General features: G+C 45.7%; 1 protein-coding gene across 3 annotated transcripts; it reads right to left on the bottom strand.

Annotated features, from left to right (window-relative positions):
• Positions 1-13579: 13579 nt before the first annotated feature.
• tprn (taperin) lies at positions 13580-133304 on the bottom strand. Of its 3 annotated transcripts, XM_072488118.1 has the most exons (4): positions 130728-133304; positions 30315-30516; positions 25988-26115; positions 20891-24818 (listed from the first exon to the last, which is right to left on the bottom strand). In XM_072488118.1, the coding sequence occupies exons 1-4, from the start codon at positions 133248-133250 to the stop codon at positions 24756-24758; spliced, it is 2916 nt and encodes a 971-aa protein (XP_072344219.1). In that variant the 5' UTR covers positions 133251-133304; the 3' UTR covers positions 20891-24755. The 3 variants fall into 3 exon arrangements, with proteins under 3 accessions (XP_072344218.1, XP_072344219.1, XP_072344220.1); XM_072488117.1 differs by lacking the exons at positions 20891-24818; positions 25988-26115 and adding an exon at positions 13580-15823; XM_072488119.1 differs by lacking the exon at positions 25988-26115.
• Positions 133305-134283: the final 979 nt, after the last annotated feature.

The raw sequence follows: 134283 nt of genomic DNA, 5'->3' as shown, positions 1-134283 counted from the left end.
TTAATTAAAATAACTCATCCTAGTATGAGTCACCGGCCAGTAATGAAGGGTGCCAGGCGCTGACAGCTTTCTACTGGGCTGCATCGGTGGCTCTCACCCTTACAGCTGAGAGAGTCCCGTCTAGAGAGTCTTTTGGTTTGAATCCTGTTAAATTAGAGATCCTGCCAACTACGCCAAATTTGTTGTGGAAGTAATGATTAGACAGAGACTTTGAGTTTCATTTTAGGATTTTATTAACACAATATCGTGGAGAGGCTGCAGTAGCCAATTAGCCACTTCACAGCACTCTGAAATTACACAGCAGAGAACCATATCTTTATAGTCTGAAATAAACAACTGAAGAAGTAAACAGCATCTGGCTGGCTGTGTTTATGTTAAACAAACCTTGAGAATGCTCTTGGTTCATTATCTCGTACATATTTCTTGACCTAGCTAAAACAACTTGTTGCCATAATAAGGCCGAGTCCAAAATACTGTTTCTAAGCAGTATTTTGTTTACATTACCTGACCTAAGTTTTGTTCAAAAGCAGCGTCAAAATATAGTCAAGCATTCCCATCATTCTTTAGTAAGTGCCTTCTCTGTAACAGCAACTACCATTAATGTATTCTCTAAGCGGGCAACTAATCCTCACATTAACTTCCCTTCCACAGATAGGGTCCTGTCTTTAAATGGGCTTGGAGAGAGAAGGATCTGTGACAATTATGGGCAGTTGTTGGTGACGGAGCAGGAATCACTGGAGAAAATAAAGAGGAAATGGGAGGACAAGCTGGGTTTGGTCTTTGGGGGCGTGGGGAGGGGTATATGGAATGAGGACTTTATAGGGTCAACTTCATTCCTCATGTACAAGATGTTATGGGCCAGGACTTAGAAACTGCAAAGTGAATTATGAAATTCACCTGACCTACAACCTGTTATGGGCCAGGGTTTAGAGAACCCCAAAGTGTATCATGGAGTTCACCTGACCCACAACTTTTAATAGATCGTGGTTCTGGAGAACACACGGGCCTACTTTGCAGGTGTAATGCATAGAGATTTACAGTACTTTTAAATTAAAACAATGTTTATTTATGAAACCAGTTAACACTTTATAAACCCACAGTAAACATCCTAACAACTATTAACGCCAATAAATAAATCCCCCAAATAATATAGTACTCTCTAAGTAACTCTTAATCTTTCCTTGCAACATCCATAAGACAAAAATAACTCTTTTTACAGAAAGACATCAGGTTTAACTTCTCTACTGAGAGCAGTTACCACTTTGAAATCACCAAATGAACGTTCTTTAGCTTACAGAGATTCATACACATCCTGCTGTGACTGCAGCTTCTCCAAATCTAAAACAAAACTAAACACACCCTGTAGCACAGTGTTCTTCAAACTTTTTTTCCGGGAACCCATTTTTACCAACCGACAAACCTTCAGGACCCAACCCGGCTGACCTTCGCGACCCACGCCGGCCGACCTGCGTGACCCACCATTTTCTCTTACCTTGTTTGCTGCTGACAAAAATGGAGGAAATGATTTTGGGTCCCTTTGGCCCTCGTACACGCTCCTCCAATGGAACCTGTTGGATGAAGGTGAAGCCTTCCGGTGTCGGAAAGTATGGAGTCTCCATCCGTCCAAAGTTCCGCATTTTTTTCCTGTAAACTTTTATCAGATAAACCCCCCCCCCCCAAACTTGTAAAAAAAAATTAAATGAGTAAAATAAATGAATAACCCCCCCCCCGAACTTGTAAAACAAAAACAAAAAGCTGCGACCGTTTAAAAAAAAAAAAGCGGCCGCAGTGTGCATGTGTGCCCGATGATTTTTCACGCATGCGCAATGTGGCCGCATTTTTGTTACATGTTCGCGGCATTCTGAAGGCCGCTTGCAGCCGGCATTATTAACAGCCGGTTGCTGCGGCTGTTCCGCACAGATTTGCGCGATCGGGATCGCCGCGACGGACGGCTCCGCGACCCTCCCGACACCCGCCCGCAACCCACCCACGGGTCGCGCCCCCAAGTTTGACAATGCCTGCTGTAGCAGAGAGCCCAGAGCGAAAGTAAAAGCAGACAGACTGCCCAACTCCACCCACACTCTGACATCACTGATAAACACACATTTCTTAAAGGTACATCCACTGCAGCTATTTTATAAACCTCCATTTCTTAAATGACAAACCTTTATGTTGAATTTGGCTAGGATGAGCACAAAAGCCTTTGGCTCAGGTGTGATTCATCAGACTCACTAGACACTTTAATCAAAACAAGTTTTATGCTAAGAATATAGTTAACATATATATATATATACATATATATATACACACACACCAAGAATTTTTTTCAATTACAAATATAAAGACACCACACAGCTACAGTAATCTATGTATAACACTTAATGAATTCCCCCTTAACTGTTCCAATTCAATAGCAAAATCCCAAAAAACAAAAACCCCTATTCCAGGGCGTGGCCCAGCACACTGCATTCTCACTTGAATGGGGCTGGTCTTTCTCCTGACATTTTGACCCAGTCTCAACCAGCAGATTCAAACTCCTTCCGGAAAGCAAACTATATCTTTTAAGTTACCAAAGCAATTAGTTACAATCTGTTTACTTCTGAAACAGTTTTTAAAATGAAAATATAGAAAGACAGGGAAAAACACTTCTTTCTCCTTGAGTCCACAGCAGTCAAACTGGAACTGAAACCAAAAACCTCACAACCACAGTCCAGCTCCACCCACAACATGACATCACTGAAGCCATGTGATAAGACAAAAACCTTTCTTAAAGTGACACTCTCATGACAAAGGTTAAGTCCGATATAGTTCAAGGTGGTGCACAGGGCGCACTCTTCTCAGGGGTGGAGGGGAGGTGTGAACGATGCTCTAGGGGGCCAGCGAACTACGCACACGTGTTCTGGTCCTGCCCCAAGCTTGTTAATTTTTGGATTTTTTTTAAACAATGTCTGGGATTCTGGGTGTTAAGCTGGAGCCATGCCTCCATTGATGGCCATTTTGGGGATGGAGAGACTCGGATTGTGGGTCAGCGACATGGCAGGGTTTCTCAGGCTGGAGAAGATTAAGTTGGCCATAAGATTAAGAGCTCGTGTATCCAGTAACCAGAACTGCCTGGAATAAGGGTTGGACCCAGCACCTTCTGACCCAGAGGTAGAAATGCTTGCACTGAGATAAAGCCTCACTAAATGGTGGTTTGGGAAAGGTTAGGCTGTCTTTACTCTTTCAGGCACTGGTTATTTTCCAGCATTTTCAGGTTCTTTTGAATTTTGATTGGAGCAGTGTTGACCACAAAGCTGTGTTGTGAATAGTGCCGCATCTTTCAGAGAGTGGATGCCTGCGATCGTTCGGCAATGTTCGGAGTTAAACACTATCATAGCATTTCTGTACTATCCCTGCCTCCCCCTCTCATTAATGCAGACGATGTCCCCATGAGAAACAGCAAACCAACCAAATCAACCATGAATGTTCTCTCAGCCTCCCTCAAACTGTAAATGTATAAAAATGTGTCAGGGAACTGGCACAGAAGAAAATACTGATTGTGGATCAAGCAGCTAAAAGCCAAGATAAAGCCCGTTTTGGGTAATGGTTTTAATCAGTAGGTTATTCTACAAATGACTTGGCAGATGGACCCTTCTTAATATAAAAGATATTTGAAGCCACTGCTAAATGTAGATCGCTAAACTCAAAAGTAAAACAAACCCTGCTAATTAATTTCATTAACAATTTTATTTATTATGTTTTAAATCTTGAAAACTATAGACGGCGTGTTTGCCTCTCATTGTACTGGAGCACCATCCAATAAAACGGACATTTTGTAAAAAAAAAGTTGGCCATAAGAGGTTCAATTCAGGGGTTCACTCGGAGGTGGCCGCCGTTCATTGACTTCTTTAAGGACAACTGACCGTCAACAGATTGGGGGGGGGGGGGGGGGGGGGAGGGAGACATGGCATTGTAGAATAAGGATAGAGGGTATATAATATACGGGTAGTCAGGAGGTAGGGTGGGGGAAGTTGGGTATGTTATTGTGATGTTGCGTGTGTCGGACCGCTCTGTTGTTTAGAATGTTGAATTGTAACAATTATAAATGCTTCAATAAAATGTTTTCTAAAAAAGAAAATTGATGGCCATTTTTGGAGTATCGGACTCGCCGGTGCTGCAGACGGGGACAAAGGCAGATGTCTCGGCCTTCACCTCGCCCCCTAAGGCTTCGGCCTGGTTGGAGGACCTGATGGAATTTCTGTACATTGAGAAGATCAAGTATTCGATGACGGGATCGGTGGACGGGTTTTGCTCAAGGTGGCAGCCGTACATTGCCTGTTTTAGGGAGTTGGATATCAGCAGCCATTCGAGGGGGAGGAGGGGCCTGGTCAGTCTATCAGGGTCTTCTTTGCGGGGGGGGGGGGCTTTGTATAAAACTGGGTTGCAATGGGTTATGTTGTGTTGGAGTTATTTTTGTAACATTGAAAATTTTGTTTAAATTTAAAAATATATTTTAAAAAATGATTCAGATGAAAATCGCTTATTGTCACAAGTAGACTTTAATGAAGTTACTGTGAAAAGCCCCTAATCACCACATTCCAGCACCTGTTCAGGGAGGCTGGTACAGGAATTGAACCGTGCTGCTGGCCTGCCTTGGTCTACTTTAAAAGCCAGCGATTTAGCCCAGTGTGCTAAACTGAATGTAATATCCACATTTTCAGATGACACAAAGCTGGGTGGGAGGGTAAGCTATGAGGAGGATGCAAAGATGTTTCAGGGTGATTTGGACAGGCTGTGTGAGTGGGCAAATGTATAGCAGCTGCAGTGTAATGCAGATAAATGTGAGGTAGCAAAAATAGGAAAAAATTATTATCTGAATGGGGAATGAGGGGGGAATGTGCAAGAGACCTGGGTGTCATTGTACACCAATCACTGAAGGTAAGCATGCAGGTTCAGCAGGCAGTAAAGAAGGCAAATGGTATATTGGCCTGCATAGCGAGAGGATTTGCATGCAGGAGCAGGAATATCTTGCTGTAATTATACAGGGCCTTGGTAAGGAATATTGTGGCAGTTTTGGTCTGCTTATGAGGAAGGATGTTCTTGCTATAGAGGGAGTGAAGCAAAGGTTTACCAGACTGATTCCTGGGATGGTGGAACTGACGTAGGAGGAGAGATTGAATTGGTTAGGATTATATTCGCTGGAATTTAGAAGACTGAAGGGGGATCTCATAGAAACCTCATAGATGGTGGGTGTGTCTAGAACCAGGGGTCACCGTCTGCAGATATGGGTAGACATTTCGGAATGAGATGAGGAGTTATTATTCTTTTTATTCTTTATCCCAGAATCTGAGGTGGCCAGGCAGTTGTGTTTAATTTAGTGCCTTCTGGGGACGATGAGTTGTGTGGCTAATGCCACAATGCAGACCTTGGAAGAGTGCAGGATGATAATGGTTATCTGAGGGTATGTTGGTCGCTGATGGTTACCAATCATACTGTATTGTAAGGTGGCATGCTGGGAATTGATACCAATCATATTTGGGTGATGGCATTGCAGGTGTCTATAATCGTGGAGATTTATACTGACCTCCCAAAGTAACAGGCAGCGAGCTTACGTAAAAATCAAGTGAAAGAAGACAAGGGGCCTGTTCAGGGGGAATTGAACACTGTACATTTTATTTACAATTAGGGACGGTAGGGTCCCTGTATTCTTCCTGAGGTGGTGATTTATTTAAGTGGGTGGGCTCTGGCTACCCAGGACCTGCTCTTCCAATGCCTCCCTGTCTGAGCGCCGTACCAGGGGCTTCCGGGGATCCCTGCGCCAGGTTCCATTGAGTGTACATGGCTTTTTCCTTCTGGATATGAGACAGAGTTTTATGTCTGGGAGGTGTAACTTGTAGCAAGGAGGAGTCAGGGTCCGGACCTCGGAAATGGGGCTGGGTCTGTACTGGTGGTAGTTGTTTTGCCTTCATTTGGTTCACATGGTACCATCCGGCTTTCCTGGAATCCACCAGTACCCGGTAAACGGACGTGCTCGCCTTATCTACCACTGAGTTGGGTCTGGGGGACAGGAATGTGCCTGGCTGGAAAACCTGAAGCATGACCTTCTACCCGACCTCCTACTCAATGGGGTTCACCTTGCCATCGAAGTTCACTTTACTCCGCTTCTTCCTTTTCCTCATTTTAACAGCTGCTGCCAGTTGTGCAGCTTGAACGTTCTCCAGCAGTGTTTGGACTGCGGTCTCATAGTGAAGGGCTGCGAGCTTGGGTACGGATAAATCCAGCCCTAGCAGGGGTTCAACCCCTCTCATAGGTCGTGAGCACATGGGTGATCTATGCGAGTCTATGTCTGACCTCCAACACAATCCCTTAGTTCGTTCACCCGTGGCTCCTTCCTCTTGATGGCCCTGGACATCATGGCATTGATAAATGATTTGGTTGGGGTCCCTGTCCTGTATGGTAATTGTATCCCATCATTTGTCGAAGGAGCCAGGGTGAGCTCCTTCCTGAATCTGTTTCAGGTCCTGGTCGCTGCTGTGAGCCTGTTTAAGGTCTTCGATCTTAGTTTGGCTTACCATCATGGGGTAAGGGGGTTTGCTATGGTTCCCCCTACTGGACGCTGTGCTTGGCCAATTCATCTGCCCTTATGTTCCCAATCGGGGAAGTACTATAATGGGCCTTGACTTTAATGATGTTGTACTCACGGCCTTGGGCAATCTGAAAAATACATTTTATTAGAGGTACAAGAGGTAAAGGTTTCCTGTCTACCGAGACAAATCCTCTAGCTACCCACAGTGTCAGGAAGTCAGTTAAACTATTACAGACATACATGCTGTCCGAGTGTATGTCTGCCGGTGTGGGGAACTGGTCAGGGTGGCTGATCACATAAGCTACAGCCGCTAGCTCTGCAGCCTGGGCGCTCATCTGAGTGGGAAGCTTTAAGGCTTTCCCACTCAGCATCTACAAATATTTTTAGGGCCTGTCTCCTTCTCTGGATCCTCCCCCCTTTTTGTTTTCACACAAATGGCCCCCTGGGGAACTCATGAGGTACCTCTCCGTAGCTCAAGTTGTCCGCTGGGAAGGTGGGGGCTTGGGTACGCCTTATCACCAATGTCACGGCCCTGGGGCATGAGGGTCCAGCGCACTATACGTTTTTTACTAACCATCCCATCTTTAATCCAGCAGTCCAGCGATAGCTGTATGGGAATGGAGGCTAAAGATGTAACTGAAATGTACAACCCAGAAAACCGCTAAAAGGTGCTTCCCACACATTGAAAAACCCTGTTCGACTGGAGTTAGGAGCTGGGAGGCGTAGGCTACTGGTCCGAGTCTCTCTGGCGCTCCTGCAGAAGTACGGCTGCAGGGCAGCACGGTGGCGCAGTGGATAGCACTGGGACTACAGCGCTGAGAACCCGGGTTCGAATCCTTGCCCTGGGTCACTGTCCGTGTGGAGTTTGCACATGCTCCCCGTGTCTGCGTGGGTTTCATCCCCACAACCCAAAGATGTGCAAGGTAGGTGGATTGGATATACTAAAATTGCCCCTTAATTAGAAAAATAATAATTGGGTATTCTAAACTTATTTAAAAAAAGAAGTGCGGGTGCAAGTGTGCTGTCTGTGGCCACTACTTCTAGTGCAAAGTGGGGGGTCTGGGTTATAGACTCATAGAATTTACAGTACAGAAGGAGGCCATTTGGCCCATTGAGTCTGCACCGGCCCTTGGAAAGGACATCCCATTTAAGCCCACACTTCCAACCTAACCCGCAACCCAGTAACCCCACCTAACCTTTTTGGACATTAAGGGCAATTTAGCCAGGCCAATCCACCTAACCTGCACATCTTTGGATTCGCTTTGGACTTTGGGTTAGGCATTTGAAGTGCTGGACCTGTGCTAGGGCCTGTTTTAACTCCAAGACAGCCTGTGTGTGGTGCTCGGTCCACTCCCACGGGACATTTTTCTTCAGGTCAGATAGGGGGGCGGTTTTGGTGGTGAAATTGTCAATGTGGTTTCGGCAGTACCCCACCAAGTCTAGAAAGGAGCACAACCATCTCAGGTCCTTTGGCAGAGGAAGGGGTGTTACTGCCTTGATCAGTTTTCTTTCTTCCTCGGTGCTTCCCCTCGGTCACTGCTGTCCCCAAGTATGAGATCTGGGCTTTCTTGGGGTTGATTTTTAGGCCTAGCAACTCTTCCAACAGTTTAAGGTGCTCCCCCCACCTCCGTTTCAGTCTGGAGGAGGAGATCATCCACATCCTGCATCAGACATTTGGGTTTTGAAAACCCTTCCAGACCCTTTGCGACTCTCTGGTGGAATATGGAGGGTGAGTTATGGAAGCCCTGCGGTTGGCATGTCCAAGAGTATTGCTGGCACTGGAAGGTAAATGTATACTGGCATTGCCGGTCTAGGGGACGCGACCAGAAGCCATTGCTGATGTCCAGCACCGTGGAATACTTGCCGTGTGGGGCCTGCCTCATATAGTCTGGTGTTCCCCTTTCTTTTGTCTGCACTTATTCTGACCATCCACTGGGCCCCCTCTATCATACCCCACCGCAGTCAAAATTGCCGCCTTCATTTCTTCTAGTGTCCCCCAGCTGCATTTTGGTGATTGGGCAAGGCGGAGCGTATCGCTGGGCTCAAGCACATTAATATGAGTTTGACCTTCTCTACATCATCGAATCTATGTAAAACCCTCTTGTTGGTTTGTGCTTTCGAAGAAGGTACTTGGATCCCCTGTTGGTTCAAACACCTCAATTGTCTTGGCGATGTCGGTGAGTTGCGCGACAGTGTTACGTACATATTAGCATTCTGACCGTCTCACCAGCTAGTGGTGAATGGGTTCACCGTGGCTCGGGAATTTTCTGGGGCTGCCTTTGGTTGGGAGTCCCCATGGGGGTCCCCACCCCCCACCCATTATCAGGGTCGGTGTATTCGCGGAAGCGCTTCCTCTATCTCTTCCCACTCTGTCCCTGGGTCAATATGCCGATTCCATTGTGAAGATGAACATTATCCTTTTTTTACGGATAATTGCGATTTTATCTTTCTAATCTCGCGCAGGCACAGTGAATGGCCAGTGGCACGGGATCTATTCTCTTTCCCTGCCTGGTACAGGATGTTTACTGCAGCCTGCAGGTTGCTACATTTCCCCTTTTGATACTATTTCTCAGATTGAGCCTTAAACTGCCCCATATGCAGCAGGCTGGCTTGGTTCCCCTGCTCTCGGACCTCAAACTCACCTTTCAGTTTATCGATCTACTCTCTAGCGTCACCTAATTCCTTCTAAATTTTAAACTCTCCGCCTCTCTCCCGCGGAGCTGCTCCCATCAACCAGAAATTCCCAGTTCATTATGGGCGCAGTCCCAACAATTTTTCCTTTTGGATGCCAGATCCGATATCAGGGTGTCACTCAACTTACCCATTTGGGCCATTTCTGGTTTAGGTATCTCCTAAGAGTTTCTTCCCATTCGGCATGGCTTGCTATTTCTAATTCTCTCTCTCCCTAGGGTTCCCTTCCAGTCGGAGAACACTTCAGCAGTCAAGGGCATTCAGCCTCTGATCTCCGGGTAAGCGTTCTCCAAGGCGGCCTTCAGGACGCGCGACAACGCAGAATCACCGAGCAGAAACTTATAGCCAGGTTCCGCACACATGAGTGCGGCCTCAACCGGGACCTGGGATTCATGTCACATTACATTCATCCCCCACCATCTGGCCTGCGAAACCCTACCAACTGTCCTGGCTTGATGCAAGTCACACCTCTTTAACTGGGGTTACCCCGTCTCTGGATCTGTAAAGATTTAATCACCTGCTAATGGTCGCATTCCAAGCATTGTTTGGCATCTTTGAATTTGTCTATATATGTGTTTCTGGAACATACCTCTTCATTCACCTGAGGAAGGAGCAGCGCTCCGAAAGCTAGTGACATCGAAACAAACCTGTTGGACTTTAACCTGGTGTTGTAAGACTTCGTACTGTGCTCACCCCAGTCCAATGCCGGCATCTCCACATCATCCCTAGGGTTCGTCACGTGTGTGTGGGAATGGACCTGGGCTTCACTAAATTCTCTCCCAGATTACCCCACTCCCTTATCTATCCTACTTCTGACTACGTAATTCTTTCACCTCATGTTGCAGACACCTGGTTTGTGGCCCAATTTACTCGTCCACCCACTTGAATCCTGCCCTCTTAATTCAGGCTCAGGCTGGATGTTAGAGAATATAAGGTTGGTGCGTTCGAATTTGGAACAACGAGGTCATTTGTTATCAAAGACCACCCAGAGGGGCGCCAAATAGTGTCTGTAAATTACCAGACACTTTGACCAGTTTATTATTAAAACATTTTACCCTAAGTCATCTTATTTGCGAGATAAACAAATGACAGACGATTCAACCCAAGTTTATTCACAAACACAACAAAACAGTTACTCTCCCAAATATTAACTGCCCAAGATTCTAAGACCACCTGTGCCAGTGAACTGGATCGAGCTGCGGGTCCAATCCTCTGAGCCCAAGTCATCTCAGGACCCTCATTTGCAAAGGTGGGTCTCGATTTGAACAAGAGGGTCTCTGCACGATCCGTCCATTTCTCTACGCCTCGGCATTTCTCTTTAAAGTCATAATTTAGTTCAATCTGATCATAGAGTCCCTTGGAATTCTCCAACACAGGAGCATTGGTTATCACAGCTTTCAGGCAGTCAAATGCCTGTTGAAAGTACGCTGTCCACTGAACTTTGCGACGGTTCTTCAGCAAGTCCATCAGTGGAGCAATCACACTACAAAACGTTTGCACAAATGATCGATCAAATCCACTCATGCCAAGAAATCGCATTATTTCCCTTTGTCTCGAGGGTATCGAAAACTCCTCAAGGAAAGTGATTCGGGCTTTTCCAAATTCATTTTTGGCTAGGTTTATCACCAAACCTGCCTCCAGAAGTTGATCGAATAACTCCATCAGATGTTTTAAATGTTCTGTCCATGTTGGGCTGAAAATTACCAGATCTTCGATGTATACCGCACAATTGGGTAATCCTGAAACGACTTTGTTAGTTAACTGTTGAAATGTGGCTGAGGTGATTTTCATGCCAAATGACATAACTTTGAATTGGTATATACCATCTAGAATCACAAAAGCTGAAATCTCCTTTGCCCTTTCGGATAAAGGTACCTGCCAGTAAGCTTTAAGTAAATCCAATTTGGAAATAAAAACTGATGGTCCCACTTTCTCAATGCAATCCTCCAAACGTGGGATAGGATAAGAGTCCGTTCTTGTAACTGCATTCACCTTTCTCTCGTCCACACACAACTGTTGGGTACGTCTGGTTTTGGTACCATCACTATGGGTGAGCTCCATTGGCTGCAACCCACTTCAATTATGCCATTTTTAAGCATACTCTCAATCTCGTTGTTAACCTGTGCCAATTTTAAAGGGTTAAGTCTATATGGATGTTGTTTGAATGGAACAGCATTTCCTACATCTACATCATGTACAGCCATTTTAGTACTTCCCAATTTATCTCTACAAACTTGCCCATGTGATATCAATAACTCTTTCAGGTCAATTTGTTTTTCCTCAGGAAGGTAACTCAACAATTTATCCCAATTTTTTTTTAAAATAAATATTTTATTGAAAATTTTTGGTCAACCAACACAGTACATTGTGCATCCTTTACACAATATTATAACAACACAAATAACAATGACCTATTTTATAAACAAAAAACGAATAAATAATAAATAACAAAAATGAAAACTAACCCTAATTGGCAACTGCCTTATCACAAGTAACACTCTCCAAAAATATAATTTAACAGTCCAATATATAATTGTCTGTCGCAACGACCTATACATATTATACAGTATATATTAACAACCCTGAGAGTCCTTCTGGTTCCTCCTCCCCCCCCCCCCCTCCCCCACCCCCCCCCCCCCCCCCCGATCCTGGGCTGCTGCTGCTGCCTTCTTTTTTCCATTCCATCTATCTTTCTGCGAGGTATTCGACGAACGGTTGCCACCGCCTGGTGAACCCTTGAGCCGACCCCCTTAGAACGAACTTAATCCGCTCTAGCTTTATAAACCCTGCCATGTCATTTATCCAGGTCTCCACCCCCGGGGGCTTGGCTTCTTTCCACATTAACAATATCCTGCGACGGGCTACTAGGGACGCAAAGGCCAAAACATCAGCCTCTCTCGCCTCCTGCACTCCCGGCTCTTGTGCAACCCCAAATATAGCCAACCCCCAGCTTGGTTCGACCCGGACCCCCACTACTTTTGAAAGCACCTTTGTCACCCCCATCCAAAACCCCTGTAGTGCCGGGCATGACCAAAACATATGGGTATGATTCGCTGGGCTTCTCGAGCACCTCGCACACCTATCCTCCACCCCAAAAAATTTACTGAGCCGTGCTCCAGTCATATGCGCCCTGTGTAATACCTTAAACTGAATCAGGCTTAGCCTGGCACACGAGGACGACGAGTTTACCCTGCTTAGGGCATCTGCCCACAGCCCCTCCTCGATCTCCTCCCCCAGCTCTTCTTCCCATTTCCCTTTTAGTTCAGCTACCATAGTCTCCCCTTCGTCCCTCATTTCCCTATATATATCTGACACCTTACCATCCCCCACCCATGTCTTTGAGATCACTCTGTCCTGCACCTCTTGTGTCGGGAGCTGCGGGAATTCCCTCACCTGTTGCCTCGCAAAAGCCCTCAGTTGCATATACCTGAATGCATTCCCTTGGGGCAACCCATATTTCTCGGTCAGCGCTCCCAGACTCGCGAACTTCCCATCCACAAACAGATCTTTCAGTTGCGTTATTCCTGCTCTTTGCCACATTCCATATCCCCCATCCATTCCCCCCGGGGCAAACCTATGGTTGTTTCTTATCGGGGACCCCCCCAAGGCTCCAGTCTTTCCCCTATGCCGTCTCCACTGTCCCCAAATCTTCAGTGTAGCCACCACCACCGGGCTTGTGGTGTAGTTCCTCGGTGAGAACGGCAATGGGGCTGTCACCATAGCCTGTAGGCTAGTCCCCTTACAGGACGCCCTCTCTAATCTCTTCCACGCCGCTCCCTCCTCCTCTCCCATCCACTTACTCACTATTGAAATATTAGCGGCCCAATAATACTCACTTAGGCTCGGTAGTGCCAGCCCCCCCCATCCCTGCTACGCTGTAAGAATCCCTTCCTCACTCTCGGGGTCTTCCCGGCCCACACAAAACCCATGATGCTCTTTTCAATCCTTTTAAAAAAAGCCTTCGTGATCACCACCGGGAGGCACTGAAACACAAAGAGGAATCTCGGGAGGACCAATCGTCCGCATACAAAGATACCCGGTGTTCTTCTCCTCCTCTAAGTACTCCCCTCCACTTCTTGGAACCCCTCAACGCTATCGCCAGGGGCTCAATCGCCAGTGCAAACAATAATGGGGACAGAGGGCATTCCTGCCTTGTCCCTCTATGGAGCCGAAAATATGCAGATCCCCGTCCATTCGTGACCACGCTCGCCATCGGGGCCCTATACAACAGCTGCACCCATCTAACATACCCCTCTCCAAAACCAAATCTCCTCAACACCTCCCACAAATAATCCCACTCCACTCTATCAAATGCTTTCTCGGCATCCATCGCCACTACTATCTCCGTTTCCCCCTCTGGTGGGGCCATCATCATTACCCCTAACAGCCTCCGTACATTCGTGTTCAGCTGTCTCCCCTTCACAAACCCAGTTTGGTCCTCGTGGACCACCCCCGGGACACATTCCTCTATTCTCATTGCCATTACCTTGGCCAGGATCTTGGCATCTACATTTAGGAGGGAAATAGGTCTATAGGACCCGCATTGTAGCGGGTCCTTTTTATCCCAATTTTTAAGATCATCCTCATTTTCCTATTTGAGGTATGTCAAATTCACAGTCATCTGGATTTGGTTCGTCATTTTGAGTTAGAATCATTATAACCTCCTTCCCTTTCAAAGTACATTTTAAGCATATTCACATGACACACTCGGTGATTCTTCCTTCTATCTGGTGTTTTTACCACATATTTCACCTCAATTAATTTCCATTCAATCTGATAAGGTCCACAAATCCTAGCTTTTAACGGTTCACCTACCACTGGTAACAATACTAAAACTTCATCTCCACTGGCAAAACTACGAACTTTGGATTTCTTGTCCGCGACCGTTTCATCACATTTTGTGCAACTTTCAAATGTTGTCTAGCCAATTCACCTGCTCTATTTAATCGTTCCCTAAAATTTGACACTGTTGCTCTCTTTGGTTGGCTCTTAATTTGGCTCTGTTTAACTACGTTTGCTCAAGAGTCACCAGGTATCTTTCGACACCGCCACAAGGTTCAGAACCAAATACTGATCAATGACTCAATACACCAGATAGCAAGTTCAAAAGCAATGCTCATTTATTTACACACAGTCAAATCTACTCATGCATAAACTCTACAAACTAAACTACCACTATTACTAAAGCCTATACTTAGCTTCGGGTGCCCACTCAGTCAGAGGAACAATGGCCGTTGCTCGGTTCTGAGGCTGCTGGGTTGAGCTGTTTACAGGATAGCAACTAGGAGCGTTTATCCCGTAGCGTGCGTTGACTTGGAACTTACTTGGTCTGATGTAGCTGCTAGGCTGGTCTCTCTCTTCGTTGAGAGCCAAAGCCAAAGAAGGAAGATTCTCCCTTGGGGAATATCTTTTATACTAAAAAGGCTTAGCGCGCTTTTGGGCGGGCCTTGAACTTGGCCTCAACTAATTGGGTCTTTCTCAATCAATCGTATCGATCTTCCTCCAATAGAGGGGTGGTTCCCTGATCGCTGGGCGTGTCCTGGTGACTGTTAGTCTTAGCTTCTGCTGGCGCCGGGGAGTTTGCCTTAACATTGTGTATCTAAATGTTTCCCTTTTGTCCCCCAGAGATGGCTCATTAGTATGTAGATTGCTTAGTAGTTTCTGTCCTGTCTGAGAGTTTAAGGTTCTAATCAACAGACAGAGCTTGCACCTGCTTGTTTCTTAGCATTGTCCAATTTTCCCTGCATTCTTTGCAAGTGTCCATTTTGTAATCGGGACGTGGCTATCCCAGATGGCTACACTCCCTCCTTGTGATCCTCAACACGAAGCGTGAAGGATCACACTACTCGGCTTCACCCATACTTAGGCTCTACACTGTCCTATCCTATGCAACACAATTTTACCTAAACCATTTTACATACATTCATTATCATAAAACTCTATGGGGCGCTATGACATTAATACATGCATTACAGAAAATAAAAAAACTGGAACCTCTAACTATTCTCAATAAGATATCCTCATTCAAACAATCCAAAAATAATCTATACATCTTAAACTGTACAAAATAGCAGCACACAAATTTCTCTGGCCTGGCAGTCAGACACAGAGGTTTACATCTCTTTATTCCATAGAATACATTCAACAAAATGGATGCTCTTTAATCTGTCCCAATGGGTTTGGTGGTCTGGTGAAATCCGAAAATGGGGGACCTAAATCTGTATACCGGGGTGCGAGAGCGATATGCTCTCTTTCGCCATTTCCTAACTCTAAATGTTTGCATGACACTGCAAAATATCGCCAGCACTAAGAGTGCTTCGACTACATATGAGAGTGAGTACCAGGTGATAAATTTATCACACCAGGTCGGGGTATTGCTAGCTGTCGCTGGCCTAGTTATCTCAGGTTCCGTGTATTGCAGGGGTGAGAATCGTTTATGGTTTGTGTGGTAGGGGTCAGGGGGGTAGCGTCCGCGCGCAACTGAAGGGATCCTGCTAAGATCCATGTGAACACGAAGGCTGTTCTTTGTCGGTCTTCTTCTTTGTCTTCCTCTGGGGTTCCGGAGTTCTGTGAACACAAGCATAATTTCTGTTATTATCTTGCTTAAGATCTCATATGTCTGTCTGTCTGTCCTTTACTGCCAATTTCCCTTTATAATTGGTCACCATCTGTGACTCCCTCATTCATTTTTTTTTAAACCGAATATTGGGACAAGACATCTAAGAAAAATACTGTCATACTGTGAGCCGTCTCGCAGCCTGTGTGATTTACCATCCCAGTGTTTGAGGATGTAAATAGCACAGGGAAGCAACCTAAGGGTTGCCAAAACCAAACAAAAGAATTTCGAACGTAACAAGCCAAAATGGGGTGCGGGTAAGAAATGGGTGGAATCCCCGGGTAGGACGGTGATCAATGCCGTATGTGCTCTACCCAAGCGTAGCTGACCGGGGGGGGGGGGTCCCTCAGGCAGGGCGGGGACCAATGCCATTTCTCCACTGCCTGAGCAACCGGCAAGAACGGGTAAGAATGTGGTCGTCGTGGGGGGCTGCCTCTCAAATTAGGAGAGCAATTGTGAGTCATGTTCTATCGACAAACTTGTTCCATTAACAAGTTTCTGGGGACAAACTAGTTCCTCTAACAGCCAGGGGACGTCAAAAGAGTGGTGACGTGGGGCCGTGAAAACTTTCGAGTTTACGAACAACACTTAACGTTAACACTAATGAACAGACATTCAACAAACATGGTGCAGGTTCCATCTGAAAGGACACCGTATCTCTCCATCGGTTCCTTTTTTCTCCATCATCTGGACACCTCACTACTCAATAGCGAACAGGGTCGCAAAGGGATTCATTTGGTGGGAGCCGGACTCTAAGTCATCATCTTCTCCCGGCTGCCAAACTCTTGTCTGTAGTAACCGTGCTAAAGCTGATTGGGGCGAATTGGGGTCCATCTCATCCTTCGGGTGAGCCTGAACGAATTGTCTCGGTGCCAGAATCGTGAGTCGAGGTTGGAGCTACTATGCTTCAATCTGTAATCGTCGGGCGGTGGGTCTGGGTCAGGGGCTTTGATATAAGTGATCTCAAATGGGTCAGTAGAATCATGCTCGGATTCGCTGGGAGTGGGGCCTGGTACAAGGGTATAGTCGTAACGTGGTGTGCTATGGCTATCGTCATTGCGATCGCTGTCACTGTCGCTGTCGCTGCTGGTTGAAGGAAGGGAGAGGTGGCGTCATGCCTCTGGGGGCGGAGTTGAAGTCGTGCCCGAGGGCGGGCTGGAGTGGTTGGGGGATGGTAGCAATATGTCATCTGTGGGTGGGGCGTGATGGTCTGCTGCTGCGAGCAGGGTGTGGTGTGTGTGGTTATTCTGTGAGCCGTAAGCTTTGAGCTGGTTTATATGAAACCACGCAGACTTACCATTTGGAAAGGTTATTTTGTATACTGAGGGGCTGACTTTGTCCGAAATGGAGTACGGTCCAGAAAATTTGGGGGAAAGGAATGAACTGGGGTTGTAAAGGGAACGCATAACTTGTTGCCCTACTGTAAACTCAGTGGCGTGCACTGTTTTGTCGAAACAAGCCTTGCTCTGTTTCTTCCTGGTTCCAAGTCTCACTGCTGCTGCGAGTTGGGCTGCCTTTATGTTCTGTACCAGTTGTTGAACCGCATTTTCATGCGCGAGGGCTGTAACTGTGGGGCTGGCCAAATCCAATCCTAATAAATACTCAGTGCCTTTCATGGGGCGTCCGGTCATGAGGGTGTGGGGGGTGTATCCTGTGGACGTGGATACCGTGTTTCTTAAAAACATTAACGGAAATGGGAGTACTGATTCCCAGGTGCTGTTATTCTGCTGTACCATTTTCCTGAGGGTTGCTGTACCATTTTCCTGAGGGTGGCTTTCACTGTCCTATTCATTCGTTCTACAATACCGCTTGACTGGGGGTGGTATGCGATATGGAACTTTTGTCTAATGTTGAAAATCGTGAGGACGTTTTTCATTACATGTCCATGTTTCATTACTGCGTGGGAGGCTCCATGTGGTGCGTTAATATTTTAGCCGTTGTCTTGGCCATATTAGTTCGTGATGGAAATGCTTCCACCCATTTTGTGAAGGTGTCTATGACCACCAACACATACTTGTAACCATTTCTGCACGAGGGTAGGGGTCCTATATCATCTATCCGGAGATTTGTCCAGGGTCCATTAACGGGGCTGGTATGGCTAAGTTAAGCTGTTTTAGCATATCTGTCCGGATTGTTCTGGGCACAGATTAAACAATTCTCTACGTAGTGTGGGACATCGATTTTTAAATCAGGCCACCAACAAAGCGGTCTGAGATGGGCTAGGGTGGGTTCAATTCCTTGGTGTCCATGATTGTCATGGAACTGACAAATGATCTGGTTCCTGTCCTGGCTGGGAACTACATAAATGCCATCCTTTAAAATCACACCGTCGTGTGTGTGGTGATTGCGTTTTTAAACTTGTCGTACGGGACTGGGAAGGTTCCCTTTAAAACTTCCGAGTTTCTCATCCTCTTTCTGGGCCTTCGCTAAATCCTGAATATTGGTCTGTGAGACCTGAACCGTGTGTACTGGGGTGCTTTCGGGGGGGGGTTCCCAAAAATAACCATGCCTGGAGCTTGCCTACGCTAGGGCGTCTGCTTTAACGTTACCAGGGCAGGGGGGGGGGGGGGGGAGAAGAACGATGATGACTGCGAACCTTAATTATTCCGTATTTCCTATCCTTCGCTGTCTCTAAGATATGGCAGAGTAATGGGGCTGAGGGTAGGGGTTTACCGTCCGCGGAAACAATTCCTTTTATAGGACCCCTACCCCCATGCAGAAATAGTTACAAATCAAAACTTACAACATTCTTTCAGGGTAGATGGAAATAGGATGCTTTTCCCGGCTGGTGAGTCTAGAACCAGGGGACACCATCTCCGAATGAGAGACAGCCCATTTAAGACTGAGATGAGGTGGAATTTCTTCATTCAGAGGGTGAATCTTTGGAATTCCCCAGAGGGATGTGAAAGTTCAATTATGGCGTATGTTCACAACAGAAATTGTTAAGATTTCTGGATACCAACGACATCAAGGCATATGGGGATAGCGCAAGAAAATGAGATTGAGGTAATACTTTGACACGCAGTTCTCGTGTCTCAAACTACAAAACTATGGACCTCGAGCCAAAGTGGGATTAGATAGATGGCTTTGTGTTGGCTGGCACTGAAACAATGAGCCAAATGGCCTCCTTCCATTTGTGATGGCAATTTCTCAGCTACCACGGTCAACAATGCATTGTTAAAATCCCAGCCTCTATCCAGCAGGTGAGGTGACACTTCTTCTCCATTTTGGGTTTTCAGTACGATACCTTTCAATCTCCATCTCCTGCCACAGCTTCTCTTTTCAAAGGTTGGTGAGTTCACAATATTTGGAATAATGTCTTGAACTGATTGATTTTTAAAAAACTGATCTACTTTTGTTTGTTTTTTCAACTTTTTCTTCCATCGCATTTTTATTGCAAATTTGCAATTTCAGGGGAGATTTGCTAGCTTAAACATATTAGTAAATGAAGTTTGTGATCCGGAGAGAGGTTCTGCGGAAAGGGAGAGAAGAATTGGGGATATATACAAGTGGTTGGGGGAGCAGGCAGGTGTGCGGGTGGTGAAGTTCAAGGAGTTTGGAGGGGAGATCAATTGGGGAGCATGGAGTGAGGCACTGTGCAGGGTAAATGGGACCTCCTCTTGTGCAAGAATGAGCCTAATAGTTTAAGGTGGTGCACAGGACGCATTTGACTTGGGCGAGAATAAGTGGGTCTTTCAGGGGGTAGCAGATGAGTGTGAGGTGTGGGCGAGGGCCAGCGAATCACATGGCATGTTTTGGGGTTGTGAAAAATTGGGAAGATTCTCGGCGCGATTGTTCGCTGTCTTAGCCAGGGCATGGAGATGCCGGAGTTGGACTACAACATCAGGTTAAAGTCCAACAGGTTTGTTTCGATATCACTAGCTTTCGGAGCGCTGCTCCTTCCTCAGGAGTCCTCAGGATTCACCGGAGGAAGGGGCAGCGCTCCGAAAGCTAGTGATATCGAAACAAACCTGTTGGACTTTAACCTGGTGTTGTAAGACTTCTTACTTAGCCAGGGTAGTGGAGGAGGTGGAGGACCCAGACCCTTTGGTGCTGATATTTGGGGTTTCAGAGAAGCCGGAGCACACAGATAGGAGGAAGGCCAAATTTGTGGCCTTTGCCTCTGATTATATGGCGGCGAATTTTGCTGGAGTGGCGGTCGGCACCGGGGCGAGCAGCTTGGTTGTGTGACCTGCACGTCTTCCTGCGATTGGAGAAGATAAAGTATGAGTTAAGGGGCTCATCAGGGGTGTTTAAAAAATGTGGGGGATGTTTGTGACCGTGTTTGAGAAGCTGTTCGCCGCAGTGGGGTGCTGGGTGAAAAAGGGGTAAAATCTGTCCAGAGAATAATTGGTTGATTATTGGGAAGTATGTTTCTCGGGGTGTTTATTTGCTGTAACCTGCTTCGATACATGTTTGTAATAAAATATTTTTTTAATAAAAAAAAAAACAGCGCATGTTCAATTCCCGTACCGGCTGAGGTTATTGACAAGGCCCTGCCTTCTCAACCTCTCCCCTCACCTGAGGTTTGGTGACCCTCAGCTTAAATCACTCCAGTCAGATCTCAAAGGGGAAAACAACCTCTGGTGACATTTACAAATAAATCTGTGCACCTATTTAGTTAAATATATCCAGATTTGAGATAGTTAAAGGATTTGACAGGAGAAAGGGAGAAAACTCTACTTCCCGTGCTGGGGAGCTCAGTACAAACAGGCAGAACCTTTAGAATTCAAGCTTTATTGTGCAGAGTCAACCGTCAGTGAGACCTCTTCACAAAAAGTACTGGAAATCTGCAACCTTCACTCCCAAAAAGCTGTTGAGGTCAGGAATCAACTGAAAAAATCCTATCCATCTCGGTTTTGAGGTTAATGGGTAACAGTTCCAGTAGGTAGTTGGAGTGAAGATAGAAAACAGCTTTGATCTGACTGAATGGTGGAACAGACAAGGGCTGAACGGTTCCCTCCGTTTCTAGCTTTAATTCTTAAAACTAAACTGATTTAAAAGATGACTTTTCACAATTTATTGCCAGTGTATCTTTTTATTTATTTTTTATTAATCAATAGGTGATCATGTTATGAGAATGTTAAACCATCATGAATTATACAGTCATTACATCTCCACCAAAAGTAAGAAAATTATATCAAAATCTGTATTGGATATCACTGTACAGAACAAGACTCTCTGGCTGAAGCACTTCTGTATATCCATTGTTATCTGAAGTTCTGTTTTCTTTTAAACAATAATGTGCATTTCTAGTATTTGCAACAAAGATGAATGTTACAAAGGAGCAATACATTTGGCCATGTGACTGAACGCTGGCAAGTTTCGGATTTTTCCATTCAGTTAAATCGCTAAGTGCAAAATTCTAGAGTGCATATGCAATTTTATTAAATAATATTCTCCTCACCTGGAATCCTCTCTAACTATAATGCAATGCCTTTCACTGCCAGGAATTTTCAAAACAAGGCCGGTATGTACTCACTCAAAATTCATCTCCCCTCTCCTTACTGTTAATAACTGACGTCTGAGTGGTTTGTGTCAGTCATGGAAGACTCAATTCACAAGTGTTTCTGTCATGAATAAAAAAGGTCTGCATTGCAGCCAGGACTGCGAGATTCTCTCCGTGAATACGGTTACTCTATCACTAAAGATACTTGGAGTGTGCAGTATGAAGTGTTAAGTGCAAACAGTTAATTCCCTACAGAGATTCTAGCGGTTGTTCAGATACTGCATAAAGTGGTGTTTACTCAAGGCCATCCATGAATAGCACACTGAACTGTGAACCCACTGCACGTGATCGTTGGTGCCCACTTCAGCCAGCAAGTTGCTACTGCTTCGGAGAGTGGTTTCAGAGACTGAGTTGGTAACCAACTCGTGGAGTGTGGGTGGGGTACTTTGAGCAGATATTTCAGTCGACTAGGTGCTCCTGGAGTGGTCACATATCCCTGCAGGTTGGAGGTGAGTCCGAAGTTCAGGGACAATGCACTATTGATAACTAGAAAACTGAAATGATGGCAATATACAGCAGCTTCTAAAACAAAGAAGAAACAACACATTAACAGTTTGGGTGAACTAATGTCTGACCAAGGCATTCGACCCAAAAGATTAACCTGTTTTTCTTTCCTGACGATGACAGATCTGCTGTACCTTTCCAGTTCATTCATCATTATATCTATCGCACCATTACAAACACCTACTGGGAAACAGCAATACTTGGGTGGTGGAGGGGTTGGGGCGAAGGATTATCCAGCTGCCTGGTCAACATATCTGGCTGGGATCACCCAAAGGAATTGCCACAAAAACAGGCAGATAAAGATGCATTCTGAAATTCGGCAATAACTGAGGAAGAAAAGTAATTAACACATATAGGTTATAACCCCCAACTTAATTTTTTTTGCAAAACAAAGCGCAGCTTTTATGTGGGTCAGTAGGATAAAGAAATTTTAAGTAATCTTGATGGATTCTGTGCAATTACTACACTGACTCAACTGCAATCTCAATAGTGCCTTTCCCCCATCCTCCCCACAGGAATAGGATAATTTCATTGCTCTCATCCTGCACCTTTGCTCATCTCTTGGAAATGTATGTGTCAGGGAATCAAGTGTTTTTGTATAGACATTCATTCACAGGAAACTGAGCTAAGACCACGTGGAAATCATTTCAATTTACTGCCAATAGACACGAGTGTTTAATGACCTCAGGTTGGCCAGAACTCAGGCCTAAAAGGAGTGTTGTACTAACCCTGCTGTGTCTGGTCTGCAGGTTCCTATTCCAATCTGAATAAAGGGATTAAAGGGAGACATTCCTGAGGTAATGAACCTATCAAACTGCAGCCAGACACAACAAAGGCAAATTGTGTTTATGATCATGTTTTACTGGAGTGTATATGGAATTGATTTAGTGATCCAGACATGTCTCCCGACACAGTAAATGATCTATTTCACTCTCACGAGTTTCTGATTAACAATTTTCTGATTTGAACTTGGTTTATTTTAAAACAATAACAAGTGTCTCAGTGACTAGAAAATTTTACCTCCTTTCTGAACAGAAAACACATTGTCTGCGGAATGAGAGTTCACAGCTGTTCACTGTTTCTGTGGATCAACCAGTCACAGTTATATATGTGTGTGTGTGTGTGTGTGTGTGTGTGTGTGTGTGTGCGTGAGAGAGAGAGAGATTCAATTATCACCGCAGGTTAAAGATCATTTCCACCTATAAATAATCTGGAAATAGTGACACAGCAATCAATGCATCCCGACAACTCTAATTCTACATCTTTAAACCTACCTTTTCTCTCTTTCTCTCTCTCTGCCATTTTCATTCAGAGCTAATGTAAAATGTAAATACAAAAATGCCATCCTGTACACAATTCAGCCTACGCATGTGGTGCTATGGGGAGGATTAGAGTGAATATTTCTCGCTCTCTCCAATAAATCTCACATCTGCCGCACTTGAGCTCAAACGCTGAAGAGCAGCCTCCAAGACAATGCTCAGATTGCTATACTCTACTCTGGAGACTAAAGTGAAATGTTCTGTGGGTGCAGTTTATTACATTGTCCGAATACACAACGGTTGCAGATTTAAGGCCCCATTCATTCTGATTAACTCAGGACCTTCCAGGTAGGATCTGGAAATTAAATTTAGTGCCTGCGCTAATAACAGAGGTCCAGGTAGATGATCAGGAATAACGCCTGGACTCTAATCTAGTGGTGAATGTGCATGGCTGTTAACATTCTGGCAAAACTTTAGAAAATGTTTTTGCTTCAATTCCAACACTCCCTATGTTATTAACATCCATCTGTGTGAGTTTACATCAATGTTGCATACGAATGTGATCATACAAATTCATGACAATTTAAAACAGGTGAAAGTTTAATATCTGATAGGCTCAGCCTAAGTCACCATCAAGCTTTCACTCCAGTGTAACGCTGCATGCACAAAAATTCAACTCCCTCACTCACATCTTTCCCGATTTAGGAACTCCCTCCCTCAGTCCTAGCTGCCCAGTGAATACATGGCACAAAATACATTTCACAGAGACACTCTCGTCTTTGAGCTCTGGAAGGGGTTCATCATTCTCACAGTTCACTCAAACTGCCCGACACCCAGCTCAACCTCACCGGGAGGCCCTCAAGTCAGAGTGCCAGGACAAGCTACAATATTAAAGAAAGAGAACATTAATGCAGAAAATGAAAATGGTTATAAGTCCTGGGGACCCCGTGACCAGGACCACCACCAGTTAAAAACCGTGGCACAGTGGAAATGACGCACAATCACAGTACAGTACATATATCCAGGACCCAGTGTACAACATTGTAAATGGGAATGCAACTCGAACACAGTCAATCCTGAAATCCACGGCCCAGGGTCTGGCCCTCATACAGGACATAAGGACAAAGGTGGCCAAGGCCAAAGCACAGAATAAGTTCGGTCGTCTGTCAGGAATTGAATGGTCATTACCATCTGTGTACAGACTTCAGCATCCATGGCAGTGTTCAGGAATGATTTAGGAATATAGGTCACAGCCCTTTGAGAGCAAGTGCAAACATAGCAAACTCTGTGCAGGCAACTGGTCTCTGAACCTCAAAACCTGCCACAAATACGGTGTGGTCGTCACGAGTCTGGAGACTGGTCTCCTCAGGTGCAAAGGAGAAATCCAATGGGACATGGAGGAATGAAAGTTTACTTTGCCCTCAAGAGATACCTCAGTCCTGAGATATGGCCCAAACCTCTGCAGCGAGGAGCTTGGGCTTTTCAAAGAACCGCTGGCCACATTTCTGATGGCACGCAGCCAGCTTTTGCCATTCCAGGATTTCCTGATAAGTCAATCCCAAACTTCTTTGGAGTGCTCAGTTACCATTCCCATATCCCGTCTCCTGCAGATCAGAAGTACAGTGCTGGCTCGCTGCTGTAATCAGAGTGCGAGCTGCTATCCGCTGGTGTGAGCTGAGGGGAGAATTGAACAGAAATGAGTGGCTGGGTACACGTAAAACATGACAGTACAATATAGGATTCAGAAGAGGGGTTGGTAAAGGAAACTTTGATGGTTATATCTGGGATCCAGCCTGCTTTTGATTTACTTTGAACTCACCTTTCTGATCTGTGGATGTCGATCACCCAAATCCCTTTCCTCCTCCACAGTTTTTAGTTTTTCACCATTTAGAAAATAGAACTTAGCTTTTCTTGAATAACCTTGTCTTGCCCACATTAAACTTCATTTAGCCTGCATACCTGACAATATCCCCCTGTATGGTCCTGCTCCCTTCTGTACAACTTTGCCTCTTGATTTAGTGTCATTTCTCACTGGTCTCTATTCCTTCATGAAATTCATGGACATTATGGTGAAAAACTGAGACCCCAGTACAGATCCCAGAAGAACACCACTCGTCACATCCTGATAATCGAGACTATTTCCTTTATTCCTGTTCATTGTCACCTATATCCCAATATTCAATCCATTCATAGGCTTACCTCTAACTTCTGGTGCTTTCAGTTCTGAAACCTCTTGTGCAAAATGTCAAATGCCTTTTCCTGGAAGAGGCTTCTTACCCTCACAAGAGAATCCAGTACTACAGGTCATGTTTCAGGATAAGGGCTTGGCCATTTAGAACTGGTATGAGAAATGTCTCACTCAAAGCTGGGAAACTATGGAATTCGCTATCCCAGGTGGTGTTGGGTGCCCAGGCATTGATCACTCTGGTGCCCGTGTCCCATGAAATGGATCCCTAATTTTCAGCCAAGTATTTACTGCCCTGATCGTTTTTCCGTGCATCAATTAACACGTGGCTCAGGTAGCAAACCTGAGATTATCACCATCAAGGCTCTGTTTTTTAATTTAGCTCCTGGTATTGCCCCACGAATGAACAGTGACAAAGTCCTGCTATGTCATTTGGCCCATTGCAGACTAGAGCACAGCTTTGTGATCAGACGGTCCTGCATTCAATAGCCCAGTCGCAAACCAGAGTAGTGTACTACAGAATACATATTTGCATGTTGTACTCTTGCCAGGTATCTCAGGTGGATTGCTCATACAATGAGCACATGGTAAGCACACCCTGATAACCTAGAGTGTACACACAGCCCAGCTGTCAAACTTGATTACTGCACAAGCTCACCATGTCATCTTCAGTTGTGGATTCAGTATCCAACAGAGAGCTGTCCTTCTCAGAAACTGATTCATCGAGCTTCTGTTCCTGCCATGTGTTGAATGACATTGCATGTTTAGGAGTGTAGTTTGTAAAGGCTGCATGAAAAGTGGGAGGGAGAATGACAGGAGGGGGAGGGACAAAAATCATTAGCTTTTAGAAGTCTGGAATTATATCAAATCCTGAATGGATCACCTGGAATCATAACAAATCATAAATGTTCACCTGGGTACTAGAACGTGAGCCCAGCTAACTTTATTGCACATTGTCCCCTGGAGTCAACCCAGAGTGTACTTTGGCTAGGTGTGTACTGCCGTGCATCCTATGACGTTTTACAGCAAAGCAGCTCAAAACCTTTGAATCTCACAGGGCTGAAATGACATTGAAGTTGGGAAATTGATGTGGTCTGTGGATTAATTGTTCAGTGCCAGGCTCTGATCTGTCTGACAGCAGCACGCACACCAGAAGCACCTCCAGGTGCTTTCTTTATATAACCCATGCCTTCTTCTCTCACTACACCAAAGACTGCTGCCGACCATGATGAAAATTAATGGCAACCGTTTTCCCTCCTGGTAGAAAATTTGATTTTTATAGGCTTTCCAACCAATACGGAGGCAAGTGTTGACAGTACTGAACTCTTGAAGTTCCAAAATACCCAATGGATTGTACCTCCTTAGCAACAGTGCTCAACAATATCAAAATAATCAAACAATACGTTCATCTGGAGGACGTGAAAAGATCGTGATTACGTCACAATCCGTTCTCCAGAGTGTCCATCCTGTAGCCTGCATTTTAGTGCCTTTAACAAGGTGCTTAACAAAGGCGTCACTGAAAATATTTTGATACCAAGTCAAAAAAAGGGATCAGGACAGATCATAGAATTTACAGTGTTGAAGGAGGCCATTCGGCCCATCGAGTCTGCACCGGCTCTTGGAAAGAGCACCCTACCGAGGCCCACACCACCCTATCCCCATAACCCAGTAACCCCACTCAACCAACCCCAAGGCCAATTTTGGACACTAAGGGCAATTTAGCATGGCCAATCCACCATGACCAGAAGCTTGGCCAAGAAGGTTTTAAGGAGCATCTTGAAAGAAATTGGAGACGGAACTTGAGAAATTTGGGCTGAGCGAATTCCAGAGCTTAGGGCCAAGGCAACTGAAGGCAGAGCCTCCCATGGTGGAGAGATTGGAACCAGGGCACTTTCTGCAGGGTGGAAGATGGGAGGCTGGCCAGGAGAGCACTGGAATGGTCAAGTCTAGAAGCCATGGCTTTCAGCAGCACACCAGGCAGGGACGGGGCAGAGTCAGATGATGTTACAGAGATGGAAGGAGGCAGTCTTGGTGATGGAGACAGATCATTGGTTCTAACCACTGACCAATACCCAAAGTAACACTACCTGCTCCAATCACTAACTCGGACCCAGTTTAATACAGCCAGCCCCAATCAACGACTGTCCAGTTCTCACCCGTGTTTCATTCCTAGTTAAACATTATCATATGTGCCCACCAGCTATATCCAACTGCTTGCCCTGTGCTAATCACTACACCCAAACTCCATAAACTCTCAGCTATTCATTGACTCTCCCTCCTGCATTTCAGTCTCTCAGTCAGCGATCCGGATTTACTTTGGCAATAAACAAACTGGCCAACAAACTTGACACTCAATCGTTATTTTTTTTTTTTTGTAATCCAGATAAAGAATAGGAAAGCAATAATAAAACCGCTACATATCAGAACAGCTCATTCCTATTTTTGAGTGTCTTTTTTCTGATTGCTATACACCGCAGTAGCCACTAGGTAGTGCTGTTGCTCCAGTTCAGCCGGAACTTCAACAGGAGCCTGAAGAGGGAACATTTCTCGTGGCATGAAATGTAGAGAGCAAACCACACAATTACAATTAAATAAAATTTGTACTTCTACCCAGATCTTTATGATGCTAATTAATATTTCTTAAAAGTTCTAAACAGTACAAGCAGCAAGACTATGGTAACTGGAAGTGAACGGGGTTATGCTGTGGCTTCAAGACCGAATCCTCCCTCTTTTACCCACAAACCCAGTCACTTCTCCCCGCCTCGTGAAGTTTTAAGCATCAGTCTGCTCTAAATCAGTTTAATAGTGTATCACGATCCCAGGACAGACCCCAACAGTGGGTAGGATACTGGACAGAAACCCTAATGTTTTATTTTAATTTTGTAAGACTGTGAGGAAAGGATATCTCGCTCCAGGAGATTTCACAAAGAAATAGGGATATGGCATATTAAAACAAACTTTATTACTAACACAGTATTAAAATATCTTTAACGTCACACCAGAAAATAACTTACAATTAAATCAATACAGTGAATACAATAACTTTTAACTACCTTTATTCCCACTCAAAGAACAACAAAAAAATCTCAGCTCTCAATCCACTGTCAAGTACAGTTAGCACTCTGGAATACCTGCTGTACAGAGATGTCTGGACATTCTACTTGGAGAGAGATTCTTTGAAACTGTTTTAAAGAAAAAGACCCGAATCCTGTCAGAACCATGCAGAAACTCTGGCTGTATTTCTTCAGAAGCTGCATCTCAGCTGTTTCAGCTCACCTTCCAATCACACTGCTGGTCTGTCCAAAGACACATCTTTCAACTGAACTGCGATGAGAACAGATGCTTGAAGACTGCTCACTCTCAATCCAAAAGCTTTTCTGAAAAATGCCTGACACCTTTGCTGCTCCCAGTAAATCTTACCACGGTGAAATCTAATTAACTCCACAGGGAACCCCCTCAATCCAATCAAAACCTCAAACCAGGATTCTTTAAAAACATTACTGCAGCAGTCATACGCACTCTAACCCAGGCTTCTAACCCTTACAGTACCAAATCCAGAACAGCAGTGTGCTGCATGAACCAGTTTGATGTAGCCTATTAGAGAGAGCCTCTCTTCTCACCATCACTGTGCTATATTAGAGTTGAATGCTCCAGCCTGTAACTAATTGATAGAGCCTATCACTATACCTTCACATAGCATGTCCAAATTTCTTTTCTCAGTTTTAGGCTCTTGTGTCTCACTGTGAATGTGCTGGCAGCATTAACTGGAAGCTATTCTTTATCCAAGGAGCTATCCTCCCTTCCCAGTCAGGAAGTGCTGGTTTTGAAAAGATGGAAGATGGCCACGTTATATTTTCTTTCCAACACTAGAGTAACTTCTCTACAAGGGAGGGCTCAACAGAGGATGGAATCAGCTACTCAAGTCAAATCAAATCAACTAAGCTGTTTTCCCGTCCACCGCTTTAAAACTAAGAAATGAAATGCAATTAGGTGAGGAAGGCTGGTGCTGTGAAATCTGACAAATGTCCCTACCCGACATTTAATGCCAGCAACAAGCAAGCCCAGGGCAGAATCTGAACATCAGTGCTCCTCTAATCTATTAAACACTGCGCTTTCTTTCATCTCAATTGAAAGCATTCTGATTGCACCAATACATATTTTATTCATGTAGCTGCCACCCTCCTGGGTTCGCTCCCAGAGACCCCTAGTTTACAACAACTCCATTGAGAGAACTAATGGGAGGTGGACATCTGAAAACCGGATGATGAGTGCAAAGGGTTGAAGCTCTTCTGAACTCGCCATTCAGTTGTCAAGAAAGGGAACAGAAAATGCTGGACATACACCATAGACATGGTGACCCTGTGACAGATAAAAATTTGACTATCAGCGGTTTCTACAATGATATTTTATGAGACGGGAGACGGGCTGACGACCAGGCAAGGGCCCAAAGGGGCAGGTGGGCGAAAGATCAGAGGGCCCGAGGTGGCAGGAAAGCAAGCGAGAGGGCATGCGAGCTAGTGAGGGCCTGATAGGGCAGGCACGAGGGGACGGGTGAGCAAGTGCCCGGGAGAGTGGTCAGGCGAGTGAGCAAGGGCCCGAGGGGCAGTCGGGCGAGTAGGCATTACTGATGGTCATTGGTTTGGGAGAGAAGCAACTTTTGATGGTCACTCAACGTCATGGCCTCAGCAAAACAGATGCGAGAAAGCTCCAATTAATGTTGGAGTGGCTCCTGTAAAAATGGCAGTTCTGTGGCGAGTGAACAGTTAAATCCAACTTTGTCTTGGGGTTTTCAGAATGGTAAAAAGTTAAAAGAGGTATATCTTGTCTGTAGTTTAGAGTACCAGTTGCCTAATAAGTAATGTATAGTCAGTGTTGCTCTTTGTTTGTTACAGTAAATGGTTTGAAATCTGACAGCATGAGTTAGTCTCTGCAAATTCAAATATCTTAAAACGTTATTTGTCTCTACAGGTATCACAACAACATACCTGAGACGAGGGTATTGGTCCGTAAGGGGCTGCTTGGTGATGTGGGCGAGCTGGTGTAGCTGGGACGTGGAAAGAAGAATGTTGAGGACTGCTCTTCCTCATCGTCGTCACTCTCCTCAGATTCCCCCTCTTGAATGAGCGAATTCTCAGACGGGTACTCAAATGTCGTGTGCAGACTGGAATCGTTGAAAGAAATCTTCATCTGACAATAGAAAGAGATGGATCAGCAAACTAGGGATGGAATTCACACATTGCCCTTCTCGAAACCTCAGAGACTCAGACAGACCTCATTTAGTCTCCACTGCACAAATTATCCCACACTGCAGCTCCCACTTCTTCCCCATCCATCGACACAAAACACAATGGCACCAGAGACATCAGACTGCTCTCACCCGGTCTATTTTTCACTTGGGTCCAGTCAGTAATATTTTTTTAAAATATACAAAATAATCATGTAACAGGAGATGGTGGCCTTGTGGTTACAGTACAGCGGAGATTCCCAACCGCACACTGGTGTGCCGCAAAATAAGGTTCAAAATGATTACACATTAATGTAAATAAGCTAAATCTAATCTTCGTTTTCAGCTCCCTGGTCAGCATCTCCATATCCTGATGAACCTCGAGCCTCTCCCGTACGCACCGGCTGGGAATAGGCAAACATGCGCAGTTCGGATTGTTTTAAATTGGTAATGCGAACCCTGCGTGTGCTAGCTGGGAATTGGCCACACATGCACGGTTCGGAATTTTTAACATTGGTTTGGTCCATGCGCAGGACCAACTAAAAAAATTAGAACTGCGCACGTGTGGCTCCTTCCCGGCACAGGAGATTGGGAATGGGGATGCTGAGCACGGAGCTGAAGACAAAGGCTCAGTACGCCTGCGTAAAAACAAATAAAAGGGCGCAAAAGCCTGGGAGAAGCAAGGGAGACAGGAAGAGGCTGGAAACAAACAAGAGAGTGGCATGGTGGTGCAGTGGTTAGCACTACTGCCTCAGGCACCGGAGACCCTGGTTCGCTCCCGGCCCGGGTCACTCATGTGGAGTTTGCACATTCTCCCTGTGTCTGCATGGGTTCACCCCCACAACCCAAAGATGTGCAGGTTTTGTGGATTGGTCATGCTATAAGCGATTTTCATTTCATTTCAATTGCCCCTTAATTGGAAAAAACCCAAAGAGAAGTTAAAACAACAAAGTTACCAGTAAAAGAAGACAAAGAAACAGGAACCAATGAAGAACAGGAGAAACAGGCCCTAATATTGTATTTAACATGCAAATGGCGATAAGCTATCATTGTAAACTCCTGAAACTAATGAAAACTATTTTAAATGGTGGCTTGACATGATTTTAAGGAGGCCTTAGAGAGGAGATAAAAGGCTTTTGTGAGGGGGCAATTCAGTTGGAGAAAATAGGAAGTCTGCCTCAAATTTCTTTTGTCGTATAAAGGTGTGCCATGATGTAAGAAGGTAGGGAGCCACTGCAGTATAAGATTAGAAAGAGGTTGTAAATTCAAAGCTGGAAAACTGGATTTATTGAATTTGGTACAGTGTGAACTGGACCAGGAAAAAAATGAAGATATTGAAAACCCAACTGGTTCACAAACAAGTTTCCAATTCCACACATTCTGTCCAATTGGTGACTCACATCTGACACAAAATTTTTTTTTTTTTTTAATTTTAAACAACCATAGATGAGGATGTGTTTGAGGAAATCCCCCAACTCCCCATTAAAGATTATCTTCTTTAATATTTTATTATTGTCACAAGTAGGCTTACATTAACACTGCAATGAAGTTACTGTGAAAAGCCCCTAGACCCCACATTCCGGCACCTGTTCGGGTACACAGAGGGAGAATTCAGAATGTCCAATTCACCTAACAAGCACGTCTTTCGGAACTTGTGGGAGGAAATCGGTGCACCCGGAGGAAACCCGCGCAGACACGGGGAGAATGTGCAGATTCCGCACAATGACACAAGGGGTGAATCGAACCCGGTCCCTGGTGCTGTAAACCAACAGTGCTAACCACTGCACTACTGTGCCGCCCAGACTGACATTCCTTTACAATGACCTGGCAAGGCACTTGGCCGTCAGTTCGACGAGGAATGGGCCCTGATTGAAAGGCTTCCCACCATCATTCACATTTTGAGAACAAAGAAACACCTTACACATTGCGATTTACTGTACTTTTCTGTGCAGATTCGCAATAAATCACACAAAAAAGTTGGGTTTCTACACAGAGTGACCTGTTTAACAGTCCTGCCTCAAGCGGTGTAGAATAATCATTAGTCATTTATTCTTTGAGCAAGATTCCAACACAAAATAATGCCTTTCTATGCAACGAATGATGTTTGCTGAGAAATTATTCCAACAAGGATCAACAACCAATTGTGACTTTTGTTATGTGGCTAAGAGGGTGGACCAAATGCCATAACTTTTTAAAGTTTTAAGACTGTGCAGAAAGAATAGTTTGTTCCAGGAGCGATAAAAGGAATAGGGCTTGTTTATTTTATAAACAAACTTTATTAGAAGAAAAAAAAAAACAATATTTAAACTTCTACTTTGGGTAACAGTAACAGGTTACATGCAGTTTCTTAACCTTAAACACACAAGTACCTATTAAACCACACTGAGCATGAAAATGCAGCTCTTGTTCCACTTACACAAACAAAGACAATACTTACATTTATGAAACACATTCTTCTGTTAGGGGCATTTGTTCAGAATATTTTTTCCAAGTCTGCCTCGTGGCAACTTTTGTGACCTCCCTGGTCGATTCCACAGCCTTTCCTGCAACTGTTTGAACAAAATTTGCTGCCTCTCTCACAAACAAAGTTTCCCCTCGAGGTGGCCAGACTTGAATCCCTTATCGTTATCTTGGCTGATTGCCTACCCCCGTTTATACAAAAGAACAGAGCCATGCCATTCATATGCAACTAACCTTCCACTGACGGGCAAATAGGTCATCAGACTCTGTGATGGGCTGATGGCTGGTCAAACAAGGTTGTCCCAAATGACAATGGATCTTGGGTGGAGCATCCTGTGTATTGCTACTGATGAGGTCAAGTCTGAATGGGACAAAGTAACTCAGGCTATGGGTATATCCCTCTGACTCTGCTGAAAGCATTTCTGGACCCAAGTTCCTAATATCTTTCCATCATGACAGGCTTAAATACAGCGATTTGTTTAATTCTAAGGCTGCAACGTAAGATGGTTCCAATGGGAAGGATCCAATACCATGAATAAGATGCAGAACAGGGGCAAGTAAGTTCCCATCATATTTGACAGTATGAATGTGGCGCATCACAGTGTGGGGTTAGGAAGAGCCCAAAGACGTGGCACTTTCAGCCTAGAGCCAATCTGTCCATGGCACGGTGTGCACACACCGGCTCAATCACCAACTCAAGGAAGCTCACTTGCAATTTGGGGACTTGAATCTTTTTCTTAAGGGGGGGCTAATGGGGAGGGGGAGACAGTGCAGAAAGATGGAGCTGAATAAGAAAATCAGCTTTTACCAACTGGTCCTGACATTCAAGGCCGTATGGCCAACTCCTGCTTCTATTTCTTATGTTATTCAATACAAAGGAAGCTCAAAGACAGTGGAAAAATCTTGATTGGGGGGTGGGGGGGGCAGAAATGTTGGCTTTTAAAAATTGGCAGAAATTGCTCAAATGGGACTCTTCACACTCTTGTTACAAATAGAACATTTTCTTCAACAGAAAAGCACATTTTTGTATGATGCAACAATATGCATTTATATAATCCTTAAACATAGAATAATATCCCAAGACGCTTCATCGAGGCATAACAAGAAAAGCAGATCCCAAACCAACCATCTGCAAGGCAGGAGTGTGATAGAATGCTCTTCACATAGAAAGCATCTTATGCATCACAGCCTAGTATGGCCACTGCTCCATCCAAGACCGTAAGAAACTAGAGTCGCGAACACCGCCCCGTCCATCACGCAAACTCGCCTCCAAACCATTGACTCTGTCTACACCTCCCTCTGCCTTGGAAAAGCAAGCAGCATAATCAAAGATCTCTCCCACCCAGGTTATTCTCTCTTCCAACCTCTTCCTTCGGGCAGGATACACAAAAGTCTGATAACACATACTAACAGATTCAAAAACAGCTTCTTCCCCGCTGTTACGAGACTCCTAAACAACCCTCTTATGGACCAATCTGATCTCGTCTCACATCTTCTCTACTGAGTAGTACTACACTCCTCCTTCACCTGATGCCTGTGTTTAATAATAATTAAATTATTGTAATAATTATTGTTACAAGTAGGCTTCAATGAAGTTACTGTGAAAAGCCCCTATTCGCCAAATTCCGGCACCTGTTCGGGGAGGCCGGTACGGGAATTGAACCCGCGCTGCTGGCATTGTTCTGCATTACAAGCCAGTTGTTTAGCCCACTGTGCTAAATGTATTTACATTGCGTATTTATGTCTGTCCTATGGTTTTTTTTCAATCTGTACTGTAAGCAGAACAAATTCACAGCACCTAGGTACATGTGACAATAAATAAGTAAACAAAATTTGCCTGGATGAGTGCAGCTCCAACAACATTCCAGGTGCTGACCCTCCAAGACAACGTAGCCCACTTTCGCACAGAATTTACAGTGCAGAAGGGGGCCATTCGGCCCAGCAAGTATGCACCGGCCGTTGGAAAGAGCACCCGACCTAAGCCCACACCTCCACCCTATTCCCCACACTTCCACCCTATCCCCATAACCCCACATTACCTTTTTTTTTGGACAATTAGGGCAATTTAGCATGGCCAATCCACCTCCCACTGCACATCTTTGGACTGTGGGAGGAAACCGGAGCACCCGGAGGAAACCCACGCAGACACGAAGGAAAACGTGCAGACTCCGCATAGACCGTGACCCAAGCCGGGAATCGAACCTGGGACCCTGGCGCTGTGAAGCCATTGTGCTAACCACTATGCTACCGTGCTGCCCAACTTCATTGCTCCTTACTTGTTATCGAGTGATTGCCAAAGATGATTGCCCATCTAACAAACTCTGTTACTGGTCATGGGCTCTATGGGTCCTTGTGTGCTGATGAGCCTGATCTGAGAGCCGCATGTTCAACCGCACACATGGCAGGTACTTCTGGGAAGTGGGATCAGTCCTTGGACTCTAGATCGTTGGTATTCCTTTCCCAGACTCCTTTACTGGACCTCCTCTTGCCATCGGGTGTCCTCAAAGAAATATGGCCGTTGAATCAGGAGGTGACTTCAAGTAGGTCTCTACTGAGCAAGGGTCTCCCAGGCATTTAGATCTAAATTGCATTTCCTGAGGTCGGCCTGCAGGGTACCTTTGAAGCGTTTTGTTGTCCTCTTATTCAGGAACTTACTGAAAATGGGTGACGATTTGTATTGGCAGCGGGACATCCTAAGCACATGGCCGGCCCAGTGGAGTTGGTTCATGCTGGTGCTCACGGCTCCTTCAAGGACACTGATATTAGTATGTCTGTTCTCCCAGCAGATGCGGAGAATCCATCTCAGACAGTGGTGATGGTACCTCTCCAGGCCTTGAGATGAATTGTCCAAGTTTCTCAGCCATATAGAAGAGTTGGGACAATGACTACGTGAGGATCTTGGTGTTGGCACAGATGTCGCAGTCATTAAAAGACTCTCGTCCTTGGTGTCTGAAGAAGGTGCTTGCAGATTGGGTACCATGTCGAATACCCACACTGATGTCAGCCTTCGAGGAGAGGTGGCTCCCCAGGTAGGGGAAAATGTTCCATGTTTGGTAGGGTTTCTCTGTTGATCTTGATGGAGGGAGGGAGCAGATCTTGCCCTGGGGCGGGTTGCTAAAGGACTTGAATTTCTTTAAGTAAGGCTGAGACCGTTTCTTCAGTATGCTTCCGCGAAGGTGTCTAGCATGACTTGGAGATTCACTTCAGAGAGTGGAGATGGTAATGTCATCTGCATTCTGAAGTTCCACCAGTGATGTCAGTGTAGGTTTCTTCTTGGGCTGGTGGAGGTTGAAAAGTTTTCCGGCCATTTTGTAGACTATATCCACTCCACTGGGAACTTGCTCTTGACAAGCTGAAGGATGGTGGCAATGAAGAAAGGGTGAGGAGCGATGTTACATCCTGAAGGATTTCTGTCCTATTTCCAATGGTGAGGGCCATTGCCGGCATCTTGCCCTCAAGGAGTTAGAGGATGTTTTTCTAGACAGCTGGCCTTTTACTTGGTCTTCCATAGTAGTTCCCGATTGACTGAGACAAAAGCCTTGGCCAGACCAATGAAGGCCGTGTAGAGTGGTTGATGTTGCTCCTGGTACCCACGTTGTTGAGCAGTGGGTGGCGCAATGGTCATCACTGCTGTCTCACTGCGCCGAGGACCTGGGTTCAATCCCGGCCCCGGGTCACTGTCCGTTGGAGATTGCACATTATCCGTGTCTGTGTGGGTCTCAACCCCACAACCTAAAGATGTGGAGGGTAGATGGATTGGCAATGCTAAATTACCCCTTAAAAAAATTTTAATTTAAAAAGAACAATACGCACTGGTGCTGAGAAAAATGAAACAATTAATTAATTAAGTTGCCGAACGGAGAAAATCACGTGCGCTGTTCCACGGTTTGGTCAGAAGCCACACTGGCTTTCTGGAAAGATTTCTGCAGAGACTGGGAGAAGGTGTCGAGCGAGGATTCGGGCGATGAACTTCGCGGCGATGGAAAGGAGGGAGATTCCTCGGTAGTTCTCTGCTTTATCTCCTTTCTTGAAGATGGTGCCGATTTGGGCATTCCTGAAGTCGGCAGGAATTTCTTCAGTCCTGGACTTTCAGGACCAGCTGATGGAGATGACGAGTGATCTCTTCTCCTCTAAGCTTGAAAATCTCCGCTGGAATTCCGTCCACTCCTGCAGCTTTTCCATCTTCACATGTTTAATGGCGGCTTCAATTTGGTCCATGCTTGGTGGGAGTTCAAGATGGACGGCACAGTAGCAGTGGTTAGCACTGTTGCTTCACAGCGCCAGGGTCCCAGGTTCTATTCCAGGCTTGGGTCACTGTCTGTGTGGGTTTCTTCCGGGTTCTCAGTTTCCTCCCACAAATCCTGGAAGACGTGCTTGTTAGATGAATTGGACATTCTGAATTCTCCCTGTGTACCCAAACAGGCGCTGGAATGTGGCAACTCGGGGATTTTCACAGTAACTTTATTTCAGTGTAATGTAATGCAAGTCTACTTGTGGCTATAAAATATTATTATTAGAAGATAATCTTTGATGGGAGTTGGGGGATTTCCTCAAACACGTCCTCATCTATGGTTGTATCACAGTTTAGATGTTCTTTGAAGTGTTGTCTCCATTGAAGGCCAATGTTTTCTCTGTCTCCTTACTCAACACCAGTTTGAGGCCGAGGATGTTAGGTTCAAATATTGCCTTGGTGGCACTGAAGAATCCCTGGGTGTCGTGCTTGTCAGCAAGGAGTTGCAGCTCCTTGGCTTTCTCAGCCTACCATTGATTCTTGATTTCCATTGTTCTTCCGCCTTGCCTTAACATAGAAAAATATCCCAAAACGCTTCATAGAGGCGTAAGAAAAGCAGATTTCAAACCAACCATCTATCTACAAGGCACACGTCAGGAACGTGGTGGAATACTCGCCACTTATCTGGATGAATACAGCTCCAACACTCCAGAAGCTTGACACCTTCCAGGACAAAGCAGCCCGCTTAATTTCTACCCCTTCCACAAATATTCAACACCTCTATACCGATGAACTGTGGTAGCAGTTTGCACCATCTACAAGATGCAGTGCAGCAACTCAGCAAGGCTCCTTAGACAGTACCTTCCAAACCCAAGACCACTAACATTCAGGACAAGACAATACCTGGGATGACCACCACCTTCCAAGCCACACACCTTCCTGACTTGAAATATATCGCCGTTCCTTCACTGTCGTCGGACTGCGGCAGTTCAAGAAGGTAGCTCACCACCAACTTCTCAAAGGCAACTGGGGATGGGCAATAAATACTGGTCTAGCCAGCGACGTCCACATCCAATGGAAGAATGAAAAAAAGACATTGGTGGTTAACCAAAAACCTGGTTCAACCAGTGGGTTTCAATGAGGGGATTCTAGAGGATGAACCTTGACCGCTGACAGTATGACTGCCAATAGCAGGACTAAACTAGGGGAATGCATAAGAGGGAGAGAAGGTTTGCAGAGAGGGGAAGGTATCGAAGCACTGGAGAAGGGTACACAGGTGGTCAGGGTCAAGGTTAATGGAACAGAAGATTAGAATTTTAAATTGGAGACATTACCTCCCTGTTCCTCAATGATGATGTGGAGCTGGGGACTGGCGGTACGATGGGATGTAGGTATCAGATTTTGGGAGAAGTTGAAGTTTACGAGAGTGAGGAAGGGAAGTTAATGTTTTAGTGATTGTTGTCATGATTTCTCACTCCGGCTTTTCAGTAGCACTTAATAATACTGCAGCAAATCAGCAGAATCAAACTATAAACAAACTCACTAATCCAATCACATGGTTCAGGGAAGCTGATAATAACACAGGATCCTGTTCAAACATTACAGGATAAAACATTTTCAATTTTAAACATTTCACATTCAGTTGCAAGGAAAACCAAGGGGGTGATGAGCACATTTAAACAAATGGAACATTGCGCCCACATAATTGGTGGATATCATAGAATCATAGAATTTACAGTGCAGAAGGAGGCCATTCGGCCCATCGAGTCTGCACCGGCTCTTGGAAAGAGCACCCTACCCAAGGTCCACACGTCCACCCTATCCCCATAACCCAGTAACCCCACCCAACACTAAGGGCAATTTTGGACACTATGGGCAATTTAGCATGGCCAATCCACCTAACCCGCACATCTTTGGACTGTGGGAGGAAACCGGAGCACCCGGAGGAAACCCACGCACACACGGGGAGGATGTGCAGACTCCGCACAGACAGTGACCCAAGCCGGAATCGAACCTGGGACCCTGGAGCTGTGAAGCATTTGTGCTATCCACAATGCTACCATGCTCAGGAGTGAATGCGCTGCAGATTTGACTCAATAGTATCAAGAACCTGGATGTTCAAATTCGAATTTCATCAGCTTATCCACCTCGTCTATGGGATGTCTACCGGACCAGACAATGTACAAGACACCTTGCAGGAGTCTCCAATTTAGTGCACCAATCATTTTTCTCAGGGACAGCTGCGATCAAAAATCCCTCAATAATCAAGACTTATTCTGGCATCTCAAATGCTACAAATCAGCAACACGATGACACGTGGAGCAAGCCAGGAAACAAACATTAACTGATTATTTGTGGGTTGGCGTCGGAAAATGCTGGGGCAGCCTGACGGTTGTAAAAAACAAACAGATAGTTCACTGTCCTTCAGGAAAGGCACTCTTTGCTCTGCCCCACACCTAGTTCCAGTCCCATAAGACCATAAGGCAGAGGGGCAGAATAAGGCCATTCAGTCCATCTAGTCTGTTCAATCATTCAATCATAGAATCCCTGCAGTGCAGGAGGCGGGTATTTGGCCCATTGAGTCTGCACCAACCCTCCGAGAGAGCACCCTATCTTGGTCCACGCTCCCACCCCATCCCAGGAACCCTACCTAACTTTTTGGACACTAAGGGGCAATTTAGCATGGTCAATCCACCGAACATGTACATCTTTGGACTGTGGGAGGAAATCGTAGCACCTGAAGGAAACCTACAGGCGAATGTACAAACTCCATACAGACAGTGAGCCAAGGCTGGAACTGAACCCGGGTCCCTGCCGCTGTGAAGCAGCAGTGCTAACCACTGCCACCGTGCCGCCCCAAATGGCTAATATGTTTCTCATCCCCATTCTCCTGCCTTCTCCTCATAACCCCTGATCCCTTTATTAATCCCACACTTCAGTTTACTTAGAATGTCTTGTGAAAGGAGCCAATAAGCCACCAAATTGTAGAAACAATCGCTTTGAGGCAACAGTCTCACAGCAACTAGAGATGAACAATAAAATGCATGAACATTTATATTGAACAAAATATGAGTTATGAACAGGGATATGGTTAAAATCCTAACCAAGCATTCATTGATACAAGCCAAGAGAAAAGGAAGCAGCACATAAATTGTCTGTAATATCAGTCCATATAACTGTTCATTCAGCAAATCAATTGAAACAAACAGAGCACTAATCACTCTCTTCTAAACAGTGCTTCTGTGTCTCAATGTTTGGAAGCACACAGACTCCATTCAATGTGCTGATCGAAACATTCTTAACTGGGCACATTCAACACAACTAAGCATGGCTTGGATGATTCTGTGTACAGGTCCAGCCTAATTTTAAGTGGAATCAAAACAACATTGATAGACAAATGTTTAATTTAGTGGTGGAGTTTTATGTTTCCAAAGTAAGATCCAAGGTACGATCACAGTATGAGGGAAACTTAGATTGCTGGCTGTACACACACAATTCATTCAATGGAATAAGTATGCCAATGATTAGATATTTACACACAAAATGCATCTGGTCTATGGTAACTAACAAATATCATTCACAGAACAGCTAGTCAGTATCATTTGGCTGTGAGGTGAGTTTCCCCGCCAGAGTCAATAAACAAAAACTTCAGTAAAATTCCCAGTATCAGTCAAATTACATGCATCTTGTTACTTACAGCTCAGGATATTGTTAATAAAGAGAAACAGCCTTACACAATACTTTGGGGATTTTAAACCTCAAAATGGTGCCAGTGTCACTTTGCAGCAGCAGAACCACAGTATCGGTCAGTCAAAACCAGAAACCTTGATAAGAAAGGCCAGAGGTGGCCAGCATTATTCCAGGGTCCCAGATTCGATTCCTGGCTTGGGTCACTGTCTGTGCGGAGTCTGCACGTTCTCCCCATGTCTGCGTGTTTTTCCTCCGGGTGCTCCAGTTTCCTCCCACAAGTCCCGAAAGCCATGCTATTAGGTAATTTGGACATTCTGAATTCCCCCTCTATGTTCCCAAACAGGCATCGGAATGTGGTGACTAGGGGCTTTTCACAGTAACTTCACTGCAGTGTTAATGTAAGCCCATCGTGTCGGTGCCGGCCATTAAGCACCTATCTATTCCAATCCCATTTTCCAACACTGGGTCCGTAGCCTTGGATGCTACATTTCATGTGTTCATCTAAATATTCCTTAAACGTGGTGAGGGTTCCCGCCTCTACACCCTTGCAGGCAGTGAGTTCCAGACTCCCACCACCCTCTGGGTGAAAAAGCTTTTCCTCAAATCCCCTCGAAACCTCCTGCCTCTTATCTTGCCCCCTGGTTATTGACCCCTCAAATAAGGGGAAAAGTTTCTTCCTGTCTACCCTACTTACATCCCTCAATTTTATACACCTGTTACTTAGGTGCTGTAAAAAGAAAATGAACACTGATTTATTTCATTGATCGCTTGAAATCCAAAACCAACACTCGTTGATACAAGAGGTTGGACACATTAGATCCTGGAGTCTGTTACTGTGATTTTTAAACACTCGGTCGATTATAATGCTTATCACTGTGGTCGTTTTTCTGGAGTCATCAGTCCCCAACATCATTGAGCCACTTTCATCAATACTTTCAAAGAACACAATTGGAATAGGGATGAATAGTAAATCAGCTTAAACACTGGCCTTCTCTCTCTGTGATCTAGGTACAAATTTAGCCAAGACCGAGGGGGAGAAAGTCTCCTCTATCTGCAAGAAATACATTTGGCCAGTGTCCACCCAATAGCCTAAAATAGTGCCAAGTTGGCAGCTTATTTCCGAGACCATAGGATGATTTGTCAAGGAACTGCCACATTGATGCAGGGGCTTGGTTCTCTTCCGATGTGGCAGCTAAGGGTGCTGTTGAAACAAAGTAAAAACAGTCAACTGAGCCACTTATACCGAACATGAAGATGCTTGGGGAGGCTAGCACGTGTCTAAAATGTAAAGTGCAGAAACAAAACATGATCACTTGAAAGTACTTTGATGAGCATTAAACTCACTAGGTGAGGTTAGAGTGAGTGCACTTCACATGAAGGCAGCATTTATGAAGTGTGGCACCAAGGAGCCCTAGCAAAACAGAAGTCAATGGGAATCATAGAATTTACAGTGCAGAAGGAGGTCATTCGGCCCATCGAATCTGCACTGGCTCTTAGAAAGAGCACCCTACCCAAGCCCACACTTCCATCCTATCCCCATAACCCATTAACCCCACCCAACACTAAGGGCAATTTTGGACACTAAGGAAATTTAGCATGGCCACGATGCTACCGTGCTGCCCACGGTAGGAAACTTCTAAACTGGTTTGAGTCATAACCTCACACAAAAGAAAATGGCTGTGCTTGTTGGAGGCCAATCATCTCAGTGCCAGGATATCACTGCAGGGGTTCCTCAGGGTGGTATCCTAGGCCGAACTGGCTGCGGGCGGCACGGTGGTTAGCACTATTGCCTCACAGCTCCAGGGTCCCGGTTCAATTCCGGCCTCAGATGCGGTGGTTATGTGGATTGGCCATACTAAATTGCTCCTTGGTGTCCGCAAGGTTAGATGGGGTTACTGGGATATGATGCAGGTATGGGCTTAAGTAGTGTGCTTTTTCCAAGTGCTGGTGCAGATTCAATGGGCCGAATGGACTCCTCTTCTGCACTGTAGATTATATGATTCTATGAACTATCTTCGGGTGCTTCAATGACCTTCCCTGTATCAGAAGGTAAGCAGGGATAGTCACTGATGATTGTACAATATGTTCAGCACCATTTTGTGACTCCCCAGATACTGAAGAATTTCATATGCAGCACGACCAAGCTTGGTTTGATAAACTGCAAGCAACATTTGCATCACACAAGTGCCAGGTAATGACTATCTGCAACAATTACGAATCTAGCCATTGTCCTCTGACATTCAATGGCATTAACATCACTAAATCCCCCACGATCAATGCCATGAGGGTTACCATGGATCAGAAAGTGAACTGGACTCACCATAAGCTGAGGAACTAAATAAGTACTTTGCGTCAGTTTTCACAGTAGAAGACATGAGTAATATCCCAACAATTCAGGAGAGTCAGGGGGCAGAGTTGAATATGGTAGCCATCACAAAGGAGAAAGTGCTAGAGAAACTAAGAGGTCTAAAAATTGATAAATCTCCGGACCCAGATGGACTACATCCTAGAGTTCTAAAGGAGATAGCTGAAGAAATAGTGGAGGCGTTAGTTATGATCTTTCAAAAGTCACTGGAGTCAGGGAAAGTCCCAGAGGATTGGAAAATCGCTGTTGAAACCCCCCTGTTCAAGAAGGGAACAAGAAAAAAAGATGGAAAATTATAGGCCAATTAGCCTAACCTCGGTTGTTGGCAAGATTCTAGAATCCATCGTTAAGGATGAGATTTCTAAATTCTTGGAAGTGCAGGGTCGGATTAGGACAAGTCAGCATGGATTTAGTAAGGGGAGGTCGTGCCTGACAAACCTGTTAGAGTTCTTTGAAGAGATAACAAATAGGTTAGACCAAGGAGAGCCAATGGATGTTATCTATCTTGACTTCCAAAAGGCCTTTGATAAGGTGCCTCACGGGAGACTGCTGAATAAAATAAGAGCCCATGGTATTCGAGGCAAGATACTAACATGGATTGACGATTGGCTGTCAGGCAGAAGGCAGAGAGATGAGATAAAAGGTTCTTTTTCGGAATGGCAACCAGTGATGAGTGGTGTCCCGCAGGATTCAGTGTTGGGCCCACAGCTGTTCTCTTTATATACTAACGATCTAGATGACGGGACTGGGGGCATTCTGGCTAAGTTTGCCGATGATACAAAGATAGATGGAGGGGCAGGTAGTATTGAGGAGGTGGGGAGGCTGCAGAAAGATTTAGACAGTTTAGGAGAGTGGTCCAAGAAATGGCTGGTGAAATTCTACGTGTGCAAGTGCGCGGTCTTGCACTTTGGAAAAAAGAATAGAGGCATGGACTATTTTCTAAACGGTGACAAAATTCATAATGCTGAAGTGCAAAGGGACTTGGGAGTCCTAGTCCAGGATTCTCTAAAGGTAAACTTGCAGGTTGAGTCCGTAATTAAGAAAGCAAATGCAATGTTGTCATTTATCTCAAGAGGCTTGGAATATAAAAGCAGGGATGTACTTCTGAAGCTTTATAAAGCATTAGTTAGGCCCCATTTAGAATACTGTGAGCAATTTTGGGCCCCACACCTCAGGAAGGACATACTGGCACTGGAGCGGGTCCAGCGGAGATTCACACGGATGATCCCAGGAATGGTAGGCTTAACATATGATGAACGTCTGAGGATCCTGGGATTATATTCATTGGAGTTTAGGAGGTTGAGGGGAGATCTAATAGAAACTTACAAGATAATGAATGGCTTAGATAGGGTGGACGTAGGGAAGTTGTTTCCATTAGCAGGGGAGACTAGGACCCGGGGGCACAGCCTTAGAATAAAAGGGAGTCACTTTAGAACAGAGATGAGGAGAAATTTCTTCAGCCAGAGTGGTGGGTCTGTGGAATTCATTGACACAGAGGGCGGTGGAGGCCGGGACGTTGAGTGTCTTTAAGACAGAAGTTGATAAATTCTTGATTTCTCGAGGAATTAAGGGCTATAAGACCATAAGACATAGGAGCGGAAGTAAGGCCATTCGGCCCATCGAGTCCACTCCACCATTCAATCATGGCTGATTTCAACTCCATTTACCCGCTCTCTCTCCAAAGCCCTTAATTCCTTGAGAAATCAAGAATTTATCAACTTCTGTCTTAAAGACACTCAACGTCCCGGCCTCCACCGCCCTCTGTGGCAATGAATTCCACAGACCCACCACTCTCTGGCTGAAGAAATTTCTCCTCATCTCTGTTCTAAAGTGACTCCCTTTTATTCTAAGGCTGTGCCCCCAGGTCCTAGTCTCCCCTGCTAATGGAAACAACTTCCCTACGTCCACCCTATCTAAGCCATTCATTATCTTGTAAGTTTCTATTAGATCTCCCCTCAACCTCCTAAACTCCAATGAATATAATCCCAAGATCCTCAGACGTTCATCGTATGTTAGGCCTACCATTCCTGGGATCATCCGTGTGAATCTCTGCTGGACCCGCTCCAGTGCCAGTATGTCCTTCCTGAGGTGTGGGGCCCAAAATTGCTCACAGTATTCTAAATGGGGTCTAACTAATGCTTTATAAAGCTTCAGAAGTACAGCCCTCCTTTTATATTCCAAGCCTCTTGAGATGAATGACAACATTGCATTTGCTTTCTTAATTACGGACTCAACCTGCAAGTTTACCTTTAGAGAATCCTGGACTAGGACTCTCCCAAGTCCCTTTGCACTTCAGCATTATGAATTTTGTCACCGTTTCGAAAATAGTCCATGCCTCTATTCTTTTTTCCAAAGTGCAAGACCGCGCACTTGCCCACGTTGAATTTCAGCCATTTCTTGGACCACTCTCCTAAACTGTCTAAATCTTTCTGCAGCCTCCCCACCTCCTCCATCTATCTTTTGTATCATCGGCAAACTTAGCCAGAATGCCCCCAGTCCCGTCATCTAGATTGTTAATATATAAAGAGAACAGCTGTGGCCCCAACACTGAACCCTGCGGGACACCAGTCGTCACCGGTTGCCATTCCGAAAAAGAACCTTTTATCCCAACTCTCTGCCTTCTGCCTGACAGCCAAATGTCAATCCATGTTAGTAACTTGCCTCGAATACTATGGGCCCTTATTTTACTCAGCAGTCTCCCGTGAGGCACCTTATCAAAGGCTATGGAGCGAGAGCGGGTAAATGGAGTTGAAATCAGCAATGATTGAATGGTGGAGTGGACTCGATGGGCCGAATGGCCTTACTTCCGCTCCTATGTCTTATGGTGTTATAAAAAAGTGACTACAAGACTAGCTCCTGACTTGTGCCACGTAGATGGTGGACATGGTTTGAGGAATTTGAGGTGATGGAATATTCTCCACTTGCCTGGATGAGTGCTGCTCCAAAAACACTCAAGAAGCTCAACACAATCAAGAACAAAGCAGCCCACTTGACTAACATCCTATCTACCATTTTAGACATTCATCACCAGCACTGACGCACAGTGGTAGCAGTGTGTACCATTTACATAATGCACTGCAACAACTCAGCAAGGCTCCGTCGACAGCACCTTCCGCATCCACAACCTCTACCATCCAAAAGGACAACCACCACCTGGAGTTTCCCCTCCAAGACACTCAGCATCCTGGAATGAATGTGGGAATTTCAGATATATTTTGGACTATAAGTATTTGGAAAGGTTAAAATCCTGGATTAGTGTGTTTGACTAAGGAAGTCATGTTCTTAAAATAATCATGGTTTGAAAGATAACAAATGTTTTAGGAGCTGGAGGTGCAATTAAACCATTGTAAAAAGCTTACATACATAGAAGATAGGAGCAGGAGGCCTTTTGGCCCTTCAAGCCTGCTCCACCATTCATCACGATCATGGCTGATCATCCAACTCAATAGCCTAATCCTGCTTTCTCCCCATAGCCTTTGATCCCATTCTCCCAGAGTGCTATATCCAGCCGCCTCTTGAATATATTCAAAGTTTTAGCACCAACTACTTCCTGTGGTAATGAATTCCACAGGCTCACCACTCTTTGTGTGAAGAAGTATCTCCTTAGCTCTGTCTGAAATGGTTTACTCCGAATCCTCAGGCTGTGACCCCTGGTTCTGGACACACCCATCATTGGTAACATCTTCCCTGCATCTACCCTGTCTAGTCCTGTTAGAATTTTATAAGTTTCTATGAGGTCCCCTTCATTCTTCTGAACTCCAGTGAGAACAATCCCAAACTAGTCAATCTCTCCTCATGTGACAGTCCCGCCATCCCTGGAATCAGCCTGGGAAACCTTCGCTGCACTCCCTCGAGAGCAAGAACATCCTTCCTCAGAGAAGGAGACCAAAACTGCACACGATACTCCAAGTGTGGCCTCACCAAGGCCCTGTACAATTGCAGAAACACATCCATGCTTCTATACTCGAAACCTCTCGCAATGAAGGCCAACATACCATTAGCCTTCTTTACTGCCTGCTGCACCTGCAAGCTTACTTTCACCCAGGTCCCGCTGCACACACCTCTCTCCCAATTTACAACCATTCAGGTAGTAATCTGCCTTCCTGTTTTTGCTTCTAAAATGGATAACCTCACACTTATCCAAATTATACTGCTTCGGTTAATGCAACTTTGTTTTGATTAAGGGGACTCCCTATGGAGTTAATTAGTTTTCAGCTTGTTGAGATGATATCATTGCTGGGTGGAGCTACGGCATCAGGCATTTTTAGAAAGCATTTTCAGTTTAGTTCTGATCTCACTGAAGGTGTGCACAGTGAAACAATTCTGCTCTCACTGTAAGTTAGTTAAAAGAGATCAACAATATTTAAAGCAGACTTGCCTGACGGCAAGGGGAGTTGAAATAAGGCAGTTAAAAACAGCTTTTGACGACATCCAGCCAGAGATTCTGCAGGGGTTCATAGAACATAGAACAGTACAGCACAGAACAGGCCCTTCGGTCCTCGGTGTTGTGCCGAGCATTGTCTGAAACCAAGATCAAGCTATCCCACTCCCTGTCATTCTGGTGTGCTCCATGTGCCTATCCAATAACTGCTTGAAAATTCCTAAAGTGTCCGACTCCACTGTCACAGCAGGCAGTCCATTCCACACCCTAACCACTCTCTGAGTAAAGAACCAACCTCGGACATCCTTCCTATATCTCCCACCCTGAATCTTATAGTTATGCCCCCTTGTAACAGCTACATCCACCCGAGGAAATAGTCTCTGAATGTCCACTCTATCTATCCCCCTCATCATCTTATAAACCTCTATTAAGTCGCCTCTCATCCTCCTTCGCTCCAAGGAGAAAAGCCCTAGCTCCCTCAACCTTTCCTCATAAGACCTATCCTGCAAACCAGGCAGCATCCTGGTAAATCTCCTTTGCACCCTTTCCAATGCTTCCACATCCTTCCTATAATGAGGTGACCAGAACTGCACACAATACTCCAAATGTGGTCTCACCAGGGTCATGTACAGTTGCAGCATAACCCCGCGGCTCTTAAATTGAAGCCCCCTGTTAATAAACGCTAACACACTATAGGCCTTCTTCACGGTTCTATCCACTTGAGTGGCAACCTTCAGAGATCTGTGGACATGAACCCCAAGATCTCTCTGTTCCCCCACATTCCTCAGAACCCTGCCGTTGACCCTGTAATCCACATTCATATTTCTTTCTACCGAAATGAATCACCTCGCATTTATCAGGGTTAAACTCCATCTGCCATTTTTCGGCCCAGCTCTGTATCCTATCAATGTCTCTTTGCAGCCGACAACAGCCCTCCCCCTCATCCACTACTCCACCAATCTTGGTGTCGTCAGCAAATTTACTGCCCCACCCTTCAGCCCCCTCCTCCAAGTCATTGATAAATGTAGCCAGCTGGGTTGGCCACTTCCCGACTTAAAATGGAGGTCCGCAAAGACTACAGGGAAATTCAGCCAACACAGGCAAAAACTAGCAAGTGCAGAAATCCGGTGTATTAGAACTTGCAAAAGCCCAGACAGCACTGAAACTCACAGCCATCTGCATACTAATGAGCGATCCCGGGGTACAATGGAAACATTTAAGGTGAATAAGGCCAAGCCAGACTCCTTGGCGCCAGCAGGAGCCAAGACAAAGGAAGGCCAACGGACACTCAGGGACCGCCCAGCGATCAGGGAACAACTCTAGTATTGGAGAAATCGATCCAAGTGATCGGAACGTAGTCCAATCACTTGGAACCAGATACGGGGTCCGCCCCGAACGGCGGGAAACCCCTGAGGACTATAAAGTAGAGCCCCCAAGTTCAAATCGGTCTTCTTGGCAGGGTCACTCAGCAACTTGAATCAATCCTTGAGAGTGAACAGTCTAAGCTGCCGCATCAACCAAGGAAGTCTCCAGTCAATGCACGCTACGAGATAGGCGCTCCTAGCTACCAGTCCATACCAGCTTTTGAATCCTGCAGACTCAGATCGAACGAAAGGCCATTTGTTCCCCTGACCTGGTGGGCCAATTCCGAAGCTAAGTATAGGCCTTTTAGTGATAGAGAATAGTCTAGAAAGTAGAGTTTATGGATGAGTAGTGATTTACTGTGTATAATAAATGTGTTTTGATTTGAATCTTACTAATTGGTGTGTTGAGTTATTGATCAGTACTTGAACTTGAACCTCGTGGCGGTATCATAAAGATACCTGGCGACTCGAGAGCAAAGATTATCGAAACAGAGCAAATTCAGTAAAGACCCAACAGGCAACAAATTAAGAGCCAACCAAAAGTTAGCAACATAAAAATCACAGATAGCAGAGGACCCAGCACTGATCCGTGTGGTACACCGCTGGTAACTGGTTTCCAGTCTGAAAATTTTCCATCCACCTTCACCCTCTGTCTTCTACGTGATAGCCAGTTACTTATCCAATTGGCCAAATTTCCCTCAATCGCACACCTTACTTTCTTCATGAGTCGACCATGGGGAACTTTATCAAACGCCTTACTAAAATCCATGTATACGACATCAACTGCTCTACCTTCATCTACACACTTAGTTACCTCCTCAAAGAATTCAATCAAATTTATGAGGCAAGACTTACCCTTCACGAATCCGTGTTGACTATCCTGGATTAAGCTGCATCTTTCCAAATGGTCATAAATCCTATCCTTCAGGACCTTTTCCATTATCTTCCCGACCACCAAAGTAATACTAACTGGCCTACAATTACCAGGGTCATTCCTATTCCCTTTCTTGAACAGAGGAACAACATTCGCCACTCTCCAGTCCTCTGGCACTATCCCCGTGGACAGCGAGGACCCAAAGATTATCATAGATTATCATAGAATTTACAGTGCAGGAGGCCATTCAGCCCATCGAGTCTGCACCGGCTCTTGGAAATTTTTTAACTGATAATCATATGACTGCTCGAACAGCCTTTGTGCATGCTTATAAACACGCAAGTCTGACTGCAGTAGCATGTGTTGTAGAAGATGCGGGTTTGTGGCCGACCAGGATTTCCTACAGATGCAGGTTCCTTGTAAATCTGATACACAAACGGCAGTATAGGTGGGAGATGAAGCTGCCAAAATTGTCAGCTTGGGTGGTGTGTGGAACCAAGTGATGTATTAATGGGCACAAGAAATAGAAGGGAGGAACACCATTGAGGTATGCAGGTCAGTGTGCGATGGCATTCAGCAAGGTCTCAGTTTGTCAGAGTGATATTAATTTGGAATTTTTCCGACTTTCTTTGTCTCAACGTTCCTGTGACCGGGCCGAGAATGTCACAGAGTTCCTGTGCGACATGATTCTGGTATTATGGCATTGAATTTGGCAAGATTCAACCTTGGCACAAACAGATATGAAAGAAAACACAAACCAACAGTAATATTAATCTACAGCAGCACAGGACAGATGCCTGTACTGTCTCAGTGTGTGGAAGTTCAATAAATCGGGGTACATATTCTGTACAGGTGGGATTTAAGGGCAGGCATTTTAAATCTAGAATTCTTTCACCCCAGAATCAGCAGAAATAGACGCATGGTATATGTGCCTATTATTTTGCAGGAACCGGAGAAGAAAGGGTAGGAGTGTGATGCATGCAAAGAGGAAGAGGGATGGGTCATACATACTGGAGCTGAGCTCCTATCAGATTATAGTTCTGAAAATGTGGAGAATGTTTTTGGCTGCTTTCAGTTGTTCACTAAATATTGTTGCTTTAAAACTATTTTTCCTAAAAAAGGCAATGTTGGCCTCGCACTGATGTCATCTTGTTAACAGCACAGACTTTTGAACAACCAGAGACTTCTATGGTAATAGAGAGTCTTTGCAATATTAGAAGTCTCTGAAATGCCTCCTGCCTAATCCCACCTCTGAAATGGTGTCACACAGCTCGCCCTTTGTTTAGTGTTTTCCTTGTGGGGTTTTATATTTATTCATTCTCAGGATGTGGGTGTGGCTGGTTGGACCAGCATTTATTGCCCATTCCCAATTGCCCTAGGGAAGGTGGTGGTGAGCCATTTCCGTGAACCGCGGCAACCATGTGGTGTAGGTGCATCCACAATGCTGTTTGGGAGGGAGTTCCAGGAATTTGACCCAGTGACAGTGCAGAAAAGGTGATATATTTCCAAGTTAGGATTATTATGATCCCAGACCATGCTATCTTTATTCCCGCTTAAACAACAAGAAAATAGACATCTCAGCTGTCAATCCACCTTAAATATCAATGGCAACGAAGAACACTTGCTTTACAGAATTACTCTTGACAATGTTTTACAAACCCGATCTGACTCCAATCTGTTGTTCCTCTGTTCAAGAAAGGGAATAGGAATGACCCTGGTAATTATAGGCCGGTTAGTCTTACATCGGTGGTCGATAAGTTAATGGTAAAGGTCCTGAAGGATAGGATTTGTGACCATTTGGAAAGATGTAGCTTAATCCGGGATAGTCAACACGGATTCGTGAAGGGTAAGTCTTGCCTCACAAATTTGATTGAATTCTTTGAGGAGGTGTCTGGAATCGTATCACGATATTCTGAGATTCGGATGCAGAGTTTAAGATTCCCAGACACTGACCATGGTAAATCGGAAACTGATAACCCAACAATTTCTCCAAGTAGTCTGCGTCACAGCAACCAAAATGATTAACTGAGAACAATGGGCACCACGGTGGCTCAATGGTTAGCCCTGCTGCCTCATGGCACCGAGGTCGCAGGTTCGATCCCGGCCCCGGGTCACTGGCAATGTGGAGTTTGCACACTCTCCCAGTGTCTGCGTGGGTCTCACCCCCACAACGTAAAAGAAAATGATGTGCAGGGTATGTGGACTGGCTACATTAAATTGCCCCACCCTTTATTTTTTTTTAAATTTAGAGTACCCAATTCAATTTTTCCAATTAAGGAGCAATTTAGCGTGGCCAATCCACATATCCTGCACATCCTTTGGGTTGTGATGGCGAAACTCAAGCAAACACGCGGAGAATGTGTAAACTCCACATGGACAGCGACTCAGAGCTGGGATCGTCCTGGCCCCTCGGCGCCGTGAGGCAGCAATGCTAACCACTGACCACCGTGCCGCCCGCTAAATTGGGTACTCAAAAACATTTGAGAATAATATCTTTATTGGTGTCAATTGCGGCTTAGAATTAGCACACTTATCAGAGCCAGAATGCTCTGGATCCATGTATCACCCCCGCCCCCCGTGACTACACCCAAGAACTCCTCTATTGGTTATAAATGGAGGGAATGAAAAGTGTTCTGATAAATTGAAGTCTTTCTTTCTTAAATTTGTATAAATAGATGACCGATTAGTGGCCCTGCCACTGAGCTCACATGTTATTCGTTTTCATAACATCTTGTAATGAATGTTTCAGAATATTGCTACGTCCTGGTGTGTAGTATCAGTGATGCGAAATTCTACAAGTTAAACCATTTCTTGGTAATCCCCTGCTGCAATACAGTACATCAGGGCTTTTCAAAGTGCGGGTCATGACCCACTGGTGGGTGTCGGGAGGGTCACGGAGTGATCGGTTGTGGTGTTCCCTCACGGGAGAAGCGCTTACAGCTGACATCAAGCACCCTCTAAGTACATGCTTTTGGCACCAAATCACAGAGGAGAGCTTCTTCCATTTTCTAGCTGCAGGCAAGCAAAGCAAGAGGACTGTAAAGATGAATCGATTTCTTACAAGAGAGGGCCAGAGACACAAATAGGCAGTACCTACTCGATAGGATCTGATTTAAGGGCATCTTGACAAATACATGAATAGGATGGGAATAGAGGGATACGGACCCCGGATGAAGATTTTAGTTTAGATAGGTAGCATGGTCAGCACAGGCTTAGAGTGCCGAAGGACCTCTTCCTATGCTGTACTTTCCTTTGTTCTTTGATCTCACATTTGAATGTGAAGAGAGCTGCTCAGGCGAGCCCAGGGCAGGACAGAACTATGCCAGTGTTAGCTCTCTACATAATGCCTGGACATCTGGTGAAACAGCCTACAAAGAAGAAACAAAACAGTATAAAGATGATTTCTTGAGATATGGTTTTGTCAATTGTGCCAATGCAAATAAGAATGCAAAGTCCTTTGTGTTATGTGCAGGGAAATACTGGCAAATGAGGGGAAAAGTTTCAGATTTTGAAGGAGAAGAGGTGAGTGAAAACTTCCTCTTGAGGATGAGACTTCAGAGCCAGTTATTTTATTTTTAAAAAATATATTTTATTCAAATTTTTCGGCCAAACAAAACAATACAAAGGTTTTCCTTTTTACAACAATAAAACAATATAAATAACAGTGACCGTTTTAACAGGTAAATAAATAATATATAAACTAACTGGCAACTGCCATAACAAAAATAATAACTCTCCAGAAATAAAATCAAACAATCCAATATACATAACCAAGTACAAATATCTATACAAAAACACCCCTGAGGACCCACCCGAGCCCTCCCTCCCCCCCCCCCCCCCCCCCCCCCCCCGGGTTGCTGCTGTTACCTTCCCATTTCCTTTATCGTTCTGCGAGGTAGTCAATGAACGGTTGCCACCGCCTGGTGAACCCTTGAGCCGAACCCCTTAGTGCGAACTTTATCCGTTCTAGTTTTATAAACCCTGCCATGTCATTTATCCAGGTCTCCACGCCCGGGGGTTTGGCTTCCTTCCACATAAGCAATATCCTTCGCCGGGCTACTAGGGACGCAAAGGCCAAGACAGCAGCCTCTTTCGCCTCCTGCACTCCCGGCTCTTCTGCAACCCCGAATATAGCCAACCCCCAGCCTGGCTCGACCCGGACCCCCACCACCTTCGAAAGCACCTTTGCCACGCCCACCCAGAACCCCTGCAGTGCCGGGCATGACCAAAACATGTGGGTGTGGTTTGCTGGGCTTCTCGAGCATCTCCCACACCTATCCTCTACCCCGAAAAATTTACTGAGACTTGCTCCGGTCATATGCGCCCTGTGCAAAACCTTGAATTGTATCAGGCTTAGCGTGGCGCACGAGGACGACGAGTTTACCCTACGTAGGGCATCAGCCCACAGCCCCTCCTCAATCTCTTCCCCCAGCTCTTCTTCCCATTTCCCCTTCAGCTCATCCACCATGATCTCCACCTCGTCCCTCATTTCCCTGTATATATACAACACCCAACCATCCCCCACCCATGTCCCTGAGATCACTCTATCTTGAATCTCCTGCGTCGGGAGCTGCGGGAATTCCCTCACCTGTTGCCTCGCAAAAGCCCTCAGTTGCATGTACCGAAATGCATTCCCTTGGGGCAACCCATATTTTTCCGTCAGCGCTCCCAGACTCGCAAACGTCCCGTCTACGAACAGATCTCTCAGTTGCACAACCCCAGCTCTCTGCCATGCTCCAAATCCCCCATCTATTCTCCCCGGGACAAACCTATGATTATTTCTTATCGGGGACCGCACCGAGGCTCCCGTCCTTCCCCTATGTCGTCTCCACTGCCCTCAAATTTTTAGCGTTGCCACCACCACTGGACTTGTGGCGTATTTCTTCGGGGAGAACGGCAACAGCGCCGTCGCCAGTGCTTGTAGGCTGGTTCCTTTGCAGTACGCCATCTCCAATCTCTTCCACGCCGCTCCCTCCCCTTCTCCCATCCACTTACACACCATTGAGATATTGGCGGCCCAGTAGTATTCACTTAGGCTCGATAGTGCCAGTCCCCCCCCCCCTATCCCTGCTACGCTGCAAGAACCCCCTCCTCACTCTCGGGGTCTTCCCGGCCCACACAAAACTCATGACACTTTTCTCAATTTTCTTGAAAAAAGCCTTCGTGACCATCACCGGAAGGCACTGAAACACAAAAAGGAATCTCGGGAGGACTACCATTTTGACCGCCTGCACCCTACCCACCAGTGACAGGGGCACCATGTCCCATCTCTTAAAATCCTCCTCCATCTGTTCCACCAATCTTGTTAAATTAAGCCTATGTAAGGTTCCCCAACTCCTGGCTATCTGAATCCCTAAGTACCGGAAATCTCTTGTTACCTTCCTCAGCGGTAAATCATCTATTCCCCTGCTCTGCTCCCCCGGAAGCACCACAAACAACTCACTCTTCCCCATATTCAATTTGTACCCCGAAAATTCCCCAAACTCCCTGAGTGTCTGCATTATCTCAGGCATCCCCTCCACTGGGTCCACAACATACAGCAATAAATCATCTGCATACAATGATACCCGGTGTTCTTCTCCTCCCCTGAGTACTCCCCATCACTTCCTGGAGCCCCTCAGTGCTATGGCCACCCCCAGGACACAGTCCTCTATCCTCGTCGCCATCACCTGGGCCAGGAGCTTAGCATCTACATTTAAAAGGGAAATGGGCCTGTAGGACCCACACTGCAGCGGGTCTTTTTCCTTCTTCAAAAGGAGCGATATCGTCGCCTCCGACATAGTCGGGGGCAACTGCCCCCTTTCCCTGGCCTCATTAAAGGTTCTCGTCAAAAGCGGGGCCAGTAGGTCCATATATTTCCTATAAAATTCCACCGGGAATCCGTCCGGTCCCGGGGACTTCCCCGCCTGCATGCTCCCAATCCCTTTTACCACCTCCTCCATCTCAATCTGTGCTCCCAGTCCCACCCTCTCCTGCTCCTCCACCTTCGGGAATTCCAGCTGATCCAGGAAACACATCATTCCCTCCTTCCCTTCCGGGGGCTGAGCCTTATATAACCTCTCATAGAATGCCTTGAACACCCCGTTCACTCTCTCCGCTCCCCGTTCCATCTCTCCCTCCTCATCTCTCACCCCACCTATCTCCCTCGCTGCTCCCCTCTTCCTCAATTGGTGGGCCAGTAGCCGACTCGCCTTCTCTCCAAACTCATACTGTACACCCTGTGCCCTCCTCCACTGTGCCTCTGCCTTACCCGTGGTCAGCAGGTCAAGTCCCTCCTCCGGTGCCTCCGCATATTGCCTGTCCACCCTCAAAAGTTCTTTCAACAATCGCTCCCTTTCTTTACCCTCTTGCTTCCCTTTATGTGCCCTTATGGATATCAGTTCCCCTCTGACCACCGCCTTCAACGCCTCCCAGACCACTCCCACCTGAACCTCTCCATTGTCATTAAGCTCCAAGTACCTTTCGATACACCCCCTCACCCTTAGACATATCCCCTCATCCGCCAATAAGCTCATATCCATTCTCCAGAGTGGGTGCTCTTCTTTTTCCTCTCCTACCTCCAGGTCTACCCAATGTGGAGCGTGGTCCGAAATGGCTATGACCATATACTCCGTCCCTGTCACCTTCGGAATCAGTGCCTTCCCAAGACAAAAAAGTCTATCCGTGAGTATACTTTGTGAACATGGGAGAAAAATGAGAACTCCTTACTCCTAGGCCTACTAAATCTCCAGGGGTCTACCCCTCCCATCTGCTCTATGAAGTCATTGAGCACCCTGGCCGCTGCCAGCCTCCTCCCGGTTCTGGACCTCGACCGGTCCAGCCCTGGATCAAGCACCGTATTGAAGTCTCCCCCCATTACCAACTTTCCCGCCTCCAGGTCCGGGATACGTCCCAACATACGCCTCATAAAATTTGCATCATCCCAGTTCGGGGCGTATACGTTCACCAGAACCACCGCCTCCCCTTGCAATCTGCCACTCACCATCACGTATCTACCCCCACTATCCGCCACTATGGTCTTTGCCTCGAACAGTACCCGTTTCCCCACTAAGATAGCCACCCCCCTATACTTCGCATCTAAACCCGAATGAAACACCTGCCCCACCCATCCTTTACGTAGTCTGACCTGGTCTATCAGTTTCAGATGCGTCTCCTGCAACATAACCACGTCTGCCTTTAATTTCTTTAGGTGTACGAGTACCCGTGCCCTTTTAATCGGCCCGTTCAGTCCTCTTACGTTCCACGTGATCAGCCGGGTTGGGGGGGCTCTTTACCCCCCCCCCCCTTGTCGACTAGCCATCCCCTTTTTTAACCCAGCTCCTCACCCGGTTCCCACGTACCCGTATATACCCCCGATGGTGCCCTCCCACCTCGACCACCCCATCCCATAACAGCTCCCCCTTCTCCTTAGCAGCAGCAACCCAGTTAACCCCCCCCCCCTCCGCTAGATCCCCCTCTAGCGTAGTTGCACCCCCCATGTTGCTCCCAGAAGTCAGCGAACTCTGGCTGATCTCGGCTTCCCCCCTTGTCCTCGGCCCCCACTGTGCGAGGCCCCCTCCTTCCTGCGTCCCTGTTCCCGCCACAATTACCATAGCGCGGGAACAAAGCCTGCGTTTCCCACTCGGCCCCGCCCCTAATGGCCAGCGCCCACAGTTCCTCATACACCCCCCCCCCCCCCAACATGGGGAAGAGAGAAAAGTTACAGGATCACAGAATTAACAAATTGAAAAATCATCCCCCTCCCCCACATAATCACCCCACCACTTTGTTCCAGAAGCTCTTTCTCTCGCCAGACTATTCCAGCTTCTCGTCCACAATGAATGTCCACGCCTCTTCTGCCGTCTCAAAGTAGTGGTGCTTCCCTTGGCGTGTGACCCACAATCTCGCCGTTTGCAACATTCCAAACTGAACCTTCTTTTTGTGAAGCACCGCCTTAGCCCGATTGAAACTTGCCCTCCTTCTCGCCACCTCCGCACTCCAATCCTGGTATACGCGGATCACCGCGTTCTCCCACCTACAGCTCCCAGTTTTCTTCGCCCATCTGAGGACCGTCACTCTGTCATTGTAGCGGAGAAACCTCACCACTATAGCTCGAGGTATTTCTCCAGCCTTTGGTCTTCGCGCCAGAACTCGATAAGCTCCCTCCACCTCCAAAGGGCCCGTCGGGGCCTCCGATCCCATTAGCGAGTGAAGCATCGTGCTCACATATGTCCCGACGTCTTCTCCTTCTGCGCCTTCGGGAAGACCCAAGACTCTTAGATTCTTCCTCCTCGAATTATTCTCCAGTGCTTCCAACCTCTCCACACACCTTTTGTGCTGTGCCTCGTGCGTTTCTGCCTTCACCACCAGGCCCTGTATTTCATCTTCGTTTTCAGCAGTCTTTGCCTTCACGACCTGAAGCTCCAGCTCTTGGGTCCTCTGCTCCTCCTTTAGCCCTTCAATCGCCTGTAATATCGGGGCCAACAGATCCTTCTTCAACTCCTTCTTCAGCTCTTCCACACAGCGCCGCAGGAACTCTTGTTGCTCCGGGCCCCATAACAAACAGCCACCTTCCGACGCCATCTTGCTTTGAGCTTCCCTTCCTTGCCGCTGCTCCAGAGAATCCTCCGTAATCCAGCCGCTATCCTCTCCCCTTTCCATGCGTGTCCGGGGGGGATTCCCTTCTGGTTTACCGCACAGTGTTTTTGGCTGTTTAAATTGCCGTTGGGGCTCCTATTAAGAGCCCAAAAGTCCGTTCCAACGGGAGCTGCCGAAACGTGCGACTTAGCTGGTCATCGCCGCACCCGGAAGTCTCAGAGCCAGTTATTAACTTACAGGTGACTCCAAATGAAGTAGCTATGCTGTTGTACCTGAACGGTGATACCACATTAAAAACACACCAAAAGCCCATGATGCTGTCAGTATTCTGGAGCAGCATCTCCAAGGAGTATCCGGCACGGTGTAAAACTAGCATTTCTTTGCTATTTCCCTTCATGGCGACCTACATGTGCAAAGTTGGATTTTCCATTTTCACAAATATGAAGACGGCACAAAGGAACTGGCTGAATTCTGCACCTGATCTGCGCATTGCCCTCTCCTCCTGTGAACCTGATTGGAGTGAGATAGGAAAACACTGCAGTACCATATATGGAGGACCTGAAATTCCAGTCGCCAGCTGATCATCCAGCAGAATAACAAGGAACTCACACCTCGATTAACTTCAGGAAGCAGCTCTGGTACCACATGCAAACAAGCTGATCGATAAGTAACAAAGAGCTCAAGTCATGAAACACAATCACACAACATCAATATAAATACCAGAGTATGAAAAGCAGAGGGCTGTACACACCAATGTGAAACCAAAGGCTGATTTTATACCAGCTAATTAAAATATTCAATCGAAGTACATTTAAAACATAAAACACAAAAAGTCAGAGGACAAACTTCACATCATTGAATCGGAGTCAAACCACTACTGTTAAAAATGAAAATACCTGCAGAACACGTACCAGGAATATGGGAATTACTCGGTGCACTGAGCAAGCTCCTGTAACCCTGATTTATAAAGTTGGTGCTTTGTGGGAACTATCCTTGGCCATTTATCCAAAACTGACCACCCTCAAATCATAACGGAATTGTGGATCGCATTCTAATTTGTACAATCTGCAGTATTCATCTTCTGTTGGTTTCTACCCATTTGTCAACTGCATCAACTATAAAACCCTGCTAGCCTGATTAACCACAAGCTATTCAAACCAAAATAGATTATACCCATGCAACCCTTTCATTCTGCTTCGGTAAGCTCAGCAGTAGAGAGAAAGCAGAACTAGAGGGAAAGCAGTTCAATCAATGTCCAGTGTCTTAGGGCTGTCCCGTGCTCACAATTTGAATGTTCTCCAGGTGACATTACTCATGCACATATACCACCTTCCCCATAAGCAAGCTCGTGACTCTATGAACTGAAGCATGACTTATACAAAATATATCCAAAAGCATGAACAATGCACTGCTGACAAAATCACTGGAAAACGCACTCTCCAATTATCCTGGGAAGTCTATGATTTAGATTTGTCAAGAAGGAAACTCAAATGAACAAACACAGATTTTGAAACTTTAAATCTTCCCCCCAAAAAATGAAGATCCTGAAATTCTGCTAGTTTCTGAGGTGTTGAAGGTGTACCTCTGGCTAACATCTGTGAAGCGAAGTTTGTATAAGAAATTGGCTATTTGTGCAATTTCCCACTTCCGTTTTCTTAATTCACTCATGGAATAAGTGTGTCACTGGCAAGGCCAGCATTTATTGCCATCTCCATATCTAGTGGGTGGGGCAGCTCACCCAACTTTGGTGCAGGTCCCCAGATATTAGTGAGGGGAACTCTGCAGGGTTGACTAGGCAAGGTGTGCCTCAGTTGTTTCCGGTGCCCAAGTTGGACACTGGGGTGGTCCATCTGGTTTTATTCTTGTTCAGCTTTTTCTGTCGCTGTTTAATGCAAGTGGCTTGCTCGACCATTTCAGAGGATAGTTAAGAATCAACCGCACGGCTGAGTCTGGAGCCGCGTGTCCACCTAGCCAAAGGACGGTAGTTTTTGTTCCCTGAAGCACATCAGTAAACCAGGTGGATTTAGTATCAATCTGGTAGTTCCATGATCTTGACAGAGACTAAGATTTTTATTCCAAATTTAACAAATTAATTAATTGAATTCAAATCTCCTCAGCTGCCTGACAAGAACTAATCAAAAACGGATAGCTGTGAAACATATAAGTACATAAATGAAGGTTGGTATTTGAGCTAAAAGCGGTTTCCTTTATATGCTTCCCTGCAGATCGCCCAAATGAGTTTTAAACGGCTTGTACACTAATTATAAACAAATAATCATCAGGTTCCAGACAGGTAACTAACTGTACAATTATACAGCAGGAAATGTTTTGGTGGGATAGAATCATAGAATCCCAACAAATAGGAGGCAGATATTCGGTCCATCGAGTCTGCGATGGAGCACCGACCCCCTGACAGAGCACCTTACCCAGGCCCACTTCCCCACCTTATTCCCGTAACCCCAACTAACCTGCACATCTTTGGACGCCAAGGGGCAATTTAGCATGGTCAATCCACCTAACCGACACATCTTTGGACTGTGGGAAGAAACCGGAGCACCCGAAGGAAACCAAAGCAGACACGGGGAGTCACCAGAGACCAGAATTGAACCTGGGTCCCTGGTCCTGTGAGGCAGTAGTGCTAACCACTGTGCCACCTATCAACTATGCAAGGTTGTATTAGCATACAGTGGTCACATCATTTCATCACTCCTGTAACCTGCTCAACTAAAGCCAACCAATGGTCAATGGTCAGCTTTCCAATCCAGCTCAACATTTGTTAATTTTCAAAATGAAACCATAGGAGTGGGAAGGTTGGACAAAAGGTTTAATTTCTGTCATTGTGGATACAGACTAGAACCAGAACAACCGACGAGTGAATTTATTGGGACACGTAAGCATGGCAATCATTGGGAAAAAATACCATTCAGCCCATCCATGTCATCTACCTCAACATACACAAAGTTGGCTATACAGCAATCAGCTCTTAAATTACAATAATTTACCTGGGAGCTCATTCAGTGCGCAAAGAAATTCACAATATCAATCCTAAATTTAATTCATCAGTTTAATCCTATGCCCCCTTGTTCCAATCACACAAATGAATTTAAAGTAACATTCAAATTTGCCATTTCCATTCTAATTACTACATGATATAGCTACATCACAGGACCTTTCAAACTGTGGGCTGAGGAAATTTTGGCTTTGCTCGCACAGAGGCCGCAATAGCTGCCATGGAACTCGGTCTGAATAATATCAGCCAAGACGACCCATAAAATCATTGCTTACCCTTTCTAATGGTGGATCTGGCTTCGCTGATCAATTTCAGGCCCGATTCCTGCTCCCAAAAAATGAAAATAATTTTCTTCTTAAAAACCTTCAGTATACGAACACTTGGCTCATTCCAACCCCTCCCCACTCCAAACCCTCCCCTCGCACGCTCCCTACTCCAACCCCTCCCCTCGCACGCTCCGCACTCCGACCCCTCCCCCCCGCACGCTCCCCACTCCGACCCCTCCCCTCGCCCGCTCCCCACTCCGACCCCTCCCCTCGCCCGCTCCCCACTCCGACCCCTCCCCTCGCACGCTCCCCACTCCGACCCCTCCCCTCGCACACTCCCCACTCCGACCCCTCCCCCCACACGCTCCCCACTCCGACCCCTCCCCTCGCACGCTCCCCACTCCGACCCCTCCACTCGCACGCTCCCCACTCCGACCCCTCCCCTCGCACGCTCCCCACTCCGAACCCTCTCCTCGCACGCTCCCCACTCCGACCCCTCCCCTTGCACGCTCCCCACTCCGATTCCTCTCCTCGCACGCCCCCCACTCCGACCCCTCCCCTCGCACGCTCCCCACTCCGACCCCTCCCCTCGCATGCTCCCCACTCCGACCCCTCCCCTCGCACGCTCCCCACTCCAATCCCTCCCCTCGCACGCCCCCCACTCCAATCCCTCCCCTCGCACGCCCCCCACTCCAATCACTCCCCTCGCACGCTCCCCACTCCAATCCCTCCCCTCGCACCAATCCCTCCCATCCCAATCCCTCCCCTTGCATCCCCGCCATTCCAATGCTTCCCCTTGCACCCCCCACTCCAATTACTCCTCTTGCACGCTCCCCACTCCAATCCCTCCCCTTGTATCTCTGCCACCCCAATTCCTCACGTCACAGCCCCAGCACCCCAAACGCTCGTTCAATCCCTCCACCACTCAAATCCATCTCATGTCCCCCTCACTCTCACAAATGTCAACCACCCTCCCCCCCCCCCCCCCCCCACTCCCTTCAAGTCACTCTCACAAATCTCTCCCCAAGCTCCTCCAAATCAGACCCCACCCCCTCCAAGTTTTGAAAGCCCTGCTCCTTCAGGTTATTTCATATACAGCCAAAATGCTCAAGCTTTTCCAGCCTTTCTTCTGACTCAATTCCTTGATTAGTGATCAGATTCATGGCTCTCTCTACTCTGCTTCCACACCTTGTACATTCCTCTTATCTCTTACTGACCAGAACGGGACGCAGTTCACAAGGCAGGTCTGATCAGGGGTGATGGTGGAGGCTACAGATTGGGGCTGCTAATAACCATAGCACATTCTGCAACCAGTGTCACCAGTAATTGAAAGGGTGGATGGGTCGATGATTAAGTCGAGTGCATTGTCCTGAATAATGTTGAGTTTGGGGTTGCAGTGGGGAGCGTGCGGTTACACAAAATCAGGGAAATTGAGAATATTTCATCAGAACCTGGGTTTATTCATTGTAGGTTGGCAGGAATCTGAAGGACAGGCACGGTACCACAGAGGTTAGCACAGTTGCTTCACAGCTCCGGGATCCCAGTTTCGATTCCCGGTTTGGGTCACCGTCTGTGCAAAGTCTGCACGTTCTCCCTGTGTTTGCGTGGCTTGCCTCCGGGTGCGCCTGTTTCCTCCCACAGTCTAAAGGTTAGGTGGATTGGCTATGCAAAATTGCCCCTAGTGCCCAAAAAAGGTTAGGTGGGGGTACGGGTGGAGGTGTGGGGATAGGGTGGAGGTGTGGGGATAGGGTGGAGGTGTGGGCTTAGGTAGGGTGCTCTTTTCAAGGTCCAGTGAAGACTTGATGGGACGAATAGCCTCCTTCTGCACTGTAAATTCTATGATTCTAGGTGGTAGAGGCTTTTAAGAGCCTGGAAATGAGCTATTCACTACAAAATGCCCAAATATGACATTTAACTGGCTGGCCCAGTTGAGCTTCTGGTCAGTGGTGACAGCCAAGGATGCAACGAGGTCTGAAGCCCGGAGGCCTTAGCAGAACCCAATCTGGCCACTGGCAACCAAGTTATTTGTGAAGAAGTGCCACTTCCAACTCCTTCCATCACTTTGCTGATCATTGAGATTTTCCATGTTACATGTGTCCTGCTTTTTATGAACAAGAAATTCTGGGCAATGTTCCACATTGCACTAGATGCCAGAATTGTAGCTGTACTGGAACAACTTGGCTGGAGGTACAGCTAGTTCTGTAGCTCAAGTCTTCAGTACTATGGCTGTAATTTTCGCAGGGCCCGTGTCTTTGCTGCATCTCCGATGGCTCAGCCATTTCTTGTTGTCAAATGGTGTGAATCAGTTGGCTGAAGACATAGTGGGGACATTAGGAATTTAAGAAAGTTCATCCTCTCGACATTTCTAGCTGAAGATTACAGCAAAGACTTGGTGTTCCTGGGCTTTGCCATTGCTGTCGCTAGGGATATTTATTCAGCCTTCTCCTCCCTTTGTTAGTGGTTTCACAGGAGCTTCGAGTTCCTATGAATTAAGTAATCTGGAGAGTATTCAGAAATTCTGCAACGCTGAATGCACCTCACGTTAGCCCTAACATTCGCAAACATCACATTACACACAGCAAAACTGACGATGAAGCCCACATTACCCCCAGCTAACCAGTAACATGCTATGCAGTCGAGTTCTGACCAGAGCTCTGAAGTTAGAGTAAGAGTACATATCTACTTTCTCTCCTGACGTATTAGGGAAATCATGAAGAAACAAGCCAGTGTAGTGCTTGGCCATTGGAACTACCTCGATTACTGTAATCAATATAGTTCACTCCTGCAAGAAGATTAGGCAGCTGAGGACTTCAATGTGACAGAAGACAATGGTGTCACCAATTAGCTGCTGTATTCGGCCACTTCCAATTCACTTAAGACAAACTAATAAAAAGTAAGCAAGTGCAGAGTTCATAGGTTATGCCTCAATGCAAGCACCCCGCACCCACTGACACTGACCCAGCAATATCAGCATCATAAAATCAAGAACACAGCTACTTAAAATGCAGATTGAAATACACTGAGGTTCACTAATGGTCTCTCTCAGCATTGGACTTCCTGTGAATAAGTCTGTGATGCAAAAAGATATCTGAGGCACCTTTCAAACTGCATTTTAAGCAGCTGTGTTCCTGATTTTCTGTTTCTGATATTGCTGGGTCGGTGTCAGTGAGTGCGGGGGTGCTTGCATTGAGGCACAACCTATGAACTCTGCACTTGCTTCACAAATCCAGTTAAAAAGGCTCAAGGTCTGTCACGTCAGCTTGGCTTTGTAACTGTAATGAGGTAACTATACATTGACCATTTGGTATTTCAACAATGCAAAGCAGGTGGAGTTATTTTCGGAAGGCGTTGGCACTCCCAGACATTTTTGCAGCGTGTCAACAATGAACTTTGAACTCTGGTGTATTTTATAAGTTTACACGATCAACTCTTATTCAAGGCAGGAGAATAAGGAGCAGTGCCCTGACATACTACCACCCTATCTCAAAATTACTACCCTGTTTCGGAGGTTACAGGTCAAAGTGAAAAAACAGCACTCCTAACAACATCAGAAATGTGCAGTGTTTTGAACAGCACATCTGGAAACATACTGCTACATTTGACATTACTCTCATCGTTGACTTAACACTCACCCTTTTTGCAACACTGCCCAGAATAGAGCTCCTCTCATTCAATGACAATGCACACAACAGATGGCCAGAAATAGACTTTCATAGAATCATGGAATAGAATCCTCTCAGTGTACGAGGCCATTCATCCCATCGAGCCTGAACAGACCCTCCGAATGAGGATGGGACCTAGGTGCACCCCCTTCCCTCTGTAACCTCACCTGCACATCCCTGGACACCAAGGAGCAATTTAGCATGGCCAATCCACCTAACCTGCACATTTTCCCTGAGGTGCAAGTCTCCTAAACCCTTTAGTAACTGCAGTTGTCATGTTTTATATTACAGGAGACCCCAGAGATACAGTGGTGACACCAATCAGTACACTGTTCAATGACCTCTGGGATCCGGATTGGAGTCTCCAGCAGACTCGGGTGGAGTGTCTCTCAACTCAAAAGGCAGTAAAGATCCTGGACCACTGTAGGCCCACAGAAATGACAGTCAACCAACGCTTCTGCAGATCAAAATTTCACCAAATTGGGCACAAGGGTCTTATCCCTCGTATTTTTACTAATCTTAAGAACTGTGTTTTGTTACCCGTGTGGTAGGTAACATGTGCTCCTCAAACCTTGGTTAGTGATGAGGTCTTCTGAATCTCGATGAAGACTCAAAGGCACATTAACCCCTTCTGCACTGTAAATTCTATGATAACTATGATATAAAGATCACTACAAACTGGTTGACTGCATTCCACAGTGAGACCCATGTGAGCAACACCCAACTGAATAAAAAGAGTGATGGAAAGGGGGCACTCCCCCAGATAGAAGCATGAATATAATCGCACACTAAATCCACACCTGAATGACACCCACCTTGGCCTAGGAGATCCCAGGCTAATTGAGTTGGAGTTACAACTTGCAGTACAGGTGCCCCTCCTTTTGAAGACTTAAATAACACTCAACTGTGAAGGGCTCCCAATTTCAAAAGATGAAACATTTCAGTTAAAGTGGTAACTTAAAAATATTATTTTTTTTTCAATTAAGGGGTAATTTAGTTTGGCAATCCACCTAACCCTATGCATATTTGGGATGTCAGGGTAAGACCCACACCAACACTGAGAGAATGTGCAAATTCCACACTAGACACTGACCCGGGATCAAACCCGGGTCCTAGATGCCATGAGACAGCAGTGATAACCACTGCACCACCATGCCATCTTTAAAGTGGCAACTTTGACAGCTAACTTAATCATTCTCCATATACAGGAGGGTGATGGCCAGAGAGCACCAGGCTTGTGTATTTTCAGTACACCAAGCACAAAGTCAGCAGGATATATGTGGTAGTATGTCTGAGCCAGTATATGCAGCCAAGCCTCCATTTTATGATCCATTGTTTAATTATCGGGCAGAAAAGGTGTATTCTGAATTACAGGGACAAGTGACTGTGGACATTGAAGCTTAAATGTCTGGCACAAACCAAAGTCAAAGTGAACAGGACAATGGGACGATCCTTACACTGATTACCCAAAGGCAGATGGACAGTCAATTCTATGCATCGCTGACCAGTGCTCAAGGGACCAGGGCTGGGGAAAACAAAGCTCCCACAGATTCCATCTTATTGCACAAAGAGTTTGTGGTCATTTTTGGCTCTCAGAGTTCTCTTGCTAAGATTAATTCTAGGCTTGATGTCTTATTACCCTGTGGATTAGATCAGGAAAACAAGTACAAGAGTGAAGGAATAGTTCAGAGACAGGTGGGCAAGATGTTATTTTTGATGCGTGAAAGTGGATAATTTTGGGAAACTGTGAAGGGACCAGCTCAATCAATCTGGTCTCTCTAGATATTCTTACGCAATTTTTTATATTCTTTAAAAAAAGGTATGCAATTTCAGAACGTTTAACAATGTGAGCGTAAAAGCTGATCATAAGCAAATGACTTAGAGGAAAATAGCATGAATTGATTCTGCATTGTTTCCAGAAGTAATCTCTTTGGTGCTTTCACCCTCTATGTAAAGCACCTTAAAAATACTCTGTTCAACTGAAAACTGGAGCGTTGCAATTTTACGATCACAGAACACATCTTTGGAAGTACTCCCTCTTCTCATTTAGACTTTCAGTATTTCTCTTTGAACACAAATAGAAACTTCACCACAGACACATCCCCTGCCCATAGTACGTCACTTGAGCTCCCCACACACATCCTTTCCCAAAGGGCCAGCATCGCAATCATCCAGCAAGCCTTTCTCATTGCCATAGTGCATTATTACAACACACACATTTTTGAAAAACAAAATAACTGGGGAGATTGAATGGTGAAGTAGTCCTCTCAGGCAAGCTATCGGTGTTGAGGGAAGTGGGCACCATTGCCAAATTCAACCTCACCCTTTCGTCACTAGTTACTGATCAAGATTGAAAACCACATCCGTTACCAAAACCTTAATCCAGTGACTTGAAGTCAAATACTGCACTCCTTCTTCCACTCTTGCTAGTACTCTTAACTCTTAACTAGTTCAGCACATTAACTCATCACACCCTTAACCTCCGACTCTCGAAGACAATTCTAATATAAGAACATAAGAACACAATTGGTATCAAGACCAGAATATATACCAGAATTGTTTCTGAAGAGCAAATGAGTTAATAAAACACAGCAATGACAGCAGCAACCTAGAGGAAGCTCACCAAAGCTCCTTCAAAACCACAATATCTAACACGGAGAAGAACAAGGAGGCAGATACATGGGAACACCACCACCCACAAGTTCTGCTCCAAGTCATTCATCAACTGACTTGGAACCATATTGCCGTTCCTTCATCATCATTGGGTCAAAATCCTGGGACTCCCTCCACAACAGAACTGTGGGGCATCCACACCAGATACACTGTAATGATTCCAGAAGGCAGCTCAGCTCCACCTTCTCACGGTCAATTAGCAATAAGCAATAAATGCTGGCCTAGCCCGTGACACTTATCATAAATTTACAGTGCAGAAGGTGGAGACACTTAACTCCCACGTATGAATATTAAAAGAAATCAAAAATCATCAGCCACAATTGCAGTCTCACCAGATTCAGTAAGTCGAAGACACATCCCCCTGGCATACCAATGGACAAAATGACACACATGCAATATTATTCTTCACCGACTATAAAGCACTTTGGGTCACCCTGAAGATAGTGATAAGGTTCTAAATATGTTCTCCCATGTTTGGAACTCTCTTCCAGAGGGCAATTCATGCTAGATCAATTGTTCATTTTAAAACAAAGATGGCAAAACTCTTGGGAATATAGAAAGTCAGAGAGATTTGGGCAGATCTTTGAAGGTGGCCACACAGGTGAACAAGGTAGTCAAGAAAGATCGGATGATCCGGGGGCCAAGTGGGGGAGGGAGGCCGATGTCCTGGCCTTCTCCTTCCTGGTGGCCCGGACATAGATTTTGCTGGGGTGGAGGGACTTGGAGCCCCTGAAGTCAGGTGTGTGGGTCAGCGATATGGCAGGGTTTCTCAGCCTGGAAAAAATTCAAGTTCGCCTCGAGAGGATCAACTCAGGGGTTCGCCTGGAGATGGCAACCGTTCATCGACTTCAAGGAAAATTGAAAGTCAGCAGTAAGGGGGGGGGTGGAGAAAATAGGAGGCATGGTAGTGCTAGGTAAGGACAGGGAACACAGTATACGGGTAATTAGGGAATGGGGCGTGTGCAGTAGGAGATTGTTTTTTTTAGGGTTTTTGCATGCGTCGGCCCATGTGGTTGTTTAAGAAATGTTAATGTGTTAAACTGTGAAAATTACAAATGCTTCAATCAAATATATATATATATATTTTTTAAAAGGTAGTAAAGAAAGCATACGGAAGGCTTGCCTTCATTGAACGGGGCATCGAGTATAAAAACTAGCAAGTCATGCTGCAGTTGTACAGAACCTTGGTAAAGCCGCACTTGGAATATATGCGCACAATTCTGGTTGCCACACTACCAGAAGGCTGTGGAGGCTTTGCAGAGGGTGCAGTGGGGGGTTTACGAGGTTTTGCTTAGTCTAGAGGGTGTTAGCTATGTGGAGAGGCTGAATAGACTCGGACTCTTTTCATTAGAAAGACGGAGGTTGAGGGGTGACCTGATCGAAGTCTACAAGATTATGAGGGGCATGAATAGAGTGGATGGACAGGCAATCTTTCCCAGGGTGGAGGGGTCAGGAGAGGTTGTGGAAGCAGAGACATTAACGGCGCTCAAAAGGCATCTTGACAAACACATGGATAGGATGAGTATAGAGGGATACGGCACAAGGAAGTGCTGAAGGTTTTGGCAAAGGTTGGTATCATGACCAGTGCAGGATTGGAGGGTCTGTTCATAGAACATAGTGCAGAAGGAGGCCTGCATCAAGTCTGCACCGACCCACTTAAGCCCTCACTTCCACCCTATCCCCGTAACCCAATAACCCCATCTAACCTTTTTTTTGGTCACTAAGGGCAATTTATCATGGCCAATCCACCTAACCTGCACGTCTTTGGACTGTGGGAGGAAACCGGAGCACCCGGAGGAAACCCGCGCAGACAGGGGGAGAACGTGAAGACTCCGCACAGACAGTGACCCAGCGGGGAATCGAACCTAGGACCCTGGCGCTGTGAAGCCACAGTGCTAGCCACTTGTGCTACCTGTGGTGATATGCATCATTGTAAATACACAGATGGTTAATGCAAATGCACAAAGACTAGATAAACACTAGAGGGAGCACCAGAGACATCATGACACACAGACATTCAACCAATAGGTCAGTAAGATAGGACACGACCAATGGGCATTCAAGACACATCCAGACGTGACACTACCACAGGGGGGCATTACACCAACCCATAGAAAAGGACACAGCACACATGCTCAGTCTCTTTCCAGTGGAGACACTTAGTGAGTACAGACAGGGTTGATTGAAACACATCACACCCACCACGTGGATTGTAGCAGACTGGTTAGTTAGTCTCAGTCGCTGTAGCAGGATTAACAGGAGAGTCGAATCCAAGTAGGAGAATCATTAACAGTTTAATAAATGTGTTAAAGCTATCTCCAAGTCTGAACCTTCCTGTGTCAGAGTGCACGTCAAGAAAGCAGCTTAAGCTACGTCAAGAGCATAACAAAACACTACCGTGCTACCGTGTTCCTGTGCAGTATTGTTCTTTGATAAAGGTTTATTAGTCAAAAGTATTAAGGATATGGGGCGAAGGCAGTTATGTGGATTAGGTTGTAGATCACTCATGATCTCACTTAACAGCAGAACAAGTTCAAGCAGCTAAATGGCCTCCCTCTGCTCTTGCCCTCTTTCTATTTACAAGAAATAAATGAGCGAGTATAATGATTCTGGGATTCAAAGGGCCCTGTGGGTGATGCTGATGACATTTGCTGTTCGTCTGGGGGAGGGTTGGAATTCAGTTTATAGCCACTTTGAGTTTTTGACTAAATCGTTAGACGTTCCACAAATCTCTTCTCAGGATGAATCCCTGACAAAACAGATTGTGCAATTATTTAAAAGTTTACAGCACAACTTGATTAAAAAAATTAAAACTCTAACTAGATGCTACGCTATGTTGAATGAACCCTCTTTACCTGTGTCCACATCCCGTGGGGATCAATGTAGAAGAACAAACTACAGATGCTCGAAATCTGAAATCTAAGCAGCAAATGTTCTCACTAAGTGGGTCAGCTTCGCAAAAGATGGGATCATCTTTGGCTGAGGGGTCCTACCAGGAACATCTTTTCATCTGAGATCCTGTTTTGCTTTTATTTTGCCCAGGAGACTCAGCCAGATGCCACATACAGAACAACGTCAGGTACACTCCTGTCCCAGTACAATGTACTGGGAACTTGGTTTTTAATTCCACCCTGACCTCTCTCCTGTTTTTCTTTTTAAACCCTCCCCGTCTCTCTCGCTTCTCCCAGGGTTTTGGTGCCTTTTTGAGTTTTCACTCTTTGTGCAAGAGCATGGGATTTTCTCTTCTCATTGGTCATGGGCTTGACCAACATAAAACATCTAAAGCACAGCCTCTTTCTATTTGTTTCAAGAAGCAGTTAGATATATCACTTAGGGTGAAGGAGATCAAAGGATATGGGGGAAAGCAGGATTAGGCTACTGAGTTGGATGAACAGCCATGATCATAATGAATGGCGGAGCGGGCTCAAAGGGCCGAACATTTTCTGTTTCTTGGCCAGCAGATGCACAGGAGGCCCAAGGTTCATTGGATCTCAGAGATGCCAAACACAGAGCTGAAGACAAAGGTAAGTTTTATTTAATTGCATGAATTTTGAATCTTTTTCACGGCACACTTCTGGGAATCACTGCTCTACTCGGACGTCAATTCATGCAGATCTGATTTCTGATGGGTCTTAGGGTGATTTAGCATGGACTGTCAAATTGGGCTTGTTTCTATAACTGTGAACCAATCTGCTCTGTAATAACCTGCCTGCGGGGAGAGATGCAAACAAACAGATTTTCTGGAGGGTTTCTTAGGGCAATACAGTGCACACCACAGTCAAAATGTTTATAAAGCACATGGCTCAGTTGGAAAACATGCTTCCTTTTTTGTTGCAGGCTTCATGCAGGCTTACATTGCTGGCACAATAAGTTCCCAGTGTTGGTTGCACTGTTTATCTCTTGTAGGCACACTGAACCCTCGTGACGGAGGTTGTTCAGCGGTAGCAGCGAGAGCAGTAACCAGGAGTCTGTCGGGAAGGTAAGTTTACCGCCTTAAACACTTACCTTTCAGTAGAAGCGGCCTTTGTTTTTTTAACTAACTTTTTTTTTTCTGAGTTGTTTTTTAAAATTTATTTTTTTAATTTTTGTTTGTTTCATAGAACATAGAACATAGAACAATACAGCGCAGTACAGGCCCTTCGGCCCACGATGTTGCACCGAAACAAAAACCATCTAACCTACACTATGCCATTATCATCCATATGTTTATCCAATAAACTTTTAAATGCCCTCAATGTTGGCGAGTTCACTACTGTAGCAGGTAGGGCATTCCACGGCCTCACTACTCTTTGCGTAAAGAACCTACCTCTGACCTCTGTCCTATATCTATTACCCCTCAGTTTAAAGCTATGTCCCCTCGTGCCAGCCATTTCCATCCGCGGGAGAAGGCTCTCACTGTCCACCCTATCTAACCCCCTGATCATTTTGTATGCCTCTATTAAGTCTCCTCTTAACCTTCTTCTCTCCAACGAAAACAACCTCAAGTCCATCAGCCTTTCCTCATAAGATTTTCCCTCCATACCAGGCAACATCCTGGTAAATCTCCTCTGCACCCGCTCCAAAGCCTCCACGTCCTTCCTATAATGCGGTGACCAGAACTGTACGCAATACTCCAAATGCGGCCGTACCAGAGTTCTGTACAGCTGCAACATGACCTCCCGACTCCGGAACTCAATCCCTCTACCAATAAAGGCCAACACTCCATAGGCCTTCTTCACAACCCTATCAACCTGGGTGGCAACTTTCAGGGATCTATGTACATGGACACCTAGATCCCTCTGCTCATCCACACTTTCAAGAACTTTACCATTAGCCAAATATTCCGCATTCCTGTTATTCCTTCCAAAGTGAATCACCTCACACTTCTCTACATTAAACTCCATTTGCCACCTCTCAGCCCAGCTCTGCAGCTTATCTATATCCCTCTGTAACCTGCTACATCCTTCCACACTATCGACAACACCACCGACTTTAGTATCGTCTGCAAATTTACTCACCCACCCTTCTGCGCCTTCCTCTAGGTCATTGATAAAAATGACAAACAGCAACGGCCCCAGAACAGATCCTTGTGGTACTCCACTTGTGACTGTACTCCATTCTGAACATATCCCATCAACCACCACCCTCTGTCTTCTTTCAGCTAGCCAATTTCTGATCCACATCTCTAAATCACCCTCAATCCCCAGCCTCCGTACTTTTTGCAATAGCCTACCGTGGGAAACCTTATCAAACGCTTTGCTGAAATCCATATACACCACATCAACTGCTCTACCCTCGTCTACCTGTTCAGTCACCTTCTCAAAGAACTCAATAAGGTTTGTGAGACATGACCTACCCTTCACAAAGCCATGCTGACTATCCCTGATCATATTATTCCTATCTAGATGATTATAAATCTGGTCTCTTATAATCCCCTCCAAGACTTTTCCCACTACAGACGTGAGGCTCACCGATCTATAGTTGCCGGGGTTGTCTCTGCTCCCCTTTTTGAACAAAGGGACCACATTTGCTGTCCTCCAGTCCTCTGGCACTATTCCTGTAGCCAATGATGACATAAAAATCAAAGCCAAAGGTCCAGCAATCTCTTCCCTGGCCTCCCAGCGAATCCTGGGATAAATCCCATCAGGTCCCGGGGACTTATCTATTTTCAGCCTGTCCAGAATTGCCAACACCTCTTCCCTACGTACCTCAATGCCATCTATTCTATTAGCCTGGGGCTCAGCATTCTCCTCCACAACATTATCTTTTTCCTGAGTGAATACTGACGAAAAATATTCATTTAGTATCTCGCCTATCTCTTCAGACTCCACACACAATTTCCCATCCCTGTCCTTGACTGGTCCTACTCTTTCCCTAGTCATTCGCTTATTCCTGACATACCTATAGAAAGCTTTTGGGTTTTCCTTGATCCTTCCTGCCAAATACTTCTCATGTCCCCTCCTTGCTCGTCTTAGCTCTCTCTTTAGATCCTTCCTCGCTACCTTGTAACTATCCATCGCCCCAACCAAAACTTCACACTTCATCTTCACATAGGCCTCCTTCTTCCTCTTAACAAGAGATTCCACTTCCTTGGTAAACCACGGTTCCCTCGCTCTACGCCTTCCTCCCTGTCTGACCGGTACATACTTATCAAGAACACACAGTAGCTGATCCTTGAACAAGCCCCACTTATCCAGTGTGCCCAACACTTGCAGCCTACTTCTCCACCTTATCCCCCCCAAGTCACGTCTAATGGCATCATAATTGCCCTTCCCCCAGCTATAATTCTTGCCCTGCGGTGTATACTTATCCCTTTCCATCATTAACGTAAACGTCACCGAATTGTGGTCACTGTCCCCAAAGTGCTCTCCTACCTCCAAATCCAACACCTGGCCTGGTTCATTACCCAAAACCAAATCCAACGTGGCCTCGCCTCTTGTTGGCCTGTCAACATATTGTTTCAGGAAACCCTCCTGCACACACTGTACAAAAAACGACCCATCTATTGTACTCGAATTATATCTTTTCCAGTCAATATTTGGAAAGTTAAAGTCTCCCATAATAACTACCCTGTTACTTTCACTCATATCCAGAATCATCTTCGCCATCCTTTCCTCTACATCCCTAGAACTATTAGGAGGCCTATAAAAAACTCCCAACAGGGTGACCTCTCCTCTCCTGTTTCTAACTTCAGCCCATACTACCTCGGAAGAAGAGTCCCCATCTAGCATCCTCTCCGCCACCGTAATACTGCTCTTGACTAGCAGCGCCACACCTCCCTCTTTTGCCTCCTTCTCTGAGCTTACTAAAACACCTAAACCCCGGAACCTGCAACATCCATTCCTGTCCCTGCTCTATCCATGTCTCCGAAATGGCCACAACATCGAAGTCCCAGGTACCAACCCATGCTGCCAGTTCCCCTACCTTGTTTCGTATACTCCTGGCATTGAAGTAGACACACTTCAAACCACCTACCTGAATACTGGCCCCCTCCTGCGACGTCAAATCTGTGCTCCTGACCTCTATACTCTCATTCTCCCTTACCCTAAAACTACAGTAGAGGTACTAGGGGCAGCACGGTAGCACAAGTGATTAGCACTGTGGCTTCACAGCGCCAGGGTCCCAGGTTCGATTCCCCGCTGGGTCACTGTCTGTGCGGAGTTTGCACGTTCTCCCCGTGTCCGCGTGGGTTTCCTCCGGGTGCTCCGGTTTCCTCCCACAGTCCAAAGACGTGCAGGTTAGGTGGATTGGCCATGCTAAATTACCCGTAGTGCCCATAAGGGTTGGGAGGGGTTATTGGGTTGCGGGGATAAGGTGGAAGTGAGGGATTAATGTGGGTCGGTGCAGACTCGATGGGCCGAATGGCCTCCTTCTGCACTGTATGTTCTATGTAATCTATGTAATCTACAATCGAGGTTCCCACGCCCCTGCTGCATTAGTTTAAACCCCCCCAAAGAGCACTAACAAATCTCCCCCCCAGGATATTTGTGCCCCTCAGGTTCAGATGTAGACCATCCTGTCTGTAGAGGTCCCACCTTCCCCAGAAAGAGCCCCAGTTATCCAAAAATCTGAATCCCTCCCGCCTGCACCATCCCTGTAGCCACGTGTTTAAATGCTCTCTCTCCCTATTCCTCATCTCACTATCACGTGGCACGGGCAACAACCCAGAGATAACAACTCTGTTTGTTCTAGTTCTGAGCTTCCATCCTAGCTCCCTGAAAGCCTGCCTGACATCCTTGTCCCCTTTCCTACCTATGCCGTTAGTGCCAATGTGGACCACGACTTGTGGCTGCTCCCCCTCCCCCCTAAGGACCTGGAAAACACGATCCGAGACATCACGTACCCTTGCACCTGGGAGGCAACATACCAAACGCGAGTCTCTCACGCTCCCACAAAATCTCCTATCTGTGCCCCTGACTATAGAGTCCCCAATTACTAATGCTCTGCTCCTCTCCCCACTTCCCTTCTGAGCAACAGGGACAGACTCCGTGCCAGAGGCCCGTACCCCATGGCTTACCCCTGGTAAGTCGTCCCCCCCACAAGTATCCAAAGCGGTATACTTGTTTCTCAGGGGAACGACCGCAGGGGATCCCTGCACTGACTGCTTTTTCTCAGTCCCTCTTACAGTTACCCACCTATCTCCAATCTTTGGTGTAACTAATTCCCTGAAGCTGCTATCTATGACCCCTTCTGCCTCCCGAATGATCCGAAGTTCTTCCAACTCCAGCTCCAGTTCCCTAACTCGGTCTTGGAGGAGCTGGAGATGGCAGCACTTCCTGCAGGTAAAATCTGCAGGGACACGAACTGCATCCCTCACCTCAAACATCCTGCAGGAGGAACATTGCACTCCCTTCCCTGCCATTCCTCTAACTTTCTACCAAGATCTGGCTAACAACTAAATTAAATTTTTATAAAAAATAATAATAATATAATAAAATATGGTACTTACCTCAGACCAATGGGTTTTATTATTATTAGGTTAGAGGAGGAGGGTGGGTGGGAGACACTACACGTGTAGTGTCTCGGGTTTCCTCTCCACCAGAATTTATTGGTGAGGGTCTTCCCAGACGTCCGCGGGTCGACTTCCTGTTCCCGCCTAAAAAACTAATTTAAAAAAAAGAAGAAAAATTCTCAGCTCCTGCTGAAATTGACTAACCAGCCAGCTCCACTCCCGCCCAAATCGACTGGCCTGCCCCTGCAAAGACAAGTGCTTTTAAAGGTTGACTTACCTCCCAGCAACCTCCTTCCGCAATGCTCCCGCTGAAACTGACTCACCAGCTGTTCTCACGCCCAAATCGACTTTCAGAGCAGCAGGAAACCGGAAGTCGGCCGTGGGGATCTCTGGGAAGGTGTGTAGTAACTGTATATAAGTTGGGCGGTTGCAAAACACAAGACACTACACATGTAGTGTCCCCCACCCTTCCACCTCCTCTAACCTAAGGGGTTGAGTGAATATCAGGTAAGCTCTTCCTTTCTTTTTCTTGTTTTATCTAGAGGGGATGGCAGGGAAGGCAGTGCAATGTTCTTCCTGCAGAATGTTTGAGGTGAGTGTCTCTGCTGATTTCACCTATGGGAAGTGCACCCATCTCCAGCTCCTCAGAAACCATGTTAGGGAACTGGAGCTGCAGTTGGATGAACTTCGGATCATTCGGGAGGCAGAGGTGGTCATAGATAGAAGCTTCAGGGATGTAGTTACCCCGAAGAATTAAGATAGATGGGTGATGGTGAGAGGGGCTGGGAGGAAGCAGTCAGTACAGGGATCCACTGTGGCCGTTCCCCTTACTAACAAATATACTGATTTGGATACTGGTGGAGGGGGGGGGGGGGGGGGCACTTACCAGGGGTAAGCCATGGGGTACAGGTCTCTGGCACAGAGTCTGTTGTTGTTGCTCAGAAGGGAAGGGAGGAGAGGAGTAGAACATTAGTCATTGGAGACTCCATAGTTAGGGGGATAGATAGGAGATTCTGTGGGAACGAGAGAGACTTGCGGTTGGTGTGTTGCCTCCCAGGTGCCAGGGTCCGTGATGTCTCGGATCATGTTTTCGGGATCCTTAATGGGGAGGGGGAGCAGCCCCAAGTCGTGGTCCACATAGGCACCAACAACATGGGTATGAAAAGGGATAGGGATGTAAGGCAGGAATTCAGGGAGCTCGGGAGGAAACTTAGAGCTAGAACAAACAGAGTTATCTCTGGGTTGTTACCCGTGCCACGTGCTAGCGAGACGAGGAATAGGGAGAGAGAACAGTTGAACACATGGCTACAGGGGGGGGGGGGGGGGGGGGGGGGGATTTGCTAATGCTCTTCGGAAGGGTTTAAACTAATTCAGCAGGGGGTTGGGAACCTGAATTGTAGCTCCAGTATGCAGGAGGCCGAGAGTAGTGAGGTCATGAGTAAGGTTTCAAGGTTGCAGGAGGGTACCAGCAGGCAGGAAGGTGGTTTGAAGTGTGTCTACTTCAACGCCAGGAGCATCCGGAATAAGGTGGGTGAACTTGCAACATGGATTGGTACCTGGGACTTTGATGTTGTGGCCATTTCGGAGACATGGATAGAGCAGGGACAGGAATGGTTGTTGCAGGTTCCGGGGTTTAGATATTTCAGTAAGCTCAGGGAAGGTGGTAAAAGAGGGGGAGGTGTGGCATTGTGAGTCAAGGACAGTATTACGGTGGCAGAAAGGACGTTTGATGAGGACTTGTCGACTGAGGTAGTATGGGCTGAGGTTAGAAACAGGAAAGGAGAGGTCACCCTGTTGGGAGTTTTCTATCGGCCTCCGAACAGTTCCAGAGATGTAGAGGAAAGGATTGCAAAGATGATTCTGGATAGGAGCGAAAGTAACAGGGAAGTTGTTATGGGGGACTTTAACTTTCCAAATATTGACTGGAAGCGCTGTAGTTTGAGTAGTTTAGATGGGTCCATTTTTGTCCAATGTGTGCAGGAGGGTTTCCTGACACAGTGACTAGATAGGCCAACAAGAGGCGAGGCCACATTGGATTTGGTACTGGGTAATGAACCAGGCCAGGTGTTGGATTTGGAGGTAGGTGAGCACTTTGGTGATAGTGACCACAATTCGGTTAAGTTTACTTTAGCAACGGAAAGGGATAGGTATATACCGCAGGGCAAGAGCTGGGGGAAAGGCAATTATGATGCGATGAGGCAAGACGTCGGATGCATTGGATGGGGAAGGAAACTGCAGAGGATGGGCACAATTGAAATGTGGAGCTTGTTCAAGGAACAGCTACTGCGTGTCCTTGATAGGTATGAACCTGTCAGGAAGGGAGGAAGTGGTCGAGCGAGGGAACCGTGGTTTACTAAAGTAGTTGAATCACTTGTCAAGAGGAAGGAGGAGGTTTATGTGAAGATGAGACGTGAAGCTTCAGTTAGGGCGCTCAAGAGTTACAAGTTAGTTAGGAAGGACCTAAAGAGAGAGCTAAGAAGAGCCAGGAGGGGACATGAGAAGTCTTTGGCAGGTAGGATCAAGGATAACCCTAAAGCTTTCTATAGGTATGTCAGGAATAAAAGAATGACTAGGGTAAGACTAGGGCCAGTCAAGGACAGTCGTGGGAAGTTGTGCGTGGAGTCCGAGGAGATAGGAGAGGTTCTAAATGAATATTTTTTGCCAGTATTCACACAGGAAAAAGACAATGTTGTCGAGGAGAATACGGAGATACAGGCTACTAGACTAAACAGGCTTGAGGTTCATAAGGAGGAGGTGTTAGCAATTCTGGAAAGTGTGAAAATAGATGTCCCCTGGGCCCGATGGGATTTATCCTGGGATTCTCTGGGAAGCTAGGGAGGAGATTGCTGAGCCTTTGGCTTTGATCTTTGTGTCGTCATTGTCTACAGGAATAGTGCCAGAAGACTGGAGGATAGCAAATGCTGTCCCCTTGTTCAAGAAGGGGAGTAGAGACAACCCCGGTAACTATAGGCCAGTGAGCCTTACTTCTGCTGTGGGCAAAAGCTTGGAAAGGTTTATAAGAGATAGGATGTATAATCATCTGGAAAGGAATAATTTGATTAGAGACAGTCAACACGGTTTTGTGAAGGGTAGGTCGTGCCTCACAAACCTTACTGAGTTCTTCGAGAAGGTGACCAAACAGGTGGACGAGGGTAAAGCAGTTGATGTGGTGTATATGGATTTCAGTAAAGCATTTGATAAGGTTCCCCACAATAGGCTATTGCAGAAAATACAGAGGCATGGGATTCAGGGTGATTTAGCAGTTTGGATCAGAAATTGGCTAGCTGTAAGAAGACAGAGGGTGGTGGTTGATGGGAAATGTTCAGCCTGGAGTTCAGTTACTAGTGGTGTACGACAAGGATCTGTTTTGGGGCCACTGCTGTTTGTCATTTTTATAAATGACCTGGAGGAGGGCGTAGGATGGGTGAGTAAATTTGCAGATGACACTAAAGTCGATGGAGTTGTGGACAGTGCGGAAGGATGTTGCAAGTTAGATAAGCTGCAGAGCTGGGCTGAGAGGTGGCAAATGGAGTTTAATGCAGAAAAGTGAGAGATGATTCATTTTGGAAGGAGTAACAGGAATATAGTACTGGGCTAATGGTAAGATTCTTGGTAGTGTGGATGAGCAGAGAGATCTCGGTGTCCATGTGCATAGATGCCTGAAAGTTGTAACCCAGGTTGATAGGGTTGTTAAGAAGGTGTACGGTGTGTTAGCTTTTATTGGTCGAGGGATTGAGTTTCGGAGCCATGAGGTCATGTTGCAGCTGTACAAAACTCTGGTGCAACCGCGTTTGGAGTATTGCGTGCAGTTCTGGTCGCCGCATGAGGAAGGATGTGGAAGCATTGGAAAGGGTGCAGAGGAAATTTACCAGAATGTTGCCTGGTATGGAGGGAAGATCTTATGAGGAAAGGCTGAGGGACTTGAAGCTGTTTTCGTTAGAGAGAAGAAGGTTAAGAGGTGACTTAATTGAGGCATACAAGATGATCAGAGGATTAGATAGCGTGGACAGTGAGTCTTTTTCCTTGGGTGGTGATGGCGAGCACGAGGGGACATAGCTTTAAATTGAGGGGAGATAGATATAGGACAGATGTCAGAGGTAGGTTCTTTACTCAGAGAGTAGTAGGGGCTTGGAATGCCCTGCCTGCAACAGTCATGGACTCGCCAACGCTAAGGGCATTCAAATGGTCATTGGATAAAAATATGGACAATAAGGGAATAGTGTAGATGGGCTTTAGAGTGGTTTCACAGGTCGGCGCAACATCGAGGGCCGAAGGGCCTGTACTGCGCTGTAATGTTCTATGTTCTATGATAGTTGCCTACATTGACCAATTACACAATCCCAGTGATTCAGCCAGTTTCTTCTTACTCTGAGCCCGTTCTTCATGTAATCAACACCCTCCTTCTCTGCCAGATCAGAGAATCTTGCACTGAAAATAGCTGGAGGTCACACCTGATTTGTTTCAGAGATCTCCATTACCTGGATAAAGAGTAACCAATAAACACTCATTTCCCAACATTATCTCAATGCAGCCTTCATCAAACTGACACTCAAGATCCCGAATGCTGGGAGTATCGAATGAACGAGAAATAGGATGGTTCCAATTACCCATTTCATCTCAAAATATCCTTCACATAAATTGATTGATAAATCTTCTAACACCATCCAAACACAACAGGATCAGAGTCCATTCAGCACCCTCCCTGGGCAAGGCCACAACTTCCTACAGGCTCCTACCCATCACAAAGTCCCCACCTTGGGCACCAGCATCACAGATCATTATTTCCCCAATCTCTATATTGGAGGTGGGTGCTAGAAAAGGAAGAGCAAGAGAAAAAGGAGACATGAAGAAGAGATGGGGGCAGTTGAGGGTGGAAGACGGGGGGAGGGGGGGCGTGCGCGTCCGGAATGCGCTGTCTGAGGCTGAAACACAACTCATAGTACCTTGGTCTGCATTTAAAATGCTGCAACCTGCAAACCTATGGTCCAGTGCTGGTCGTGGGATTAAAATGAGCAGCTAGTTTCTTTTTTCTGGCCGGCGCAGACATGATGGACTGAATGGCCTCTTTCTGCACCGTAACTTTTCTATGGTTCTATCTTGATTGAGTTTATCCTTCATAGACTAAAGTAGCATTTCTGCACCAAAATTAATTGGAGAAAATTAAAAAGTTGGTTAAAAAGATCAAAGGTTAGATAACCCTGACCAGAACAAAAATCAATATACCAGTCCTATATTAACAGTTCAGAACTCTAGTTAAACCATAACTCGAGTGCTACATCTAGTCTGGTTACCTAGACACGGCAACACATTCGGGGCACGGGAAGCATATGCAGAAAGGAGTCACAAGAGAGAAGATCTGAAAGAGTTGAGTTACGGAAATGAAAAAGGTAAATCAAAGTTTTATTACAATTGCTTAAATTTAAATTGGGCGTATAGAAAAAGTGGACACAGTTTAAAGGTAAAAACAGACAGATCTGGACTGGTTCCATGAAATTCAGAAGTTTCATGAATGGATGCCAAGGAGACAAGAATCCTAAAATCAACTGACACAGACTTTAAAGTGTTAAGAGTATGAAGATAGGAGGAGATGGGCATTCAGCTGTACAGGATGGGGCAAGTGACCAGAGGGTTGCCTTTTAAAAATAACTGGTAAAAAGTGATTTCTGGTCGTAAAGATAAATTTTGAAACTGTTATGTTGTAACCAGCAGTTCAAAAGCAAATAGAGTCAGGAAGGATAGACTAGCCAGAGCATTTGAAAGTCTTAGAATCTGTAAGGATTCATCATTGTCTGTTTTGTGTACATCTTTTTAAATTCCTGTCCTGCAACCTTGAGAATTTTGTTTTAAAGTACAGACTTTGGTCAAACTGAAAACTGGTCTAATGTACTGACCCAGGACCTCCCTTGATGCTCTGTGGCATAGCCTGTGATGTCATTTTGATGGACTTGGCAAGCAGCCAATTGGTGCGCACAAAATTCTGGAACAGCTTCCTGTTCTCGATTGGAATTGGTGGAGCCTGTCCGAAGATTCTGGAAAGCCCGCAAGCTCCATTTTGTGTCTCAGTTCTGGTCAGACATCAAGACCATCCAAGAGCACTCTCCCTATCAGGTCTATGAAAGTTTAAATCTGATTGAAAGGCGTGGGAGCGGAAACTGGCCTTCCTCTCTGCAGGCAGTTTAACCCGTGTAAGTTCCATTGGAAGTAATCTTGATCTGCAAACACCCCAGACAAGCAGTTGGTGTGTGAAGTGGATGGACAACCTTTGCTTAAATTCTCAGGTCGAGAATTCTAAGATGGTCTCAGTGAAACTGGGAGTCAATCTGGTGGAGACCTGTCAGAATTGAGCCGACCTCAGGTAGGGGATTCTCAGTGTGAATATCCTGATTGTTAAAAGTGAAAGTAACTTTCCAGAGAGAACTCTGCAGCCTAGGAATCCTAGTTGAAGACCATCACTAGAAGATCGCTGGCAAAAAGTACGCTACCTCGGCAGCCATCTCATGCCCTTTTAATCCCTGTTATTTTCAATCCTTTCCCTACTCGAACTGTATGTTTGTCTTGTGTGTGTCTCAGTGGAGGGTGGGACGGGGTTTGAGGAATAGTTAGATTAGCAGAACATTGTTCCATTCTTGGCATTATATGTTCATATTTTTCCTTATTATAAAGCCTTTTAATGTTTTACTTACAAATCTGGTGCCTGTAACTCATTGGAGCTGTCAAGGATCAAAGATCGCAGGAAAATACACAAATTATTGGATAATTCACTTATGTTGGGACTCCGGGGTGTTTGGACTGGAATTGACCGCACACTCGCCCAGGGTGTCGTAACAAATCAGAGTGACTGGTGTTCATGTCTGACACAGCCACATAGGATTTCAGAATCAGCTGGAAATTAGATAAAGGGAGAGTTATAATGGTTCAGATCACTTAAACTCGAACCAAGGGCTCCAATTGGAGCCACACTCAGCCCCCCTTGAGTTGGGCCACATCACAAAATCTCTAAAGTCGCCCAAAGTTATTTTTTTTTAATAAAAAAAACTTTTATTCTCCTTTTTCACATTTTCTCCCAAATTTACCTCCACCAACAATAAACAATAATCAGCAACAAATATGTCAATCCCCATAACAATAACAACGATCCCATCCTCCCAACAACCCCCAAACATTAGCCCGCATGTTTACATAAACAAATGACAAAAAGCAATCAGGGATTACCCATAGTCACCCTTAATACACAAAGCCCCCCTCCCCCCAACCCTCCCACCCATCCCCCCCAACTAATGTTCGATGTTATCCGGTTCTTGAAAGTGCATAATGAATAATGCCCATGACTTGTAGAACCCCTCCGTCCTTCCCTCAGTCAAACTTAACCTTCTCAAGAATCAAGAATTCCCAAAGTTATTTTTGAGTACACTAGCACCAGCAAATCCAGCATCCACTGCTACTCATAGAGACAATTCATGGTGTTCATTGGGGAGGTGAGTTGAAGAAAGAAGTTGGTGCACTCTTTACTGGAGTGGAGTTTCTTACAATCTATTTTCTCCACACAGACTCTCCATTTGTCTAGGTCAATTTTGAGGAAACATCTGAATGGGACCAGCCTCTCCAGAACTGCAGCTGATTGCAGGGTCAAGCATTTTGTAGAAACCAGAAGGCGGCTCTCCGTGAGAGAGTATCAAATTAGCAGAAATTGCTCTCAGCTGATTGCGGCAATAAAGCAACCGTTAATTACCCAACAGGGATTAGATTTAATAAAGGAATGCTAATCCCATTTCCAACAGGCTGAACCCTGGTGCTGAGTAGAACACCAACTTTATGATCTCACCCAGTTTAAACACAATACACACCGACAGTCACAGAGAAAGGAGTCAATTGTTAGCCTGGTGCAGGTTGGCTGCCGCTTATGGTTCAGCCGGTTCATTATTCACTTTCACTAAGAAGGTGAAGAGGCTGTAGCCTGGGAATACTCTTACTGATGGACTGGATGGCGGAATGTGCATCTGGGAGCAGAATCTCATTAGCCCAGTTAAGTATCTTTCAAACTGAAAGACATTATGCATTAACACAGATGGGCACTAAAGCACAAGCACCTGCAGGGAGATCCTTTACCATTCAGCAGGCTTCACGGACACTTACATTATTTACTGTATCTGATAGGGATGCCTAGAGATAGCAAGCCGATAGTTTCTGAACCTCACTTACACTGTGCCAGAGTGGCAACATCTAAAATAAAGCCCCTCAGCAAAAAAACTGAATTTTCTCTCAAGAATTATGACATTTGATCTGCTAACAAGATTGCATTTCCTGCATTGCAAACTTTGGGAGTATGGAGATAAACAGGATTCTGATCTGCAATAACCTGTCAGATGCCAGACGACGAGGTGGTCATTAGGAGCACACTTCAGAAAAACAACTCCTTCTTCAAGTCCCCTTGCACTCACCGTCTTTCCCAGAGATCAATTGTGCAGGAGTGTGCAATTCAATTCTCTACTTCAGCTATTTCAATTTGTACGCCAGAATCCTCAGGAGGATAGAGGCAGCAGCTGTTCCACACAACTAAAATAGCTCAATGATATTGACAATAGTGCAATTAAAAATAAAAATAAGTGATTGCATGGGGATGCATCTTTTTGAATTTAGACAGAATTTATCAGTAATGTAATTGCCAAATGCTTTCATATTTAAATACAAAACGATCAGGTTGGAAAGTACACCATGAGCAGAATCCTCCCCTCAAAATGGGTACCATGATCAGGTGTTTTCCTTATTCAAATCATCGTCCTTCAAATTAGTCAGATGAGGAACATGGCACTTCTGGGGTCCAAAGAAACTCATTAATTTAAGAGGCTCCTGGATGAATACAGTATTAGTTGCTGAGGCCCATGTTTGGTTCAGTTAGTGACACTCCCCAGAGTAAAGGCTCTTTGGAACGGGCTGAGCGAGCAGGCTGAGTTCAGAGCACAACAGAAGAATGATCTTCCTGCACAATTCTAATATTTTACACATGAAGGTTCCTGCTATGGTATTTCCAATTGTTGGTCATCAGGATTACAGTGAACAGAGTGCGGAGAGACAACACAGCACAGCCAGAGATTAGCGCAGCAGTTTAAAGTGCTTCATATTAAGCACTGTAAATTTGCCTGGTATATCTGGTATATATGGCGAACAGGCGCCAGAATGTGGCGACTAGGGGCTTTTCACAGTAACTTCATTGAAGCCTACTTGTGCCAATAAGCGATTTTCATTTCATTCATCATATCTTGTTGCAGGGACAGCGAAGATCAATTTTTGATCGATTTCCTGGATTTTCTGTTGGAATTATTCCTGCTCTTGATCCAGATTAGGGGAAGGATTTTAACGTAATAACGGGGAGGGGGTGCAGCATGGACCTTTAAATGTCAATTTGTCAGCATTTTTTCAATATTCATTCATGGGACATGAGCATCTTTGGCCAGACCATAATTTACTGCCATCCCTAATTACCCTTCAGCAGGTGGTGATGAGCCACTCTTGCAGTCGATGTGGTGTAGAGAGATTGTTCGGGAGGGAGTTTCATGCTTCCGACCTACCAAGAGTGAAGGACCGCTATACATTTCCTAGTAAAGATGGTGCGTGAGCTGAAGGGGAACTTGCAGCTTTTGGTATTCCTATGCATCTGCTGTCCTTGTCCTTCTAGCTGGTAAAGTTTATGGGTTCAGACCTAGAAGATTGTGCAATCCACAGACTCAGCGGAAGCCTAACCACACTCATCACAGCAGGACCGAAGAAACTACTTGGCCTAGGGACTTTGCATTCGCTAAATAAAATAAGTGGGTTTAGAAGGTGCCTTGGCAAGTTGCTGCTGTGCAGCTCGGAGATGGTGCACACTGCTGTCACCGTCTGCTGATAATGAAGGGAATGGCATTTAACAGGGTGTGTAGGCTGATCAAGCGGGCTGCTTTGTCCTGGATGGTGTCGAGCTTTTTGAGATGCTGTTGGAGATGTGTTCATCCAGGCAAGTTGAGAATATTCCATTACATTCCTAACTTGTACCTGGTGGTGGACAGACTTTGGAGGAGTCAAGAAGAAAGAGCCTCACTGCAGAAATTCCAGTCCTCTGGCCAGCTCTTGTAGCCACATTTATATGGCTGGTCCAGTTCAGTTTCTGGCCAATGGTATCTCTCAGGATGTTGATAGTGGAGGATTCAGTGATGGTAATGCCATGGGGAGATGGTTGGATTCTCTATTGTTGGAGAGGTCATTGTCTGCCACAAAGCTTCCTGATACTTATCAGCCCAAGCCGGGATGTTGTCCAGGTTTTGCTGCACGTGGACACGGACTGCTTCATTAATTGCAAAGTCAGGAGCATTATACGTCATCAGCGAACATACCCACTTCTGACCTTATGTTGGAGGGAAGATCATTGATGAAGTGGAAGTTGGTTGGGCCTAAGACACAACCCCAACGAACTGCTGCAGCTGTGGCCTCACGCCGGGATGATTGTTCTCCAGCAATAACCATCATCTTTCCTGTCCAAAGCTAGAAGATTACTGGAAGGAGGTTTTTAAGGTAATCTCTAAAGTGGTGTATGTGAAGCTGGAACCGGACTCTCGGGAGGCCATATTCCGGGTGTTGGACCAGTCGGGGTTGGAAATGTTGTAGCCATTGCCTCGTTGATCGCCCAAAGGCAGATCAACCTCTCCACCCTGTGCCCTGGCGTGGCGGGGGGGGGATCTGCTGGAATTCTTGACTCTTGAACAGGTCAAATTTGAACCGAGGGGAAGGATGGAGGGGTTCTACAATTCATGTGCTTTATTCATTATGCACTTTCGAGAATTGGATTACATCAAACATTAGAGGGGACTGGAAGGGTTGGAGGAGGGTGGATTGTATGCGTTAATGGTGATTTTGGATGATTCCAGATTTCTTTTCGTCATTTGTTTATGTTACCATGTGGGCTAATGTTTGGGGGTTTGGTGGGAGGATGGGAGCGTTGTTATTGATATGGGGATTGACATTGCATTCGTTACTGATTATTGTTGGGTGTAAATTTGGGAGAAAATGTGAAAAAGGAGAAACAACCACCATCTTCCTTTGTGCTAGGTATGACTCCAACCAGTGGTGAATTTTGCCCGATTCTTTTCAACTTAAAATTTGCCAGGGCTCCTTGATGCCATGTTCGCAACTCGCCCCTGGAATTCAGCTCTCTTTTCAGTTGTAATGTGGAGCTGAGTGAACCTGGCAAAGCCCAAGTAAGCAGGTTGTTGTTGAATAATCACTGATTGATAACCCTATTGGTGACAGCTTCCATCATTTTGCTGTTGTCTAAGAGCAGACCAGTGGGGCAATAACTGGTCGGATGAATTTGCCCTGCTTTTTGTGGACAGGACATATCTGGGCAATTTTCCACATTGTCAAATAGATGCCAGTGTTGTAGCTGTACTAGAACACTTTGGTTAGGGGGTTCTGGAACACAGATGGAATGTTGTCAGGGCCCATAAACTTTGCTGTATCCAATGCCTTCAACAATGTCTTGATATCAGCTGGAGTGAATCAAATTAGCTGAAGATTTGTGAGGTAGAGACCTCAGGAGGGAGCTGACATGAATCATCCATTACTGTTAAACAGCCTTTATTTTTCTGAATATCCCACTTTTGGGGAGGGGGGGGTGCAGCCATGATACAAATACAGAGCAGTGGCTGTAATTTAATCTGCTATTAGACAATTCATTTAGAGAAGACGACCCTTAAAACTCACCTGAATCAGTGATGCTGTTGAACCTTCCCGTCAGTCTCACTCGGTAACAAACGCAATCAAATCACATGTCCACAAACTGTTTACAATGATATTCCAATTGTGTCAGGGTGCTCAAACCTGCTCCGTCTTATGGGATGGCTGAGCTGGTGTTTGTTCTGTTTAGCAATGGTGGGGGGGCTCTCACACAATTTATTTTATAGAATCATAGAATCCCTACAGCGCAGAATGCAATCATTCAGCCCTTCCAGTCTGCACAAATCCTCCGAAAGAGCACCCCAGCTAGATCCACGCCCCCACGTTATCCCCGGAACCCAACCTAACCTTTTTGGACACAAAGGTGCAATTTAGCATGGCCGGTCCACTTAACATTTGTGTGGTAGGAAACTGGAGCACCCAGAGGAAACCCACGCAGACACGGGGAGAACGTACAAACTCCACACACTCACCCAAAGCCAGAATTGAACCCGGGTCCCATCCGCTGTGAGGCAGCAGTGCTAACCTCTGTGCCAAGGTGCTGTCCCGTCCATTCCCCCACCCCCCTCAGTTTCCTTCAAGGCAAAGCCAGCTACATAGAAAAACTGCAGGTGCTTAGATAGATTATAGCGCTTGGGCGTGAGGTCTGGTAATTTAACACAGTTGGGAAGAGTGACCTGCTATTCATAAAGATCACAAATATATTCACTCAGCATTCACAAATCTGCAGTCAGAACCAGTGATGGGCAACCTATGGCCCGGCAGCCACATGCGACCCGTCTGGGTTGAGTGAGGCCCACAAAGCATATTGTTGACCCGTTGCCCACGCGCATAGTTGCCACATTCTTTTGATTTCCATCCATGTAGTTTCTTTCCCACCACTATGATATGCAGATAAAGCAAGGGCAAGTGAGGTGCGTGCGGATTTCATACAACAGTGACAGAGCCATGCACTCCCCTCTTCTTCCAAAGGGTAAATATTTCTGTTTTTAACCATTTGAAGTTGATGATAGTTCCATTAATATATAAATTATAAAGCATTTTCCAGAACTCGTTATGAAATACTTGGCATGTATTAAATGTATTTGCTCTTATTCATGGGGTCACGGTTAGCGAACAAAGCCTGATTTCAATCGTGCGGCCCACTGAGATGAAGGAGGGCCACTCATGCAGCCCACTCACTAGCCTAGGAGAACTGTCAGGACAGTTCAATTTCAGTCTCTGTCACCCTGTCAATTGCTGCACATGCATCAGCTACTTCTGAACTTCAGCCGCAGAGCAGGAGTCGAACAAAAGCAAAAGCATCAAAAAACAGGACTCTGTTCAGGTCAGAGCTCAATCACATCAACTGTGTTCACATGTAGGAGAAGTACAACTACAGCAGGCCATGGCACATTAAATAGGAATGTAATACACAGTGGCCCATGTACAAGGCTGGGCAAACAGCGTGCGTGTGAACATTAAATTAAAAGGTCACCACCTTTCTCCAGGCAAGACATAAAAAGCCTGCAATGTTTATTTTAGCAATTAACCTCTGTCATTGGGAATATTTTTCACTGAAGGGAAGAAGTGTTCGCCAAATTATTTTGGAAGAGGAAATGGGAACTGGATGGTGAGAGGGGGAAAGACTGGAATGAGAGAATCTGAATCTATTTCCTACATATGACTGTAAAGATGACGTACTTCAAATAAGACACTGAGTCAGCTTTCAGCTGGAACAAAGAAACAGGCATTCATGCTCCTCTCAACTAGCAACCACAATCAAGGCAAAGAGGACTCCCAAGTTTTGTAGCAAAACAATCACCAGTAGCCAGGGAGCTTAGTGTAAAATCAAAAACAGGATGGGGCACAAGTTGCCATGGCAGGGCATCCAACTGTCTGCCGACAGGCTTGTCCTTACTTACATGCTAAGGTTTCGGAAATTCTTTGCTTGGCAAGTTGCTGATCGAGTGAAGTAACAAAATTGCAAGGAGGGAATCAGGGCATCTGGGGCCTGCATGAACAGGACAGGCTCCTCAACCAATCAGATCAATAGGTTATTAACTGTGCACGGACTGAGAAACATGCGTAAAATTAGAGTGGGTGAATTCAACGTCAAATCAGATGCAGAGGAATGAAGACGAAGAAAAAGACTGGATTAAGAAAGGAGATAAAATAGGGAAAAGTTTTTTTTTTAAGTTGGAAATATATTTTAAAAATCTGCAGCAATTAAAACCTCAAGAAATCAGATCCTGCACATGTAAATATTTTCAGTGCCTGAGTGGCTGGCATTAATTAACATCAATTTGTTAAACAGGTATTCAGATTAAAATGGACAAGATTAATCTTTGTGTGGCGTGTTTAGCTTGTATATACCACTTTGAAATGAACTACACGTCATTCAATGCTTTTCAACAATGGCAGACAGCAAGATAGCATTTTCACAAATATAACTGAGGAGGGGCTCCACCAGAATAGCAACTTGGACTTGCGCACTAAACATGTCATCCCTCACACGGACGGTGCTCTAGCATTTGCAGCTAAATATTAGAAAGGGTAATACTAGCTGGTATTTCAGCAACAAAGCAGTGCTAGACAGTTACAGTCTGCCAGGAACAAATTCTAATCCAGGCAGTACATCAATGGGATACCGAGAGACTGAGACTGATCCAGACAGTGTATTAATGGGATACCAAAAGACTGGGGCAGATATTGATCTAGACAGTATATCGATGGGATACCTTTGGTCCAGGGGCTGATGCTGAGCCAGACTGCATTTTAAAAATAAATTTAGAGTACCTAATTCTTTTTTTTTTCCCAATTAAGGGGCAATTTAGTGCGGCCAATTCACCTGCACATCTTGAGCCGGACTGTATTAATGGGATACTGAATCACCAGGATTAATACTGAGTCAAACAGTATTCTAGGATTCTGAGACTGGGACTGATACTGCTTCAGCAGTCTCCACTTGTGACTAAATTAGCCAACAAAAACATATTCTGGGTTATGGGGTAGTGACTACATATACTTTGCAACACTTTTCCTCCAAGCTGCACAGTTGCTCATCAATCGGAAAGGTCTCATGCAGGCCCTGCACAATTCTGATGCTCTCAGTTACCGCCCAAAGAAATTTGAAGAGGCTGCACACTTAACAAGCTGTCTGCACTCCAACATGAAATCAGAGAGTACATGTAGAGTTCCTGCTTAACCTTAAGGTGCCTTAATGCATAATTGCACAGAGTTCATGTTTCTTTCAAGGCAAGGAATATTCGCCGTAACTTGTCATTTGTTGTCTTGGCACAGTGGTCAGCAGTGCTGCCTCACAGCGCCAGCGACCTGGGTTCAATTCCAGCCTTGTGTTAGTGTGTGGAGTTTTTACGTTCGTCCCATGTCTGCGTGGATTACCTACGGATGCTCTGGTCCCAACCCCAGTCCAAAGATTTGCAGGTTAGGTGGATTGGCCATGATCAATTGCCCCTTGTGCCAAAGATGTGCAGGTTACAGGGAGAGGGCCTAGGTATGGTGCTCTTTCAGAGTGTCAGTGCAGACCGGATAGGCCGAATGCCTCCTTTTGCACTGTAGGGATTCCACGGTATCAAGGAATATTTGGTATCCAAATATGATGTTAAACCCAGTGTTACATTTGTGGAAGTTACTCTTGAGAGCACAAACATTTTACACCTCAGAACACGGGGTCCCTTGGATTGGGGAGGGGGCTGGTGGAAAGAGTGTGCAGGCCTCCGATCATTTTGAACGGTTTAACGTATCCTTTGATGCCCACAGCCCTCCATCCACAATTTGAAGCCACATTGAACTTTGGACAGCAACTGCTGAACTACACAAAGGAATGGCAAAGGTTGACAGGTACACAACAACGGTATTGGTAAACCATTACAAACAAACGTCTTTATTAAGTGGGTAGGGCACTTCTATATAAATTGTTGTGCTTAAACAAAGTGTTATCTACAATTACAATCTCTTCAGCTAGAGTTACAGACTTGGGAATAGAGATCACTTGTACTGCACCTTTTACTTTAATCATTCTTCCTTATTCCACTCTCTGTCAACATTGCTCATTAAACATATCACAGGGATGAACGATAGCCAAGTCCCGATAACAGTATTCACTGTATTATATCCTAATCATAACATAATCCCTTGCTAGGATCCATAACTTTTTATGCAATCAATAAATCCCTAATGGCACAATAGTTGTATGAAGGAAGCATCATCTGCTTCTTACTCAAGAGTTTCTGATAAATGCATATACATCCTGATGTGGACAGTTTACTGCCACTAACTGCAGTCGGAAACATTTGCGAATAAAGCGGGCAAGTGTTCAGACCTGAAAAAACAGAAACCCCTCCTAACTCAAACCTACGTAGCACTATTTAAAAGTACCTCTCAGAGTAACAAGCCTTTGTAAGTTCCCTTAGTTATACTTAGGGCCTGAAATGATTAATCAAGATACCTCCAGCACTAACCCATGCAAATATATTTCCCTTCAACACTACAGTCACAATATCAGGAGCATTTTTTGATTTTTTATTTAACAACTGGTTTTAAATGCAGGTGAATCTTCTGCTGCAATAGCTCGGGGAACAGATTCTAACAAGTCATTTCCAGAACTCCAGGGAAACACCTTGCCTACGGAGATTCATCCATCGGGTGCCCCAGGTTTGATCCCCAAGGCTGTGCTGGAGTGGATCCCTAGACACCATCCAATGACTTATGCTCTAAAATACTTACCAGGCCGCTGGAGACAAGCTAACAACTGTGGCATTTTCAGAAGAGGGGATAAAAGTCGGCCAGAAAACCACAGGCTGGTATCTCTCACCAGCATCATTTTCAAATTGCTTGAACATATAGTTGCTGAATGTCAGGTAAAAAAGCACTTTGAAGCTCATAATACCATGGTAGATAGTCAGCATGGTGTTCGGGTGAAACAAACCACCATAACACAACTTTTACAACCGTCACCTAGCTTCAGATCTCAAAAGAGATTTAACCACTCGCGTGGCAATACTAGATTTCTTAAAAGGCTTTGACAAAGTTCCTCATGAAAAGCTCTTGCCCAATCTTCACTACAGGAGAATCAAGGGACATTATTAAATTGGATCTGCACTTCCTTACAACAGAAAGCAAAGAGTGGCATGCGATGGGGTACCATCCTCTCCGAGCGATGGCCACTCCGCAGTGCCCCAGGGAACACTTTTGGAGCCTTTATGAGTCTTGACATATATGATCGACCCTCCCAACAAGTTAAAACACAGGATGTGACTATTTGCTGGTGAATGCATGGTTTGTGCAGCAGGGAAAACTCACATCAATTCACTACAAGATGATCTTCTGGAATTGAAAAACGGCAGAACTAATGAGAGATGGCATTCAATGCCAGAAGTATGACAATGTGCAACACCAATAAAAGGATTCACCAAACGTAGGTAGGTTTAAGTTCTGTAATCAAACTCCCCAACAGGCAGATGCACACCATACCTGGGGGTACATCTTAAAAACAATAGCCAATGGAGTTTGGATTTTATTTGCAAAATGTGCAAAGAATGTGCAAAGAGTTCTTGGATTTCGGAGGAGGAATCTTGATTCCAATATTAGAGTCAAAGCTTCCCAAATATTTGTTAGTCCAATCCTGGAGAATGCAAGTTGTGTATTGGACCCTCATAGTGTGAGAGACATGAGGTTGAAGCAATTCAAAGATGTGCTGCATGAACCTGCACAAATCCCGAACCTGCACAAATCATTGTGGGAAATACACCAGTGTTACATCGTTGATCAAAGATTTGGAATGGAAATCACTACAGCAAATGAGGGAGAAATAACATTGACCATGTTATACAAAATATGGAATGGATGGGGGAATTAACAGAAATGATTACCTGGTGCCCTCCAGCAATGACAAAACACAAGGCAGCTATCCACACATACTATAAAGCCCTGAAGATAAAAGCAAATTACTGCAAATGCTGGAATCTGAAATAAAAACAGAAAATACTGGGCAATCTCAGCAGGTCCAACAGCCTCTGTGGAGAAGTCGCCACAGATGGCGTCAGACCTGCTGAGAGTCCAGTATTTTCTATTTTTGTTTCAAACTACAAAGCCCATTTGTTTCCAAGACAGTAGATCAACAATATTTCTTCCCCAGGACAATCCCACAATGGAACAAGCTGCCAAAAGAAACAGTCACAGCTCCATCACTTGAAAACTTTATGACCCATTTTTGGATTATTTCCATGTAAAGGTTTTCGTTATCAGGGCCACCATCTCACCAGGTAATGCCTGGTTTAGTGAGTACTACCCATAGAAAATGTTGACATCTATGATGCTGACACAACTAAAGCAGAAGCAGCATACTCCCATATCAATGTTAAATCAAGCAAAGTTACGTCTTGACAGAAATGCTCGTTTATTGTCAAATAACCTGCCCATACTCACATCTAGGCTCAACTGGGCATGGATCTGGAAGCTGCTGTATTGAGAACATGTGCCTTCAATGCAGCAGCATATTTACACCTCAAGACTAAAGGGACAATCCTTTAAAACAGAGATGAGGAGGAATTTCTTCAGCCAGAGGGTGGTGAATCTGTGGAACTCTTTGCCGCAGAAGGCTGTGGAGGCCAATTCACTGAGTGTCTTTAAAGACAAACTATAGATAAATTCTTGATTAATAAGGGGGTCAGGGGTTATGGGGAGAAGGCAGGAGAATGGGGATGAGAAAAGTGTCAGCCATGATTGAATGCCGAAGCACTCGATGGGCGAGTGGCCTAATTCTGCTCCTGTATCTTATGGAAGCGCAAGCGATGCTTTGAACTTTCCCAATATTCAGTTCAAGAAATTGTTGATGTCGGGCATCGCAAAGTGGGCTTCGCGCCAGGGGATTATCATCAACACATACATATAAATCAGTTCCAGACCAAGGGATGATGTGACCAAAGGGAAGATAAGGAAAAGGAAGGGGCCAAGGCAGGATTTTTGGCGGACTCTGGGTGTGATTGCAGGGGATGATAAAAGACATTGCTCGAGAAACATTGGTTCCATTCAGACAGGCAAGGCGCAAGCAACATTTTAGGACAGTCTTACAAACAAAGAAAATGATGGGGAAATTACCGAGGAGGGTAGCTAAGGCACCAGGGTTACAGTTACAGAGGCTGTAATTTATGATTCGCAAGGTTAAAACCAAAGTGAAGGGATGCAGACAGTAGTCGTGGCAGAGATGCTGGGAGGCAAGAATAAATTGGAAAAGAGAGGGAGGTTCAAGGTGGTGCAATAACTAAAGAAGCTGAGATAAGCTTTTCTGAGGAAGGGCATGATGAAATTGGTTTTGAAAGGAACAGGACTGGAACAAACGGCATCAATAACAAGAGTAACTAGTGAGAGACACGGGCGGGGGGGGGGGGGGGGTCTGGCAATTGAGTGGTCAGGAGTTGGGTTTCAAGAAGGACAGCTAGAAGATAATGGCTTCAAATCCAGGACTCGCATATCTCCAGGGGGACTGCCCAAGGGGCAGCGGTGCCAGCAGGGGAGGGTCTTTTTGTAAAAATTTAGAGTACGCAATTATTGTTTTCCAATTAAGGGGCAATTTAGCGTGGCCAATCCATCTACCCTGCACATCTGGGTGTGATTGCAGGGGATTTTAGTTGTAGGGGGAGACCCATTCAGACATGGGCAGAATGTGCAAACTCCACACAAAGTGTCCCGGGGGCCGGGTTCAAACCTGGATCCGCAGCGCTGAGAGGAAGCAGTGCTAACCACTGCGCCACCCTGGGTGAGCGGTCTTTCAGATGAGATGTTAAACCTAGACCTCCCTAATTTCTCAGGTGGACATAAAAATATTAAGATCGGATATTTTAAGAGCAGGGACATTATCCTACTGTCCTGAACAATATTTGTCTATCAATCGACATAACAAAAATAGATTATCTGCAGTTGGAAGGATTGCCAAATGGCTGCTGTGCTTCCTACAATAGCGACGACACTGCAAAATGCATTAACTGTAAATGGTAAAAATGGCGATATAAATGCAAGTCTATATTTTTTTCCTTTAGAAATGCTCTCACATATAGCACTGTTGTGTAAGCAACTCAACACCCACACACCATGCTCATAGGGTGGGAATTACGTTTTTTTGTGACGGCAAGTAAACAGCACAGAGGACGTTGGTAGAACTGTTTTTAGTGACTTGTACTTCAATCATTTTTATTTAAACTCACTTAATCTGTCAGTGGAAAAGGCTGTTGTCATATAGGAAATAAATCCGAGGATTGGGAAAAGCTGGGGGGGGGGGGGGGGGGGGGGGGACTTAGGTGGGAGAAAATAACAAACCAAGGTCCAGATTCAGAGAAGGCAATGAGAGCAGAAAGAACTCAATGCCCAGTTTGTTATAGGTAAAATTTATATACGGTATTGGGGTTGCGAGGACACAGGACACAAGTTGATGCCCTTGTACTCTTTGGGTCTACAAACCTTAAATGTTGAGAGCTTGCAAGATATTGATGCTCTATCAGAAGGGGACATTTATTCAAGACTGCAATGATTTAGAAAAACCGGCAAACACAAAGGGTATAACAGAGAGGCCATTTCATCAGATTCTGATAAGGCTGAACCTTGATTATTAATTGTATTAAGCACAACTAGTAGCACAGGTACCTCCAATTTACTGAGCCATGGTTTGGCGAGGTAGGCATGGGGTGCTTGTGCTTTTTCCATAATCATTTTTCTGGTAAATTTAATGTTCATCGAGATTAGGCATATTGGCAGCAAATGAAACATTTTCCCTTTTGTGGGACCAAGAGTCAACATCAAGCATTCCTTGGTCGAATAGAGGGGTTATTCAACCTTGCCCCTCGCCTGATGTGTGGTGATCCTCAGGTTAAATCACCACCCTCTCCTCCTCAAAGGGGAAAGCAGCCTATGGTCATCTGGGACTATGACGGCTTTACTTTTACTTCAGTTTGAGCGTTACTCTCCTTCAACCACTGAAGAACAGCCCTTATAATTCAGTAGTAATTTTACTCAAAATGAAGCCAAATTTAAGCAGCTCTCAGTCATGAGGACATGACCACCAGAAACTGGATTGGAAGTATCCAGACTGATTTCACATGGAGGACTCTTGCAACCTAACGCAAAATGATTTTAAGTTAGACTACATCTGTAAGACAATGGAATAGGAGTATAAGCTGCTATAAAGACACATTCAGGACTAACGTCAGGAAGGATTTCTTCGTGCAGAGTTATCAACACCTGAATGAGTCTCAGGATGACGAAGCAGATAAAAATTCTGGTATCATTTAATGGTGGTTGAACTTTGTGATGATGGAACTGTTGTTCTGTATGGAAAGATAGATCTGATAGCCTCCACTGTTGACCCATCTTTTGAACCGGTCTAGTTTTCTCTGACCCTGGTCCTGTACCTTTCACATCAATGATGTATTGTAAAACATGGAGAACAGTACAACCAGTGATCTCGTCTTTTCACCTGCAATGGAATTTAAAACAAATTTCAGCCCTTTACCTGAAGTTTCAAAAACTCAACTCCAGCCAGCCTAATTACCAACAATCAATACAAAGAACAACAAAGAACAAAGAACAAAGAAATGTACGGCACAGGATCTGGTCCTTCGGCCTCCAAGCCTGCACCAATCATGCTACCTATCTAAACAAAAACCTTCTGCACATCCGGGGTCCGTATCCCTCTATTCCCATCCTATTCATGTATTTGTCAAGATGCCTCTTAAACGTCACCATCGTACCTGCTTCCACCACCTCCCCCGGCAGCGAGTTCCAGCACTCACCACCGTGTAAAAAACTTGCCTCGTACACCTCCTCTAAACTTTGCCCTTCGCTCCTTAAACCTATGTCCCCCTGGTAATTGACTTTTCCACCTTGGGAAAAACCTTCTTTAATAAATCCTAAAGAGGGACCAAGGAGCTCTGAGCAACCAAGCGATATAAGACACTGCCACCTCTGAGATAGTCAGAATAGGGCAAATGAAGATATAATTGTTAATAGGGAGCAGAATGACACGAGCAAGAACATAAAGGGAAACACAGGAAGCTTTATTTTGTAGCTGTCATGGAAACAGAATTTTGAAACATAGTTTTACATAGAATTTACAGTGCAGAAGGAGGCCATTCAGCCCATCGAGTCTGCACCGGCTCTTGGAAAGAGCACCCTACACAAGCCCACACCACCCTATTCCCATAACCCAGTAACCCCACTCAACCAACACTTAGGGCAATTTTTGGACACCAAGGGCAATTTAGCATGGCCAATCCACCTAACCTGCACACCTTTGGACTGTGGGAGACCCGGAGGAAACCCACGCACACACTGGGAGAACGTGCAGACTCCGCACAGACAGTGACCCAGCCGGGAATCGAACCTGGGACCCTGGAGCTGTGAAGCAATTGCGCTAACCACTATGCTACCGTGCTGCCCTTCCTCCCCCCCCCCCCCCCCCCCCACCCAAACACCACCTCCCAAATCCCCCATCTCTCCCACCTTTCGAAGGCACGTTGGACACATTGTAAAGCTGCCTCCATGGATTAGCTGGGATGGAAATCTCTCAGCGGAAGGAGGGGTTGTAAACAATGGTAAATTTTGTTTTCCTACCCATGTGGGGGCAAAGTCAGTCAGTCATAAAATTTATTCTGGTGTCATTTAAACCAGAAACAGGTGGCAAGGAAAGTACATTTATACTGCGACTTTTATGTTCTTTATATACATCAACATGCTGTACAGCTAACAAACTATTTTTGAGACAGTTGCTGATATTTTGTAGGTAACTATCCAGTTCCTCTGTTTTTTCTAATGTTGGTTGAGGGATTCATGTTAACACGGACACAGGGAGAGCTCCATTGGTCGTCTTCAAAAAGTGACATTAAAATCTTTTCACAGATGGCACTTCTGACAATGCAGCACTCCAACGCCATGCTGGCTGATTAACCTAGATTCTGTATCAAACTCAGAAATAATTGTAGAAACCACAAGTCAATAAAAGACTTGCATTTTTATTGCATCTTTCACGACCACAAAACTTTGCAGTGTTTTATAGCAAATTAAATATTTTAAGTGTAATCACTGTTGTAATGTAGGAATAACAGCAACCAATTTACACACAGCAAAATCCTACGAACAGCTCTGTGATAATCACCAAGTAATCCATCTATGTGATGTTGATTGAAAGATATATATTGGCCAGATAAGCAGAAACAAGTTACCTGTCTTTTGAAATGGAGCCATGGGATATTTTATGTCCACCTGAGGAGGCAGAAAGGACCACGCTTAAAGAATCTTCAGACAGATTGCACCTCAAACAGTGCAGCATCCCCTCAGTACTGCACCACAGCTTCCAGTTTGATTTGGGTGCCCAGGTGCTGGAGTGGCACTTGAACCCGTAACTTTATGACTCAAGAGATGAGTGTGCTACCAAACACAGCATGCTGACGTACTTAACGTCACTCAGCTGTTCACACTCTCCAAATAAAGAACCTATCCTACTGAGGAAAATACCGATGAAACACTAATAATCTTTTTTGTCACAAGTAGGCTTACATTAACACTGCAATGAAGTTACTGTGAAAAGCCCTCAGTCGCCACATTCCGGCCCCTATTCGGGTACACAGAGGGAGAATTCAGAATATCCAAATTACCCAACAGCACGTCTTTCAGGATATGTGGGAGAAAGTCAGGAATCGAACCTGGAGCAATGAAGCAACAGAGCTACCCATTGTGCTCCGGTGCTACACACACTTGGACAGAAGCAAACAGCTTGCGAAGTGCCTGAATTAGATAGAAAGTAAGTTGGAGCCTTGAATTCCTCTAGAAACCCAAGTATCAGAAATAATCATTCACATGTAGCAATATTTGCTTGTTCGGAGCAGTAAGGTAGCAGGAGTTTGGATTCCAGTAGTGATGGCCATCCTGTTGTGAGCAATTCTTTTCACGGGATGTGGGCATCGCTGGCTAGGCCAGCATTAATTGCCGATTCCTAATTATCGTCAACAAGACGGTAGTGAGCTTCCTATGTGAAGTGCTGCATCCCATGTACTGTAGGTATACCCAAGGCGCTGTTAAGGGAGTTCCAGGATTTTGACCCAGTGAAAGTGAAGTAACTGCAGCTACATTCGGAGGTGTCTTTTATTGGTCAAAGCAAAACTAGTTCAATTACAAAAGTTTTGATCAAAAAGTGGAGAGGCAGTGGCATAGTGGTATCGTCACTGGACTTGTAATCCATAGACCCAGGGCAATAATCTGGGGACCCAGGTTCGAGTCCTACCTCAGCAGATGCTGAAATTTGAATTCAATAAAATTCTGGAATTGAAAATCTAACGATGATTGTCGTAAAAACACACCTGGTTCACTGGTTCTCTTTAGGGAAGGAAATCTGCCATTCTTAACAGATCTGGCCTATATGTGACTCCAGATCCACAGCAATGTGGTTGACTTTGAAATGCCCTCTGAAATGACCGAGCAAGCCACTCAGCTCAGGGCAATTAGGGATGGGCAATAAATGCCGGCCCAGCCATAGGATGTGGGTGGCACTGAATAAATATAACCTAAATTTGATCCTGATAGCTCACAAATACAGCCTTAAAGTCATTTGTTCATCGAAAGAGAGCAAATCAATGCTAACACTCCAAAATATCAAAGCTTGATGAAAATCTGATGCCCTGTTTTGCAATTTCCCATGTTTTTATCTAATTTCACGGAGTCACACTCCAACTATCGTTCGTACCAGGATTCCTAGCATTGACTGAAGGGCACCATTCAAAGTGATATCACTTCATCCATTTCCATACTGGTAGGAAGTCAGATCCTAGCAAGGGGGAAAAAATGTTAATTACAAAGTTTAAACCCAGGAGAGAAACGTTCACTTGAAGCACGGTTATCTGTACTGAAGGTGCAACATCTATTATATTTAATGAAAGGATGAACTTGCTTCCATTTCCAATTGACTGATAGGAAGAATGAAGACAACGGGCGTGGAGAAGTAAGTAAGATGCATGTGGCAATGCAAATAGTTGGGGTGGAGGGGAGGAGCATTGAGTGCTGTGAAGACGAGATGAATCGCCATGCAGCATTTAGAATGAGCAAAGCGCTGATCCTTAAACTAAGCTCGGATTTATTTTCTTCCTTCTCTTCAAACTCTGATTAGATTTATTTCCAGCACAGCGTATAGCTGGGATGAAACAAGCAATAACACGGAATACTCCATGCCCTAAACCAGGTGCATTAGCCATAATCTCAGATACCCTCTATTGTACAAGTGAGACACCCATTTAGTACATTAGTCCACCCTCTGGGATTTTAAAGAAAACTATTCATTATCATTCTTCTTTCTCACAGAAATTTAATTCACACCGACAGCAACTACATATTTTCCACAGTCTAACCCCACAATCCCTATCTAAATTGATGTATGAACTCTGTACATAGTTATTGTGCCACAAGATTAGCAACTGCCCTTTCACCGAATGTTTGTTTCGGAGTATAAAAGATTAAAAGAAGATCTGATAGAGATGTTCAAAATATTAGCAAAGAATTCTCATCAGGTAGATTGGGGCGGGGAAATCAAAAATTTCAGGATGCGATCTTCAAATTAAAGTCATGTCATTTAGGAAGGGAAAAAAAGCATCAGTATTTTTTAAAACAGAGGGTCGCGGTAGTCTGGAATCCTTCCCTCCAAAAACACTGCGGATGCAAGGAAGCTGGGGCTTAAGGTTGAGATCAATAAATTCATAAGAAAAGATATCAGGAATATGGAGTAATATCAGAAATTGCACAGATTTGCAAAGAATAAACAACACACACAACAGGTCATCTTGCACGTTAGGGATTCTAAGATACAGTCCAACCAGTCCGTCGGCTGTTATGCTCCACTGGAGCCTCCTCTTATCTTTTCTGATATAAATCTGCCATTATAACCCTCCTTCCCTTCATCCACAGTGCTTGTCTAGTTCCTGCAAATTCTCGATGTGCAAAATCACGAACAGCAAACCTACACATGCACAGTGCTTGCTCTCATTGTGAGAATGAATTGGAAATCACGTTAAATTGTGGATGAGTGAAGTTTTGGGGCTCTACGCACAACTACATTTGTGCGGGTAAACAAATTTGTGATAGAGGGGGTCACAAATGACAGGAGTTTACCGTATGCGAACCACTCCCTGTGGTAGCGAGTTCCACATTCTCACTACTCTTTGGATAAAGAAGTTTCTTCTGAATTCGCTATTGTGTTACACATGTGAAGAAAATGGAGGTTTAGATCAACATTTATCTAACTGAATGAGAGAAGACTAGGGGGAGCCGAGTGCTGCTCCAATGCGGTCTTGAATTGAAGACACCTGGAACACATACCACATTCATCAAAATGCCATGATAGGAGAGGCAACAACAGACTGCCAGACCAGATGGTTCAGGTTAACACGGCAACCTGACTTAATTGAAGTACTAATTTAGACTGCCACTAGATTAATAGAAATACTGTATTTAACTTGCGCCAATGCTTTAAACCTTGTCCTACAATTAAGCATTTCAAAATTCATTTTAAGTCTTTCATTGCATCTTAAAGGAAAGCAAAATGGAATTACACCTCAAAGTCTTGGGGGAACTCAATTAGACTGAACTGTAGATGACCAACAGTATTATAACCAAAACTGATGAGGTGCCTTCGCATGGATCTGTCATCAACCAAGAACAGGAACAAAAGTGAAACATATGTGTAGCTCTTCCGACCAATTGGTATCTTGAGGTGTAATCAGACTCGTGCTCGATACTGACTGACATACAAATCAAAACATCTGGCCTATGTCCCCCAATACAAAACATATTTTCTGATGGTGCGGCCAAAGAAATAAAAGCGTAACAGGCTCGAAAATTCAGATTGGGATCTACAAATAATCTGGGATGTAGAGGAAAGGATGGCGAGGATGATCCTGGATAAGAGCGAAAGTAACAGGGTAGTTATTATGGGAGACTTTAACTTTCCAAATATTGACTGGAAAATAGAAAGTTCGAGTACATTAGATGGGTCGTTTTTTGTACAGTGTGCAGGAGGGTTTCCTGACACAATATGTTGACAGGCCAACAAGAGGCGAGGCCACGTTGGATTTGGTTTTGGGTAATGAACCAGGCCAGGTGTTGGATTTGGAGGTAGGAGAGCACTTTGGGGACAGTGACCACAATTCGGTGACGTTTACGTTAATGATGGAAAGGGATGAGTATACACCGCAGGGCAAGAGTTATAGCTGGGGGAAGGGCAATTATGATGCCATTAGACGTGACTTGGGGGGGATAGGTTGGAGAAGTAGGCTACAAGTGTTGGGCACACTGGATAAGTGGAGCTTGTTCAAGGATCAGCTACTGCATGTTCTTGATAAGTATGTACCGGTCAGGCAGGGAGGAAGGCGTAGAGCGAGGGAACCGTGGTTTACCAAAGAAGTGGAATCTCTTGTTAAGAGGAAGAAGGAGGCCTATGTGAAGATGAGGTGTGAAGTTTCAGTTGGGGCGATGGATAGTTACAAGGTAGCGAGGAAGGATCTAAAGAGAGAGCTAAGACGAGCAAGGAGGGGACATGAGAAGTATTTGGCAGGTAGGATCAAGGAAAACCCAAAAGCTTTCTATAGGTATGTCAGGAATAAGCGTATGACTAGGGTAAGAGTAGGACCAGTCAAGGACAGGGATGGGAAGTTGTGTGTGGAGTCTGAAGAGATAGGCGGGATACAAATTGAATATTTTTCGTCAGTATTCACTCAGGAAAAAGATAATGTTGTGGAGGAGAATGCTGAGACCCAGGCTATTAGAATAGATGGCATTGAGGTACGTAGGGAAGAGGTGTTGGCAATTCTGGACAGGCTGAAAATAGATAAGTCCCCGGGGCCTGATGGGATTTATCCTAGGATTCTCTGGGAGGCCAGGGAAGAGATTGCTGGACCTTTGGCTTTGATTTTTATGTCATCATTGGCTACAGGAATAGTGCCAGAGGACTGGAGGATAGCAAATGTGGTCCCTTTGTTCAAAAAGGGGAGCAGAGACAACCCCGGCAACTATAGACCGGTGAGCCTCACGTCTGTAGTGGGTAAAGTCTTGGAGGGGATTATAAGAGACAAGATTTATAATCATCTAGATAGGAATAATATGATCAGGGATAGTCAGCATGGCTTTGTGAAGGGTAGGTCATGCCTCACAAACCTTAGAGTTCTTTGAGAAGGTGACTGAACAGGTAGACGAGGGTAGAGCAGTTGATGTGGTGTATATGGATTTCAGTAAAGCGTTTGATAAGGTTCCCCACGGTAGGCTATTGCAGAAAATACGGAGGCTGGGGATTGAGGGTGATTTAGAGATGTGGATCAGAAATTGGCTTGCTGAAAGAAGACAGTGGTGGTTGATGGGAAATGTTCAGAATGGAGTTCAGTTACAAGTGGCGTACCACAAGGATCTGTTCTGGGGCCGTTGCTGTTTGTCATTTTTATCAATGACCTAGAGGAAGGCGCAGAAGGGTGGGTGAGTAAATTTGCAGACGACACTAAAGTCGGTGGTGTTGTCGACAGTGTGGAAGGATGTAGCAGGTTACAGAGGGACATAGATAAGCTGCAGAGCTGGGCTGAGAGGTGGCAAATGGAGTTTAATGTAGAGAAGTGTGAGGTGATTTACTTTGGAAGGAATAACAGGAATGCGGAATATTTGGCTAATGGTAAAGTTCTTGGAAGTGTGGATGAGCAGAGGGCTCTAGGTGTCCATGTACATAGATCCCTGAAAGTTGCCACCCAGGTTGATAGGGTTGTGAAGAAGGCCTATGGAGTGTTGGCCTTTATTGGTAGAGGGATTGAGTTCCGGAGTCATGAGGTCATGTTGCAGCTGTACAAAACTCTGGTACGGCCGCATTTGGAGTATTGCGTACAGTTCTGGTCACCGCATTATAGGAAGGACGTGGAGGCTTTGGAGCGGGTGCAGAGGAGATTTACCAGGATGTTGCCTGGTATGGAGGGAAAATCTTATGAGGAAAAGCTGATGGACTTGAGGTTGTTTTCGTTGGAGAGAAGGTTAAGAGGAGACTTAATAGAGGCATACAAAATGATCAGGGGGTTAGATAGGGTGGACAGTGAGAGCCTTCTCCCGCGGATGGAAGTGGCTGGCACGAGGGGACATAGCTTTAAACTGAGGAGTAATAGATATAGGACAGAGGCCAGAGGTAGGTTCTTTACGCAAAGAGTGGTGAGGCCGTGGAATGCCCTACCTGCAACAGTAGTGAACTCGCCAACATTGAGGGCATTTAAAAGTTTATTGGATAAGCATATGGATGATAAGGGCATAGTGTAGGTTAGATGGCTTTTATTTCGGTGCAACATAGTGGGCCGAAGGGCCTGTACTGCGCTGTATCGTTCTATACATTGTACTTCAAAATAATCCACAATTTGGCCAACAGTTAAAAACCTTCAAAGCCTAATTATCCACTTCAAGCTGCAGAGACACTTAATTTTGGAACTGTTCGCCAAAGATGTTGCACTGGGCTAGCTAGAAATTCATATGAAAAATTTAGGAATTAGAAATACATGTACTATTGGTAATTTATTCATAATATCTGAGGACATGCTCGTTTTACATCAGACATAAAATGTGCAATATAGTATCAGAACTATAGTATCAGGATTATGGTGTTTGCAATGAAAGTGTAATTTAATCATTACGGGAATGATACAGTATTTTGGGGTTCAAATTATGTTACATCTACATTTTCAGCAGTAGCAGCTGAGAGAAGCAAAGGATGGCAAGTTTTTGAAAACAGACCAGAAGTTGGTGTTGCACTGGAGAATAATACCATTTACCCTGGAGATTGAGCATTTCATACCAAAATGCATAAGCATGATCAAGAGTCAGGACGGAAATAGCAAGACAGGAAAATGTTGTTGAAAATGATTGTTATACACGAGCTTTAAAACAAATGACGCAGGGATGATCTGGAATCTGGAAAATTCAGGTCATGTCAATCAACAGACCTTTTACTGTGGCTTCGAGCCAAAGAATCATCATGGTCCTGGAATTATCGACTTGGAAACACCATCAACCACCACTTAGTCAAGACAAGTGGCAATAAAAAATACTGGCCCAACCAACAATACCCATACTGGCTGAAAGGATTTTTAAAAATACCAGTCTTGCCCACATCCTGAAAACAAATGAAAAACTTTATCAGGTTGGCTCTAACCACAACTGAATTTAATTGACGAAGTAAGCTCTATTCAGAGTCCGAATCTCATTCAAAATAAGTCCTTTGGATGACGCTGTTTCAATCCACTCTGCCACCCACTTAGTCCTCCACCCAGCTTCATTTGCGTAACAGCACAAGAACAATCCCAAAAATCAGTAGCGTACAGAAGGGTGCATCTCTTTCCACTGACTTGATTCATCAACAGTTGACATTTAATACAACAGCAGCAACAACTGAGCAACACTTTTAGCTGCTGTGCTAAATCATCTGCCATTGGTTCAATCACAGGCATATCCTGAGCTTAGTCCATCTGCTCTTTATAAAATGAAAACAGTAAATACTCAGCAGGTCAGGCAGCATCGGTGGAGATAGAAACAGAGTTAAAGTTTCAGGTTGATAGCCTTTTAAATCGGAACTGGGAAAAGTAAAATCTCTCATGTTTTGAGCCAGGGGCCGGTGGATCGGTCAAAGGAAGGTCTGCGATAGGGTGGAAGGTGGGATGGATTGAATGGAAGAGGCATTGGAATTATAGGGCCAAAGGGAATTGTGTTGGGGCAAGAAAAGCAACCGAGACAGAAAAACGTGGCTGGAGCAAATATGTTACCGAAAGAAAATAAACAGGACAAGCGAAGAAAGAGAAACCAAATGATGCAGAGATTATTATTTGAAATACTAGAAGTCCTGTAATGTGCCTAATTCAAAGATGAGGTTCTGTTCCTCAAGAAGCAAGCCAAGAACACAGATCTTAGCTAAAGCAAGATGGAGAATTAAAAGGCCAGGCCACCTGAAGCATGGGGTCAATGAAACAGAGCAGGTTCCACAATCAGACACTAAATGTCAGACATAAAAGAATTAACAAGAGAGCAATAGGTGAGTACAATGGGAATCCACCCATTACTTCATAAAGCAATTTCCTGAACAATTTCTTGGCTATTTTAGGATGGCTTAAATGACACGGGTAAAGTTACTTTGAGCCACGCCTTAACACAGACATGCTCCGCACACAACTGAGCTCATCATTATACTTGGACTTCCCTCAGGGAGCAAGTAGCATTTGGACTAAACTGAAACTATGAAACATTTTCAACATCTCACGGGCAAAACAAGGAATAAACAAAGAATGAGAGTATCCCAACATCGGAAATCAGCATGCACCCTCATTGCACTCAGCTTTTGCACATGTAGGAAACGTCCAACCTTACCTTTCAGAAATTGGCACCAACTCTGTCCTGATTGTGTATTTCATAGGAGGGAATGTTTGTATCCACATTATGTTGGCGGGTCGTTCCTTTTGCTGCAGACCACTACCAACATCGGCAACTAGTGCTTAATCTTAATGAATGTGACAACACCAAACCCATTCAAGTGTTGCCCATTGTAATTGTCTCTCCGGCACACAAACGTATATTTACCTCCCCGGTCTCCAACACCCCCCCCCCCCCCCCCCCCCCCCCAAAACAGTCGCCTACTTATGTGTTGTAAATAATCTTGCCAGTTGTACAGAGTTGCTGCTGTTGAGCTGGTTTCTTATCCTGTGTACATAACGGTAAATATATTTTCTTCAAAGACCCAATGAAAAACATTTATTTTTTAAAAAATGAATGACAACTGTGACTAAAGTGTGACAGCTTTTTGTTGAATCCCAGTGTAAATGTGTGTGATAACAGTGTTGTACACACTGCGTAAGTGTGACAGCAGTGTTTGAACCTAGTGTGACAGCAGTGTGTTTGATCCTAGTGTGACAGCAGTGTGTTTGATCCTAGTGTGACAGCAGTGTGTTTGATCCTAGTGTGACAGCAGTATGTTTGATCCTAGTGTGACAGCAGTGTGTTTGATCCTAGTGTGACAGCAGTGTGTTTGATCCTAGTGTGACAGCAGTGTTTATCCGCTCAAGGTGTGACTTCCATATCATTATGACCTGCTGCAGTCATTGGCCTTTTTTGATTCTCTCTGCTGCAATTCCTGGAAGTCTCATTCTGCGCCAGCAACCAGCTTTTCCACTGATGGCCTTGAAATGAAATCTGATCAGTCTGTGCAGAATCACCGAGTGATCTAACGGGAGCTAGACTAGTTTCTGTGGCAGTTACCATCTGTTGATATTTAAAGATAATAGGGTATTTTGGAGCCATTCTGTAGTCTCCAGGAGAATGCTTCACGCTGCATTTCACAGCTTTTTCCGAAACAAGGTAACGGTTGTGTATCTACGGTTTTGTGCCTCTGATGAGATAGAGGCAGGGGATCTAATGGTGCGTGAGACTGCAGTGTCCTGATTAGGCTGGTTGGATGGACCAGGAAGTCTTTTCCTGACCATTGTTTTTAAATGCTGCTAAATTTTTTGTTTTGTTAATTGGGTCTAAATTACACGCAAGCATTTTTGTATTCCCTTGTTCTTCACAATGTGACATAGAGACAGGATTCACAGGCTGTCAGGCCACAACATGAAATTTTCTTCCGTGGCCTAACCATCTTTAATACAGTCAGTGGAGTGCTTAGTGCCAGGGGTTCCTCGTCTCCCAGTGAAGAGGCACCCACACCCACTGGACATGCTGCTGCTGCTTGATGTCAATCTAGAATACAGGTCAGGAACCTCAGTCTCCGCTCTCTGAGACAGCCTAGAATAATTGAATTCTGTTCTGGGTACAGCACCTTAGCAAGAAACATGTCCCTGGGGCAGATGTGGTACTGGTTCACTTCCAATTTACCAACTGAAATGTGGGAAGTATGATTGGGAAGTTTACAGATGAGACAATAATTGGTTATCGAGTCATATAGGTTTGCAGCATGTAAACAGGCATTCGGCTCAACTTGTCCATGCACCCGACATCTATTTCCAAAAAATGTTTCTATTTTAAATGATACCAGGAACATTAAATAGCTTCCAATTGTTCTATTCCAAAATCATGAAATTAGGCAGCAGGACTTTTTACCAAAAAAGCATTAGTTTCTGGACATTGCAACTCAATGCCGTTTGTTAAGGTTAAAGGAGAATAGGAATGAATAATAGTAACGGTGATAATAATTGGTCAGTAGAACATAACAGCGCAATACAGGCCCTTCGGCCCTCGAAGTCGCTCCGACCTGTGAAACCACTCTAAAGCCCAACTACACTATTCCCTTATCGTCCATATGTCTATCCAATGACCATTTGAATACCCTTAGTGTTGGCGAGTCCACTACTGGTGCAGGCAAGGCATTCCACACCCTTACTACTCTCAGAGTATGCATCTTCAGGGTATCTTCATGTTCATTAGTGCAAAGAAACACAATTTCCTGAGCAACAAAGAGCTTTGGGTAGACTCCCTTCATTAGCACAAGTCTCGGGTAGACTCCCCTTCACTTGCAGAGCCTCGGGTAGACTCCCCTTCACTTACAGACCTTCGGGTAGACTCGCCTTCACTTGCAGAGCCTCGGATAGACTCCCCTCCACTTGCAGAACCTTGGGTAGACTCACCTTCACTTGCAGAGACTCGGGTAGACTCGCCTTCACTTGCAGAGCCTTGGGTAGACTCTCCTTCACTTGCAGAGCCTGGGGTAGACCCTCCTTCACTTGCAGAGACTCGGGTAGACTCACCTTCACTTGCAGAGACTCGGGTAGACTCGCCTTCGCTTGCAGAGACTCGGGTAGACTCGCCTTCGCTTGCAGAGACTCGGGTAGGCTCTCCTTCACTTGCAGAGACTCGGGTAGACTCTCCTTCACTTGCAGAGCCTCGGGTAGACTCTCCTTCATTTGCAGAGCCTCGGGTAGACTCCCCTTCACTTGCACAGAGTCTTGGGTAGACTCCCCTTCACTTGCACAGAGTCTTGGGTAGACTCCCCTTCACTTGCACAGTCTCTCGGGTAGACTCCCTTTCACTTGCACAGAGCCTCGGGTAGACTCCCTTTCACTTGCACAGAGCCTTGGGTAGACTCCCTTTCACTTGCAGAGTCTTGGGTAGACTATCTTTGCTTCCACAGAGCCTCAGGTAGACTCCTTAGCTTGCAGAGCCTTGGGTAGACTCCCCTTCACTTGCAGAGCCTCGGGTAGACCCCCCTTCCCTTGTAGAACCTCGGGTAGACTCGCCTTCACTTGCAGAGACTCGGGTATACTCCTTTCACTTGCACAGAGCCTCGGGTAGACTCCTTCACTTGCAGTCTCTCGGGTAGACTCCCCTTCACTTGCACAGTCTCTCGGGTAGACTCCCCTTCACTTGCACAGTCTGTCGGGTAGACTCGCTTTCACTTGCACAGAGCCTCGGGTAGACTCTCTTTCACTTGCATAGAGTCTTGGGTAGACTATCTTTGCTTCCACAGAGCCTCAGGTAGACTCCTTCACTTGCAGAGCCTTGGGTAGACTCCCCTTCACTTGCAGAGCCTCGGGTAGACCCCCCTTCCCTTGTAGAACCTCGGGTAGACTCGCCTTCACTTGCAGAGACTCGGGTATACTCCTTTCACTTGCACAGAGCCTCGGGTAGACTCCTTCACTTGCAGTCTCTCGGGTAGACTCCCCTTCACTTGCACAGTCTCTCGGGTAGACTCCCCTTCACTTGCACAGTCTGTCGGGTAGACTCCCTTTCACTTGCACAGAGCCTCGGGTAGACTCTCTTTCACTTGCATAGAGTCTTGGGTAGACTATCTTTGCTTCCACAGAGCCTCAGGTAGACTCCTTCACTTGCAGAGCCTTGGGTTGACTCCTTTCACTTGCACAGAGTCTCGGGTAGACTCCCCTTCACTTGTAGAGCCTCGGGTAGACTCGCCTTCACTTGCAGAGCCTCGGGTAGACTCCCCTTCACCTGCACAGAGCCTCGGGTAGACTTCCGTTCACTTGCACAGAGCCTTAAGATGATCCTTCAGGAGCTTGGGAACCCGAACCTCAGGGTTGACATACTGGCTTTGGAGAGGGTGTCTAGATTTGTATTCCTGTCGGTTCAGAAAACTGAGGAATTCTAATCTGGCTCTTTAAAAATGATATATTAGAGAGACTATAACTTCAGTATTTGGTTACTAGAACAGGACAATCCAGAAATTAGAGCAATGTTACTCAGGTGTGAAGTTAGAAGTCACCTTTTCCACAATCTGAAATTTGGAAGCATCTTGCACGAAAGATTGTGGGTGCTTAGGAGTCAAGTGAACCATTCCAGCAGAATGTCAATGGAACTTTGGAAAAGGACAAGGAAAGGGACAACGGTACAACGGGAAGGTTGGCCTCAGTTACTAATCTGACTGAATGCAATTCAGTGGCAGATGGGCTCCTCCTGTTTATAAACTTGGGAGGGGAACAGACACAAAGTTACACAAATAAATGGAGATATTCAGCTGACAACACAACCAAGGAGTATTCCAGAGACGCAAAAACAACATCTTAAAATAGCATTTCAGCATTTCTATTCTGTGCGGTCGTGCAACCACAAGCTTCCTTTCAATATGTCAGCAAAATCAACAATCGTCTCACTGCACGTTTAAAAAATGAGACATGTCCTTTTCCACAGCTAATCTAAATCTGTCCATACTGATGTATAATTTGTTTTATTAGTCGTATGGATACGGAACAGTCAGTTTGATGTTGAAGTTAGCTAACGCAGTGCGAATGGCTGTGACACCACCAGGAATGAGTCACTCAAATTCGGTATATGGGCAACGGTCTGACTCAGGCGGCCACAGTCAGAAATTGAGCTGTTCTTCATGTTCCACTTGTGGATCAAGCAGCAACATCTTCCTTGTGCCGACCTCAAGATGTCGAGGGTCGACTGGATCTTCTGTGCAAGGTTAAAACTTGGGACTTCACCACTTGGGTCAGTTACCAGGCTGTGGTTGCTGTTGCAGACATTGAGAGGTGGGACTGTTGCCAGTTTGTAGGGTGTGGCGTGTATGCCAGTAAGGATTTCACACAAACGTGTGGATTTTTAATTAAGGTCTATGTCAATGAGAGTGCTTTGAGGTGTCAGCTGGTGGGGTTCTTTTGAGAAAGATGTTTCCCCTGCGGATATTGGGAGATTCAATGTGTGCTCTCTCAGGAATCCTGTCGATCTGGAAAAGCCTCAAGAAACATTTCACATGCATCTTCAGCGAGAGAAGTCCAAGAGGAGCATCTGCAAACCTCAGACCACATTACTGCATGGAAATTTCAACCCAAAGTAAGCGAGTCATCACAAAGTCAGGCGTTGGGCACTTTGCGTACTCAGCAGAAATTTCTGACTCTATTGAGGAAGTCAGGACTGATCATTTGCAATGATTCAATCAGAGATGCAAAGAAACAAAACAAGAGAAGTGGTGACAAAGGTTGAGAACAACAGGTCATCAGGTTCTGCAGGAAATACTGCAGTTAGTTCCACATTAACCCAAGAACCCAGGGACTGGCGAAGTTCCACCTTGGCTTTGATAATTAGTTTGCTGTAACTTATTTCTGTAAAACGGCAGTGAAGAAAAATTTAGACAAATTGTAAACTCTTGATGACTGATGACCTTTCAGCAGGAAAAAGGTGTTTAGACTCAACACCCCAACAGTTCTCAATACTTCCCATTGCACACAAGTTCCCTTAGTAGTGTTGGCGGGTCAGAATTGTGAACACATCGTTTAATTGTTTCACTAGGGAGTCTAAAATATCAAACAGGTCTTTGCTTAGGCTCAGGGCATTATTGCCTCTGAAGCAGGAAGCCATGAATTCAAGCCCTGTTCTAGAGATCTGAGCAAAAGGCCAACATTTCAGATAAAACCTGAGTATATTGTCATCATGCTAGGACATTGGTGAGCGCCTGCAATCTAGCAACCTCAGATTTTCGTTAGCCATTGCTCAGTTGTCAACACTTTCTTCATTTTAGAGTCAGAAAGTTCTGGGTTTAGGTTCCTCTCCAGGGGGATGAACACAACATCCAGGGTAATAAGCAGTACTGAGGGAACTGCTGATGTGTTGGAGGATGCATAACACCAACAGCACATTGGTTCTCATGGGTGGGTGAAAAGGATCCCATGGCACTATTCAACATACTCCTGGGTGTCCTGACTGGTATTTATCCCACAACCAACACCACCAGTGGATTATCTGGTCAGTATTTTTACCCTTCTACAGCATTTGTCACACTGCATGTATGCCATCCAAGCAGGAACTGCCAACTAAACATCGGGAAGACTGAAGCCATTGTCTTCCCTTCCTGCGACACACATTATTTCCTAGCCACTGACTTCATTCTCTTCCTGGCAACTACCTGAGGCGAAACCAGACTACCTTGATATTATATCTGACCCAGAGGTGAGGTTCCAATCATAAATCCATGCCATCACCAAGATCGACCACTTCCGTCTCTTATCACTGCCCAACAGGGCCTCTGCCCCTGCTGGTGAAACTCTCATCTATGCCTACATTACTCTAATGCACTTCTGGCCAGATTTCCACACCCCATAAACTGGAGCTCCTCCAAATATCTGCTGCCTGCATCCAAACTCCCACCCAGTCCAGTTCAACCATCACCTGTGCTCACTGACCTCCCTGGCCAGCAACCTTCAAATTTTAATTATTGCTTTCTAGTTTGTTCATAGCCTCACCCCATCCCATCTAAGTAACTTCCTCCAGCTTACAAACTTTCAAGATCACTGCCAAATGTTGTGGTGACAATCCTGAGAAGTGTCTTGGGGTGTTTCACAGAACTGTGATGCCGCAGAAGGTGGCCATTCGGCCCATCGTGCCTGCACCAGCTCGCCAAATGTTTATTATGACTTTGTACCATTCGCCTGCCTTCTTCCTGTACCCCTGCACATTGTCTCTATTCAAGTAATCATCTAATGCCCTTTTGAATGCCTCGATTGTACCTGCCTCCACCACACTTCCAACAGTGCATTCCAGACTCGAGCCAGTCGTATGAAACAAATTCTCAATCACACTTGATTCTTTTAGTAATCACCTTAAATCCGTGCCCCATTTTCCTTAACTTCACGAGTGGAAAACCTATCGATTTTGTCCAGCCCTGATGATTTTGAATGTCTCTATCAAATCTCCTCTTAGCCTTCTCACCAAGGAAAACAGTTCCAACCTCTCCAATCTATCCCCATTAATTGAAGTTTCTCATCCCTGGAACCATTCCTGTACCCCTCTTCTGCACTCTCTCCAATGCGTTCACAGCCTCTCTGTAGTGTTATGTTAAGACATAGAATTTACAGTGCAGAAGGAGGCCATTTGGCCCATCGAGTCTGCACCAACCCTTGGAAAGAACACCCCACACTTCCACCCTATCCCCATCACCCAGTAACCCCACCTAACCTTCCTGGACACCAAGGCCAATTTAGCTTGGCCAATCCACCTAACCTGCACATCTTTGGACTGGCACTAAAGGCATTCTATAAATGCAGATTGCTGCTATCACATTGCCAATTGGGAAATCCAAATTAGCGCAAATTGACTATGCATTTACCTACATTCTAAAAATGTCTACACTTCAAAAGTACTTCACTGGCTATGAAGTGCTTTGTGCCATCCCGAGGTTGTGCTTTATAAATACAAGATCTATCTTTTTGCTTTAGGCCAGAGGTTCAAGGCTGCAGCAGACCTTGGCTGGTTAGGTGCCCTCACTATGTCAACCTGGTTATTATATTTGGATAATAATTGCTCCATCAGAGATGCCAAATCCACACTGATTCCCATCTTACAGATCCCTAGGGCAAGAATGTTCTGTAATGGAATTGCTCAAAATGATTTTTTTTTTTTAATAAATATAAAGTGTAGCCACCTGAGTTGGCCACTTCCCGACTTAAAATGGAAAACCGCAAAGGCTGAAGGGAAATTCAGCCAACACAGGCGAAAACTAGCAGGCGCAAGTTACTGTGTATTAGACTCTGCAAAAAAACCCAGACAGCATTGATACAAGCAGCCATCTGCACAGTAATGAGCGATCCCCGGGATAAATCGAAACATTTAAGGTAAACCAGGCCAAGCCAGACTCCTCAGCGCCAGCAGGAGCCAACACAAGAGGTTAACGGACACTTAAAGACCGCCCAGCGATCAGGGTACAGCTCCAGTATTGGAGAAATCGAACCAAGCGATTGGAACGAAGTCCAATCATTTGAAACCAGGTACGGGGTCCGCCCCATAAGGGGAAAGCCCCTGGGGACTATAAAGTAAAGCCCCCAAGTTCAAATCGTCTACTCAGTAACGCGAAGCAACCCTTGACAGCGATCAGTCCGGCGGCCTCCAAAGTAGTAAGTCTCCAGTCAACGCTCGCTACGAGATAGGCGCTCCTAGCTACCAGTCTGTACCAGCTTTTGAATCCTGCAGTTTCAGAACCCGAACGAAAGGCCATTTGTTCCCCTGACCTGGTGGGCCAGTCCGAAGCTAAGTATAGGCCTGTTAGTGATAGAAATAGCCTAGAAAGTAGAGTTTATGCATGAGTAGCGATTTAATGTGTATAATAAATGTGTTTTGATTTGAATCTTACTAATTGGTGTGTTGAGTTATTGATCATTACTTGAACTTGAACCTCGTGGCGGTATCATAAAGATATCTGGCGACTCTAGAGCAAAGGTTATAAAACAAGCCAATTGAACCAACCAAAAGTTAGCAACATATTACTGGCGACATCCTGACGGGACATGATCTAGAAGCGGCTTAACCACTCCGGGAGAACCCAAAATTTGAATTAGAAATCCAATTGGGAACAGAAAAACCACAAGTGTTCAAGCAGTTCTGATCAATCCTCATAATTCAGAAGTGTGTTAATGCTTGCGTAACTAACAGGGCGATAAGGTAATACTGATAGATTTTTTGTTGCGACAAAACTGTCGGGAGTTTGTATTCCGGAAAATAGCTAAAGCCGTCCCCGTAATTACAGCACCGCCTTTATACCCCTTGTTCCAAATTTCAAGAGAAGCATTCAGATAAGAAAGATGGCAATGCAACGCCTCATGAACTCCGAAGAATACGTGGTCGCAGCGACCAGCTGTAGGGGTGGACAGTGTCCCGTTTGGGAAGAGATCATCAGAAAGTACCTCAAAGGGAAAGGATGGCCTCTTTGGAGCAAATTCTGTGAAAATGAGGAAACAGGTCCCGGGAGTATTGGACATACTTGGTGGGAGAACCTGAGCGAGATTCACAAGAAGAGCTTAGGATAAGCTCGCAAGCCGATGGCAATCGTGTCCTGTTTGGCACAATTGCAAGGCACAGAGGAGGTCTTTAGGACGCTCCGAAAAGAGATAGAAGGCATGCATCGAATGAGCAAGGTCGATGTCAGTGAGGTAGGGAAAGAGAATGTAGAATTAAGGAGGAAGTTAGCAGCAAAGGACGAAGAGGTGGATGATGCAAAGTGGGCACACCAGTCTTGTCTGGCGCACCTACACAGCTTCCAATCCCAGTACGAAAAGGCCCATCAGGACACGCAACATGCAGTCCTGGTACGAGAGGAAACAGAGAAGCAAGGAGAGGCATTGCAGAGGCAGTGTAGTGACCTGAATGCAGCGTTAAGAGCACTCCATGCTGCCACCACAGAGCAAAGACAAAGCTCATTAGACCACGCAAAGTGCCGGAAGCAGATCGCAGAACTGCAATCTCTGCTTTCAGTTCAAAAAGGATTCCAGGAAACCTTTGGATCACAGTTAGAGGAGGAAGACGGCCCTGATTGGGAAGAATTGAGTGAGACAGCGCAGAGATATGTTCAGGGAACATGTGCGCAGGGAAAGCCCCAGAAGAGAAAAGCGCCCCAACCCCCCACAGAGCAGACAGTTCAGGCACCAATGAATGCAGTCACCACCCACCACACAGCCACATCGGACGACATGGAATTTCTGTACACCACCCCCTTAATAGTGACCCAATTACAGGACGCGTGCGATAAAATCAAACCGTTCCTCCCCACCTCAGACCCCCACCACTTCTTTGCCAGAGTAAATCAGCAGGCTACCATGTACGGCCTGGGTGAGCGAGAGCAAGTAAAGCTCACAGTTTTGAGTTTAGACCTTTCGGTCGTAGCAGCCCTTCCCGACCCACAGAATGTAGGAGGAGGCACCCTTGCAGAAATGTATACCGCGATCGGGTATAACAGGGGTGACCCCGTAGATGGCCTTCATAAGTGCAGGCAAAAGAAAACCGAGCACCCCACAGCGTTTGCTGGACGCTTGTGGATCCATTTCGCAGCAGTTTTCGGAGACTTAGACCACGCCCATTTGTCCCCAGATAACATGGCCAAATGGGACCGCACCCTTATCTCCCATGCCACAGAAAACAGGACAAAAAGCTTGTGCCAATTATGATCCCTCAGAGGAGGCTCATGATGAGAAATGGGTTGTAAAAAGATTGTCCCGCACCTGCGAGCAATCTGTTCAAAACAAACCCACGAATAAAAATCTCGAGGAACAGCAGGCAGAAGCAGACATACATGCAGTTAAGGCACCCCAGAACCCCGCATGGGTGAATGAAGGCAAGAACAGCCCCCCACAAAAGTCACAGGAGTGTTACAACTGTGGACAGTTGGGACACTTTGCAAGAGAATGCAATGCCCTACAAAAGCAACAGAGAGCCCAGCAGACAGGCACTCTAAATAAAACCAGGACAAAGCCAATACATAGCGTTAGCACCTGTTCAGATCAGATGGACCTGACCGGAACGGACTGGCGGTGTTCGGGCTCCCCAGTTGGGTCTGCGACACCCTTTGGGATAGGACCGGCCGACCAGTAGTTGCAGCAAAGATTCGGGGACAGCCCATCGAGTTTCTCTGGGACACAGGAGGGTCCTGCACCACAATCAATTCCTCCACCATGTTTCAAAAGGACACGTGGCCCACTACAGCCACCATCACCCTCAGTGGCTTTATAGGCCACTCACAGCAGGGACACACCACAGCCCCTGTACCCATTCAAATCGGCAACATCACCACCAGGCACCCCATAGTTTTAGTCGATCTACCCCACACAGCAGAACACATTTTAGGCATAGATTTTATGAATTCCCACAATCTGTCCTTCGATCTAGTCAATCAATGTGTTTGGAAAATGGCAAAATCCACAAGAGCCCCCGCAACGCCTACCATGGGAGAATATGCAAACAAAATTAGCGCAGTAGGCGAATTTTGGTTTGACCCGACCACAATTAGCACAGACAAGCAGGTTAAGGCAGTTCTGCAGAAGCACAGGACAGCATTCGCGACCCACAAACCCGACTGTGGACAGATGACTCCGTACAAATAACAGGACCTGACCCTAGACCCCAAAAACAGTATGGATTTCCCCAAGAGGCAGAGAGAGAAATCTCAAAGGTAATAGAAAGCTTATTAGAGCAGGACGTACTTAGATCAGTAGCCTCCACTAGTAATGCCCCAATTTGGCCAGTGAGAAAGCCCGATGGATCATGGCGACTGACCATCGATTACCGGGAACTCAACAAAGTCACCCCCGCAGCAGCCCCCACGGTAGCCACAAGTCCCGAGACCATGCTCAAACAGGGACTCTACTCACGATACTTTACGGTTTTGGACGTCAGTACTGGATTCTGGTCCAGTCCATTGGCAAAAGCATGCCAATACAAATTTGCCTTCACTTTTAAAAATCAGCTGTACACGTGGACATGCCATCCACAAGGATTCCACAACTCCCTCTCCATTTTCCACTGACAGTTGACAAATGGTTTGTCAAAATTTTCTCACCCCAAATGTCTGGTCCAGTATGTGGACGACCTATTACTGCAGACAGACACCAAGGCAGAGCACATCGAGCTTCTGTCCGAACTCCTGGAACACCTACAGAAAATTGGTTGTAAAGTAAACTCCAAAAAGGCTCAGGTTTTGGAAAACAAGGTGATATATTTGGATACAATTATTACACATGGTAAACGCGAGATCGAACACAAAAGGATTGACTCTATTGCAAAATTGCCCCTTCCTCAGAACGTTCAAGCCCTCCGGTCATTTTTAGGACTGGTTGGCTACTGCCGAAACCACATTGACGGTTTCGCCAGCAAGGCAGCACCCCTCTCAGACCTCCTAAAGAAAGGAGCCCCCTGGGAATGGCTTCCGCAGCATACTGTGCTGTGGACTCATTGAAAAGAGCACTCATTGCAGCCCCCGCACTACAAGTTCCAGGCCCGCTTTCCCCCTATGCAATAGAGGTAGCAAGCACAGACCGCACCCGTTCGGCCGTGCTCCTCCAGGAACGGCACGAACAGTTAAGGCTTACGCCTCCCGAGTCTTAGATGCTGTGGAGCAGGGATTTTCAGCCTGTGAAAGGCACCTGCTCGCAATTTTTTGGGCAGTTCAGTATTTTTCTTACAGAACCGGACTAAACCCCATCACAATCCTGACGGAACACACCCCCACCCAACTTTTACTGGACGGACGACTCAAGGACGGTACAGTTAGTCAAATAAGAGCAGCCAGATGGACCCTTCTTTTGCAGGGACGGGACATCACTGTTAAAAGGACCAAGACCCAATCGTTCTTAGCAGATAACCTACAGTACCCAGGCACCCCCCACGAATGTGAAATCATCTCACCACACCACAACACAGGCCCCTTTATTGCGAAAACACCCCCCAGAAAGATAGGTAGTCCAACCCAGAGCCCCAAGCACACAGACACGTGCAAACCCATAAGAATATATGTGGATGGATCTTCCACTATATTAGAAGGGAAACGCATTACAGGATGCGGCATTTATGTCGAGGACGCGCAGGGACGCGCCCTAGAAGAAATCGCAATAAAACTTCCAGGACACTTAGGCGCGGAGGCAGCAGAACTAGCAGCCGTGGCGTACATTGTGGATTACCCAGATTCCTTCCCCAGCCCAGCAGACATATACTCGGACAGCCTCTATGTCAGCAATAGCCTTACGGAATTCCTACCCTTGTGGAAAGCAAGAGGATTTGTTTCCGCAGACGGAAAACCCCTCCCTTCAGCCCCATTGCTCCGTCACATTTTAGAAAAGGCACAGGACAGGGCTTTTGGAATAGTTAAAGTTCGTAGTCACCATCGTTCCTCCCCCCCTGGAAATGTAAAAGCCGACGCACTGGCAAAGGCAAGTTCCAGGCATGGATATTTTTGGACACCCCCCAAAAGCGCACCAGTGAATGTAGTTCAGGTCTCGCAGACTAACATAGAGGATTTAGTGCAGGCCCAGAAGCAGGATAACAATCTCAGGGAGATTTTAAAAGGAAACTATCCAGCACCCTATGATAGATTCAAAAATGCACTGACCACACACGACGGTGTGGTGTTAAAAGACACCCTTTATGTGGTTCCTGAACAGGACAGGAATCAGCTCATTTGGTTGTTCCATGATGGTCATGGACATCAGGGAATTGATCCCACTACAGCCCACCTCAGGCAGCTCTGTTGGTGGCCCAGTTTAAAAGAAGACGTAACGCACTACGTTGGGAATTGCCTCATCTGTGCCCAGAACAATCTGGACAGATATGCCAAGAAAGCTCAACTTAGTCACACCCGCCCCATTAATGGCCCCTGGACTAACCTCCAGATCGATTTTATAGGACCATTGCCCCCTTGCAGGAATGGTTACAAATACGTACTAGTTGTCATCGACACTTTTACGAAATGGGTAGAGGCATTCCCATCTAGAACGAACACGGCAAAGACCACAGCCAAGATCGTAACCCACCACCTCTTTATGAGATGGGGACTCCCAAGCAGCATTGAATCTGAACAAGTTTCCCATTTTACGAGACGCATCATGAAGAACGTCCTCACGATATTTGGCATTACCCAAAAATTCCACATCGCATACCACCCACAGTCGAGTGGTATCGTGGAGCGCATGAATCGGACCCTAAAATCAACCCTCAGAAAAATGGTCCAGCAAAACACCACCACTTGGGATTCAGTCCTCCCTTTTGCGCTGATGTTTTTGCTAAATAAGGTTTCAATATCTACAGGTTACACCCCACACACTCTCATGACCGGTCGCCCCATGAAAGGCACAGAATTGTTATTAGGATTAGATTTGACCAGCCCCGAAGTGACGGCCCTCACACACGAGAAAGCAGTAGAACAGCTAGTAGAGAATGTTAAAACGGCTCAGCTGGCAGCCACGGTACGATTAGGCACACGAAAGAAACAGAGCAAGGCCTGTTTCGATAAGACAGTACATGCGACTGAGTTCAGTGTAGGACAGCAAGTCATGCTCTCCATATACAACCCCAGCACATCCCTGTCACCTAAATATTCGGGTCCGTACTCCATTGCGGACAAAGTAAGCCCCTCCATGTACAAAATAAAGTTCCCCAACGGAAAAACTGCGTGGTTCCATATTAACCAGCTTAAGGCATATGGACCACAGTCGAACCACACACACCATGTCATGCTCGACGCAGCAGATCACGCCCGCCCACAGCCAACGTAACCCTACCCTCCCCCAACACGTCCAGCCCAGCCACGGACTCAACCCCGACTCCACCCCCGAACTATACACTCCGCCCCAGAACGCCCACAGACTGCAGCAGCAGCGACAGGGACTGTGACACAGACAATAGCCACAGCACGCCACCCTACTAGCCCCATAGATCAGGCCCCACACCCAGCGAATCTGAACACGATTCGAGTGATCCCTTCATGATCACTTTCCTAAACAAACCCCACCACCGACCTACAATGACGACCCCGACTCCATTCCAACAGAATTGGACACATCCTTTTGGCACCGGGACAATTCATTCAGACACATCCGGAATGACGAGATGGATCCCAAAATCACACCATGCAGCCCTATCCACCCTTATACATTCGAGAGTTTGGCATCCGGGAGAAGATGACGACTCTGAGTCTGACTCCCAAAACGAGAACCCCTTTGCGACCCTGTTCGCAAATGATAACTGAGGTGTCCAGATGATGTTTTAAAAAGGAACCGCTTGGGAGAAAACGGTGTCCTTTCTGATGGAGCCTGCAGCATGTTTAATGTTGCTTGTAGTTATATTGTTAAATGTTGTTTGGAAGATCGGAAATTTTTTTCCACAGCCCCACGCCTTATTTTTCGGCCGAAACCTCTGAGAACTTGTCAGCACGTTCATCAGCAGAAACCTCAGAGCCCTGTTCGTAACTGCCATTCTGGTTCGAAGGAAGAACCAATACGGCAACCCCCCACGATGACTACATTTTTGCCCGTTCTTGTCGGTTGCTCTAGTAGTGGAGACACGGCATTGGGACCAGCTCTGCCTGAGGAACCCCCCCTCTGGTCAGTTACGCTCGGGTAGAGTACACACGGCATTGGTCGCCGTCCTACCCGGGGATTCCCAATCTTACCTGTCGCGGCCCATACGCACCTCATTTCGGCAATTTTTGTTCAAAAAGTTTTGTTTTTGTTTTCAGGTGACCCTTAGGTTGCCAACCCTATGCTATTTACATCCTCAAACATTTGGATGGTAACTCGCACAGCCTGCGAGACAGGGCTCGCACTGTTTCAGTATTTTTAAGTATGGTCCGGAATATGCGGTTTAAAAAAAAATATGAGGGAGTCACACATGGTGACAAATTGTAACGGGAGAATTGGCACTGAAGGACAGACATACCAACAGACGAGACATTAAACCAAGATAGTAACAGACACTATGCTTGATCCCACAGAACCCCAGAAGCTCCAGGAACAGAGACGAAGAGAAGAGAAAGAAAAGGAACCACGAGGACATCCTCCGTGTTGCTCATCACCCTAATGAACATTTGGTTGCGCGCAAACCCCGACCCCAACCCCCCACCCCCAGCCGTTAATGATTCACTTCCCCATAGTACCCAGAGCCCAGTCACAAGCGACACCACACCATCTGGTACCTGGTACTCCCTGTCCTACTTAATAGAATCCCGACTAGTATTGGCCATACTCCATTGGCCATACTATTCGTCTGAGGAAATGGAAAATGAGAGCCTACCGCGCTCGCACCCCGGTATATAGGATAAGATCCCCTATTTTCGGTCATGACCAGACCCCCGACCCCCGCGATCTATAATAAAGAACATTCATTTGCGTTCTTTTTGTGAATAAAGAAATATGTTTCATGAGCGATTGTACAATCGTGAGTTTGACTGCCAAGCCAGGAAAAATTTGAATAATGCTGCTATGATTTTGTTTGTATCATTAAGGAAGTTAGTATGATTGAATGTTTGAGTGTAGTTTATTAAGTATTGTTAGAGGTACCGTTTTTCTTATTTTGTAATGCATGTCCCTGTTTTGACATAGCACCACTTAGAATTGTCAGTTAAAAATTTCTTGCATAGTGTAGAGGCCATAGAAGTGTGCTCGCCAGGTCAGGAAATGAAGACAACGCAGTTATGTGATCCTTCACGCTTCGCATTAGGAGAACCGCAAAGGCTGAAGGGAAATTCAGCCAACACAGGCGAAAACTAGCAGGCGCAAGTTACTGTGTATTAGACTCTGCAAAAAAACCCAGACAGCATTGATACAAGCAGGATGCTGCATAGTAATGTAGCATCCATCTACATAGTAATGAGTGATCCCCGGGAACAATCGAAACATTTAAGGTAAACAAAGCCAAGCCAGACTCCTCGGCGCCAGCAGGAGCCAATACAAAAGAGGTTAACGGACACTTAAAGACCACCCAACAATCAGGGAACAGCTCCAGTATTGGAGAAATCGAACCAAGCGATTGGAACGAAGTCCAATCACTTGAAACCAGGTACGGGGTTCGCCCCGAAAGGCGGGAAGTCCCTGGGGACTATAAAGTAAAGCCCCCAAGTTCAAATCGTCTTTCTTGACAGGGTCACTCAGCAACGCGAAGCAACCCTTGACAGTGACCTGTCCGGCGGCCTCCAAAGAAGTAAGTCTCAAGTCAACACTCGCTACGAGATAGACGCTCCTAGCTACCAGTCTATACCAGCTTTTGAATCCTGCAGTTTCAGAACCCGAACGAAAGGCCATTTGTTCCCCTGACCTGGTTGGCCAGTCCGAAGCTAAGTATAGGCCTGTAAGTGATAGAAATAGCCTAGAAAATAGAGTTTATGCATGAGTAGTGATTTACTGTGTATAATAAATGTGTATTGATTTGAATCTTACTAATTGGCGTGTTGAGTTATTGATCAGTACTTGAACTTGAACCTCATGGCGGTATCATAAAGATACCTGGCGACTCTAGAGCAAAGGTTATAAAACAGAGCCAATTGAACCAACCAAAGTTAGCAACAAAAGTTCTGTTGAACAGGATTATAATGGCCAGCAAAATAAACAAGGAGGCAGTGTCCAATGCTGGAGAATTGGAAACATTTATGGTACCAATCTACAGGAACTGGTAGCAGTCTCACGGAAATAAAACTAAACTTTTGACCTATTTTAACATTCATCCCACCACCTCTCCAGCATGTTCTAATTGGGAAGGAAAGTAGTTTGTTTGAATTTCCAGCGATTTTGAATTTTAGCTGCGACATGCTGCAGCGAACAGCATCGGAAATGAACACCTGAAACATAGCCAAACTTGGACAAAGATGGAATGAGCAGAGGACCCAAATCACAATAGCAATGGTGCAGAAAAAGAGACACTCAATCACATGTAATCTAAAGTATATTTGCCTGCGTAGCTTCATACAAGTGCTGGCCAAGCACAAGACAGCAATTGCACTTCCACCTAATAATCTGTAAGCTTTACCATGCTTCGTTTCCAATGACCATTCTGAAAAATAGAAAAAGCCTATTGGAATTGTAATGCACTTTCATGTAATCTCAGAACTGGACACAATATTCCAGCTGAGGTCTAACTAGTGCCTTGATTTGATTTATTGTCAAATGGCTGTTAATCGTTCTCCCCGTGTCTGCGTGGGTTTCTGCCGGGTGCTCCGGTTTCCTCCCACAGTCCAAAGATGTGCTGGTTTGATGGATTGGCTATGCTAAATTGCCCTTAGTGTCCAAAAAGGTTGGGTGGGGTTGCTGGGATGGATTGGAAGTGTGGGCTTAGGTGGGGTGCTCGTTCCAAAAGGCCGGTGCAGACTCGATGGGCCAAATGGCCTCCTTCTGCACTGTAATTTCTGCAATCCTGTAATCATTACCAGCACACAGTGGCAGCAGCGTGCACCATCTACAAGCTACGCTGCAGCAACTTGCCAAGGCACCTTCTAAACCCACTTATTTTATTTAGCTAATGCAAAGTCCCTAGGCCAAGCAGTTTCTTTGGTCCTGCTGTGATGAGTGTGGTTAGGCTTCCGCTGAGTCTGTGGATTGCACAATCTTCTAGGTCTGAACCCAGAAACATTACCAGCTAGAAGGACAAGAACAGCAGATGCATAGGAATACCAAAAGCTGCAAGTTCCCCTTCAGCTCACACACTATCTTGACTAGGAAATGTATAGCGGTCCTTCACTCTTGGTAGGTCGGAAGCATGAAACTCCCCCCCCCTACCAGTCTGTCTACACCACATCGACTGCAAGAGTGGCTCATCACCACCTGCTGGAGGATAATTAGGGATGGCAGTAAATTATATAGTCTTGTCCCATGAATGAATATTGAAAAAAAGCTTCACCTTCCTAATCCCAACAACAAATGGACAGTTGACAGCACCAAGAACAGACGAGAGTCATTTTGCTTCCAGCCCTGCAACATCACATTGAAATCAGGTTAACCAGAAACTGAAGGTGGTCCCTCAGACTCTACGCAGTATTGCTGATGTTTCACACAGTGTCAAACCAGGAAGCCATGCCTCAGTTATTTACATCAGCTCAATGGGAAACAGCCTTCGCTCTTAAAGCTTTGGTCACACACGATGAACAGAAATGATTTTTGACCCTGCCACATCGTCACCATGAGATCCAACTAAGTGATTAGTTAAGCAGGATGATATAGCACAATATGTCAGCAAGCTCACATTTTTTATAGTGAAATTCATCTGCCCGTGAGCATCTGGTGAAACGCAAAGCTGATCAAACTGCCCTTGTTAAATAAATGACTATGTAGAAACCATTGCTCGATCTTCTGAAGTAATACTTTGAGATATTTTCAGAATATGTTTCATAAATATTCAAACAGCTGGGCAATGGGAAGGATAAAATGGTTTTCCCATATACCAAAGCACATTGGTCAAACAGGAAGAGGCAGTGAGAAGATAACAAACTCCAGATAACCTCCAAATCAAATGTATTACGTATCAGCATAATAATCTCAAAGAAATGAAGAAGCATTTCCAGTAAGATTTCAATATTACCACCCCACCCTTATAGCAACCCCAAACTGTATCATACATCCCAATACCTACTCCTCACATCATGTCAATGCATTTCCCCAGCATACACCGAATACCTGTGAAGTAAATATGCCCCAGTCCCTCATACTTGGTGTATGAAATGGCTGAGTACACGCTTTCCACATGCAGATCTACTTTGCATCAGTGCAAGGCACTCACCCATAGAGTGCCACACGCTTGGCAACCATCCCTCATCTACAGGTTTATTCCATATCACAGGTCATCTCAATACAAATGTTAAACTAAGGAACAATGGATTAAGAGCAATTGACCCCCTATGTGTGCTGTTGTCAGGCTGAGAACTCCAACAGGAGCGTGGTGAGATTCCCTGTAATACTCTCAACAAATGGTGCCAAAGAAAGTTTCTACAATTTTCTACACTGGGAGCTTCGGAAACCTAAATTTGGAAAACAGAAATAAAAAAAACCTCAATTTCTCAATCCAAATTTCAGTCCTCCAAAATGACCTCTATTTATTTGGCCCTTTGGTGAAATCCAATTTCAAATCGTTTGCGACATACTCAGGCATCGCATAATTTCCATTCTGGCCTTATTAACACTTCACCCGATTATAAATAGGCAGAAAGCTTCATTAGTATTCACTCACTCCACCACCTACACACAGTAGCAGCAGTGTGCACAAGATACACTGCAGCAACTCACTAAGCCTCCGTCGACTTTCCAAACCCGTGACCTCTACCACCAAGGGCAGCAGATGCAGGGGAACTCCACCGCCTACAATTTCCCCTCTCAACCACACATCATCCTGACGTGGAACTATACAACTATGCATTCATTGTGTCTGGGTCAAAATCCTGGCACTCCCTTCTCAACAGCAGCGTGGGACATGGTTCAAAATACACAGGAGCAGCAACTCGAAACGTCAATAGTCCGCAAGAAACCAAAGACAGGATGAAAAATTCAAGAAAGGCCATCCTCATGCAATATTATCTTTCGTTATGGCTTTGTTGTCCTAACAGGACTGAAGAATTGCAGGCACAAATGTTTCATTGGGAGCAGGAAGCAGCGTGTGAGTGAAGAAGCAGCTAGTGTAGGACAGACAGAATCTGGGAGGAGATGCCCCTCCAATCTCAGATTTTGACTTTCCTTGCTCCTATTGCTCTGTCGCAAGGATAGCATGGAAGAAACCTGTGATTGGACGAGGCTGGAGCACCGAACGTGGGAAGCTGGAGAATCAAAAGCAAAAACAACTGTTCAGCAAGTTGAAGAGGGAGAGAAAAAGGCAGAAACAATACTCTTCGGAGTAGAGCCTTAGAACTTGGAAGCCAACGGATAGTTGACACTTGTTTCCTTCCTTTATTATTTACTTATTTCTTGGCAAAGTCTATTCTCAAAGAACTTTGGTGCAAGGAAAGAATGGCATCAACAATGAGAATCACCCCTTGTCTCAGTTTTAACTGCTTGTTGTATTCAGGGAAAAGGCTACAATCCCTCACATATGGGACAAATTAGTTTGAAAGGGAGGCGTCTCAGGGCGAGAAAGCGAGGGGGCGTGTGAGCAACAAGCAACACTGCTCACTCACAGCTATTTATATGTGGATAGGAGTTCCCAACTTCAAGTGTTCAAACCACTGCTGGAGCAACAACCAAACAAAAAAGATAAATTCTTTCCAATGGCTTTCTTCCTCTTCTATTTTGTTATTTTGCAATTAAAGTTTAACATAGAGACATCTGGGATAGTGGGAGAAAACCTATTGCAGGAGAAATCAGATTTTTTTCCTGCTCTCGTGCCCTCTGTCTGGATACAGATGTTTTTGGCTGTTGACGCACATGGTTTTCTATTTATTTATTTAAATAACATTTTGATGTACAGAAAAGGTTAGGAGTCTAGTCGACCCAGAAGAGCCCAACCCCGAGTGCACTTTAATATCAGCCGCAGGAGGAGGTCGACGTGGAGAAGTGGGAGGGAGGAAATGAAGGAAAACTGTTTAATTGCTGTTGGATTCTTGGCTACCTGCCCAACACAAGAGTCTTTCCTTGCTTTAATATCCTTTAATGGAGGCACAGGGCAAGTTTGCAAATTCCCGAGTCATGAGCACCTGCAAAACTTAAAGCTAGACCCCGACAAAATCTCCAAAAGAGCCATTGAGTGAGTTATTTTGGCCCCTGTTGTGGGAGCACTGATACTACACAGATCACATGGGTAAAGGGCAATTAAGGCAATAAATGCTGGCTCGCCCGATGATGCCTACTCGTGAATGAGTTTATAAAAATCCACAAGAATCACAATCCCTGAAACGTACAATATACAGAGGCAAGTTTGTTCAGTCTCAGTTTCTGACTGCTCTGAAGAAATCTCTCTCAGGAAGTTGTGCAGCAACAGCGATGCAAACTGTTAAAGAGAGGTTAAAAAAAGCTACTGCATTTCAAATAAAGTTGCAGTTTCTGAAATGACCAAAGATGAACTTTGAGCGGCTCTAAGTTATCTTCCTGGTAACGGCAGTCATAGAATACAGTCAATATTCAAATTTAAAAAATTCCCCTTCACGGGTGAAATCAGATACTGCTCAAATAATGGTTGACGTCATAAAAATTCCTACAGTGCAGGAGGCGGCCATTTGGCCCATTGAATCTGCACCAACCCTTTGAAAGAGCGCCTCACCTAGGCCCACTCCCCCACCTTATTCTCCTAACCCCACGTAATGTGCACATCTTTGGACTGTGGGAGGAAACCGGAGTACATGCAGACAGAGGGAGAACGTACAAACTCTACACGGTCACCCAAGGTCGAAATTGAACTTGGGTCTCTGGTGCTGTGATGCAGAAGTGCTAACCACTGTGCTCCCCTTACAGAGTCATATAGAATGGTAACAGCACAAAAGTAGACCATTCACCCAATCATGTCCATGCTGGACCCCTTGCACCTGTCCTGCCATTACCCTGTTGCCCTCCAAAGTGCTCCTCATTAAAAAAATAACCAAACCTCTTTTCAAAGTCACAAGATCTGCCGCCAACACATTCTCAGATAATGCATCACGGGTCCCCCATCTCAGTTTGTTAAAAAGGTTTTTCCCAGGCTGTCTCCTGATCTTTATGGATTGCTGACCATAATGGTCTTGTCATGCATGACATACACCTCACTCTATTACTCATTGGATATCAATCGCTGATCTAGGTATTTACTTTCAAAAACACTGATGTAGGAATGAAAAGTGAGAATGGTGTCTTTCTGACCCATGGGCCGTTAGCATAAAACAAGTATAATGTGGGATCTAACTAATGCTCGCTACTGCATGGGGCAGGATGGGGTCTTACCTTAAGGTTAAAGAGTAATAATGAGGTACAGCTCTATTCTGCATGCTACATGTTTCACAAATGAGTACCACTTTGTGATTGCTGTACTCTAGCATGTTCAAGGATACAGTGAAAAGAAAAGAAAATGAGAACCTTTCACCCAGGAGGTCTTCTCTGGGAAAAATCCATGAGAATTGGTGCCAGCTCCTTTCTGTTTCCTTAAAAATTCAAACCACACATGGATGCAAATGGAATGTTGGCCTTTATAGCTAAAGGAATAGGGTATTATAGGAGGGAAGTGTTGCTGCAATTGTACAAAGCATTGGTGAGAGCGCACCTGGAGTGCTATGTACAATTTTGGACCCCTTATTCGAGGAGGGATGTAGTTGCAGTAGAGGCAGTTCAGAGGAAGTTCATTAGATTGATTCCAGGGATGATGGGTTTGCCTTATGAAGAGAGACAGAGCAGTTTAGGCTTATACTCTAGAGTTTAGAAGAATGAGGAGATCTAATTAAGGTATACAAGATGATAAAATGTATTGACAAAGTAGACGCAGAGCGGATGCTTACTCTTGTGGAGAAATCTAGAACGAGACGTCATTGTTTTAGGATAAGAGGTAGCAGATTTAGAACTGAGATGAGGGGAAATCAATTCTCGCGAATCTGTGGAATTTATTCCCCCAGTGTGTGGTGGATGTTGGGATAATGAGTAAATTTGAGGGGGAGAGACAGACAGATTTTTAATTAGTTGAAGGATTATGGAGAAACAGGCAGATAAGTGGATTTGAGGCCATGAGGTCAGCCATGATCATAGTGAATGGCAGAGCAGTCTCGAGGCATTGAATTGCCTACTCCTAGTTCTTGTGTTCTTATGCCAAGATGTTAATTGAGTAAGCCTACCTTCTTCCTCGTGGAACCAGCCTTGGACAAACAGGATCTCTCCAATGACAGATACCCTCCGATCACCTGTATCTCCTCAGCAAGTGGATAACGCTTCTTTAATAACACCCCCAGTTTGGCAAGCGATGGTTCAGAATCTTCCGCTGACTGCTCATCAGTTCTATTTCCCTGAGAAATCTCCTTTGCTTTGTCAGAGGGATGCTGGTCTTTGCTCACTGGTTTCCGTTGAGGAACAATGGTGAAGGTGTTTCCACTCTTACGCTGCACAAAGGGCTGCTGTGGGCCACCAAACGATTCTTCAGGAGGCTTGTCCTTTGCAACAGCTGATTTGGCCCTGGTTGGTTGCTTGGAAGTTTCTTTCTCTTCTGTTACCAAGACATCATCTATGTTAGTGATGGGGAGGTCTTCGTCAATATATGTCACTTTTCGAATGATTACAGTGGATTCAACATTCCGCTCTGCTTCGGACATCTCAGTTGGTAACACACTTGTTGTTTCATTCCTATCTGAGAGCTGAGCATCCATATGTTTAGAAGAGACATCATAGCTACCGCTTGATGCAGATTTTGTCACGGTCCCCTCCATCTTTGGCTTGAAATCAACTTTCGGAAGCCGAGACTCTCCAACAGGTAATTTTCCTACTTTACTCTGCTTATCAGATGGGCTGATCCTTTCCAAAGAAACAGCTGAAATTCTACTTGTTTCAGCCTCAGTAGTGGAAGCACCATTTTCAACTTTTGGCTTTTCACAAATTTTGCTCGTTTCCCTATTATCACAAACTTCACTGGTTGCCACAGAGGCACCTACTCTCTTCTTTGGAATCACAATAAAGGAGTTCCTGGACTGTTTTTTGAGGTTTGCTAGTGCCCTTGCCTGGATATCATCTTCTGGAATGGTTGAAAAATCTGGAGGTTTGGCAGGTACGATTTCAAAGGAGTTGTTCAGGCTGGTGGAAGCAGACACACCATTGCACTGGTTTGGAGTTACTTTGGCTGAACCTTCCACTTTGTGGTTCGGTTTCACCTTCCCCGAGGGAGTGGCACTGGGTTTTGCAGACGAGGGTCTGGAACAATCTTCGGCAGCAGGCTGGGGCATCTCAGGACTCGAATTCAAACCTTTCCTCTGATTTACCTCATACTCTGGCCTCCACGTACTAGCCCCTTTGGAAACATCACTGCTAGAAGCACTGACAGAAGGAGGCACCAGGCCACTCCCAAATCCATCCACCTTATCTTCAGTGTCCATGGCTCCTTCATTCACAGAGCATGAACCAGTCCCCACTAAATCCAGATCCAGGTGACCATTCTCTATTAACTTATCTTCCTTGGTGGTCCAATCCTTCAAGGTGTTCTCCTGGCTCCTGTGAGACGGAGCTTTCCTTGGGGACAACTCTTTCTGCCTGAGCTGCCACCCATTAGCGGGTACATTCTCAAACTGCTTACGGTAAGAGGACACAGAAAAGGGTCTGTTTTCAGGCACAGTCCTATCACTGACATTCGAGGAGGAGGACACAGCAAAGGGTCTGTCTTCAGGCACAGTCCGATCACTGACACTCACTTTAGCGTTCCCTTGATCGTGTAAAGAGGCAGTGGGAAGAGAAGGTGTGCGGCCAGGAGACAAAGGACCAGAGGGTTTGGTGGGCGAAGACAACGGGGAGGATTTGGATTGAGGTGGGGACATGCTGCCCAAGTGGGGGCCAAAGGAGCTCAGCCCCCGGGGGGGCTGCCCTTCCTGCTGGCTGACTGAGGGGGGTTTTGGCAACAGGAGTGGTTTTCTGTGGCGGCCCTGGGAGGGGGAGAAGCCGTCCAGCAGATTCTCCGTGCTCCGTGACCGAGTTGGCTTCACGTAGTTTTGGTCGAACTTCTCGAGCAGGCGGCTGACTTTGCCCTGCAGCTCGGCGGGCCGGGGCTCGTCGGCAGCCAGGGTGCTGAGGTTGTCCTCGCTGCGGCTCAGCGGGCTCTGGTAGACGAGCACTTCGGCGGCTCGGATCTCGGCCACGCTGCCCTGGCCGGCCCGGGACACCAGCTCGTTGACGGTGTTGAGCCGGGCCGGGCCGGCCTCGGTGAAGTAGTCCGGGTCCGACTCGATGATGATAATGTTGTCGGCCTGGATGGTGCGGACCCCCGGCATGTGGCTGTACAGCTCCAGCAGCTGCTTGGCCGAGGAGCCGCCGCCGCCCGGGGCTTCGCGCTCTGCCAGCCGCCTCCGCCGCCGCTCCCGCTGGATGAACGGGTTCTCCTGGATGGGGGCGATGCTCTCCAGCAGCACGGCGCCCCCCGGGCCCGCCTCACCGGCCGCGCGGGCCCGCTCCGCCTCCCCCGCCCGGTTGCTATGGGACGCCGCCCGGCTCGGGGTCCAGCTCCGGCTCTCCGCCGCCAGCTTGGCCTTCCGCCGCTCCAGGATCTCCCTCTTCCAGGCCGGCATCCTGGCGCCCTGGCTGGCCGTCGCCTCCTCCTCCTCCTGTCTGTGCGGCTGAGGAGGGGAGAACGGCGGCGGTGCCGGCCTCTGCTCGCTCACCGACATGCCGACCGCGAGCTCGCTGACTGACTGACTGGCCGGCGGGCGAGCGGGCGGTCCTCCACCGTCCCGCCGGCCACCGCGCCCCGGCACGCCCCCTCCGTCTCCACGGAAACCGCAAGAAGCCGGCAGCAGGAGGTGCGGCTCAGACCGCGCCACCTGCCGATTGGGACCCACATAGCAACTCCGAATGATTCCAGCCCCGGAGGTGACTATTCGGCCCCTCGTGTCCATGCCAGCTCTCTGCCAGAGTAACTCTACTCGTCCTATTCCCCGCCCTTTCCTGTGGCCCTGCATCTCGGTGCGATCTCGGAGAGATCTCGGTGTCCATGTACATAGATCCCTGAAAGTTGCCACCCAGGTTGAGAGGGTTGTTAAGAAGGCGTACGGTGTGTTAGCTTTTATTGGTCGAGGGATTGAGTTTCGGAGCCATGAGGTCATGTTGCAGCTGTACAAAACTCTGGTGTAGCTGCATTTGGAGTATTGCGTGCAATTCTGGTCGCCGCATTATAGGAAGGATGCGGAAGCATTGGAGCGGGTGCAGAGGAGATTTACCAGGATGTTGCCTGGTATGGAGGGAAGATCTTATGAGGAAAGGCTGAGGGACTTGAGGCTGTTTTCGTTAGAGAGAAGGTTAAGAGGTGACTTAATTGAGGCATTCAAGATGATCAGAGGATTAGATAGGGTGGACAGTGAGAGCCTTTTTCCTCGGATGGTGATGTCTAGCACGAGGGGACATAGCTTCAAATTGAGGGGCGATAGATATAGGACAGATGTCAGAGATAGATTCCTTACTCAGAGAGTAGTAAAGGCGTGGAATGCCCTGCCTGCAACAGTAGTGGATTCGCCAACAGTAAGGGCATTCAAACGGTCATTGGATAGACATATGGACGATAAGGGAATAGTGTAGATGGGCTTTAGAGTAGTTTCACAGGTCGGCGCAACATCGAGGGCCGAAGGGCCTGTACTGCGCTGTAATGTTCTATGTTCTATCTGTTAGAGAAGAGATCAGTGGCGAGATTCTCCGACCTCCCGCCGG

Source organism: Scyliorhinus torazame, chromosome 22, assembly GCF_047496885.1.
Source record: "Scyliorhinus torazame isolate Kashiwa2021f chromosome 22, sScyTor2.1, whole genome shotgun sequence".
NCBI lineage: Eukaryota > Metazoa > Chordata > Chondrichthyes > Carcharhiniformes > Scyliorhinidae > Scyliorhinus > Scyliorhinus torazame.
The sequence above is the reverse complement of the archived record's forward strand: the minus strand, read 5'-3'. Positions and strand labels throughout refer to the sequence as shown.

What these genes read in the sequence shown, in the direction of transcription:
- tprn (XM_072488117.1), bottom strand. Translation starts at nt 133,250, where the DNA reads ATGTCGGTGAGCGAGCAGAGGCCGGCACCGCCGCCGTTCTCCCCTCCT. An exon ending in CTGGTTCCACGAGGAAGAAG is followed by an intron (nt 30,517 to 130,727) that starts GTAGGCTTACTC and finishes TTCTATTGTCAG; the next exon opens with ATGAAGATTTCTTTCAACGA. An exon ending in GACCAATACCCTCGTCTCAG is followed by an intron (nt 15,824 to 30,314) that starts GTATGTTGTTGT and finishes TTGTGTTCACAG; the next exon opens with AACTCCGGAACCCCAGAGGA.